General features: G+C 42.3%; 1 protein-coding gene across 1 annotated transcript; it reads left to right on the forward strand.

The window, feature by feature from the left end:
* The first annotated feature begins 16770 nt into the window (after positions 1-16770).
* hm13 (histocompatibility (minor) 13) lies at positions 16771-116908 on the forward strand. Its single transcript, XM_072243573.1, has 12 exons — positions 16771-17047; positions 46581-46679; positions 47168-47250; positions 52781-52869; positions 57193-57278; positions 60672-60797; positions 64424-64481; positions 73336-73419; positions 76019-76055; positions 77920-78022; positions 81282-81367; positions 113101-116908. The coding sequence occupies exons 1-12, from the start codon at positions 16847-16849 to the stop codon at positions 113183-113185; spliced, it is 1137 nt and encodes a 378-aa protein (XP_072099674.1). The 5' UTR covers positions 16771-16846; the 3' UTR covers positions 113186-116908.
* The last annotated feature ends 27271 nt before the right edge of the window (positions 116909-144179 follow it).

A 144179-nucleotide genomic window follows, 5' to 3' on the forward strand; every position in this document is an offset into this window, starting at 1 on the left:
TGGGAGAGTTTTTAATTGGATTAAAGATTTTTTGTTTGGTAGAAAAATTCAAGTTCGGATTGGATTAGAATTATCAAAACAGTACATAGTGGAAAATGGCACACCTCAAGGTAGTGTGTTTAGCCCGTTACTTTTCATCATTATGATCAATGATGTCTTCACAAAGGTACCAGTGGATATAGGTAGGTCACTGTTTGCGGATGATGGGGCCTTATGGAAAAGAGGCAGGAACATGGACCATATAATCAGGAAACTACAAGAAGCAATTGAAACTACAAGAAGCAATTGATGAAGTGGTGGAGTGGGGTTATGATTGGGGATGCAGATTTTCAGTAGACAAAACTCAAACTGTATTTTTTACCAGGAAAAGGGTTGAGGTAGGGAAGAAGTTAAGGATGTATGGGGTTGAATTAGAAAGGGTTGCATCATTTAAATTTCTGGGAGTTATATTTGATTCACGATTAACATGGGCAGACCATATCAGGAAAGTTGAGGAGAAATGTAAAAAAGTAATAATTGTGATGAGATGTTTGACTGGTAGGGAATGGGGAGCAAGTTGTTCAGCTTTGAAGAGAATGTATGTGGCTTTAGTAAGATCTGTATTGGATTATGGAAATATAGTATATGGATCAGCAGCTAGGTCTCTTATAAGGAAACTGGATGTGGTTCAGGCTCAGGCCTTGAGAGTGTGCAGTGGGGCTTTTAAAACGTCACCAGTGTCAGCCCTACAGGTAGAAATGGGAATAAGCCTTTGGAACTAAGAAGGATGCAACTGATGGCAAACTACTGGGCTAACTTGCAGGGGCACAATGATTCTCACCCTACTAAAGGAGTGTTGCAGGAGTGCTGGGAAAATAGGAGGTTTCAGAGGGATACCTTTAGTCGGGTAGGGAATGATATCGCGAAAGAATGAGGAGTATTTGATCTGAGGATAAGTCCTTCAGTAGTTTATCCAGTTGTAGCTCCATGGAAGCTTGTATGGCCTGACTGGCATTTGTTAGAGGTAAAAAGGAAAGAAAGATATAAAACAGATTTGGTAAATGCATTTAACTGTCATGTGATGGAAAAGTATAGTGATTATACTCACATTTATACGGATGGTGCGAAGGAACCTGAAACAGGAGTGACAGGGTTTGGGGTGGTAATACCAGCAAAAGAAATTGAAATCAGCAGAAGAACATCTAATAAGTTAGGGGTGTTTACAGTGGAGATGCTGGCAGTGTTGGTTGCGTTGCAATGGGTGCAGAAAGCCAGACAAGCCAAAGCATTGATATGTTCAGATTCATCCTCAGTTCTAGCAAGTTTAAGGTCTTTTCACACAAACAGTCGGCAAGATGTACTTTATGAAGGCCTTCAGTTAGTTACAAGAATTGCAAATCAGGGAGGTCAGGTAAAATTTCTATGGGTTCCAGCACATGTAGGGGTGAAGGGGAATGAGAGGGTGGATGAGTTGGCAAAGAGGGCGTTAAAGAAAGAAAATGTGGAAATGCACATTAGTATCAGTAAAGCAGAGGTTAAGTGTGTAATCTGGGAAAAAGTCAACCGAATGTGGCAAGAAAGATGGGACAGGGAGGGGAAAGGGAGGCATTTATATCAAATACAAAAGAGTGTTGCAGTTACTAGAGAAGGTAATGGAAACAGAAGAGAGGAAATTGTGTGGACTAGGTTAAGGCTGGGGCATTGTGCATTAAACAAAACATTGAAAATGATAGGGAAACATCAGACAGGATTGTGTGAGGAATGTCAGGAAGAGGAGTCAGTAGAACATGTAGTTTTGTGTTGCAGGAAGTATGGGATACAGAGAGAGATGATGAGAAATAAATTAAGGGAGTTGGGGATGCAGGAATTCACATTAAAAGGGTTGCTGGGCATGGGTGAGAGAGCACAAGTCCGGGTATTTTTAGTGTTTTTAAGGGGTACAGGGGTTTTTTATAGAATATGACGAATAAACAGGAATAGGATACTAGGATGGTCAAAGATGGGAGGGTGAAGTGTAGGTTTGTGTGTGTGTGTGCGCACATGCGCGCAATTGGGTGAAGGGATTTAGAATGTATGTCTAGTGCACATTCTGGAGCAGAGGGTGGCGGTAATGCACCATTAAGCTGGATGCCAACCGCTGTAAAACAAGATACAGACAGACAGTAGATTAGCGAGTTGCAGGAAGTATGGGATACAGAGAGAGATGATAAGAATTAATCTAAGGGAATTGGGGGTGCAGGAATTCACATTAAAAGGGTTGCTGGGCATGGGTGAGAGAGCACAGGTCAGGGATCAGGGGGTATGGAGGGAAGGCTGGGGCGGGGTTCTGAGTTGGATGATCAGCCATGATCATAATAAATGGCGGTGCAGGCTCGAAGGGCCGAATGGCCTACTCCTGCACCTATTTTCTATGTTTTTATGTTTAAGGGGTACAGGGTTTTTTTTTATAGGATATGACGGATAAGCAGGAATAGGGTACTAGGATGGCCAAAGATGGGATGATAAAGTGAAGGTTAGGGTATGTGTGTGTGTGTGATTGGGTGAAGGGATTTAGAATGTAAGTCTATTGCACACTCCGGAGCAGAAGGTGGTGGTAATGCACCAAGCTAGGTGCCAACCACCGTAAAAAAAAAGATGGAGAAGAAGAAGTAGATTAGTGGAGTCATTGTGTTGGAGAGATGATTTGGCTCATGGTGTCACTCAGTCGGTCCTCTGAGATTCTGTAGATATTCCTACATCTAACCTCTCGTTTCCATCTCTTCATGGGGATTCTGCCATTCCTGGACTTCTGGGTTGAATGATGAGCCTGCTGTCCACAACTCCTGGATTGAATTGGTGCCAGCAACCCTATGACAGAGAAAGTTTACTGTTCCTGCACACTTGAATTAAGACATCCAAGAACACATCATGATAGAGTGACTCTGCTAAGGCACTAAATGCAAGTCCTCTTTAAATAATCATAGAATGTGGGAAGCATGTGCTGGTCACAATTAACTTGACAAGATTAAACTGAAAGAACAAGGGCTTATCAGCTGTAGTTAAAATAACCATTAGTACATACAAGGGTTCAAGAACCCTAGAGGCCCAATTCTCTATTGCAAGCTGCAGAGCTCATGACAGCGAAACCCTCAAGGTCTGCCTTGTGTTTTTCAAATTTGCCTTGGGAGTATCAGAGCTGTTCTGGATTTTCCAGTGCTGCCTCAAGAGCAAGAGACCTGCTTTGCTTTTCAGACCAGCCTTGAGAGCTCCAGATCTGTTCCAGAGTTTACAGCTCTGCCTTGAGAGCATCAGATTTGCCTTGTGTTTTTCAGATCTGCCTCAGGAGCATTAGAGCTCTTCTGGATTGTCCAGTGCTGCTTTGAGAGCATCAGGTATGTCTTGTGATTTTCATACCTACCTCGAGAGCTCCCCAGGCCGTCAGGTACCGACTTTAGGGGGTGAGTTATTGTCATTAGCTCTTGGCCTCTGCAGCTTATCGCAGAGTGTTGAGCTTCTAGGGATCTTGAGCACTAATCATTATCTTAACTAGAGCAATTAAGCTCTTGTGTTTTTAGTTTAATCTTGTCAAGTTAATTGTGACTGGCATGTGTTTCCTGCATTCTGTGATCATTTAAAGAGGACTCTCAGTTAGTGGCTTACAGGAGTCATTCTGTTGGAGATTTGTCTTGTGGTGTTGCTTAGTCACTCCTCCAAGGGCTCTGTTAGTATTCTTATGTCTAACCTCTTTGTTTCTGTCCCTTCATGGAGATTCTACTATTCCTCTGCTCATGGGTTGTGTCATGAGCCTGCCATCTGCAGCTCCTTGGTTCAGTTAGTGCAAGCAACACCCCGACACTGAAAGTCAATTGTTTCTCCACATTTGGGTTGAGTCCACCGAGAGCAGAATGTGACTTCCCAATGTGGATTATCTCAAACATTATATTCTATCTGCCACCACTCTGTTCACTTTCAATTTTCTAGTAGATCTATTTCTTCCTCTATCTTTAAATAACTTTCTCCATTGACAATCGACACTGGTGCACCACAGGGATGTGTACTTAGCCCACTGGTCTACTCTCTCTACACCCACGATTGTGTGGCTAGGTATAGCTCAAATGTCATCTATAAATTTGCTGATGATACAACTGTTGTTGGCAGAATCTCAGATGGTGACAAGAGAGTGTAAAAGAGCAAGATACACCTGCTATTTAGGTGGTGTCATGGCAACAACCTTGTACTCAATGTTAATAAGATCAAAGAGCTGATTGTGGACTTCAGAAAGGGTAGAAGGAGGGAATTTGAACCAATCCTTGGAGAGGGATCAAAAGTGGAGAAGTGGAGCAATTTCAAGTTCCTGGTTGTCAATATTGCTGAGGATCTAACCTGGTTGCAACAAATTGATGCAACAATAAAGAAGGCATGATAGCGGCTATATTTCATTAGGAGTTTAAGGAGATTTGATTTGTCACCTAAAACACTCAAAAACTTCTCCAGCTGTGCCGTGGGGGGAGGGGAGGCTACTGCATAGGATAAAAGTGTTATAGAAAGTGTTACACTTAGCCAGCTCCATCATGGGTACTAGCCTCCGTAGTATCCAAGTCATCTTCAAGGAGTCGTGCCTCAGGAAGGTGGCATTCATCATTAAGGACTCCACCACCCAGGATATGCCTCCTTCTCATTGTTACCATCAAGAAGGAGGTATGGAAGCTTGAAGGCACACACTCAGTGATTCAGGAACAGCTTCTTTCCCTCTGCCATCCGATTTCTGAATAGACATTGAAACCATGAATACCACACCCCTAGCCCAGGAAATTATAGACCAGCGAGTCTTACTTCAATGGTTGGTAAGTTGATGGAAAAGATCCTGAGAGGCAGGATATATGAACATTTGGAGAGGCATAATATGATTAGGAATAGTCAGCATAGCTTTGTCAAAGGCAGGTCGTGCCTTATGAGCCTGATTGAATTTCTTGAGGATGTGACTAAACACATTGATGAAGGTAGAGCAGTAGATGTAGTGTATATGGATTTCAGTAAGGCATTTGACAAAGTATCCCATCCAAGGCTTATTCAGAAAGTAAGGAGGCAAGGGGACATTGCTTTGTGGATCCAGAACTGGTTTGCCCACAGAAGGCAAAAAGTGGGTGTAGACAGGTCATATTCTGCATGGAGGTCGGTGACCAGTGGTGTGCCTCAGGGATCTGTTCTGGGACACCTACTCTTTGTGATTTTTAAAAAAATATATAAATGACCTGGATGAAGGAGTGGAGGGATGGGTTAATAAATTTGCTGATGACACAAAGGTTGGAGGTAATGTGGATAGTGTGGAGGGCTGTCAGAGGTTACAGCAGGACATTGATAGGATGCAAAACTGGGCTGAGAAGTGGCAGATGGAGTTCAACCCAGATAAGTGTGAGGTAGTTCATTTTGGTAGGTCAAATCTGATGACAGAATATAGTATTAATGGTAAGGCTCTTGGCAGTGTGGAGGATCAGAGGGATCTTGGGGTCCAAGTCCATAGGACACTCAAAGCTGCTGTGCAGGTTGACTCTGTGGCTAAGAAAGCATACTGTGCATTGGCCTTCATTAATCATAGGATTGAGTCTAGGAGCCAAGAGGTAATGTTGCAGGTATGGGACCCTGGTCAGACCTCACTTGGAGTACTGTGCTCAGTTCTGATCGCCTCACTGTAGGAAGGATGTGGAAACCATAGAAAGGGTGCAGAGGAGATTTACAAGGATGTTGCCTGGATTGGGGAGCATGCCCTATGAGAATAGGTTGAGTGAACTCAGCCTTTTTTCCTTGGAGCGATGGAGGATAAGAGGTGACCTGATAGAGGTGTACAAGATGATGAGAGGCATTAATCATGTGGATAGTCAGAGGCTTTTTCCCAGGGCTGAAATGGCTAGCACAAGAGGTCACAGTTTTAAGGTGCTTGGAAGTAGGTACAGAGTAGATGTCAGGGGTAATTTTTTTTACGCAGAGAGTGGTGAGTGTGTGGAATGGGCTGCCGGCGACAACTCCTGGACAGGTATATGGAGCTCAGAAAAATAGAGGGCTATGTGTAACCCTAGGTAATTTCTCAGTTAAGGACATGTTTGGCACAGCTTTGTGGGCCATAGGGCCTGTAGTGTGCTGTAGGTTTTCTGTTTACAACTTTATTTTCAGAATTCTGGCTAGAAAAACACCTATCCGTCAATACACTTTGCCTCCTATCACCAAGCCAATTTTTTAGTTCTCCTTTACACTAGTGTACTAGCAATGGCATGATACAATCTTGAATCTTAAATCTTCTGCCTCAGAATATTCTCTAAGAACTTCCTTACCACTGATTGACGGCTCACTAACCTGTAGATTCCCTACTGCCCATCTTGAACAAGGGGATATCTGCTCTTCTGATATCTCACCTATCATTAAAAAAAACAAAAAAAAATTCCATGAGAATCCAGCAGTCTCCTCTCTTGTCTTCTTTGACATCCTGGGATCGATCCCATCTAACCATGGAAATTTATAAGACCATAAGATATAGGAGCAGAAATAAGCCATTTAGCCCATCAAGTCTGCTCTGCCATTCAATCATGGGCTGATCCAATTCTTCCAGTCAACCCCACTCCCCTGCCTTCTCCCCATACCCATTGATGCCCTGGCTAATCAAGAACCTATCTATCTTTGCCTTAAATGCACCCAATGATTTGGCCTCCACAGCCACCCTTGGCAACATATTCCAGCAATTTTTCACCTTCTGACTAAAGTAATTTATCCACATCTCTGTTCTAAATGGACGTCCTTCAATCCTGAAGTCGTGCCCTCTTGTCCCAGACTCCCCTACCATGGGGAATAACTTTGCCATATCTAATACGTTCAGGCCTTTTAGCATTTGGAATGTTTCTATGACATCCCCCCTCATTCTCCTGAACTCCAGGGAATACAGCCCAAGAGTTGCCAGACGTTCCTCATACAGTAATCCTTTCATTCCTGGAATCATTCTCGTGAATCTTCTCTGAACCCTCTCCAATGTCAGTATATCCTTTCTAAAATAAGGAGCCCAAAACTGCACACAATACTCCAAGTGTGGTCTCACGAGTGCCTTATTGAGCCTCAACATCACATCCCTGCTCTTATGTTCTATACCTCTAGAAATTAATGCTAACATTGTATTTGCCTTCTTCACAACCGACTCAACCTGGAGGTTAACCTTTAGGGTATCTTGCACAAGGACTACCAAGTCTCTTTGCATCTCTGCATTTTGAATTCTCTCCCCATCTAAATAATAATCTGCCTGTTTATTTCTTCCACCAAAGTGCATGACCATACACTTTTCAACATTGTGTTTCACTTGCCACTTTTTTACCCATTCTCCTAAACTATTTAAGTCTCTCTGCAGGCTCTCTGTTTCCTCAACACTACCCGCTCCTCCACCTATCTTTGTATCATCGGCAAATTTAGCCACAAATCTATTAATCCCATAGTCCATCATATTAACATACATCGTAGAAAGCAGCGGTCACAACACCGACCCCTGTGGAACTCCACTGGTAACCAGCAGCCAGCCAGAATAGGATCCCTTTATTCCCACTCTCTTTTTTTGCCAATCAGCCAATGCTCCACCCATGCTAGTAACTCCCCTGTAATTCCATGTGCTCTTAACTTGTTAAGCAGCCTCATGTATGGCACCTTGTCAAAGGCCTTCTGAAAATCCAAGTACACCACATCTACTGCATCTCCTTTTTCTACCCTGCTTGTAACATCTCTATCTGGTACAATGCCAGAATCTATCACTTCCTGAAGAGTTTTTAAGAGTATGGAATATGGAAGATGAGAAGCCATTGGATAGGTCAAGTCTAGAAATAACAAAGGACAAAGATTTCACACATACAGCTGGAGCTGCAGTAGCTGAGGGAAGACATGAGAGAAGTTAATAAGATTAAATCTGAGGTGCATTGGGACTTGGGAGTCCAACTGCACAATTCTCTAAAGGTTAACTTGCAGGTTGAGTCAAGAAAGGCAAATGCAATGATAGCATTCATTTTGAGAGAACTAGAAAATAAAAGCAAGAATGTAATGCTGAGGCTTGAAAAGGCATTGGTCAGATGCTATTGGAATATTTTGAGCAGTCTTGGGCCCCTTATCCAGGAAAGGATGTGTTGGTACTGGAGACTGTCCAGTGGAGGTTTACAAGAATGATCTCGGGAGTAAAAGGCTTAATGTACTGTATGAGGAGTGTTTGATGGCTCTGGACCAGTACTCGCTGGAGTTTAGAAGAACAAAGGGGGACCTCATTAAAACCTATAACGGAAGGACTAGATAGAGTGGACATAGAGAGGATGTTTCCTATAATGGGGGAATCTTGGACCAGAGGGCATGGCCTCAGAATATAAGAACTCCTGTTTAGAATAGAGATAAGGAAGAATTTCTGTAGATAGAGGGTGATGAATCTGAGAAATTCATTGCCGCGGATAGCTGTGGAGGCTAGGTCTTTGATATATTTAAAGAGGAGTTTGATAAGTTCTTGATTAATAAGGCAGGAGAATGGGGTTGAGAGGGATAATAAATCAGCTGTGATGGAATGGTGGAGCAGATTGGATGGGCCAAAATGGTCTAATTCTGCTCGTATGTCTTAAAAGTTTTAAGATTATGAAGGGCATTGATCGACAACTGATATCTTTTTCCTAGGCTTGAAACTTCTGACACTAGAGGGTATTCATTTAAGGAGGGGGGGATGTTCAAAGGAGAAGTACAGGACAAGGCTTTTTTCAAATGATGAGTGCCTGGAGTGGGTGTAAGCAGAAGGAATTTGTTTGATTACATGTAATTACAAGTTGATGTCCTCCACAACATCATGGGCTGAAGGGTTTGTTTCTGTGCTGCATTGTTCTATGTTCTAGTATTCTTATATTTCAACATCTCAAAGGATCTCTACTGGACACAAACACCTTGATACAATCATGAAGAAAGAATGCCAGTGAGTGTGGTTTGTTAGGAGTTTAAGGAAATTTGGTATGTTGCCGGAGACTAGCAAATCTCTGAACAACATTCTGATTGGTTGCATCACAGCCTGATATGGAGGCTCCAGTGCACAGGATCACAAGAAGCTGCCAACTTAGCCAGTTCCGTCACAAGCACAACCCCCCCCCCCCCCACTATCGACAATATCCTGAATACCTCAAGAAGGTGGCATCCACCGGTACAGATCCTCACCATCTGGGATATGCCCTTTTAACGTTGGGGAGGAGGTACAGGAAACTATCTCACAATTCCTTTTTGCACTATTTATTTACTTTATTTTTTATTGTAACTTAGTTTTTTTTAGGTCCTGTACCGAACGGCTGCCACGAAACAACACAATTCAAGACATAAACACAAGCAATTCTGCAGATGTTAGAAATCTGGAGCAATACAAACAAAATTCTGGAGAAACTCAGCAAGTCAGACAGCATCTATGGAGAGGAATACACAAAGTTCCAAGAAAATTTATTATCAAAATACAACAGTATACGTCGCCTGAGATTCATTTTCTTGTGGTATTCACAGTACTTCTGGTAGGTGGTGATCTACGGGGTCAAAAAAAGGTGCTACTGTCATATTTAATGTATTTTTAATTATCACAAGATCCTGCTGAATATTGAGAACTTTAAGTACTTCAGGTCTAACCCATCTGTGAGTTGCTCGCTGGTGGTGAAAACGAGGGAGCTGTGTATTGTGCTGCTACCAGAGTTGAAGGAGGTGTACAGTCTAATGGTGAGTGACCATTTTGGTCACTTTTCTTGTGATTGCAAGACCCTTATGGACATTGTTAATTAGAATACAAGTTCGATTTACTGATTTATCAGCAGAGCAGAAATGGACTGTGAGGAAGCTGCATGGCCTTGGTCATAGCGAGACCAGGCCACAAGCCATGGTGTTGCCTGTCTACAGCCACCAGGCGAGAGGCATCATAGCCAGCGCTCCACCAGGTCAGTGTGGCATGGAGACCAGAGTGGAGTTGGTGCAGCCCTCCCAGCCCCAGAGTTCACTCGGCAGAAGACAAGCTCTTTTGTAGTCATCTGCAGATTTCAGCAGTGTTGGATGGCTTGAGTTTGGTCTCCTTTATTGAGTGGCTGTACCTTTCTATCTTGTACATACTATGTGTGCTTTGTACTGTGTGTGACTATTGGTACTGTGCTTTGCACCTTGACCCTTGAATAACGCTAGCTCATTTGGCTGTATTCATGAGTATCCATGTATGGTTGAATGACAATTAAACTTAAACTTAAGTTAAACTTAAATTGAAGTGAATAATATTCTATTGATTCACAACAGAATCAATGGAAAACTGCAACACAACAAAGATGGACAAACAACAAATGTACATAAGACAACAAATTGTGCAGATGCAAAAAAAAATTGAGAATATGAGTTGGTGAGTCCTTGAAAGTCCATGGGTTGTGAAGGGGACTGCAGTGTTGATAGGAGATTCTTTAGACAGAGGAACAGAGATGAGGTTCTTTGGGTGTGATAGAGACAGTCAGATGGTATATTGCCTCCCTGGTGCCAGGGTCAGGGATGTCTCGGATTGTGTCTGTGGCATTCTCAAGGGCAAAGGTGAGCAGCCATATTGGCACAAATGACATAAGTAGTCAAGGTGAGGAGGTCCTGAAGACAGATTTTAGGAAGCTGGGTAGAAAGCTGAGAAACAGGACCTCCAGGGTAGTAATCTCTAGATTGCTGCTTGTGCCACATGCCAGTGAGGGTAAGAATAGGATGATTTGGCAGGTGAATGTATGGCTGAAGGGGACAGAAGTTCAGATTTATAAATCATTGGAATCTCTTATGGGGAAGGTATCGCCTGTACAAAAGGGATGGGTTGCACCTGAACCCGAGGGGGGTTCAATATCCTTGTGGGCAGGTTGGCTAGAGTTGTTTGGGTGGGTTTAAACTAATTAGGCGGGGATATGGGAACTGGAGTGATAGTGCTGAGGATGAGATGGTTGGGTTACAAACAGAGGCAATGTGTAGTGAGACTCCCAGCAAGGATGGGGCAAAATTACAGTCAACGGGGTGAGTTGCAACGAAAAAGGCAGACAAAATTGAAAAGGGTGAATACAGGACTAAAGGTGTTAAATTTGAATGCATGCAGTGTATGGAATAAGGTCGATGAACTTCGAGCACAGTTATAGATTGGCATGTATGATGTTGTAGGCATCACTGAATCATGGCTAAAAGTAGATTATAGCTGGGAGCTTAATGTTCAAAGATACACATTGTATTAAAGATAAACATAGAAACAGAAAATAGGTGCAGGAGTAGGCCATTCGGCCCTTCGAGCCTGGACCACCATTCAGTACGTTCATGGCTGATCCTCCAACTCAGAACCCTGTACCTGCCTTCTCTCCATACCCCCGATCCCTTTAGTCACAAGTGCCATATCTAACTCCCTCTTAAATATAACCAATGAACTGGCCTCAACTGTTTCCTGTGGCAGAGAATTCCACAGATTCACCACTCTCTGTGTGAAGAAGTTTTTCCTCATCTCGGTCCTAAAAGGCTTCCCCTTTATCCTTAAACTGTGACCCCTCGTTCTGGACTTCCCCAACATCGGGAACAATCTTCCTGCATCTAGCCTGTCCAATCCCTTTAGAATTTTATACGTTTCAATAAGATCCCCCCTCAATCTTTTAAATTCCAGCGAGTATAAGCCTAGTTGATCCAGTCTTTCTTCATATGAAAGTCCTGCCATCCCAGGAATCAATCTGGTGAACCTTCTTTGTACTCTCTCTATGGCAAGAATGTCTTTCCTCAGATTAGGGGACCAAAACTGCACACAATACTCCAGGTGTGGTCTCATCAAGGCCTTGTACAACTGCAGTAGAACCTCCCTGCTCCTGTACTCGAATCCTCTTGTTATGAATGCCAACATACCATTCGCCTTTTTCACCGTCTGCTGTACCTGCATGCCCACTTTCAATGACTGGTGTACAATGACATCCAGGTCTCGTTGCACCTCCCCTTTTCCTAATTGGTCACTATTCAGATAATAATCTATTTCCCTGTTCTTGCCACCAAAGTGGATAACCTCACATTTATCCACATTAAATTGCATCTGCCATGAATTTGCCCACTCACCTAACTATCCAAGTCACCCTGCATCCTCTTAGCATCCCCCTCACAGCCAACACTGCCACCCAGCTTTGTGTCATCCGCAAACCTGGAGATGCTGCATTTAATTCCCTCATCTAAATCATTAATATATATTGTAAACAACTGGGGTCCCAGCACTGAGCCTTGCAGTACCCCACTCGTCACTGCCTGCCATTCTGAAAAGGTCCTGTTTATTCCCACTCTTTACTTCCTGTCTGCCAACCAATTCTCTATCCACATCAATACCATACCCCCAATACTGTGTGCTTTAAGTTTGCACACTAATCTCCTGTGTGGGACCTTGTCAAAAGCCTTTTGAAAATCCAAATATACCACATCCACTGGTTCTCCCCTATCCATTCTACTAGTTACATCCTCAAAAAATTCTATGAGATTCGTCAGACATGATTTTCCTTTCACAAATCCATGCTGACTTTGTCTGATGATTTCACTGCTTTCCAAATGTGCTGTTATCACATCTTTGATAACTGACTCCAGCATTTTCCCCACCACCGATGTCAGGCTAACCGGTCTATAATTCCCTGGTTTCTCTCTCCCTCCTTTTTTAAAAAGCGGGGTTACATTAGCCACCCTCCAATCCTCAGGAACTAATCCAGAATCTAAAGAGTTTTGAAAAATTATCACTAATGCATCCACTATTTCTTGGGCTACTTCCTTAAGCACTCTGGGATGCAGACCATCTGGCCCTGGGGATTTATCTGTCTTTAATCCCTTCAATTTACCTAACACCACTTCCCTACTAACATGTATTTCCCTCAGTTCCTCCATCTTACTGGACCCTCGGTCCCCTACTATTTCCGGAAGATTATTTATGTCCTCCTTAGTGAAGACAGAACCAAAGTAGTTATTCAATTGGTCTGCCATGTCCTTGTTCCCCATGATCAATTCACCTGTTTCTGACTGTAAAGGACCTACATTTGACTTAACCAATCTTTTTCTTTTCACATATCTGTAAAAGCTTTTACAGTTATGTTAAGCAGGAAGGCAGAGGGGGTGGTGTGGCTCTCTTGGCAGAAAATGGAATTAAATCAAAATAAAAACATTTGAAACAAAAATGAAATTAAATCATTAGGAAGAAGTGACATAAGGTCAGTAGGCGTTGAATCATTGTGTATAGAGCTAAGGAACTGCAAGGGTAAAAAGACCATGATGGCAATTATATACACACACCCAAACAGTAGTAAGGATGTTTTCTACAAATTACAATGGAAGAGAGAAAATGCATGCCAAATGGGCAATGTTACAATAGTCAAGGGGAATTTCAATATGCAGATAAATTGGGAAAATCAGGTTGGTGTGCTGAGACTGGAGAGGGTCCAAAGGAGGTTGATGAAGATGATTTCAGGATTAAATGGCTTGTCACATGAAGACTATTCGACGGCTCTGGGCCTGTATTCACTGGAATTCAGAAGAATGAGGAGTGACTGCATTGAAACCTATCGAATGGTGAAAGGCCTCGATAGAGTGGTTGTGGAAAGGATGTTTCCTGTGGTGGGACTGTCAAAAACCAGAGGACACATCGTCAGAATAGAAGGCTGTCCTTTTAGAACGGAGATGAGGAGGAATTACTTCAGCTGGAGAATGGTGAATCTGTGGAATTCATTGTGACAGACAGCTGTGGAGTCCAAGCCCGTATGTATATATAAGGCAGAGGCTGATAGATTCTTGATTAGTCAGCCCATGAAGGGATACAGGGGCGCGGGGGCAGGGGGAGGGAGGAGGTAGGAGATTGATGCAGAGAAGAAAAATGGATCAGCCATGGTGAAATGGCAGAGCAGACTCAATGGCCCCAATGGCATAATTCTGCCTCTATATCTTATGTTCTTAGGGTCAATCATTTCATTGTTGGGTTGAATGAAGTTATCCATCAGTGGCGGCGCCAAAGATTTTTTCTTGCTGGTGCTACAGTGGGGCTGTATTATTCAGTGGTGGTGCTGAGAGATGTACCCTATGGCAGGGGTCCCCAACCTTTTTTGCACTGTGGACTGGTTTAATATTGACAATATTCTTGCAGACCGGCCGACCGGGAGTGGGGGTGGGGTAGGGTTGCCAACGGACAAGAGTAGCAGTCAAATACGTTGTGTTTCCCTGAAAAAGACTACCATGACCATGAAGCCTTGTGCGGGCACCTAACCTATGTGCACATGCGTGACATGCGCATGCGGGTACGTTCCCATTTTTTCCTACAAATCGTTTTTGGCAATTCTGTTCAGTAAAACTACACTGTACATACATTATTTCTACTTTATATAGGCTGTGTATTTATCATATCATTCCTGCTTTTCAACTGAAAAACACAACACTAACCCACAATGTCCACTATTCGCATTACATAGACAGACAATGCCAAAAGATACACCGTTATTAAAGTCAAATAAGGCAAACAACAGATGCAAGGCTTTACCAGGAGTTGGGCAAATCGTGCTCTGACTATGCAATACCTCAATTAATTCGGCTACTGAAATTAAAACAAAAATCAATAGAATCACCGCTTGGAAGTCTGAGCAAAACCAGTAGGCTTAATAGCAGTAAATGTAATAGTTTAGGATTTGTAGGAAACATAAGGACTATGGGGTATCCACCAGAAAATAATAATAATAATCAGCCTCAGTCTTGGCCCAAATTTTTAAAAAAATCAACTGCACTCACCATTGATGTTTTCAGAGAAGCCCAATCCATCTGTTGTTGTGATTGGTGGTGAAAGCCTCAATGATTTTCTGGATGTCAAGTGCTTTGGTCCTCCGGCTGTTTATGGCCAACAGGGCCAAGTTGCGGTTCCGAGCATCGCCGCTGCCATTCCTTAGGTAGTTTTTGAAGTGTCTGAGGCAAGAGAAACTCCGTTTGCATGAGGCAGATGTCACAGGTAGAGTCAGTGATATGCAGATTAGTTTGTATAAATCTATAAATGCATTGCGGTAGGGTCTCATTGGAGCTAGAAATTCCATTGTGTCATTCACTGTCTGTCCTTGCTAGAGACTCAACCACAGCTCTCATATACTGTACTCACAATTTTCTTGGACAATCTTTGTACGTCCTTTGTCAAGCATATTTCCCAATCTTAAACCGTCTTGTTTTCTCAGTCTGAATTCGACACATGTCTCCATAGCAAACTTATGAGCTGCACTTACGTGGTGGGTTTTGAAAGCTGTTGTAGCTTTCTGCCAGTTGCGGTAACCGGTGATGGTGAAGGTAGTCTCGGAATGGAACCCATGTCCTCCACACAGGAAATGCCTGCATGCGAAGCAGAATGTAATATCTTTCGTGATCGCATATTCCAGTCAGTCAAACCAGCCACAAATAAAACTCCTTTGCTGATTCCAAACTGTTGCGAGCAGCGAAGGGTACTTTTTCAATGCTGGCCGATGGGGTCCTTCCTCAGGCTGCTGGCTAATGTCACTAACAGTATTCCCACTAGTACTAAGAGCAGCTTCATCCATGTTCTCTTCCAAATCCCACTCCATTTCTTGTTCCTCTACTTCGCCCTCACACTCCTTCGATGAATTGCTGTCGTCCTCATCCCCACTTACTTCTTTCTGCATGTCACTTTCAATTAAGACAGGCTCAGGCTGAGACACCACTGATTCCTCTGAATGAGGTCTTTTTCTCGCTAAAAAGCGATCTATTTTTCACGCTGGCCAAAATAATGCACGTGCCAGGTCAACACTAGCTTGTAAAAGCACATTGTGTGTGTGTGTGTGTGTGTGTGGCATCCGTTAGTCTTGCGAGACCACGGATCTGCGCCTGGATGTATACTATCAACCTCTCGTGTGAGTGAGAGTGAGTGACATCACTAACTTAAGTGATCTTAGATCAGCTTAACTGATCTGAGGACAGCAACGGCAAGACATTGACAACGAACGAATAAGCAGAAGTGTAGAGTGGACCTGACAGAGTTTATAACTTTATTGCTGCGTGGGTGCTATGGTAATTGGGGGCGCTGTTTCACTAGATCAACTGGAGAAACAAGCTGTATGCAAAACTATACAGAGAAAGCAAAGCAGTGGAAATTTGTATGTGAAATTTCAGTTAATTTCTTGGTGGTGTTACGCTGGTGCTATTGCAATTTCTGCTGGGGCTATAGCACCAGCTAGCACCACCTTAGCGCCGCCTCTGTTATCCATGCTGGTTCAGGAGTCTGATGGTGGAGCGGTTAATAACTGTTCCTGAACCTGGTGAAGTGCAACCTAAAGCTCCGGTACTTCCTTCCCCAACAGCACCAAGAAAAAAGGAGCATGGCAAGGATGTTGGGGGTCCTTGATGATGGATGCTGCTTTCCTGTGACAACGTTCTTTGTAGATGAGCTCAATGTTCATGGTCGATGTTTTGGGCTGAGGCTCTTCATCGGGACAGTAAAGGAAGGGGGCAGAACCAAGAATAAGAAGGGTGGGAGGAGGGGAAGGAGCATAAGATATATGTCAGTGATAATAAGCCTGATTCTAAACCTCATTGTAAGGAGTGTCAAGTGTGCATTAAAAGTTAATAACTATAACCAGACAGCTTATAATAGAGGTACTTTAAAAAAAGACACAGCTATTGTAACACCTTTGATTATTAGAGAGGTGGTTTACCTCAATCTTGTTGGAGATAGTGATTCCCTGGCAAAATGAAGCTTGGGCGGTTGCTAAGCGCTGGGGGCTGGTTGCTATGGTGGTGTTGCAACTTCCGGTCCGCTCTCTTCGGTGTGGTGTCACGTCCGCTGCCGGGGTGTTAAGGAAACGTGGCCTTTCGGGCTGTTGTGAGGGTGGTTAACATGGCTGGAGTTGAGCTTCCCGTGATGAACGACAGCGCTGTCAATGTTACTCTCAACGACACTGAGGCGGCTGCCAACGCCACTGCCAAGTTCGTGGCGACCCCCGAGGGGACGGCCGTCGCCTACGGAAGCCTTGTGGTTATGGCGCTGCTGCCAATCTTCTTCGGGGCCCTGCGGTCGGTGAATTGTGCTAAGGCCAAGGTAAGGTGGGGAGGGTAGGGATGGAGGGCCCGTTTACCGGGGGAGCGGACACACCAGTGGGGAGAGTGTGGCCGGTCGAGACCCCACCACCACCAAGCAAACAAACAAACACACACACCCCACGTTCGTTTATATTTGTAAACTATCACTTTGAAATAATGTCAGGGTGAAGCGTATATGGGGAAAGTTTGCCTCAGCTGGCAGTACTTAATTTTCTCTTTTTTTTATGTCTTCTGATTTTTTTTTGGTCTCCATTTGTCTCTGTTTCCCTTTCTTTCCATTGGCAGGACAGATTAGCAAAGCTTCAGGGATGGTAACACAGGAAGTTCGGACGCATCTTTAGAAAGAACTACTTCATACCTGGGTCTTCAAAAACCTTTTATTTTGCAGGACCTGAATGTTCTAAGGAAGTATGGAAAAGATGTACGGAAGTGATTCTGGAGGTTATGGCTATGTGGTTAAGGTGAAAAAGCTGTGGTTGCTTTCTATGGAATGGATGTAGCGAAGAGGAAATTTGGCAGCGGGGTTTTGGGTGCATTAAATTTTATCCAAAAGTTCAAGTGGCCACGAATTTAATGTGATATGTTATTAACAGAATTGGAATTGATGCAAGCTTGAGCATTTTTGTAAGCAGTGTGCAGCTACAATTTGCATTAGAGATACTGATAAGTATAGATTTGATAGTAGTCTGAAATTGGATGAATACAGCAGAATCGTACGTAGAGAATAATAACCAGACGTTTGGATTATCTGAGAACAAAGCACTGAATACTGAAGGAACTCTGTGTGTGGGGCAGCATCAGTGGAGGTAAAGAGATGGCTGATGGCAGGATTAGCTTTGGTCTTCAGAAACAGGCCTGGACACATTGATAGGCAGAATAGCTTTATTGGGTGGGTATTTTAGATGACATGTTCTCTTTCACTTATATTTTTGTTATATTTACTGTAACTTGTGCATGAACATTTATATTTCAACATTGGATGATTGTAGATGTGATAGAGTGGTACCAGATTAGTTTCATTTTTTGGAAGTTAGGAATTGTCTTTGAAAAGGTTTGCAATATGCTGTCTGTATTCATGAACTCCTTGTAATTGTTTTGACAGTAAGGCATACAATAAATTTTAAGCTATTGACCAAACTGCTCTGGGGCTTGAATGTACAGATCTGTGCAAATGTCTTGGGCATGCTAGATTTTTTAAAGATAAATTTTGTTTTAGATGCTTATGTTTTGCCTTCTGCATTAGTGTGTCAATGGAAAAGAGAAAATTTTATATTTCCAAATATAAAATTTACAGAGAAGTGTTTTGTTTTTTAAAAGAGAGTAGCATATTAAGTAATTAAGATCACTTCAAATTAAAAACTTGACTGCTTTGTAGGTTTACTGCCCAGTGCATGATTAAAAATGGTAACAGAGGGTGCTAATGATCAGTGTCTTAATGAGTTGAATGAACTACACTAATTAACTGTAACAGAAATACGTGTAGAAGGAAGGAAAGGCAAGGATGTAATGTTGAGCCATTATAAGGCACTGGTGAGGCCTCACTTGGAGTATTGTGAGCAGTTTCGAGCCCCTTAATTTAGAAAGGATGTACTGACATTGGAGTGGGTTCAAAGGAGGTTTGATGGCTCTGGGCCAGTAGTCACTGGAATTCAGAAGGATAAGGAAGGATCTCATTGAAACGTATTGAATGTTGAAAGGCAAACAACAGGAATTCTGCAGATGCTGGAAATTCAAGCAACCTCCAACCTGGTGGCATGAACATCGACTTCTCTAACTTCCGCTAATGCCCCACCTCCCCCTTGTACCCCATCTGTTACTTATTTTTATACACACATTCTTTCTCTCACTTTCCTTTTTCTCCCTCTGTCCCTTTGAATATACCCCTTGCCCATCCTCTGGGTCCCCCCCCCCCCCTTGTCTTTCTTCCCGGACCTCCTGTCTCATGATCCTCTCTTATCCCTTTTGCCTATCACCTCTCCAGCTCTTGGCTCCATCCCTCCCCCTCCTGTTTTCTCCTATCATTTTAGATCTCCCCCTCCCCCTCCAACTTTCAAATCCCTTACTCACTCTTCCTTCAGTTAGTCCTGACGAAGGGTCTCGGCCTGAAATGTCGACTGCACCTCTTCCTAGAGATGCTGCCTGGCCTGCTGCATTCACCAGCAACTTTTATGTGTGTTGAATATTGAAAGGCCTTGATAGAGTGGATGTGCGGAGTATGTTTCCTGTGTTGGGGAGTCTTAAGACCAGAGGGCACAGAATTGAGGGATGTCCACTGAGAACGGAGCTGAGGAATTACTTCAGCCAGAGGGTGGTGAATCTGTGGAACTCATTGCCACAGGTGGCTGTGGGGGCCAAGTCATTGGGAAAATTTGAGGCAGAGGTTGATAGATTCTTGATTAGTCAAGGTATGAAGGGAAATGGGGAGAAGGCAGGAGATTGGGGCTGAGAGCGAAATGGATCAGGTATGATAAAATAGCAGAGCAAACTCGATGGGCCAAGTGGCTTAATTCTGCTCCTTATCTTATGAATCAAACTGGATGAATGACAACCAAACTAAAAGGTGAAGGTGTAGCAGTTTTGACAATTTAACCTTCAAATCGTCAATTCTTAACATCATGGCAAGAGTGAGCCTAGCAGTAAGACACAAGGTGGTTATCCTACATCAGCAAGTTCTCTCCCATGCGGAAATTTCACAGTAAACAGCAGTTTCAACATGTGCTGTCCAAGGTTTTCTGAAGAAGCGCAAAGAAATGGGCAAGGTTGTGGACCAGAATCTTAGTGGTTGTTCATGGAAACAGTGCAGCAGACAAGAAATACATCAAACTGACATCACTTCTAAATCAGAAGTCGTCCAGCACTGCTGTCAGCTCTGAACTCGCAGAAACCACTGGAACCCAGGTACACCCCTCTACAGTCCAGAGAAAGCTTGTCAGAAATGGTCTTCGTTGAAGAGTTGCTGCCAAAAAGTCATTCCTCTGAAGTGGAGACGAAGCTGAGAGAGACGCATCTACCCACAAAAAAACAAGAGTGGGTTGCTGAACAATGACAGCAAGTGCTTTGGAATGATAAGTCAAACTTTGAAATTTTTCTTCCAGAACAGGAGCCAGTTTGTCTGTAGAGAAGCTGGAGCATGCTACGTGGATGAGTGTCTGCAGCCGACAGTGAAGCATGGCAGAGATCCCTGCAGGTTTGGGGCCGCATTTCTGCAAATAGAATTGGTGATTTGGTCAGAATTAATAGAATCCTCAATGCTGAGAATTACAACCAGATATAGTATCATGCAATGCTATAAGGGAGGCATCAGATTGGTCCCAACTTTATTTTGCAGCAGGACAATGACAAACACATGGCCAAGGTCATAAAGAACTATCTTCAGTGAAAGGAAGGACAAGGAGTTCTGCAACAGATGGTATAGCCTCCACAGGGCCCTGATCCCAACATCATCCAGGCTGTCTGGGATTACCTGGAGAGGCAGAAGTAAGTGAGACTGCCAAAGTCTAGAAGAACTGTGGCAAATTCTCCAAGCTGCTTGGAACAATCTACCAGCCGATTTTCTTGTAAAACTGCACGACAGTGTACCTAAGTGAATTAATGCAGTTTTAAAGGCAAAGGGTGGTTACACTAAATATTTGATTTAGTTTCTTTAATTTTTACTGCTCTTTATTGTCATTTTTTGATATTTAATAATTTCATTATTTTTGAAAGCATCTTCGCTTTGCAGAATTTTTTCACATGTTCACAGTACTATATTTTGAGCTATGTTACAACGTACAGAAGGGAAATTGATTTATTTTGTAATGTGATGTAGTGTTATGATCTCAATTCTTACTGTTAAATGAGACAGCTTTTACAGCGATGTGAGCCTTAGGTTTTTCTATGTTTCTTTTATACCGAATGGAAAAACACCCTCTGAGTTTGAGACAGCCATCAAGCATGCACTACTATTCTTCTCTCAATCCCATCAACTGCTCTGAGAAGCCACTACTCACTGACACGCTGGACAATCTACAATCACCAGTATATCAGTGGGATGGGCAAGAAATAGGAACAGCAGAAGGAAATGTACATGTCACAGGAGAACATGCAAACTTCACATAGATGGCGCCAGAGGTCAAAGCAGCAGTTTTTCAGGGGCTCCTCAGGTTATGATTAACCTGAATTTGGGGGAAATCTGACACTTTGTAAATTCTTCCATTACATCTTGCTGTTAATGACTACATACATACAGTGTGTTGTATATTTCATTAGTTTAATTGAGGGTACTACATGTACTTGCTATATGATTTGTGTTACTATAGAAAATGTACCTTTCTCACTTTCGGAGACGATTCCCAGGAAGTGAGCCCTTGCATAACAAGGAAATTATCTGTACTAGCTGCATCACTGTATCTTGTCTATGCTTCCAAGGCTGCCAGCTCATATCTGTGGATTGGCACTGTTTTAACTAAGGTTGTGGCAGTCCGGGGGACCAAATTTTGCTTTTTCTCCATTAGAGTTACTTCATTGAAATAACAGTAATTTTTAATGACTAATGGTGAAATTTTTAATTTCAAATTTTAAACCACCACCTGTGTGCGAGATAAGAGGAGAGCATGGTCAATTCCTTGTGGATGGAAGCTATAGTTTTATATTTGGAGTTGCTGCATTTGGAACAAGATGGCACCAGTGACAAGTGCAACTAGCGACATACTGCAGACAGCTCAAGAAACAATTTCTTTTAAATATACTTCTGAACTGTGATTGTTGTCTGTAATTTCCATTTTGATGTACTTTTGGACCGAATGAGCGATCTGGTGCTTTTGCTATCTTGCAGGGAATTTGATGAGGTTGTGAGCCTGGTGGCAGAGCCTGAACCCATGGTAGGCTCCATTACTCCTCGCTGATTAAAACATTGCGAGATTGAACATGAGGAAAAGGATAGAAGGCAATGGTTTATTGTCATTTACCTGCATTTGATAGGTCTCTCTGCTGCTTGAGGAAGGTGCAGGTTCCTTGAGTTCAATTTCCTCATGTGGCTGTGGGATTCCTTATTGGGAGTATCAGCGTTTTGATGTTTAAAATTCTCATTGCTGAACACGCTCTGTGGACTTGCTTTTAGAGGACTCTGGTTCATGTTCCATGTGTTTCCGGTTACCTTTTTTTAGCATCTGCATGATTTGTTTGAGGTGCTTTGGCGCGAAACTGGTTTTCCAGCTTTGGCCTGAGCTGAACTAAACTGACTCAGTGGCTGTCACTCTTTGACTGTTTTTGGAGACGTTTAATATTCTGTATGTTATTTGCTCACTTTTTGCTGTTTGTGTTATTTGTGTTTTTTTTTACATATTGGGTTGTTTGATGTTTTCTTTTAATGGGTTCCATGGTGTTTGTTTCGTGGTCTCCTGCGGTGGGATGGTTCTCGGGGTTGTATACTTCGATGATGAATGTATTTTGAACTTTGAATTTATCCATTGTTATATTTCCCAAAAAGATTATAATTCACGGAAAAGATAAAGCTTCTGGAGAAGATATTATCCATGCTGGGTTTATGAAAGGATGGAGAAGAACTTGGATATATCAACAACCTTTATTTCCAAGATCTGGGAATAGGAAGTTTCTGGGAGTAGTTCACAAGGTGCAGGATAGATGTGTTCCACAGGAAGAAGTTCTCAATTGGCAGAGGGAGGCAACCATGGCTGACAGAGGAAGATAAGGACAGCATAAAAGCTGAGGAAGGGTTATCATATGAGGAACGTTTGATGGTTCTGGGTCTGTACTCACTGGAATTCAGAAGGATGAGGTGGGATCTCATTGAAACCTTTTGAATGTTGAAAGGCCTAGACAGAGTAGATGTGGAAGGGATGTTTCCTGTGGTGGGAGAGTCTCGGACAAGAGGGCACAGATTCAGGATAGAGGGCAACCCTTTCAAAACGGAGGTGCGGAGAAATTTCTTTAGCCAAAGGATGGTGAATTTGTGGAATTTGTTGCTAAGTGCAGCTGTGGAGGCCAGGTCGTTGGGTGTATTTAAGGCAGAGATTGATAGGTTCTTGACTGGACTTGGCATTGAAGGTTACGGGGCAAAGGCCGGGAACTGGGGTTGAGGAGGAGGGGAAAAAAAAGGATCAGCCATGATTGAATGGCGGAGCAGAGTTGATGGGCTAGATCAGCGGTCCCCAACCTCCGGGTCGCAAAGCATGTGCTACCGGGCTGCAAGGAAATGATACGATTTGGCGATATGAGTCAGCTGCACCTTTCCTCATTCCCTGTCACTGTGGAGCTTGAACGCACAAGGTCATTACGCATGCGAGGTCATTACCCGCGCGTCATCCATGTCAGCGCGGGAAGGAGATCAACTCCTCGAGCTTGCAAATGACGACGGGCTGAAAAGTATGTTTGACATAACATCTCTGCCGGCATTCCGGATCAAAGTTAAGGCTAAATATCCTGAGATAGCCACGAAAGCACTGAAAAAGTTGCTTCCATTTCCAACATATCTCTGCGAAGCGGGGTTTTCTGCAATGAATGCAACAAAAACTAAATTGCAGAAAAGGACGTAAGGAACTCCCTTTGAGTATTGCTGTCTCCCATCACCCCTTGATGGCACCGTCTTGTTGCAGGGAAACAAGCCCAGGGCTCTCACTGATTCAGTGATAGTGGTGTGTTGCTGTTGTAGTGTGGATGAAATCACCGGAGAGACAGAGTCACTGGTAGGTACAAAGCAGCTTCTTTATTCGATACAACAAAGTGCAGCAGGCATCTTACGGACGGAGACACTTTCCGCAGAAAGGTCTGCTAGCTCAATGTGGGCTCGATATTTATATGCTAAACACAAAGGCATTCGCTACTTAAAAAGTTATAGACGATGCTTCCTTTTGAAGCTACATACAAAATATCACACCATCCTTTTCTTCCGACGCCAACATGTCTGGGTTGGTTTCCACAGCCTTACTCGGCATTTTACGTGCTAACATAGAAGATAATTAATATTTATAATGTATAGATAACACTGTCTTTGAAACTACAGCATTAGGTCAAACTATGGCGCCAGAAGCATCTGGTATTCACAGCTTTTTAGGAAGCCCATTGTGGTGGACTCAATCCACAGTACTTTGTCAAATAGAAGTCTGGTGGCCAAGGTCATTTAAGTGTAAACAAATCATCTACCCAAAAAAAAACCTCACTCTAACAGTCCCTCCTTTTGGCCTTCCTGGACAAAAATTAAACTTGTATCAGGAAAAGCCAACCTAGGAGGATCTGCTCAAATTGGGCAGCAAAAATGCCCTGTCTCGAAATCCCCCCCCCCCCCAGTGTTATGTACCTCGATATCTATCCTAGCATTACCTAATCGCTACCTACCAAATGTTAAACAGAGAGGCAGGCTGTTCCAAGTCTTTAAGGATGCGGCTCCTTTGGTGTGCCTGCTCTTTCCCTGCAGGCTGACTGCAGCTTAATTACATTCTTCTGTCTTCAGCCCTTTATCCTCTGGTCGCTGAAACTGTCCTTCCAGGAGCACCCACAGGCGCTCTCATCGATGTACAGGAAGGGGTTGGGGTGGCCTCTATGTAAATGTCTGCAAGGACCTCTCACTGGTGGCACCCCCTTCCGAACTGTCTGGTCGATCACTGGCCCAACTGCTGAAAGGGCCCAGCTCCTCAGACTGGGAGTGATCACTTTCAGATACCATGTGCAGTCTGAAATGCCGTCGAAGTGGTGGAACTTGCCATCTCTGCTTTAACTCAAGAATCCCTCCTCGTCTATTTCCCAATGAATTTCTATACTATGCTATAAAATTAATCATCTACCTTCAGCAACCAGCCTTCTTTACAGAGTACCATCATCATCACACTTTAGCAGGCTATTCGTGGTTTTCCTTCACGTTCTCAGTGTCTTCTGCCACGCTCTTGGCGTCTTCTGCCCTTGAGTTTTCTCCGGGTATGTTTTCATCAGTGTGGTCAGGTCTGGCATGGCCGGCTGGTGTTCCTCTCTTAGGTTCTCTGTAATTACATGGTTACTGGGTACACGTGGTTCCACACTCTGTCTGTGGGAGCAACAAGAGGGTGAGTTGTATGCTTTAACCTGGGTCCAGTGTTTCCACTGGCTGCCTCGCCGAGTCTGTACACAGACACATGTATCATTGGTTACGAGTACCGTCTGTGGTCCTATCCACCTGGGGGCAAACCCCGGCCTTTCTGGCAGCACCCTCACCATAACTTGGTCGCCAGGCTGTGGAAGAACTATCCCCTTTCCCTCTGGCTCTTTCTGATCAGCGATTCGCTGTTGTTGTTTCGCTCGGTCCTTTAATACTTTAAGTTGGTTATAAAGGTCTTTCACATATTGGGTCATTCTAGCCCTATAAACCCCAGGCTCCCCGCAACCCATAATTACCCCATAAGGGAGTCGCATTGCTCGCCCCATCAATAATTCGTGGGGGCTTAGACCCAAAGTGCGGTTCGGGGTTGCGCGCAATCTCATCAAGATTCCTGGTAATACTTCCACCCATGTCTTTCCTGTCTCAGCTATAGCTTTGGCTAACACATTCTTGATTGTTTGGTTCATCCTTTCTACCATCCCTGAACTCTGGGGGTGGTAGGGTACGTGGAACCGTTGTCGAATCCCTAGCAGTTGGCACATTTCCTTCATCACTTTCCCCATGAAATATGCTCCCTGCTCTGAATCCACCTGAACTGGGGTTCCCCACCTTGGGAGGATTTCCTGAACTAGGATCCATGCAGCGGTGCGGGCGGTGCAGTCCCTTGTTGGGAATGCCTCTACCCACCGAGTGAAATGATCCATGATTACTAAATAGTAACTTTTGGGGCCCTGTGAAGTCTATTTGGATGTTTTCCCAGGGTCCCCTTGGCCGAGACTGATTTGCCAGCTGTAGCTTTCTGCCCTAACCAGGGTTATGATACAAATGATACAACGGTGGCAGAATTTCTCAACATCCCCGCCCATCCCTAGCCACCACCAGTCCTGCTGGAGGATTGTGATCATGCTCTGCCTTCCCTGATGCATCGCCCCGTGATATAACTTTAGTAGTATCTGTCTAATACAGGATGGGGCCACTGTGACTCTTTCCTCCCCATGTGTCCAGCACCATCTGATCCCTCCTTTGCGCCTTTTCTCCTTCATTTTTTCTTCTCTTCTGCCTCTACCTCTTCATATAATTTTACTAAGCTGGCTTCTGTCGTTTCCTCCTGCACACTTGCAATTTCAATTGCCTCTTGTTCCCCTGCTGCCGCCTTCACAGTAATCTCTGCCCTTGGAGGAACTGGGAAAACCTTATGTTCTGGAGTGGCCGCAGTCTCTCTGAATATCCCCTGGTGTTTTTGTTCCTTCGCTATACCCTGAACAGTGGTCAGTGTGTCTGTTTGTATAGGGTCTTGCTTAGGGAGTTTATACAGAACCTCCTCTATTTTAACTGGGTCTATCTTTACCTGCTCACAATCTTGCTTGTGTATTCTGTTGGTTGTATGCGTTCGCTGCCCCTGACTCGTCCATATTATTTCTCCCTTTCCCGAATCTATAACAGCTCCTGTTTCCCTTAGGATCTCTATTCCAAGGATCGTGCCCTCCCCCGATTTCTAGTATTTGCTTCTCGCTTTTACTGTTTTCCCTCCTACACCCCTGATATAACTGGCCTGTCCAGTTGTTGGTAAGGGTAAGTGTTAGCGATACTGATGCCCCTGTGTCCACTAACATATTGCATTGCTGTCCCCCTAACAACGCCGTTGTGTACATCCATGAGTCAACAGAGCTGGCAGTGATGCCCGCTGCCACATCCTTTTCTGCCTTAAGATGCACCGTTACTAACTCTTTTATTTGATCAACAGTCAGACTGGTTGCTGATGGGGTGAGTGACTGGGTGTCTGCTGTGACCTTCGCCTGGGTTTTCCCCCTCCCTTTTGGACATTGTCTCCAGCCATGTCCCTATAGGCCACAGCTGTAGCATATCAACTCCTTCACTGTTTCATACTTGGTCTGGCATTCCTTTGCTAGGTGCCCTGGCTGCTGGCAAGCAAAACAAACTCTCCGGGACATCACAACAGCTGCATCCACTATACCCACTTTACGATTTCTCTTGCCTTTTCTTTGGTCTGTCTCACTGGCCCATGAAACTATCGCAGAGTAAGTGGACCCTACCATTATGCCTAAATCTAAAACTTCCTGGTGGGCTGAGCTCAGGCCTTCCTTCAGCATTTTTAGGAAGACTGGGTCATCCCTCCCTGGATTATCCAACCCTGAATACTACTCATATGCTCATTATTTATGTTCTGCATAATCTATGGCTGTCTCGTCAGCTTTTTGAATCACTTCCATTATCGTTCCCCAGCTACTGTCGCCTCCCCCCAGCGGCTGCCTCACTTCCCCTTTAAAAGAGCAATATCTTTCTTCATTACTGGCGCATCCGGTAGTTGTCCATGTACCATCCCACACCCCCTGGGCCATCCTGTCCCACATATTCCTTGGGCACTTCGCTTTCACTAACACGTGTATATCTTTAGGGTGCATCTGGTGAATTTCAACCATTTCCTTGAGTTTGCGCCAGAATTCTGAATTCCCACAGGCGACTTTAAGTGAGGGCAACTCGGACAAAATGCTCTGTTTCTCCCCGGGGGTGAAGGGTTTATGAATAGTCGTAATCAAGGTCAAGGGCTGGCTCGGATCATCAGGGTTCTCAACCTGACGTTGCCTGACCTCAATAGGTGCCATTCTGGTAGATTTATCTGGGTAAACCTCTCCCTGAGATATCACCATTCTAATTCCCACACTACGCAAAATATCATAGATGGGTAGCAGTTAAACAGTACATACTTAATACCACAGAGTATGTATTCCACAATCTGCCACCTTTGAGTACCTGAACTCATGATGCCTGCTGTATTCCCTTACATCACACTTGCAAACACATACACTAAAATGCAGCTTCCCGAACAAGTATACACGCTGCTACTCTGGCGTCTTGAACCGTACCGTTGGTTACCACCTTTCGCAACTGGTGGTCCAAGTCTCACCAAATTAACCAAGTTAACATGCAAAGATTCCTCACTTACATAAACACACATGCACATACTGCTTTTATATCTACCAGCTCAGCTCTCCACATACGTGATACCTTGTGTTCCCGTGTGTCCACCGATGGAACAGATCCAAGTGTGAGTGTTATTTTAGAAAAATACTCACCAACTTAGACAGCTAGGAACGCTGGCCACACGATGGGTTACGAAGGCATCCCACTCCTGACACCAAATGTTGTAGCGTGGATGAAATCACTGGAGAGACAGAGTCACTGGTAGGTACAAAGCAGCTTCTTTATTCGATACAACAAAGTACAGCAGGCATCTTACGGACGGAGACACTTTCTGCAGAAAGGTCTGCTAGCTCAATGTGGGCTCGATATTTATATGCTAAACACAAAGGCAATGGCTACTTAAAAAGTTATAGACAATGCTTCCTTTTGAAGCTACATACAAAATATCACTCCATCCTTTCCTTCCGACACCAACATGTCTGGGTTGGTATCCACAGCCTTTAGGATTTACTTAGCATTTTACATGCTAACATAGATAATTAATATTTATAATGTATAGATAACACTGTCTTCGAAACTACAGCATCTGGTCAAACTACGGCGCCAGAAGCATCAGGTATTCACACCTTTTTAGGAAGCCCATTGTGGTGGACTCAATCCAAAGTACTTTGTCAAGTAGAAGTCTGGTGGCCAAAGTCATTTAAGTGTAAACAAATCATCTACCCAAAAAAAATTCACTCTAACAGTTGCAATGATCTTGTATGTTCATACGGGGAAAATATGTGCTGTGTGTTTAATATCCAAACGTTACTTAAAATGTTATGAGATGCTATTGACTTATAAGTGACTTATCACTATATTCATGCGAGGAAAATATACACTGTGTGTTTAATATTAAATTCGTTAGATAAACCCTTTTAGAAACGAAATTATGAGCCACTTATAAGTGACTTATAGTTCTTATCACCTATATTCCAGTCGTGATTAACACCCCCCCCCGAACAGAATCGCCGAAAACGATTTGTAGAAAAAAATCCTCATGTACATGCATGTGCACTGGTGCCTGTGCAAGGCTTCATGGGCATGGTAGTCTTCTCGGGGTAAATGCAACGTATTTGATGGTTACTCTTGTCCGTTGGCAACCCTACCACTCCCCCACCCTGGGTCGGCTGGTCTGCAAGAATATTGTCAATAATAAACTGGTACGCGGGTCAAAAAATGTTGGGGACCCCTGGGCTAGATGGCCTAATTCTGCTTCTATGTTTTATGGTACATAGTGCTGAGAAAGCATCGTGAGTGCAGCAAGACTTGGACAGATTGGGAGAAGGGGCAAAAAAGTGGCAGATGGAATAGAATTTTGGATTATACAAACGTTTGTATATGATTATGCATTTTGATAAAAGGAACAATAGTGCAGACTGTTATGTAATCAGGAGAAGGTTCAAATGTCAAAGTGCAGTGGTTGAGTGCAAGACTCTCAAAGTTAATTTATAGGTTGAGTCTGTGGTAAAGAAGGCAAATGCAATGTTGGCATTTATCACAATTGGGTTTATTATCACAGGCGTGTGACGTGAAATTTAACTTAGCAGCAGCAGTTCAATGCATTATATTGATATAGAGGAGGAAAAAATACTAAATAAAATAAGTTAATAAATTAGTCAACTCACATCAAAGTTGCTGGTGAACGCAGCAGGCCAGGTAGCATCTCTAGGAAGAGGTACAGTCGACGTTTCAGGCCGAGGCCCTTCGTCTGTCCCCAATAAATTACAGTATATGTATATTGAATAGATTTTAAAACGTGCAAAAAAGCAGAAATGCTGTATATTTTTAAAAAAAAAATGAGGTAGTGTCTAAGAGTTCAATGTCCATTGAGGAATTGGATGTCAGAGGGGAAGAAGCTGTTCCTGAATCGCTGAGTGTGTGCCTTCAGGTTTCTGTACCTCCTACCTGATGGTAACAGTGAGAAAAGGGCATGCCCTGGGTAATGGTGGTCCTTAATGGATGCTGTCTTTCTGAGACACTGCTCCTTGAAGATGTCCTGGATACTTTGTAGGCTAGTACCCAAGATGGAGTTGACTAGATTTACAACCCTCTACCGCTTCTTTCAATCCTCTGCAGCAGCCCCTCTCCACCCCCCCACCACCCCCGCAGTACCAGACAGTGATGCAGCCTGTCAGAATTCTCTCCATGGTACATCTATAAAAGTTTTTGAGTGCATTTGTTGACATGCCAAATCTCGTCAAACTCCTAATGAAGTATAGCTGCTGTCTTGCCTTCTTTAGAACCACATCGATATAGAAAATAGGTGCAGGAGTAGGCTTTTCGACCCTTCGAGCCTGCACCGCCATTCAGTATGATCATGGCTGATCATCCAACTCAGAACTCTGTACCTGCCTTCTCTCCATACCCCCTGATCCCTTTAGCCACAAGGGCCATATCTAACTCCCTCTTAAATATAGCCAATGAACTGGCCTCAACTGTTTCCTGTGGCAGAGAATTCCACAGATTCACCACTCTCTGTGTGAAGAAGTTTTTCCTCATCTCGGTCCTAAAAGGCTTTCCCTTTATCCTTAAACTGTGACCCCTCATTCTGGACTTCCCCAACATCAGGAACAATCTTCCTACACCTAGTCTGTCCAATCCCTTTAGAATTTTATACATTTCAATAAGATCCCCCCTCAATCTTCTAAATTCCAGAGAGTATAAGCCTAGTCGATCCAGTCTTTCATCATATGAAAGTCCTGCCAACCCAGGAATCAATCTGTTGGGACAAAGTTAGATCCTCAGAGATCTTAACACTCAGGAACTTGAAATTGCTGACTCTCTCCACTCCTGATCCCTCTATGTGGATTGGTATGTGTTCCTTCGTCTTACCTTTCCTGAAGTCTACGATCAGCTCTTTCATCTTACTGACGTTGAGTGCCAGGTTGTTGCGGTGGCACCATTCCACTAGTTGGCATATCTCACTCCTGTACGCCCTCACGTCACCGCCTGAGATTCTACCAACAATGGCTGTATCGTCAGCAAATTTATGGATAGTATTTGAGCTATGCCTAGCCACACAGTCGTGTGTGTATATAAAGAGTAGAGCAGTGGGCTAAGTACACACCCCTGAGGTGCACCATTGTTGATCAAGGGGAATAGAATATAAAGGAAGGAGATAATGCTGAGCCTTTCTAAGACACTGGTCAGGCTGCACTTGGAGTATTGTCAACAGTTTTGAGCTCCGTATCTCAAAGGATGTGTTATAATTGGAGAGAATCCAGAGGAGGTTCACAAGGATGATTCTGGAAATGATTGAAGGAGTTAAGGTATGAGGAGCATTCGGCAGCTTTTGGCCTGTACTCACTGGAATTTAGAAGAATGCATGGGAATCTCATTGAAACCTACCGAATATTGAAAAGACTATGTCATGTGACCAGCAACAATGAATATAGAACTAAGTCAGGTTTAAAAAAAACAAACATAAACATTTATTAAAGGCAGCTCAACAATAGCGAAAAGTATTCAAACGACTAACTTAACCGGAAGTTAACTGCTATACGGCAACTCTGGAACAGTTCTTAAAGTGGTAAATTTGACACAGTCAATAAGGAGAGAGCAACACTCACAACCAGCTGGAGGAACTCCCCCACCTTCTTTATAGGGTCTCTGCCCCTTCCCTCTTCAGTCCTGATGAAGGGTTCCAGCCTGAAACATTGACTGATGGCTTCCACGGATGCTGCCCGACCTGCTGAGTTCCTCCAGCGTGTTGTGAGTGTTGCTTTGACCCCAGCATCTGCAGAGTATTTTTTTGTTTGCAATAAGGAGAGACTTCTCTGGAAACGGATTTTTTCGAAGACGTGACGTTACTACTGATTCTGTCCAAAGGATTCAGGATGAAGGAAATGAAATGGCTTAAAGGAACTGACCTTTTCCCTGGCGAATGAACACTGCACAAACCTTCCTGATCTTACAGGGGTTATCTCAGATGCAGGCCACTATTTCTGAACAAAGATTCAGTAATGTCGATCCTGTACTAAACTGCTGAACGACACCAACGTTACTCAATCCTTCAGGTTCCTGTTCTTTAGTAAGGTCTTCACTCTCCAATACTAGACTTACAATAGAAAGTAAAACTCCACTTTAAAGCGAAACTGCATCATGAGACGAATACGCAGCATAATGGAGTAACTGACGAATTAAACAACGAATCAACTGCGTAACAACAGGGGTTTCCCGTTATATGCCTTTTGAGAATATGTCATCACATGACCTCACACTGGTGGGAAAATTACATCACCCCACTATCACAAGACCATTACATCATGCACACATGATACTCAATTACATCATGGTCGTAAGACAGTCACAAGATACCCACGAGGTATGACACAACTATATAGAGTGGATCTGGAGAGGATGTTTGCTATGGTGGGGGTATCTAGAACAAGAGGGCACAGCCTCAAAATTGAGGAGTGACCCTTTAGAACAGAGGTAAGGAGGATTTTTTTTTTTTAGCCAGAGAGTAGTAAATTTGTGAAATACCCTGGCACAGACTAGTTGGAGGTCAAGCCTGTGCGTATATTTAAGGCAGAAGTTGAATGTTCTCTGGTTGGTCAGGGCATCAATGGATTTGGTGAAGGCAGGAGAGTGGGATCCAGGATCAACCATGATTGAATGGTGGAGCAGACTCAATGGGCTGAATAGCCTAATTCTGCTCCTGTGTCTTATGGAGATGTGGGTCCTTGGGGATATACTGGTCCCCAAGATGCTCGCCAAGTTAGTTTAAGATTCTTTGCATCAAGAGGCACAGTGGGCATAATTTTTGCTGTATCATTTCAAATACAATGTCCATCATAAACTAGGACACTTAATGACCTCAGAGTTTTTGCTTTCAGTCTCCGTCAACTGAAAGGGACTGGAGAATCAATTTCAGAATTGGGGTTGTTGTCATTTTGCATCTGCCACAAGATTGCATGTGAGCTCTGATTCAAACCATCAGATTTGTCACAAACTCAAGCCCAGTGGAAACTGGAATGGAGCAAAGCTCTCTTAGTTCTAACAGTCTTGTACTGTCAAGGAAATCTTGCACTTCATTTGAAATAAATTTCTTGTTGTATTGCAGCTAATTGACAGGACAAATGTGAAACCATTCAGCCTCTGTATCCTTCTCACCAGAACCAAGAGCATTACGTCTTTTTTTTGTCTATGCAGTCCCTATAAAAAGTACTCACCCCCTTGGAGGGTTTCATGTTTTATTGTTTTACAACATTGAATCACTGTGGATTTACTTTATTTTATTGTTGCCAAACAATTGATACTAGGACGTACAATCATCACAGCGATATTTGATTCTGCGCTTTCCGCTCCCTGGAGTACAAATTGATAGTAAATATTAAGAATTTAAATTATAAATCATAAATAGGAAATAGAAAATGGGAAGTAAGGTAGTGCAAAAAAAACTGAGAGGCAGGTCCGGATATTTGGATGGTACGGCCCAGATCCGGGTCAGGATCCGTTCAGCAGTCTTATCATAGTTGGAAAGAAGCTGTTCCCAAATCTGGCCATACGAGTCTTCAAGCTCCTGAGCCTTCTCCCAGAGGGAAGAGGGACGAAAAGTGTGTTGGCTGGGTGGGTTGTGTCCTTGATTATCCAGGCAGCACTGCTCCGACAGCGTGCGGTGTAAAGTGAGTCCAACAACGGAAGATTGGTTTGTGTGATGTGCTGCGCCGTGTTCGCGATCTTCTGCAGCTTCTTCCGGTCTTGGACAGGACAACTTCCATACCAGGTTGTGATGCACCCTAGAAGAATGCTTTCTACAGTGCATCTATAAAAAGTAGTGAGGGTTTTAGGGGACAGGCCAAATTTCTTTAGTTTTCTCAGGAAGTAAAGGCGCTGGAGGGCCTTCTTGGCAGTGGACTCTGCTTGGTTGGTCCAAGTCAGGTCATTTGTGATATTGTTCCCGAGGAACTTTTGACCTGTTCCACTTGAGCACCACCGATGTAAACTGGGTCGTGCGGTCCGCTATTCCTTCTGAAGTCAACAACCAGTTCTTTTGTCTTGCTGACATTGAGGGATAGGTTATTGTCTTTGCACCATGCCACCAGGTTCTTAATTTCCTCTCCGTACTCAAACTCATCATTATATGAAATACGGCCTACAATTGTGGTGTCATCAGCACTTACATATTGAGTTCGATGGAAACTTGGCTACACAATCATGGGTGTACAGTGAGATTTAATTTGGCTTTTTTGGCCCTCAAAAACAGAAAATTCTTTAATGTCAAATTGAAAACACATTTCTACAAAGCATCTAAATTAATTACAAATATAAAACACAATAACTGATTGCATAAGTATTCATCCCCTTCGAGTAGTATTTAGTAGATGCACCTTTGGCAGCAATTACAGCCTTGGGTCTGTGTGGATAGGTCTTTATCAGCTTTGTACATCTGGACTGCAATTTTTTTTTCCCCCCATTCCTCTTTACAAAACTGCACAAGCTTTGTCAGATTACTGGGGGATCGTGAGTGGACAGCCCTGTTTAAGTCCAGCCACACATTCTCTTTTTTTGCGTGTGCCTGCATGTCCGTGCGTGCGTTTGTAATGTCTTTTTCATGGCTTTTACAAGGCGTGGAGCGAGAGAGAGACTGTGTGGCGCGCCACTCCTCACACAGACATTTTCGCAGTATTTTCCCTTTTTTTTACGAGGTTGAATTGCGATCTCGACACTCAACCCGGCATGGATGGAAAGCGGACTCGACTAGTTTCGAACCCGGGAGCCTCTGCTTCCAGGACCAGTGCCGATGTCGTTGCACCACCAGCCAGCCCCCAACCACACATTCTCAATTGGATTGAGGTCTAGACTCTGACTTGTCCACTCCAGGATATCAACTTTATTGTTTTAAGCCATTTCCGTGTAGCTTTGACTTTATGCTTGGGACTATTGTCTTACTGGAAAACAGATCTTCTCCCTAGTCGCAGTTCTCTTACGGACTGCATCAGGTTTTCCTCCAGGATTTCTCTGTGGTTTGCTGCATTCATTCTCCCTTATCTTCACAAGCCTTCCAGGGCCTGTTGCAGTGAAGCATCCCCACAATGTGATGCAGCCGCAACCATGCTTCATGGTAGGGATGTTGTGTTGTTGATGATGTGCAGTGTTTGGCTGATGGCCAAAAAGCTCAATTTTGGTTTCATCAGTCCATTGAACCTTCTTACAGCTGACTTCAGAGTCTCCCACATGCTTTCTGGCAAACTCTGGCTGAGATTTTCATGTGAGTTTTTTTTCATCAGTGGCTTCCTCCTTGCCACACTCCTGTAAAGCTGCGACTGGTGAAGCACCTGAGTAATAGTTGTACTATGCACAGTCTTTCCCATCTCAGCCGCTGAAGCTTGTAGAGTTGTCACAGATCTCTTAGTCGCCTCCCTCACCAGTCCCCCGCATGGTCACTCAGTTTTTGAGGAAGGCCTGCTCTAGGCAGATTTACAACTGTGCCATGTTGTTTCCATTTCCTGATGATTGACTTAACTGTACTCCAAAGGATATTCAGTGACTTGGAAATTTTCTTGTATCCATCTCCTGACTTGTGCTTTTCAATAACCTTTTCGTGGAGTTGCTTGGCGTGTTCTTTTGTCTTCATGGTGTAATTTTTACCAGGATACTGACTCACCAGCAGTTGGACCTTCCAGATACATTACTACAATAAATTGAAACACCTTGACTGCACACAGATCTCCAAAAACAGTCTCCGTTTAACTAATTATGTGACTTCTAAACCCAATTGGGCTGCAGCAGTGGTGATTTGGTGTGTCATATTAGAGGGGGGCTTGTGAATATTTATGCAATCAATTATTTTGTGTTTTATATTTATAATTAATTTGGATCACTTTGTAGAGATCTGTTTTCACTTTGACACAAAAGATTTTTTTTCTGTTGATCAGTGCCATTGTAATTCAACGTAAAACAATAAAACATGGAAACTTACAAGAGGGTGAATTTTTTTAGGCACTCATTGTGCACATTTAAAGGCCCATGTCTAAGATATTGTTGGCCTATGTACTGAAGCAGATGAGGGAATGGATCTTAGATTAATCATCCATTTAAATAAGTGCAAAACCAAACTGTTCCTGCTGCACAATAGCGCTGTCCAGCAAGAAAAAGAAAACAATACTCTCAGAGGGAGTTACTGTTCAGTTCTAACCTGCCTAAGGAAAAGATACTTGGGAATGCAGCAAAAAATATATAAGAACACCACAGATACAGTGCATTTGGCCTACCATGTTTGTGCTGACCATGATGTTGATTTAAAATGGGTTCTCGATCTAGGGTCCATCGACCCCTTGGTCAATGGTAGGTGTCTATGGCATGAAGGTTTGGGCTAAAGTAATCTTATTTGTTTAAATGCCTGTTAAATGCTACTTGCATATCTTGCATATTTGCTTAAACCTCTGCCCCCCCCCCACCCTGGCAGTGTTTACCAAATATTTATCACTTGGTGGAAAAAATAAACTTGCCTCTGATCTCTTGTAAGCTTTTTCCTTCTCATTTCCAAGCTGTACCATTTAGTATTTGACATTTCCATTCTGCAGTAAAAGTTTCTGACAGCCTACCCTTTCTGTGCCTTTTATTTTTGTGTGCTTTTTCATTAGATTGCCTTTCAGCCTGTGCCCCAGAGAAAACAACTGTCCAACTTCTCCTAGTCAATACATTCCAATCCAGGCAATACCCTGGTGAACCTTTCCAAGCCTTCAGGTAGTATTGTAACCAGAACTGTACACTGTATGCAATACTCCAAATGTGGCCCAAACAATATTTTATACAGCAGCAACATGATCTACCATTTTCATACTGAATGTTCCAACCGATGAAGGAAAGCATGCCATATGCCCGTTTTACAACAGTAGCTCACCAAGTTGGGCAGCATCCGTGGAGGGGAATAAGCAGTCGGTGTTTTAGGCCGAGACCCTTTATCAGGAAGGCTCTCTTTCACTTATCGCCCTCTAGCTTGTACTCCTTCCAATCAGCTTATTCTGGCTTTTCCCCCTCCTTTCCAGTTGTGAAGAAGGGTCTCACTCTGAAACGATGACTATATATTTATTTATTTCCATAGATGCTGCCTGACCTGCTGAGTTCCTCCAGCATTTTTATGTCTGTTTTCAACATGGAATTTCTAATGTCTGGTCCTGATTGTCTGTCTACCTGGCTCTGTTAGTCTTCTCTGAAAATAAACCACCTGGAGGGGAGAGCACGAAGGAGTTATCAGGGAATATTTGGGATTTATGTCATTCTTTGGTAGCAGTTGTAATGTAATCAATCAAATGTAGTCAATCATGAAGGTTAAGTTGACAAGCAAAATGCATGCAGCACAGTTCCACAAATAATAGTGTGGTCTTAACGTTTTAATTAAATTGAATTGACTTCATTACTTACATCTTTCATACACCTGAGTAAAAATCTTTACATTATGTCTCTGTCTAAATGTGCAATGTGCAATTTATAGTATATAGTAAATATTGTGTACAACAAGATAATCAGTATAACATAGAAATACAGTTGTGTCACCATGAATTAAGCAGTCTGATGACCTGGTGAAGGAAGCTGTCCCGGAGCCTGTTGGTCCTGGCTTTTATGCTGCGGTATCATTTCCTGGATGGTAGCAGCTGGAACAGTTTGTGGTTGGGGTGACTCGGGTCCCCAATGATCCTTCGGGCCCTTTTTACACACCTGTCTGTGTAAATTTCCTGAATTGTGGGAAGTTCACATCTGCAGATGCGTTGGGCTGTCCTCCCCACTCTCTTGCAGAGTCCTGCGATTGAGGGAAGTACATTTCCTATACCAGGCAGTGATATAGCCAGTCAGGATGCTCTCAATTGTGCCCCTATAGAAAGTTCTTAGAATTTGGGTCCCATGCCAAACTTCTCCAACCGTCTGAAGTTAAAGAGGCACTGTTGTGCCTTTTTCACCACACAGCTGGTATGTACAGACAACGTGAGATCCTCGGTGATGTTCATGCTGAGTAACTTTAAAGCCGTCCATCCTCTCAATGCCAGGTCTATTGATGTCAATAGGGGCTAGCCTCTTTCCATTCCTCCTGTAGTCCATAACCAGCTCCTTTGTGTTTGTGACATTGAGGGAGAGGTTGTCTTCTTGACACCACCATGCCGGGATGATGACTTCTTCTCTGTAGGCTGCCTCATTATTATTTGAGATTAGGCCAGTCAGTGTAGTGTCGTCAGCAAATGTAATTAGCAGATTGGAGTTGTGGATGATGACATAGTCATGGGTATACAGAAAGGAGAGGTTTAGTATACAGCCCTGAGGGGCAACTGTGTTGAGGGGCAGAGGTGAGGGAGCCCACTCTTACCACCTGCCGGTGATCTGACAGGAAGTCCAGGATCCAGCTACACAGGTGGGGTAAAGGCTGAGGTCTGTGTATAGCACCTACTCTAGAATCTATTGCATTCACCCAATAACCTAATTGATACCTGGGTATATTGTTCTTCCAACAATGAAGTATTCTCTTCCTATGATAGCCCAGGTTCCATGATCATATTTTTAATGGCCTTGTAGCTTTCTTCATAAGAATACTAGATGAGGAGTGTATTAACATATGAGGAATGTTTAATGTTTCTGGACCAGTATTTGCTGGAGTTTAGAAGAATGAGGGGAGGATCTCATTGAAACCTCTTAAATATTGAAAGGCCTGGATAGAGTAGATGTGGAGAGGATGTTTCCTATAGTGGTAGAGTAGGACCAGAGTGCATAGCCTCAGAATAAAAGGACATCCATTTAGAAGAAAAATGAAGAATGTCTTTCGCCAGAGGGTGGTGAATCTGGAATTCACTGCCACAGATGGCAATAGAAGCCAAATCATCATTTATAATAAAAGTGAAGGTGGAAGGATTCTTGATTAGCAAGGGTGTTAAAAGTTATGCGGAGAAGGTAGAAGTGTGATAATCAGCCATGTTGGAATGATGGAGCAGTTTCAATGTGTTGAATTGCCTAATTCTGCTCTGTCTTGTGGATAAACATTGCTTGAGCAGGTATCTGAGTTCATTGTTGTGTTGTGCAAAAAGCAGAAGTATTTGATTACAAAGTAATGATAAGCACAGATTGAGTAGATAGCTAGAAACTTTTTCCCAGGGTGGCAATGGCTAATATAAGGGGACATAATTTTAAGGAGGAAAGTATGTGCAAGTCTTTCTAAGCAAAGTAGTGGGTCCTTGGAATGCCCTGCCTGGGGTGGTGGTAGAGGCAGATATTTTAAGGTCATTTAAGAAACTTCTTTTTTAAGAAAAAACAAATGGTTGATAGAAAAGTGGAGGCTATGTCGGAAGGAAGGGTTAGATTGATCGTGGCTGTACTGTTCTGTGTTCTTTTAGGTTTAGATAGGTGACGTATTATGTTAGGTCATGGGGACAGATGGCATGGCAACAGTCCCTCTTGTCCACTCAATCTTTATTGACTTTCAACTACCCACTTGCGTTAATCCCAATTTTTATTTTTTCCTTCTCAACTCCCTCTTGATTCTACCACTTGCTTATCTCTTGGGGACAAGTCATGGCCAGTTAACCTACCAACCCTCACAGCTGTGGGATGCGTTGGCGAGGGGATGCATTTACAGGGCGAGTGTGCAAACACCACATGGACGATACCAAAGCCAGGACTGAACTCTGGTCCATATTCAATCCTGTGAAGCAGCAGCTCTACTAGCTTTGCTACAATGCCATTTATTCCTCGTGAAATGGTTAAAAAATATATTTTTAGTCTTTTATTTTTTAATGTCAATATTCCTAGGGATCTGGGTATTCCTTGTGCATGAAATGCAGTAAATTTGCAGCAATTTTTTTAGGTAGTCTTGAGCTCCTCATGACAATTTCCTTACCCTTCTGTTTTCTTTTTGCAGCTTAGGAATATTTTTGCTGGCCCCATGTATCTTGTTTGCGCAGTGAAATTCCACAGTAGAACTGATTGATGTGATAGCACCTTGAAATTGCTCACTGCACTTCTTACTAAAAAGTAAGTAATGGCAAGGTCCTAACACGTGGTGTCCATTTTCAAAGTAATTTTACATAAATCTTGTATTGCATTTGAATTGTATGACATGGAGTAATGTGACTTTGCAGTGCAAACAGGAAAGTATCTGGCAGGTTTTATCAGACTCTTTATGCTGGGTAAATATTTTGAGGAGGGAGGAAACAGTTCATTTAGTTGTACAGTACAGAAACAGAACCTTCAGTCATTCTCCTTTATGCTAGCCAAGTACCCATCTTGCTTTTGCTGACCAAATACCTTACAAAATGATGAGCGTAGATTGAGTGGCTAGCCAGAGACTTTTTTTCTCCCCTAAAGCGGAAATGGCAAATACGAGCGGGGCATAATTTTAAAGTGCTTTCCATTTCATCCTTGAATCCCATTTTCCAGCACTTGGCTTGTAGCCTATAATGTTATAATTCAATGTTCATACAGCTATTTTTTTAACTGTAAGAGAACCTACCTCCACAACAACCTCAGGCGGTGTTCCAGATTTTTGGTTCAAAACAGTTCTTCCTTGGATTCGTTCCAACCTCATACTCCTCGCCTTAAGTGTATGCCCTCTGGCCTTGGGCACATCTGTCATGTGAAAAGTGTCCTTAGTTAACTACTTTTGCTTCAAGATAAATGGATCTCTACTATCACACCCTATGATTGAATTTTTGCCCTACCCTGCCCTATAATTTTTCCATTATAGGCAACATAGAGAATCTCCTCTGCACCCTCTCCAGTGCAATCACATCCTTTCTTATTGCCAGCAATGCATGCAATATCCCAGCAGTGGCCTAATTGATATTTTATACCAGGAAATCACTATTATTATTTCATGCTGAGCTAATAAACATAAGCATCCTATTTGCTATTTTCACTTCCTATCTACCAAGATCCCTCTTCAGTTCTCCCTCAGTTCCTATCGTTTATGGTATTTGTTCTACCCTTTGTCTCCCTCTCCCCAAAATGCATCAGGTCACTTGGCAGGATTAAATTTGATCTGCCACCATTTTGCTAAACTTGCCATCTGGTTAATATTCTGTACGCTAAGGCAACCTTGTCATCAAAAGCAGCAACATCAAGTTCTGCTATTTACAAACTTTCTATAATTTTACTTGAGTCATTAGTGTATACAATATGTGTATAATACAGCTCAGGTCTCAGCACCAGTCCCTCTGGTATACTGGTGGTCACAGGCTTTCAATCACAAGAGCAATACTCTACCATCATCCTCTGTTACTGACTACCTTGCCCATTTTCAATCCAATTATTTTCTTAATTTGTACTAAAAACAGAAAATACATTTTGGCATTTATCAGAAGGCAAGAAATTTGAGCTTTATGTACAAGGCTTCAGTTTACTTGAACACTTGCAAAAGCAAGAATGTGTTGGATCATATTAATGAGTGGAATTCGCCTGAAAGTTTCAGCTTTCCTTTTAATCCTTAACATTTGGAGTGTATTTTTCTTGAAAGTAGACCTGGTGTGCCTGATGTACAATTAATACACTTGTGCAGTTTCAGGTGCAGATGAGGAATCAAATTTATTATCTCTTGACTTGGATGATGTGGAATTTCTTGTGCTGTAGCTACAGTACAGTGCAAAGACATAATTACTATAAATCAGAAAAATAAATATGTAGGAATAATGAGGTACTTTTTGTGGGCAGTTCAGAAATCTGATGGCAGAGGGGAAAGAAGCTGTTTCTGAATGGTTGAGAAGCTGCTACATCTCCTTTCAGATGGTTGTAATGAGAAGTGGGCATATCCTGGATTGTGAGGCTGCTAATTAATAGATGCCACCTTTGTTAGGCACTGCCTGTTAGTGGTGGCAAGGGTAGTGCCTGGGCTTTGTCTTGTTGATTTACTTGCAGAATTGTCACGAGCAGTTGTTTCTAATTATACTGTTTTGGTTGTACTTTATTGTAAGAGGCAAGTATAATGAGCAGTGTCACTTAAAGCTAATTTAGATGTCATCACAAAGAGTTAAGAAGTAAGAGTTTTGCAACATTTATTTGGTGTTGGTAAAAGAATCTTGGTCCTGCTTGAGTTTTTGATAGAATTGCTGTAGCCAGAGAAGGTGAATCTTTGGAATTCATTGCCATCAGAGGCTATGGAGGCTAAGTAATTGAGTATATTCAAAGTGGAGGTTGATAGCTTCTTGATTAGTAAGGGTATCAAAGGTCAGGGGGAGGAGGCAGGAAAATGGGGTTGAGAGGAATAATCAATCAGCCATGATGGAATGGTGGAGCAGGCTCAATGAACCAAATGGTTCATTGCTCTGCTCCATTGTCTTGTCTAATGAAAGGTGTGATTCAGTCAATGTGTCTGAAGGCACTTGATTATTGCTCATTGCTAGGGATCAAGTCCGAAAGACCTGATACAGTATCTCAATCAGTTCAGTTTCCTTGAATGAGTGTCAGTTAACACGATAACCAATGTCATACATAATCAACTGTGTAGGAACACCACAGGTAATCAATGTCCTGATTTAAAAAAAACACTAACAATTCATCTTTCAGGGCCCGTATTTAATATTTTGTTTGGTAGACAACACTTTCACACAGTTGGCATTGCTGCAGACCCCACAGAGCCAGCTATTCAATCATGGCTAAAACACTAAGAGTGTTTAATAATGGCACAGTTCATGCAGAACAGTGTGAAACTCACTGTTGCCAAGTTAACCTTGTGATTACTTTGAGTGTCACTAATAATCAGAAACTCAAATGGACCAACTGTATAACTGGCTACAAATGCATGTAGGGACTGAATCTGCTGTAGCAAGGGACACCAGAGTCTCAAGATGCTGCAGATGCTAGAAACCTGAAGCAACACACACAATTGGGCAGTGTCTGTGTAGCGAAATGAACAGTCGACATTTTAGCCTAAAAAATGTCAATTATCTATTTCCATCTGTAGATGCGGCTTGATTTGTTGAGTTGCTCCATTTTGTGTGTGTGGTGTGTGTGTGTGTTGACACAAACTTCAGGCATCTCATTAAGTCAGGATGATGATGGAATAATCTCCATTTGCCTAGATGAGTACAACTCCAATCACATCCTGGAAGCTGAACTTCATCCAGGACAATTGGAATGCCACTCGTCACTTTAGCAGTCACTCCTGCTGCAGTTAGTGCTCGGTCGTTTAAATGCAACGAAGGTTGCTCAATTTCCAAAGGAAGTTGGGAATGGGCAATAAATACATCTTTGCCATGGACATCGTGATCTCAAACAATGAACAGAAATCTGGCAGCAGGATTGGCTGCTAGACTGGCTATTATTGCTATACCTATTTCTGAAGACAAGCCAATCATGGAATTAAAAGAATAGAACTTAGAACATATGAAACAGGAGCAGGTCTAGGCCATCTGGTCTACTGAGCCTGCTCTGCCATTCAGTAAGATCGTGGCTAATCTGGCCATGCACTGAGAAGAACCAATTTGTCTTTTCCCCATAAACCTTAATTCCCCTGCACTGCAAACAATCTATCTAACTGTGTCTTAAATATTTAATGAGGTAGTCTCTAATGCATCCCTGGACAGAGAATTCCAAAGCTTCACTACTCTCTGGGGAAAAGCAATTTCTTCTCATCTCCTTCCTAAACCTGTTTCCCAAAATCTTGAGGCTATGTCTCCTAGCTTTAGTCTCTTTCACCAAACTTTGACAGTATTCTCACATCTAATTCTCTTTGCACTTCATTCCATCATCTCTAATTTATTAACTTCAAATAGTGTCAGCATGCATCTATCTTCTCTCCCCTTTCTAGTCACCAGAGCTTGTGCACATGTGCCTTTCTGTCTTCAAGCCTCTGTTGCTGTAATCTTTCTGGTCATGGTAGAAGAGCATAAGGAATATGAAGATGAAAATCTAGTCATTTGGTATCACGTGGATTTTGGCTCAGATCATTCTGTAGTTTAAACATCTAGCATCTGGTGAATCGCTCGCCATGTGGCCTCTGGCTATGACGGGAGAGATCTCAGCTTGTTAGATTTCGTGGCCAAATATTGTGACTTCAGTTGGCAGAACCTATTGAATGTGTTATCTTTTAGACTACTGCTGCATATTTTGAGGTGAGTTCTCTCCACATCACTTCAGAATTCATTCATTGTCCATGTTGGATGACCTATTAAGTTAGACTGGAACAAAAAGAAATGAACAGGTTGTACATGAGTGGTTGATATTTATGTACCATCCAGTTCATAAATTGCAAAATAAAAATAAAAACTAGGAAGTTTTGTTCTTGTATTATAGCCAAGCCAACACTGGCCATCAGTAGAAAAGGCCAAATATGGGATTGTCAGTGAATGGGGAATTGGGGTTACAGTTAATGGATTTTGTTGCACTATTTATTATCAGCCAACTAGAAGGATCCACTTTTGACTGCCTTCTGTATTCCTCATCCTCTTTGCCTGCTTTCAGTTCTGCTGACAGCAGTGGTTCTGCTCTCATCATGGCAAGCTTGCAAAACTTTGAATCTTGATGCCAATGCTGAAATTGACTTATGGAATGGTTAAGTGCTTACTTAGTGGAAGCAATTTTTCGGCATTTGAGTTGTCAGTTTTATTATTTTCTGTGTGGTAATATGGCATTTACCATGCGGAATTCTTGATAGTATACTAAACTGTTCCAGATTGAAAACCTGGCTGAGGACATTCTTGAGATGGAGACTATTTGTGCAATTTTCTGCTGAGAATAACAGCCTGAATAAATGTCGCCTCTGGGTTGTGGAGCTGCTTTTATGCTGCTATCCTTTGTCTACTCTCCACTTTTCTACTAGCGACACCTTGTGCTCTGTGTACCTTTTGCTCATTTCCCAATAAAATGGTACTCTGAAGACTGCCTACTGTGTGCCCATGTTTGAGAATGTTTACAAGCCAGACAATCAGATTGCAGTCCTCCCCCCTGCCACACCAGTTTTCTGTTCTTTTGGACTGTAGTAATAATAATCTTTATTTGTATACATTAAGATGCAGGCTTGAAGTGCTTTACATGCTTTACATCAATCATAAAAATGAGACAATTATAAATCATAAGTGAAGACAAGCATTATATATAATAAAATGTAACCAAAAACCAAATTATATAAATATAATCAACAGGCATTAAGTAATCCATTTTTTTTTTAAAAGTAGGTTTTTGGAAGTGTTTTGAAACATTCCACAGTATTAGCTTGGTGTACCTCAATCATTAAGAGTATTCAAGATTTTTGTATGCTTGGCTGTAGGAACACTAAGCACACCAATATTTGCAATTCTAAGATTATGATTTGGGACATAAAGGGATAGACACTCCAAAATATATAGAGGAGTTAGATTATTCAGAGCCTTGTATACAATTAAGAGTATTTTAAAATTGGTCCTAAAGGAGACAGGCACCCAGTGCAATGATGCCAAAAGTGGTGAAATATACTTGAATTTTCTTTTTCTTTGTTTAAGATTCTGGCTGCTGCATTTTGAACAAGCTGCAGCTGATTCTATCTTTTCGTAGGCAGTTCTGAAAAGAGTGCATTACAGTAATCTAATCAGCTAAAAACATTAAACTTGTATCAATTTTTCTGCAAATTGATGTTATAAGAAATCAAACTCTTGAGTCAATAATAGCATCTGAATTCTTTAACTTCTGGCTTAATTTGTAAGGCCAGATGATAAAATTCATTTCTGAGATTCACACTACTTTTTATTGTTACCAATAACCAAAATTTCTGGGGTTTTTTCCCCTCATTTAGTTTAAGGATATTCAAACTCGACCATTCTGTAATGCTAGTAAGACACCAGACCAGGGTTTAGAGCTTGTGGTCATCTGGTGTAATGGACAAAAACAGTTGACAAATAGGCAAATACAATATTGAAAAATCGTAGAAACACAACGTTGAATGGTTTTCATAGCCAGTTGAAATCGAGCACTGATGAGTTGTTTTGATGCTGAAGCTGATTTCCGATGTTCGGTTAAGAGGTCTGTACTCCAATGTTGCACTTCTTGGGCTGGCATCAAATCAGTTTTACAAATGATGATGAACCTTTTATAAAACATTGATTCAGCCACAAGTGGAGTTTTGTGTATACTTCAAGGGTTCTGAAGAATCTAGACAGAATAGATAGAGATGGTGGAGGGAGCATTGTTTTTTGCCAGTTATAAGGAGACTTGATATTTGCAAAGCACATGGTTATCGGTTAAGGCTTAGAATGTGACGGTATTGAGGGAGGTAGATTCAATTCTAGCATTCATGAGGAATGTGACTCAATGTATGAAAGGAAAGAATTTTGAGGATTATGATGAAAGGTGAGAGAGTGGGACTGGCTCAGTTGTTCCTGGATTTGATAGATGCAATGGGCATCTGTATGTAACCTCTCTGATTTGGTAAAATTCAGTAGTGATACATTGTGGGAGGGGGAAATCAAGGTTCCTATTGCATTCTCTCAAAAAAATTAGCTGATTATCCTGGACGTCAATTACCCGGGCTGTTTGAAGACTTATTATACTCTGGTATGATTCATAACAGCCACTTGCTTTGCATTTGCAGAATTCCAATGATATGCCGGAGACCATTACAAGTCGAGATGCAGCCAGATTTCCCATCATTGCCAGCTGCACACTGTTTGGCCTTTATCTTTTTTTCAAAGTAAGTTTGCTTTGTATATCTTTTCTTTCTGTGTGCCCACCCCCCGATCTGAGACTTTATTTTTTAAAAATATATATATTTTGGTTGTCAGTATTTGTTATCCACATTGTAGTAGGGGCTGCTGCTGTACTTTAGTTAAATAATTCAACGTTCTAAGTAAATTTATTCTCAAAGTACATATGTAACCATATATAACCCAGAGATTGACTTTCCTGTGGGCATACTCAATAAATTCTGTAACCAAAATAGGATCAATGAAAGACCGCACCAACAGGCGATGATAATCAGTGTGGAAAAGATGACAAACTGTGCCAATACAAAAAGAAAGGGGGAAAAGCAGCAATGCTAAATTAGCAATAAATATGTCCTTGAAAGTGAGTCCATAGGTTGTGGGAACAGTTCAGTGATGGGGTGGGTGAAGTTATCTTATATGGTTCAAAAGGCTGGTGGTTGAGGGGAAATAACTGTTCTGTGTCTTTTGTTTTCAGATATTTTCTCAAGAGTACATCAATTTGCTCCTTTCCATGTACTTTTTCATACTTGGTATATTGGCTTTGTCTCACACTTTAAGGTATGACATTCTTTCATTGGAAAAAAATTCCTATGTTCTTTAATTTGGAAAGAAAACTTGAAGAAACCTTTTTTCTTTTCCAATATTTTTATTAATTTACATGTAAGAGTACAGGAAAAATATCAATACATTATACTAAATTGCATATGACTCCTTACCCTATATTCATACAGGTTAATTAATTTGTAACATTGAAATATAGTAATTTTATTATATTAAAAAAATCTAACCCATTACCAAGACTGAAGCTGTTTAGTAAAGAAAAAAAAATTAGTCATCATCTTTGCTTTAACAACAAATCAAGGTTTTGAAAATAATTCAGAAAGGGATCCCCACAATGTTTGAAAGTCTTGACTGGATTCAGAGATTGAACATCGAATCTTCTCTAAATTTAAACGTGACATTACATCACGTAACCATTGGGCGTGAATAGGAGGGGCCGCATCTTTCCATTTAAGCAAGAGCATCCTTCTGGCCATAAGAGACATAAAAGCCAAAATGTGCAAGTCAGATGACTCCAAAATAATATCCTTCCCTCCAACAATGCCAAATAAAGTGGTCAAAGGATTAGGCTTAAAGTAAACTTTAAAAAGTATCAAGAAAGTTTGTAATACTTCTTTCCAATATTTTCCAAGACTTGGGCATGTTCAAAACATGAATGATTGAAGCTTCTCCATTATTACATTTATCACAATACGGAGATAGATCTAAATAAAAACAAGACAACTTATCCTTGGTCATATGGGCCCTATGGACCACTTTAAATTGTAGGAGAGAGTGGCAGGCACATAACGATGAAATATTAACCAATTTAAAAATTTGATTCCAAGTTTCCTCAGAAATTGAAGTCTGTAAATCTTGTTCCCAAAGATTTTTAATTTTATCTAAAGGAACATTTTATCTAAAGGAGTAGGTATTAAATGCTTTCAGGACTTGTTTGTAGAGGGAAGTCTCTTTTTGTTTGAACAACTGTCAACTAAATATAGTGTACCCAAAACTTTTTTTTCGATACCTACAAATAAGAGATTTTTGGCGGTCTCAAATAAGTACATTTCCTAAAAGTCCTGATAAGAATCTACTAGATGTAATTTTTAATTTGAAACCTTTTGATAATGAATCTATATCTAATATTTATATTATGCTGCTGGGAAGAAACATTAAAAAAAATTTTTTTTTAACAAGTTGTGGGTATTTAGTTTTAAACTATGCTAAATGATTGTGCTATATGTATATTAAAAAATCCCTTTGATTTTACTAGCATATATTAGGGAAATATAGCAGTAATTGGTGAACAGATCTACTGGCCTTATGATCTGAGGACCACAGCCTTGTGGTTTAGAGGCTTGCGTGCCTCAATGACCTGGAAACTATGTTGGCTGGAGTCAGGGCTTTATGCTTTGACTCTTGGTAGGATCACCCATGCCACACAGGTCAAAGGGTAGAAGCCAGACTTGGAGTAGTCCACTGGTCCTCCAGGTTTGAAGGTTCAGCTCAGGGCTAACTCTGACTGCTAAGAGTCAGTGAGTATGATCTGATAGATCGTGTTGAATTGAGTTTTATTTTTAGAAATTGGGTAGGTAAGCAACATCTGAGAACTAATTTCTTAATGTTGGACATGGCACATTAACCTGCCAAATCGTTGGGGTGAACCTCTTTAGATATATTTTGTAAATCTTAGCATATTCATTGTTCATAGAAACACTTTCTAAAAGGGGAATCTAAGACTGGTGTGCTATTTTAAGACCATAAGATGCAAAAGCAAAATTAGGCCATTTGGACCATTGCGTGCGTCTGCTTCACCGTCGGATGATGGCTGATTTGTACTCATTTCGTGATGATCACATTAAAACTGTCTCCTTGCGAATCTGAAAGCCTATAATAATGTGCTGGAATATATCCATTGAAATAAATCTTCAAATTTGGAAACCGTTCCAATGTTCACCAATTAAGCTATTGAAAATAAATGTATGGTAATTATGGCACATTTCCTTGCAGCTAATGACAGATTATTTATAGACTAATCCTGCAGTAATAGCATTTGCACAGGAAATGGCTGAATGGAATGCTGTTACTGTGTGCATTCATCAATTTACTGTGTAGTTCACTGATTAGCTAAAGTTAAGATGTAAATGTTAACTAAGTTAAAGGAGTGAGTCATTTTTAGGTCCAGAAAACATTGTCAAGCTACTTAGTTATTTTCAGCAGTGAATTCCTCGGTGGATTACTGCCTGATTAAGTACTTCTCAAGATCCTTCTATTCAGTAATGAGACTTCAATATATTGTGCCATGTACTTCATTAGAATTTCTGCACGATTTATGGACCCTCCCACTTGTTTACTGGAAGTCTGTTATTCTGAGTAGTTTCTGAGATCTATTCAGATTAACTCTTCATTTTAAAGGGTTGGCATGGTAGTGTAGTGGTTAGGACAATGCTTTACAGTATCAGCAACTCGGGTTCAATTCCAGCTGCTGCCGTTAGAGTTTGTATGTTCTCCCTGTGATCGCTTGGGTTTCTTGTGGTGCTCCGGTTTCCTCCCAGAATCTAAAGATGTACCAGTTAGTGGGTTAATTGGTCATTGTAAGTTGTTCCGTAATTAGAGATAGCATGGCTCGAGGGGGGTGGAAGGGCTTATTCCATTCTGTATCTCAATAAAATTAAAAAATAATAAAATTTAGAAATAAAAGCACAAAAAGCTGAATGTACTCAGCAGGTTAATCATCATCTACCAAGGGAAATGGGCAGTCATTGTTTTGGCTGGAAACTATTGACTTTAATATATTTTAGTAAAAAGTTGTATTGATAGAATACTGTAACTAAAAACACATCCAGCTGGTGTTGTTTGGAGTTTTCTGTCATAATGGGCACTGAGTCAAATCCTTTGTCCCGTTGACTAAATTTACTAACAGCATATCAACTGTTGTCTAATTAACTGGAAGAACAAATTTAAGGGTCTCAGTGATCCATCCTTGTTGCTATATCTCTGCCAACATCTAGCTGTGGCAAAGTAAAAGCAAAAGGTCGATTGTGTAGTGAACTTTGAATACTTTGTTTGATTCACTTATTTCCTGTGTTTCTGTGGGATGGGGGGGGGGGGGGTGGTGGTTGCTTCCTGTTCCCGATCTTGAGCAATGCATTTTACCACAACATTTTGGCACTTGAATTACTATCTCAATCCTTATCTTGCAAAAGGACAGCATAATTGTCTTTTTTTCCTCCACATGGTAGAGATGGTGAAATAAGGAATCCAGAGACTAAACACAGCAGCTGCTGGCAGCCTGAACTTAATGTACTGGGAATCCTCAGCTGGATGGGTAGCCTCTGGAAAGTGAAATGAGTTATTACTGCCGCTTGTTCATCCAAAATATCCAAGACCATCAACCTGAAAGAGTAATTGTTTCTCACTCTGCAGTGGCTGCTTGACTCAAGTATTTCAAAAATTTCACAACATCTGTCATGGGGGAAGCTGAACTGGAAGAAGGTAGCTGGTGTTCAGCTCCTGACTGGATTTTTAATTTTTAGAAGATCGCTGCTAATGAAAGGCTTTCCTTTCCAAGACATGTTCTGTACATAGTACATAACACATTGGCATAGCGGTAAGCATAACGCTTTGCAGCGTGTTAAGTTTGGGGTTCAATTCTTGCTGCTCTCTGTAAGGAGTTTGTACATTCTCCCCATGACTGTGGTTTTCACCAGGTGCTCTGATGTTTAAAGATGTAAGAGTTAGACATAAGACGTAAGAGTGTTGGCGCATGGCCAAGTGGTTAAGGCGTTCGTCTAGTGACTTGAGGGTCGCTAGTTCGAGCCTTGGCTGAGGCAGCGTGTGTGTCCTTGAGCAAGGCACTTAATCACACGTTGCTCTGCGACGACACTGGTGCCAAGCTGTATGGGTCCTAATGCCCTTCCCTTGGACAACGGTGGCGTGGAGAGGGGGGACTTGCGGCATGGGCAGCTGCTGATCTTCCATACAACCTTGCCCAGGCCTGCGCCCTGAAAACCTTCCAAGGCGCAAATCCATGGTCACATGAAGCTAACAGATGCCCATAAAAAGAGTTAGAATTAATAAGTTATGGGCATGCTGTGTTGGTGCTGGAAGCATGGCAACACTTGCAAGTCTTCCTCCAGCACATCCTCAAACTGTGTTGGTTGTTGACGCAAACAATACGTTTCACCTAACAAAGCTAATCTTTAATCTTTATATTTTAACTTTTGTATCTCTGAAGAGAAAACTAAAACAATGAGGTGAGAAATGGTCTCACTTGACGGTTCTTTGTACTTAATTTCTTGACCTATTCTTGCTTATGATGCTGGTTTTGTTTAATTGCAAGTGGTTTTGAATGATAGGTTTTAGGTTGATGCCTTACTTTAGGAAAGGAACAGATGGGTTAACAGTTGGATGCTTAAGCAGTGCTGAGAGACTTTTGGAATGCAAAAAAAAAATCTGTCAAACTGGATGTAAAAGGCCCAATGACAATTCAAAAATGAGTTCTGTTTGAGCTGGTTTATAGTTTCTCAAGTCTAAACCTCCCAAGGTTTGACATTTCTGCTTTAAAAAATCTGACTTCAGGCAACTTATTCTGTTTCTGTAACTCAATATTAACTTAATGTCTGTATGGGACTTAGATAGGAATTGGGGATTATTTTAACAGAGCTGTAAAAATCTTACTCTGACAAAGCTAAATTCAATCAAAATTGTATCCTTGGGCTTGTGATTTGAGAGCTGCTTGAACTGTACAAAAATAATGAACAAGTTTTTCTTGTGGTTGATGTTTGGCTTTTGACTCTTATTTCATCCTAGCTGGGCCAGTTCATGTATACTTGACCATGCAAAATACTGACAAATTGCACCAAAGCCTTCTCATTCTCCTTTAGCCCTACCCTCCATATTTGAAGAAGTCATTATGCTCAATGAAATTTAACAAGTTGAGTATTGTAATCTTCCTTCATTACATGGCTGAATTGTTTTTGTTTTATAATCCTGCTTGACTCTCAGATCTTCTTCTGCCAGTCCCTTAAATTTAAGCAATCGCTTTCAAGAAAATCGGCAGGTCAGGTTTTTTGAACTATGCTCCTAAACTGTGGAATTCAATACCTAAAATGATAAGGGATGCAGACTCAGTTGACACTTCTAAATGCCAGCTCAAAACTTGTTTATTTAACCTTACTTTTAACTAACATAATTTTGTCTTTTATTTTCATATTTGCACTATATCCCATTGTAAAGCACTTTGAACTGTATTGTATAAAAAGTGCTTTATAAATTATTATTATTCATTTTCAGAGCCATGTGGTGACACTGATCAGGGCTGATATTTCTCCAGCTACTTTTAAGCTCCTTTACGTAGCTCACTATGATGAACAGTCATCGGAAAATGGAGTGTAACCAGAAAAGACATTAATGGCTAATAAATTTTTGGGTGATTATTGTACCTACGTAAAACTTTCAATATTATTCTCCATTTTCTAGTAATAATTAATGCAAAGGAGGGATCCTGGGAAACAAAGTGAACTGATTTGTTCTTTTGTTTCAGTCCAGCTATGAATAAGGTGATTCCTGCAAGTCTACCAAACAAACAGTACCAGCTGCTTTTTACTCAGGGAACAGGAGAATCCAAGGAGGGTAAGTACTTGAACATAGAATGTTACAGCACAGTACAGGCTGTTTGGACCACAATATTGTGACAGTCTTTGAACCTACCCCAAGATCAATCTAACCCTGCCCTCCAATTTTCTTTCATCCATGTGCCTACCTATGAGTCTCTTGGGTGTCCCTAATGTATCTGCCTGTACCACCACCACCTAGCAGTGCATTTCATGCAACCACCACTCTGTGTTTTAAAAGAAATACTTCTGACATCCCTCTTCCTCCACCCCCCCCCCACCCACCACTCCATACTTCCCATCAGTCATTTCAGAATTACATCTCCTTGTATTAGCCATGTCTGCCTTGGGAAAATTCCCTTGCTGTCCATTCTATCAATGGCTCCTGTATACCTCCATCAAGTCACTAACTAAGACTGTATATGATTAACTTTTAATTAAGAGGATAACATGAATGATTCTTTAATGAGAGATTAGTGAACCCAGCTGTTCTAGTTCTGGATTATCTTGCCCACCATCAGATTGTAAAGGCAAAAAGATAAAATCACTTTACATATTCTAAGTTGTTTTCTTTTTATTGTTGTTGCCACTGTGAACATTTTTCTTCTTGCCTAAAATAAGTGGCAAATAATACTGCACAGAACTAGAGAACTGGAGTACGTTGTGTTGGAAGTAACGAGCTTTGGGTCTGTGAGATCACGTAGTTCCAGTTGAGGTATGCCAGGCAGAGACTGGTGGTGGCCAATCCAGCGTGATGTTGTTGCAACTGAAATTAAAAGTTTCCTGATGGGGATCTTATGTTAAAATTCCATTAATACTCATCTTGAGAAAGTGATACTAGCTTTCCCTAGTGTTTTCAGAGTTGGAATCAACTTGTATTTTAAAAAAAAATGCAAAGACTGAATAAGCTTAGTATTGAAGGCTGACATGTTTGGAGATAACCTACTAAAAGTTGGAGCTGATGGGATCATTGGAAAAATGTATCATTAAAATGACCTGCTGGTCAATCAATAACTAGATACCCTATTGATCCCAAAGGAAATTGCAGTGTCACAGTAACATTACTAGTACACAGATATAAAAATATTAGAAGAGAAGTAAGAAAGAATAAAAAATAACCCACTCCTGTTAGCTGCTTGTGGTAAGTTATCACTTCGTTGGCTATGGTTGACACATTATAGATCCTAATGGCTATGAGGAAGAACAACCTCATATAGTGGTCCTTAGAGCAGCACGGTTGTCCTAGTCTATTACTGAAAGTGCTCCTCTGTTCAGCAAGGAAGCATGTAGAGGGTGAGATTGGCAGGATTTTCTGTAGGGTCCTTTGTTCTATCTCAGCCTCTAGTGTGTCCAGTTTGACTCCTATAACAGCCAGCCTTTCTATTCAGTTTACTGAGCCTGCCATTGCTCCAGCACACCACCACATAGAAGATTGTATTGGCGACAACAGACTGATAGATCATATGAAGGAGAGGCCTGCTTACTCCAAAGGATCTTAGTCTTCTCAGGAAGTAGAAGTGACTCTGGCCCTTCTTGTATGTTGATGCTCCACTCAGGTCTATCATCCAGGTGCACCTCCAGGTATTTGTAGGTTCTTACCACATTCACGTCTTCATCTTTAGTGGTACCAGGGAACAGTGTAGGCTAGTCTTCCTGAAGTCCATCACCATCTCCTTTGTCTTACTGATATTGAGCTGCAGATTATTCAGCTGGCACCATTTGATAAAGTCCTCCACCAGGGCCCTGTATTCATCACCTTGTCCTCCCTTTATCCATCCAACTATTGCTGAGTCATCAGAGAATTTCTACAGATGGCATGACTCAGTGTTGTATCGAAAGACCAAGGTATACTGGGTAGAGAGGAAGGGAGCCCTGTGGGGCCCCAGTGCTGCATATAACCATGTCTGAAACACAGCTCTGAGGCTGCACATTCTGTGGTCTGCCAGTCAGATAGTCCATTATCCAGGGTACCATGCAAGTGCCAGCCTGCATTGAATGGAGCTTTTCTCCCAGCAATGAGGGCTGTATGGTATTGAAGGCACTTGAGAAATCAAAAAACATGATCCTCACAGTGCTGCCCTGCTTATCCAAATGGGAATTGAATTAAATTGACTTTATTACTTGCATCTTTCATATCCATGAGGAGTAAAAATCTTGACGTTACACCTCCATCTAAATGTGCAGTGTGCAACATAGAGTAATTTATAATAAGAAGTATGTACAACAGATATCAAATACAGAATAGCAATGGTGAAAGAAGCTTTCCAAAAAATGAAGACCATATTAACAGACAGAAAGATGAGCACGTACACTAAAAACAGAATACTGCAGTGCTACATTTATTCTATCCTGACTTATGGAAGTGAATGCTGGACCATTTCCCCAGCAATGGAAAAGAGACTAGAAGCAGCTGAATTATGGTTCTGCAGGAGAATGTTAAAAATATCATGGACCACACACACATCAAATGAAGTTCTCAGAAGAGCCCAAGCAGTTTGTTCACTCAAACCAACAATAAGAGAAAGACAACTCAGATTCCTAGGACACATCATGTGGAAAGATGAACTAGAAAAGCTCATACTGTCTGGAAAGATTGAGGGGAGTAAACCTAGAGGAAGACCTTGGCTTATATGCATCAAAAGCATAGCCAGGTGGCTACACATCGAGGAAATGGAAGTCGTCCAAAAAACGAAGGATAGATCTACATGGAAAACCATGGTCACCAAAGTCCGCATCGGATATGGTACCTAGACAGACAGACAGTATGTACAACAGGATAGTCAGTATATCATAGAAATACAGTTGTGTCTGCATGAGTTAAGCAGTTTGATGGCCTGGTGGAAAAAGCTGGGCTGGAGCCTGTTGTTCCTGTTTCCCGGATGGTAGCTGGAACAGTTTGTGGTTGGGATGACTTGGGTCCCCAATGAGCCTTCAGGCCCTTTTTACACACTTGTCTTTGTAAATGTCCTGAATAGTAGGAAGTTCTGCAGAGTCCTGCGATTGAGGGAAGTACAGTTCCCTTACCAAGCAGTGATACAGCTAGTCAGGATGCTCCCAATTGTGCCCCTATAGAAAGTTCTTAGGATTTGGGGGCCCACACCAAACTTCTTCAACCGTCTGAGAGTAGGCTCTGTTTAGCTGGTAGATATCAGCAGTGTTAACTCCAGGCTGAGACTCAGATTGAAAATGCGCTGGAGAACTCCACACAGCTGCTCAGCACACTCCTTCAGGACCTTGGGGTTCACACCATCCGGTCCCAATGCTTTGCCATGTCTGAGTTTCCCCAGAGCCCTTCTCACTCGCTCAGTGGTGAAGGCGAGTCCATGATGACTGGGAAGTTGGTTGAAGGTGGGTGCTGGGGGAGGTGAAATCGGGATGATAGCAGTTGGTGTGTGGAGCTGTGGATGGTAGGTGGAGGGCAAGGAGAGGATGTAGATAATGGTAGCCTGTTTTCATCTATATGTTGAATTGGGGTAGGAGGGGAGGTTTTAGTGCTGAGGGAGCATTGGGTGCTTCAGCACCTGGACTGGTGTGCTGAGGGAGATGTGAACAGGAGGGCAGTTGTCAAATCTATTGAAGAATTGGTTTAACTCATTAACCCATTTATGGTTCAATTCTCAGGCTCTCTAGCTGGGCTGATTGAAGCCAGTGATGTCCTTCATGCCTCCCCACACCTCTTGTGTGCTACTCTGCCCAAGCTTGTTCTCCAGCTCTCTCCTGTATTCCTCTTTAGCCACCTTGATCTTCTCTCTTAGCTCCCTCTGCGTGATTCAATTCCTCCATGTCTCCTGATCTAAAGGCTCTCTTTTTGTGGTTGAGAAGAATCTTTAGATCACTGGTGACCCATGGTTTGGTGTTAAGGAAGCAACGATTTTAGCCCATGATTTTGGGGTTTCTGACCAAAGCTGTAGTGTTAATATGGGGGAAAAAAGCAATGGGTATTTTCCTGAAAAGCACTAAAAAAAAAGTACAAGCAATGCAGAGCTAATAACACGATTCCATTCCTGAGAACTGTTCATAATTCTGAAATGAAAAGAGGAGCATCTGAACAGTAGGTTCAGGGAAAAGCAGCTGCCAATGACCTCTGATACAATGAGTGAGTGCTCAGCAAAAACCTGCTAAGGTTTAGCTTTGTTGGGGTCACCCTAAACCTCTGATTGTTGGTGCTCAGGTGGAGAGATGCCCCATCCTACCCAGCAGCCAATGCCTGCAGTAGCCAGCAAATTCATCCCGCTGATCTCTGCTTGCTTTTATATATGGGGCTTCCATAAATTGAACACTCAAAACCTCGCTAGGGCCTGTATTAAGTTTTTCTTAAACCAGTATATATTTATTTTTCTAGAAATCATCAACTATGAGTTTGACACCAAAGATCTTGTCTGTTTGGGTTTTAGCAGTGTGATTGGAGTCTGGTACTTACTGAAAAAGGTAAGAACAACATATCAAGTAATGATTTTATTCGTGTTGAATGATCTCTATCTGTAACTATATCCAGTTAGTGGAACGTGCTCAGCTCAGTACAATACAACATGCAATTGCTAATTTTCCAGAGTTTTAAGATGAATGGTTCTGCTCTCATTGTTAGCTGATTCAGGCCATAGTAAGTTTCCATGTCTCTGGGGGAAGTGTGTGTTCTGTTCTCCTGAATGTGGTCAATTATTTATAAATTTAAGATCATTTAAGTCATCTTAATTTCAACTACATTTAAAAAATATATTCTGGGATTGTTTTCACTTAGCCTTCTGAAAGTCTGTTCAGATACATTTTGACCTATGTATCATGAAGAGCTGTGAAAGTCATTTGAATATTGACAGAAACAATATGAAGCAAAGAAAAACTGCTGGGGGATCTCAGCAGGTCAGGCTGCATTTGTGGAAGGAAATGGAAGTCCATGTTTTGAATACGACAGGTGACAGAAAGCTGCAGATGATAGCATCTTATAGGAAAGGAAGATGGAGTACAGAATCAAATAAGGGAAGTGGGGTATTTATTGTCCACATCTGTCCACCCCACCTGCAGTCATCTGTGCTTTGTTGCTTCCATCTACTACCTCCCAGGCTCCGCTATTTCCAATTTCCTCTCGTCCTCTGTCACCTGTTTTGTGCATACACCTATCACTTGGCAGCTCTCCTCTTCGCCTTTTTACATGGCTTTCTTTCCTCATCATTCAGTTCAGATGACTGGAAACGTTGATAGTCCATTTTCCTCCACAAATGCTGCCTTGACCTGCTGAGTATCTTCTGCATCTGATTTGTAGCTCCAGATTCTTGTCTTCAAGAAACAATGTGACGTTTGTAATGGGTGTGGTATGAAACTTGTGGAAATCAAAGTTGTCGGAAACCTGATGGGGAAATGGAGTTCAGGCCTTTCTGAATGGGCAACCATGATTTAAGTGCTTTTGCTTCTATTTGTTCTTTTAATCTGTCATAAAATTAGTTGAATAGCCTTCATTAACTTTCACCACCTGTCTGTGAACCTTGGATCCTTTCTAATATTTGTATTTAGAGCTACTGCTCAGAAACTTGGCTTTGAGCAATGTCCAACAAGCTCAGTGCAGGAGGGTGTGTCTTCAGGGAATGAAGGGCACAGGTAGAAGTTGGGTTAACAGGTCCTCTGTAGTAGGATTGGTAGAGTTATGGTATTAAAAGTTTTTTTTTAAGTAGGCTGTTAATACAAAAGGTTGGGTTTTTGGGTCAGTTAGAAATGTAATGTAAAGCTCCAAGTCATTACTGCTAATTATTCCTCTTTCATTACTGTAACTGCTCATGGGATCAACATAAAGGTAGAAAATAGTATTCTGACAAATCAATTCAAAGCATTGTAACATGAAAGTAATGCTCTAAATGTCTCATTACTTAACTACACGTCTTCATTTATCCAATATTTAAGTATCTATCACTGAAATTTTATTGTGTATTTGTATGTTGTAAATAAATGTAAAGATTTTACAAAAAAAATTGTGCATCTTTGACAAACATTGTTTTGTATCCTCCTTTTGCAGATGATTATCTGCACGATTGAATTTAATATAGTTTTTTAATATGACTTGTAATGAAGGGTGAATAGAAATTGTATTTTAAATTCTCTGTTTTAACTGAAGAGTATCTGAAGGGAAAGTAGTATTTAATTGCGGGTGGTAGGGGGACAACTCGACAAAACAGACAAGAATGGTCATTTGGATTAAATTCTAGAGGTAATGTTCCTGGAACTAACTTTTTTTTTAAAGGAGTCAGAGGATATAAAAATTAATGCTGCCAGTAAAGACGCAGCTAAGTTTTAAAAGAACTCTAAATTTGGCTTCATATTAAATAGACTGGATATCAACTTCAGCTTAAGTTGGAGAAATTCCACTTATGTTCTACAGCCTCCGCCAATTACAGTGATGTATTGCCCCTTGTCTACATAAGGGGGCATAACACTGTCCAGACTTCAGTTGACAACAAATGTAGGTGACCTGTGACTGATTTACATGTAATTTTGCATTGAACTTCATTTAAGACCGTAAGACATAGGAGTGGAATTAGGCCATTTAGCCCATCAAGCACTCTGCCATCCCAACATGGCTAGTTTATTATCCTTCTCAGCTCCATTCTCCTGTCGTCATTTTATAACCTAATACACACAATGACCTTTGGCAATAAATTCAATAGATTCATCAACTTCTGGCTAAAGAAATTCTTCCTCATCTCTATTCCAAACGAATGTTCCTCTGTTTTGAGATTCTGCCCTTCCCCCACCATAGGAGACATTTTCTCTACATCCACTGTATCTCAGCCGTTGAATATTTAATCGGTTTCAATGAGATCCTCCCTCATTCAGGTGAGTACAGAGCCATCAAGCGCTCCTCGTCTTTCATTCCTAGAATCATTTTCATGAACCTTCTTTGAACCCGCTCCAATGTGTGCAGATCCTTTCTGAGATAAGGGGCCCAAAACTGCTCATAATACTCCAAGTGAGGCCTTACCAATGCCTTATAAAGCCTCAAAGTTGCTGGTGAATGCAGCAGACCAGGCAGCTTAGAGATGCTGCCTGGCCTGCTGCATTCACCAGCAACTTTGATGTGTGTTACTTGAATTTCCAGCGTCTGCAGAATTACTCGTGTTTGCGCCCTTATAAAGCCTTAACATTTACATACTTTATATTCTAGTCCTCTTGAAATGAGGTTGGCCCTCATTTAACCAAATAACTAAAAGTACTGCTGTTTCCAGCATCCTTAAACTATCATCTGGACAAAGCGCTTGGACTACCAACTGCACCAAACATGTCACTGTAATATTAATGTTTTGTGTCAGTGTTTCATGTTTGATTACATCTAACCTGATTTGTAAAATATGACTTGATGTTACTGACAGACTGTTAATAAACGTAAAGGAGTATTGCTTGTATTAGATGATTTAAATAAGGTGTGCAGCAAAATATGTTCAAAGACATTCTGGAATATGTTCACGTCATAGAGCACTACAGCACAGAAACAAGCTGTTTGTGCCATCTAGTCTGTGCTGAGCTATTATTCTACCTAGTCCCATCGATTTGCACCTGGATCATACCCCTTCTATCCATGTACTTATCCAAATTTGGCTTAAATGTTGAAATTAAACCTGCATCCACCACTTCAACTGGTAGCTCATTCCACACTCTCACCTCCCTCTGGGTGAAGAAGTTCCCCCTCATGTTCCCCTTACATCCTTAATCTATGTCCTCTGGTTCTAGTCTTACCCAACCTCAAGGCTTATATCCACTCTATCTATACCCCTCACAATTTTGTGTACAATACTTTTAATTGCCTTTTAATTTTAATGATCCTTTCCTGTTCTATTGCAGCATTGGATTGCCAACAATCTGTTTGGATTAGCATTTGCTCTCAATGGTGTTGAACTTCTTCATCTCAACAATGTCAGCACAGGGTGCATTCTCCTCGGTGGGCTGTTTATCTATGATGTATTCTGGGTAAGTGGGTTTGCTGCTTCCTTGATTATGTTCCACTGCATCTCACTTGGTGAAAGATGTAATTAGCCAATGTCCTCATTTCAGCCAGGAGTCCACCAGATGAGTTTGAGCCTCATATGGAGTACTTCATTATATTTTTAGGGTGACACCAAGCCGTAGTGGTTCGTGTGAAACTAACAGTGCCCTTTGTAAAATCAGGGTTCAGTTCCTGCTTCTGTACGTATGGAGTTTGTATGCTCTTTTGTGACCCAGCAGGTTTCCTTTTGGTGCTCCAGTTTCCAAAGATGTATGGATTAGGGTTCACAAAATGTGGGCATACTACGTTGGTGCCAGAAGCTTGGTGACACTTTCTCAGATTGTGTTGGTCCTTGATGCAAAGCAACACATTTCAGTGTATATTTTGATGTTTCAATGTATGTGTGACAAATACAACTATTACAGTGTTGATCACCCCAGTCAGAAATTCCAAAATCTAAAAACCTCTGAAATCCAAAATTTTTTTTGAGTGCTGACACGGAGTCACAAATGGAAAATTCCACAAAGCTGTTGGAGGTTTCCAGGCGATGTGCATGTCACTGCACCACAGACAATTATGAGGAGTATCCTCACGTGTAATGATTAGAAGTTAATAAAAAATAGAGAAGCACTGAATAAAGCAAAAATTGAAGATCTTGATTATGAATTGAAAGATTGGATTTGTCAGCTTTGGTGTGAATATGTACTCTTTAATGGCATGCTGATCATGAAACAAGCAAAGATTTGTCATGATTAAAAATTGAAGGTAATTGTGAATATTTAGCAGGCTGGTTGAGGAAATTTAAGAAACACACGGTATTAATTTTTTTTAAAGATTGGTGCTGATAAAGCATGTGCTGATGACAAAGCAGCAGAGACATGCATTGAGTTTGCCAAGAACATTGCTGATGATTGCTGCTGCATCAGTACATGTGTGATGAACAAATGTCAGACAATCTGTTTACTGGAAACACAAATTTAGAGACGGGATTATGGTGATGCCAAATAACCACTGTCTACCAAGGTGGCTGGGGTAGTGTTAACTTGCCTTTCTGATGGTTCAATATAAACATTGTTTCATGCACAAAACTGTTAAAAAAAAATTATTTAAAACTATCTTTAGGGTAAGCTATACATGTAACGAAAATGGATTTTGTGTTTAGACTTGAGTCCAATCCCAAAGGAATCTCATTATGTAAATGCAAATATTCCAAAATCTGAAAAGCTTCCAGCCCTAAGTATTTTGAATAAGGTGTCCTCAACCTGTATTTAGTAAAGCTAATCTGAGATACACAGGCATGGACCATCTGGGTTACAAAGGCTATGTCAACAGAACTGTTTTAAATATTTTTCTAAGACGTATTTAAGTTGTCCTGCTCACTTTTCCAGTTCAATTACTTCAGATTCTTTGTTGAAATGTAATGTATTTAAAGGAAAACATTAATCAATTGTCCTTCAAAACGTACATTAAACATTTGGGAGGGATCTATGGAAATGATATTTAAAAGGCATTTTTAAGTAGATATAAGATATTCAAAAGAAGGGAAGATGGCGGCACGACGCAGCTCGCTGCGGCTGCTCCGGTGGTGATGTCTGTTATTTGTCAAGTAGGGCGCCATGCACAATCCTGATTTGATGGAGACGGACGTGAGAGCACGGAGGAACATCTGGTGAAACTCCTGAAATGCCTGCTTCGCTGCTGCTGCTACTGTGTGGTCCAGAATCTCTGAAGGAGAAGGCCCCGAGTCCTCGGCTTTGCTTGTTGCTCGGTGGCCGGGGCGGGGTCGAAGTGCTCGGCAGAGGATGGTGCTCGGAGAGGCTCTGTTGGAGGGGCTGGTTGGAGGCTCGAAGTTTTCAGACGGACTCGGAGTCCGCTGTGGTCGGGTGCTTCCAATGATGCTGCATCGGCAAGATGGCGGCGCTTGGAGGTTCATGGCAGGGAGCGTTCCTCCCTTTTGCCGCCTGCGTGTGACGATGAGTCTATCGGACCTTTGAGACTTTTTTTTACCGTGCCCATGGTCTGCTCTTTATCAAATTATGGTATTGCTTTGCACTGTTGTAACTATGTTATAATTATGTGCTTTTGTCAGTTTTAGTCTTGGTTTGTCCTGTGTTTTCTTGTGATATCATTCTGGAGGAACGTTGTATCATTTTTTAATGCATGCATTTCTAAATGACAATAATCGAGGTCTGAGTGTCCTCATAATCTAATCTAATCTAATCATTCCTTCACGCTTGCCCATCCATTCAGTAGCGTTAGGAATGATTTTTTATGTGAAACTTCTCTGCATAAACACCAATATCCCTTCCTGCCCTTAAGTATCTTTTTTTAAAAAATCATTATTTATTTTGAATATCTTTTATTGACCACTTGGGTAGTGAATTTTAAAACCTTAGTTTTTTTTTCATTCTGTCTCTGTCCTTGTCTGCAGAACATTGTTTTCCATGGCCAGGATGAGCTGACAGAAAATCAACGTGCACTGCGTCAATGCCTTTAGGAATTCTGTATGTTTTGACTGGGTGGGCCTATTTTCTCCATGTACAACAAACTCGATGTCAGCCTGGAATCTGTAATTAACTGTATAGTAGGAAATGAATGATCCTGAACCAAGTTCCATCGAGCTCGCTTGCAATCCTCATAGGTTGCATTTGGGTAGCAATCAAGTTGCTGGCCAGTGTTATTAAATTCCGATCAGTTTGTCAGAAACCTACCCAGTAACAGATTGAGGGAAAGTTGAAATGTAGGAATTCTTTAACAGCTTGGGCATCGTCTGCAGTGGTAATGGAAAATGAGGGATAACAATTGCTTGGAACACTGAGGAGTAACTAACCCACCTCTCTTTGAAATAATGCTTTGGCTCTTTTATTGCTAAGTAAAGTCAAGGTCTTAGGTAATATCTGATTGTACCATAAGCAGTTTAGCACTCAGTAAACACTCTGTATAGATATCAACTTGTATCTTTCTGGAATCTATAACCTTTTAATTCTGGGGTGACCATGTTAAACAATGAGCCAAAGCTGTGTTCAAGTCTAAGCCTTGTTGTATATGTGGGAGACTAGGTGAATTTTCCATATTGTAAATGAGTATTGTTGTTGACCTAAATTACATTTTTATTTCAGAACAATTACTTTCAAGTTACTTTTTTGTTCAGTAACAATAATAATTAACTAAATAGCTTGTGTTTCTGTGTAGTCATTAGAATACTGGAGAATGCAAAATACATACACCTCATTTGAGTTGTAAAGGTTTCATTGTGATTCATCCTTGAGTTACAACAATGGCAGCTAAACATATGGCAGACCTCCAAAATGAAGGTGCTGCAACTGTTTTTTTCCTTATGACAAATCTTGCTGAACCAGTTGTAAATCTGATTAAGGCAAGGTGTTTAACAAGTGCTGTTAATATTTTTACATTCCACTCATTCATTTTGGTTAAGTCTGCAAAAGTTTTACCATATTTTTGTTTTTAAAACAAAATAGCAACTAAATTATTCCTAATTCAAAGTCATTATATGCTCTGTTATTTTGGATTGGGTTTGGTGAAAGGGACTCTTACTTGCATCTTGGAGTTATTTAAATTGAATACTTAAATCCTTTAAATCTGCTTACAGGTATTTGGCACAAATGTCATGGTAACTGTTGCCAAGTCATTTGAAGCACCAATTAAATGTGAGTACCACAGTAGCATATTCTTAACATGTGTTGAATGTAATATTATGTACCTTGACAAATGCAGCACCAGGTGTTTTTTTTTTTAAGTCTGATAAGGATTTTCTAAGATATGTGATTAAAACCACTTTCAACGTGGCTTGGTTTAGCAAACTGCTTGCAAACGAGTAGCAAAGATATCTTGGTTATTCCTTTCTTATTTAGCAATTAAATGCTTGGCACAACCAGTGATCAATCAAGTGTTGTTTGACTGCTGGTTAGATAGCTTACTTTGCCTTTTCCTTGAGAGCTAAGATACTCTGCATTGATCCTGTTCCCCAGGATGATTCAGAAAGAAGTAAATGAAGATTGAAAATGTGAGATAGCATTGCTCTGTATTTGAAGCCAGACAATACAAAATTGATTCTCTCCTTTGCAGTAAATTGGTAGCTTAGGGGATTCTTGTTTCCTGCTGATAATACCAGATTCAAACTAATATCAGGTAGTGCTTCAAACTACTGTTCTCCATCCTCCTTTGGGAGCGACTGGAAACTGCTTGTATTTGATGTATGGGGAGGCAAAGATGAGATTCTGTGAAGCTTCTGTTGTGTATTAATTTGCCAGGATTTTGTCTATGCTGATAAACCACAAATGATCACTGATCCTTATGAGAATTTCTTTGGAAAGTAGAACTTTTTTCAGTTGTGGCAGAATTTTAGCATTACCTTAAAGAAGGGAAGTTTATTGAGGTTTGGTTGAGGTTGTCATACACCCCAAAAATGAAACGCTTTAGCTCATCAGGTTCATTGTGGCCACTGGGTACCGATGTATACTAATCCCATTTCATGGTACTGGGCCTGCAATCTCCCATGATCTTCTGTTTCAACTTCTTAGCTAGATATCTAAATGTAATGAAGTACCTGTCTCTATCACTCTTAAGGAAATACTGTAAGAACAGGGAGCTTATCATACAAAAATAGAAATCATTACTTAAGGCACAGCTGCCTGCAGTTCTGGTTGCCACACCATAGGCTGTGCAGAGAAAACACACCATGAACTTGTGTGGATGCAGTAATTCTGCTATTAGACCATGCTGAGAAGGCTGGATTTGCTTTCCTTGAAATCTGATGGTTTCTGAATAAGGGTAATAGATGGGGAAGATGGTGAGAAGGTTTTCACCGTGGCAGAGATGACTATAATGGATTCTGCTTAATTGAGCCATTGGTTAATCAGCAAAATCAACTTATTTGGGACAGCTGTTAAAGAGCAAAAACTAATTAAGAAAATTGCCAGGATTCCCTGTATTTATTTGGGGACGGACACTTGTGTGGCCATCAGACGGTACACCATTATAGAGCAAACAGTTTTTAAATAGCTTCAGTTGTGTGTGCTTTTTTAAAACAGCAGTTATTTTTTGTCACTGATAGTTGGTGAGAAGTAAGCGGTAAAGTAATTCAGCACTGTTTTACTCATGGTGGTTTCAAGCATTCAGACTTGGAGATGCCAGAAATAGGCAGGAGTGAAAATGAAACAATTTCACTACTTCAAAAAGTTAGGAGCTATGAAGAATTTGAAGGTGTTGACAGTTATATTGAATGTTACAATGAAAGTGATGATTTGGAGGATGCAATCATCATTGTATGAAGGCATTACCAATACCTACACTGGGTGTCAGCACTGATTTTGTTCAGTGCATTCATTGGATTAATTCCTCGGATAACTATTAAGAACTAATATAGTTAGAGTACCGTAGCAGCATTATTAGTGTTTTAATTTGTTCTGTATTTCATTTAAATATCTAATTTGTTATATTCAGTTTGTCTTTTTTTAAATACCTTTTTAACTATTTCCATGAAACTTTGGCTAATTGGGGTAGCCGCTTAATTGAGCCAAAATGTACTGGTCCCCGGTGTGTCTCAATTAACTGGAATCCGCTCTATCACCAAAAGCCTAGGTTCAAAGGAAGGGGTAGGAGAGTTGGAGGAGATTTCATAAGAATTACTTTCAACCTCCCAACCCCATGAGATTTGGAATTTGCAATATCCTGTCCCTTCCATCCCACTCTTTCCCCCCCCTCCCCCCACTGAATTCTTCAATCACAGTGTTCTTGATTGTGGGTACAGATGAGAAATATTCAGTTAATACTTTATCAGCAATCTCTGGTCCAACAGTTGGGCGATACAGTTATTATACCTGCATTAACTTGACAACAAGTGATGCCCTACAGCAGAGGTGCAGATGCACTCAGTGTCCACTTTATTAGGTACAGGAGTGCACCCTGGTGTGATCTGCTGTTGAAGCCCATCCACTTAAAGGTTTGACATGTTGCACATTCAGAGGTGCTCTTCTGCTCACCACTGTTGTATGTGTGGCTATTTTGAGTCACTTTCCTATCAGCTTGACCCACTCTGGCCATATTCCTCTGACCTCTCTCATTAACAAGGCATTTTCACCCACAGAACTGCCGCTAATGGGATGTTTTTGTTGTTTTTCATATCTCTGTAAACTTTGGAAAATCCTGAGATCAGCTGTTTGAGAAGTTCAAACCATCCTGCCTGGCACCAACAATCATTCCATGGTCCAAGTCACGCGGGTCACATTTCTTCCCCATTCTGGTTGGTCGGAATAACTGAACCTCTTGACCATGTCTGCATGCTTTTATGCATAGAGTTGCTGCCACATGATTGGCTGATAAGTTATTTGCATTAATGAGCAGGTGTGCGTAATAGTGGTCACTGAGTGTAAATATTGACCGTAGCAATAATCGTTATTGTGGAGCAGACTCGATGGGCCAAATGGCCTAATTCTGCTCCTATATCCTAAGGTCTGTGTGCCAGCTGATTGTTTTACATCGATGAAACTTCATCAGATGAAGGATTTTTGGCTCTCTTCTTTCTACCAGATGCTTGCTGGCACGTTGAATTCTTCCAGTATTTTTTGTTTTGTATTTCCAGCATCTGCCATCTAATTTTGCTCGAATGGCTCAGTTAATATTTGGGCAAATGGAATTGCCAGAATTGTAATCACTACTTGTAGAGGAAAAGTGAGAATTAATTGGGAGGTGAAAAAAAAATTGATCAAACCCATTAGCTTAAAAATTTCATCAGAAAGGCTAGTGCCAAGTCTCTGGTTTTCTTTTATTGATACAAAAATTAATTTAAATCATGCAACTTCTCCAAGAATGTTTTTTAAATCATAGATCAAACAATTATGCAATTCTTACAAGGTCTGTCTATTCTGAATGTCCAAGTTACGTTAACTCAATTTACTGGGTAAACAGTAGAAACTCCTCTTACCCTGTGGCAAGGGTGTGATTCAGCCAATCATTAGCTTATAACAACTACTGATAAGGTGAAATCTGTTTCACTAAAATTGATATTTACCCACTAGTCAAATTTACTTGCAGATAATGAACTATTGCACCTTTGACATTTGCAGTTCTGTTAATCACGTCTGAGGTGATGACTGCATGGACTTTTCAGAACGCAGTTATTTTAAGTGCAGTATACACCCCCTAGAGGGAGCCCTGTCCCACTAGACTTGGATTCAATTCCAATCTTAGACTTAAAATCTTCCCATTTTAAACTAATTTCATATTTTCCCAAATTTGGCAAAACCTTGCAAGAACAAAAATCACCTTGTCGTAGGATAAAATACTTTTACTGTGCTTGTTGTAAATTAAACTCCTTTTCCCTCTTGGGCTACTGCAGATAATTTGGCAAGTGCTCTTCTTTTAGTAAGCAAGTTATGCTCTTGCCATTAGTCTGTGAGGCTTGTGAAAATAGTAGTTATGCCAAGAAGTAAAAGAGGACATTGCAGCAGAATTAAAAGCATCTTCCATGACTATAGTTCCAAAAATGAAGAAAAATACAGGTGTTTATGAATGAATTGGCCTTCTGTTTCTTACCTTGCATAAATATTTAACTCCCTGTTTATATATTTGCTATTTGTACCACACATCTGGTGAGGTTAACCTTTATAAGTTTGCATCTCCGGCAATTTAAGCTTGCCTTTGAGAGACTGGATTGGCTTACTTCGTGCACACTGTTGCACTTTTGGAAGTGCCTTCTTTCGAAGGAGCTGTTAAACCAAAAACACAAATGTTCTCCAACATCAGCGATCTTGTGGCACAAATTTGAAGAGTAGATAAGGAATTCTTATGTGTTGTGGCCAGCATTTGCCCAGAAACATATGATCTTTACATAAACAAGAGAAAATCTGCAGATGCTGGAAATCCGAGCAACACACACAAAATGCTGGAGGAACTCAGCAGGCCAGGCAGCATCTATGGGGGGAAAAGTACAGTCAACGTTTCGGGCCGAAACCCTTCGGCAGTTTTGACTGGAGAAAAAAAACTGAGGAGTAGAGGGTTTTTGGCTCGAAACGTCGACTGTATTTTTTTCCACAGATGCTGCTTGGCCTGCTGAGTTCCTCCAGCATTTTGTGTGTGTTGATCTTTACACATGTAGCAAGGTCCCACAACTCGTATGTTGTCCGCTATATTTCATGATGTTAAAAGCAGGGACGTTTTGGGAAGCCTTGATAAGGATGGGATATTTGCTAAATTAAAGCATCGCTAAATGTTTTAGAATAAGCTAGGTTGTCACAGGATTGAAGACAGACACGGAATCATGGATGGAATGTTTTTATTAATTAGGATATTTTTGTATTTAATAATCAGCAGGGAGAAAGGGTAACAAAGCATGTAAGTCATAAACACAGGGAAGTCTGCAGACGCTGGAAATCCAAAGCAATGCACACAAAATGCTGGAGGAACTCAGCAGGTTAGGCACCATCTGTGGAAATGAATAGATGGCTGATGTTTTGGACTGAGATGCTTCTTCAGGAGTGGAAAGGAAGGGGAAGGACACTAGAATAAAAAGGGTGGGGGGAGTTGGGAGGCTAGCTGGAAGGTGATGGGGGAAGCCAGGTGGGTGGGAAAGGTAAAGGGCTGGAGAAGGAGGAATCTGATAGGGAGGATAAGTGAAGTAAGGGAAGCTAGTTGCACAGTGCTGTTTCTGTATGTAAATAATTCCTTTCATACAATTCAGGTGTTTTGCCTTAGATCAGTGGTAGAGAAAACGTTGGAGAAATTCTTGCTTGCATTTCGAACTTCCACAGGCCACAGGTTTGCTTGCATGGGGGCAGTCAGCATGTCTGTATGGGGGAAGCTCTGTTGCAGAGGTGGGTAACATTTAGATGGATATGGCAAACAATACCATCTTGATGCGCACTTTTTTTTTAAACCTTTAACATCCTGCATGGTAGACTAATCCAGAAGATCAAGTCATAGAGGATCCATGGTAAGTTGGGTTCAGAATTGCCTTGGTCGTGGAAGGCAGGGTAGTGGTGGAGAGGTGTTACTCATACATGGAGATCTGTGATCAGTGGTGCTTTGCAGGATCAGTGCTGGGACCCCTTTAAAGTATATATAATAATTTGGTAGGCAGTCTGATTATCAAGTTCATGGGTAACTCGAACACTGGTGGAATTTTAGGTATTTCATTCATTATGTCTGATATGGGGGATTATGGTCTTTCCATGACCGTGATTGTTCTTAGCTGATTTTTGTATAGAAGTGGTTTGCCATTGCCTCCTTCTGGGCAGTGTCTTTACAAGACGGGTAACCCCAGCCATTATCAGTACTCTTCAGATTGTCTGCCTGGTATCAGTGGTTGCATAACCAGGACTTGTGATATGCACCAGGTGCTAATACCTGCTCCCATGGCTTCATGTGATACTGATTGAGGGGAGCGGGGTGGGTGGAACAGCTAAGCAGATGCTACCCCTTGCCCAAGGATGATCTGCAGGCTAGTGGAGGGAAGGAGTGCCTTCAGTCGAGATTCATCTTCACCTTGTTACCCTGTTATAGGTAGTAAGGCTCTCAAAATGTCATGAGACATAGATTAATTGGAATTTTAGGCAAAAGAATAGTAGGTGGTGCTTAATCCAGACAAGTGTGAGGTGACGCACTGTGGAAGGTTAACTACTGTACAAGAATATACAGCAAATTGTATGACCCAGGGGAACATTGAGATACAGTTCATCCACAGCTAAAGATCCTACCAGGATCTCTGTACTCTGCTTTCAAGTTCAATCCTTCATAGTGAATCAGTTCACACTTTTCCAGATTTGAACTCCACCTGCCACTGCCCAGCCCAGCTCTGCATCCTATTAATGACCCGTTGTAACCTACAATAACCTTCTACATTATCCATAACACCACCAATCTTCATGTCACCTGCACACTTATTAACCCATCCTTCCACTTCGTCATCTAAGTCATTCACTACTACTCTCTACTTCCTGTGGGCGAGCAAATTCCTAATCCATGCAGCAAAGCTTCCCTGGATCCCATGCCTCCTGACTTTCTGAATGAGCCTACTATGGGGAACCTTGTCAAATGCCTTACTAAAATCCATATAACATCACATTCACTGCTCTGCCTTCAATTTGTTCTGTCCTGCCCCAGGAGAGGTTCCGTTGGTTGAAGAAACTGAAATCTGGCCCCTCTTCCTCAACCTCTCTTCTGTTCTGTCTTTCTGTTCCTGCCCTGATTAGCTCGTGTATGAGAGATAGCTAGAGATGATTACCTTTTGAGGTCCTGCTTTTCGGCTTGCTTCCAAATTTCTGATATTCACTGTGCAGGACCTCGTCGTCCTTTTATACATATTTCGCTTGTGTCAGTGTGCACCATGACCTCTGGCTGCTCACCCTCCTTGAGAAGGTTCTGCAGCTGTCATTGAACCTGGCAGCAGGGAGGCAGCACATCATGCTGACGTCTTTAGTAGTCACAGAATCTCTTGTGTGTCCCACTGACCAACAAGTCTCCTATCACTAGTCCTCTGCTATTTTACTCTTCTCCACTGAGCACCAGATCAATGGCACTGTGGCCAGCTCTGAGAATTTGTCCTGATAGGTCATGCCCTTCTCCTCCCCGCCCCCACCCCACCCCGCCCCCACCCCACCCCACCCCCACCAAGTAATACTTGAAGGGAATGACCACAGAGAAACTCTGTACTGACTGCCTGCTCCCCTTTCTTCTGGTTCTGATCCATTTATCTGAAGTCTGTAATTTGCGTGTGACCACCTCAGTAAGTCTCATCTGTGAAGCCCTCAGCTTCCCAGATGATCCAGAGTACCTTCAGAGTCAACTCCAGTTCCTTGACCTGGTCTGTCTGAAGCTGCACAGTGGTGCACTTGCCACAGATGTCAAAGGGGAGACCATCAGGTCCCTTGAAATGCTTCATCTTGTAGGGGGATCATTCTGCTGCCCAAGCTACCATCCTGTCTACCCTCAATCCAAGATCAAGGATCAACAACAAAATTAAACCTTGCCTGTACTTACCCATGTCTTCTCACTGAAGTCTTTTTTTTTTAGAACTCCTCTCATTCCCACACCTGCTCGTTACTCAGCCTCATCACACTGACTGCTCACCCCTCTTATGCTGGCCCACTCCGACAATGGTTGCTCCATTAGACCATAGCTTTTTACTGGCTGCTGTTAATTAGTTTATTGGCCAATCAATTTATTTGTTTTATTGAAATACAATGTGGAATCGACCCTTCAAACCATGTTGTTCAGCACTACCCCGATTTAATCCGAGCCTAGTCATGGAACAATTTACGATGACCAATTAACCTACCAACTGGTATATCTTGGACTGTGGGAGGAAACTGGAGCATCCAGAATAAAACTGGAAATCTACGCAGTAACAGGGAGAACGTACAAACTCCTTATAGGCAGTTGCGAGAATTGAACCCGGGGCACCTATGCTATAAAACGTGCTAACCACTACACTACACTACGCTCCTTATTATTAACTAATAATCTTGGGGTCAGTTGTTTAGAATCTTGTGCCTCTCACTTTAAGTCCTGGTGCCTGTTAAATGAAGTTTACCAGCAGAGGTTGCTAGATTATTGATTAATCAGGGCATGAAGGGTTACAGGGAGAAGGCAAGAGATCAGGGTTGAGAGGGAATTGTATCAGCCATGATGAACTGGCAGAGCAGACTTAATGGGCCAAATAGCTGAATTCTGCTCCTCAATCTTAATATTTTAAGATAAGAGCTAATTCTTAAACTTAATTTCTCTGTGGGGATGTATTGAGGGATCTTTAATTGTTTAAAATACTTCAAATTGCCTTTTCTCCAATTGTAGATATTCCAAGTCTTTGAAATGTCTTTTGCGTCATTGTAATATATGGTATTAAGTTTCACAGCAACACTTTGGACTTTCTGTCTGAAAGTAGAATCTGGGTGAGTGTTTATAAACAGACCTTGTTTTTGATCAGTTTGGCCAAGATGCTAGCCTGCTGCTTACCGGAGCAGCTGCATGAGAACAGAATTAGAAACTGTTAGCATCACCCTAGCTGGTGGTTAGATTCCAGATGGCCTGCGGTTGGGCGATATCACTGTGCACAGCATGGACTGGAATGAGATGTACAAAAGCAAACATTCCCGTCAAGCTGCAGGACATCCCAGCTGCTCTGTGTTTATACAGTCTGGCACTGGAATGCACCTAAAACATTGTTCAAGATTGCTTCATTTTTAAAAGGGGCCATCCCTGCTGCCATATTTCTCACTGGACCAACTAAAGATAATGGATTATGGTTTGAACAGACTGAGCAGACTGTTGTAGTTCTGACAGTTCTTCCATTATGAGCATTGACAGTAGGTATGTGGGAAAAGAGCATCACCTGTACACAATATTCTAACTTATAAAAGTTAAGACTACGAAGGAAAACTACCTTGATAATTTCTTTCCCTGCTTCCTGAACTTTGTATTTCAAGATTTTATGGGCCAATAGTACCGTTGCAGCTTCCCTTTTTCTCTCAAGGTTGGATAGTAATGTTTATTTTTTTGTTTATTTAGTGCTGTTTCCTCAAGATCTACTCGAGAAAGGGCTTGCAGCCAATAATTTTGCAATGCTTGGCTTGGGAGACATCGTCATTCCAGGTAATTGAGCTTTCTTTAAGGAATCCATAATTTTTAGTAACTGCTGTCAATTCGCTCATGCTCTGGACAATTGGGCTAGATGTGTTGGTGTTGAATAGCATGCTGTCTTCAGTTTTAACACGAGCTCAAATTAGCTAATGTTCCTTAAGCAATTCTTGTCATGTGCCATTTTAGTTTGGATATTAGTAAGGGTGCCAAAGGTTATAAGCAGAAAGCAGGAGAAAGGGGTTGAGAGGGATAATAATTCAGCCATGATGGATAGACTCAAGTGGGCTGAATGGCCGGATTCTGCTCTTGCGTCTTATTTTAAAATTGCAAGTATAATGCCCCTCTCACATCATTATTGATGTGGCATTGGACCAGTTGCCAATCTAATGTGGGAGAGTTTGGAGCCCACTATATGCTCATTATTGGTTATTTGTAAACTTTTCAAGATAATCAGCTTCAGCCTTGTGGCCAGCATTTATTGCTTATCTTTCATAGTACCAGAACAGAATAGCCAAGGTCACTTCAAAGGATGATTCTGTGGGTCTGGAACTGTGCAAAGGCTCTAGCAGGGGTTTCTAACCTGGGGTCCACAAGCCCTTTTCTTAATGGTATTGGTCCATGGCATAAAAACGGCTGTGGGAACCCCTGCTCTGAGGGCAGCAGATTTCCTCTGCTGTTGATTGTCTGAATCAAAAGGGTTTTTACAAGCTATTTGAAGTTTGTTGGTAGCTCTGGTCAGCATAGTCTGGAGTGTCTGATGTAGTCTTATGGACTTAGTGAAAACTTGACAAATATGATATTGAGCCAGAGCATATCGCTATCAAGGCAGAATAAATGGGTGAGAAGAGGGATAGTGATCATTATATGAATTGAATTGATAAAAATAATAATCTTAGATTATTTGGCACATGGCCATCAAAACAGTGAAAATGCATCATTTTACGTCAAAATCCAACACAGTCTGAGATGTTTTGGGGGCAGCCTGCAATTGTTGCCAAATTTCTGGCACCAACATAGTATGCCCACAACTCACTACCCCTGACTTGTATGTCGTTGAAATGCGGGAGGAAGCTGGAGCACTCGGCAAACTCATGCAGTCGCGGGGTAGAAAAAGACTGTGGCAGCAATTAAACCCTCATTTTACAGCTGGCACTGTAAAACATTAAACTAGCCACTATGATACTGTGCCGCACCTATAGACATAGGGAAAGGTATATCTGGTGCTTGTGGTGTTCTTTACCTAGTATAACATAAGGTACAGAGCAAACCGTATGAAGTAGGTTTCAGGCAACTTTAACACCAGCATGATAAGCAAAACTAACCTTACTTAATTTTGGAAACACACTTCCTTCAAATGTCTGCACCTCCTTTTCATTCCCCATGTCATGGTTCCATCTCAGAGTTCCCTACCAAAAGAGAAAGATACATGCACATAGAACAGGTTTTTCCAAGCTTTCCTGTATCCCCAGCTGTCATTTGTGAAACTGATCCCCAGAGTAAGGTTGTTTGTCCTTTTCTGGAACTTATTGTTCTTCTCAATACAACCAACATCAGAGAAATTTTCACTAATTAGAGACAGTCACTAGGAATATATCTGACCCTGGAATAATTGGGTTGCAGCTGAGCATACCCTAACACACTGAAGCCATAAGTTTCTCTTATCTATACACAGCAGAAAATGGCTAGATGGCTGCATCCAGTCTCCTAATCCTCGTGGTGGGTTCATCTTTCTGTGGAGGTGGAGTAGGTCTCGCATCCACTGCTCCTCCTGGTTTTCTCATTTGCCTTTTTTTTTAAGCCTATTAACACACACAGTCATTTAATCCATTAACTTGATGCAAGCTATTAAATTTAATAAAGGTAGAGAACACAAAATAATGTGTAGCAGACGACGTCTGTTGCAGGACAATAAAACGGTTGGATGAAATGATAATGGTTGTTGTATATCCATTAAAATAGGAGCAGAATTAGGCCATCCCATCTATCAGGTCTCCTCTACCATTCAATCATGGCTGATTTATTATTCCACTCAACCCATTCTCTTGCTTTCTCTCTGTAACCTTTGATGCCCATACTAATCAAGAACCTATCAACTTCCACTTTTAAGTATACCCAATAACTAAGCCTTTACAGCCAACTGTGGCAATAAATTCAGGATATACTACTCTCTGGCTAAAGAAATATCTTTTCATCTCTGTTCTGAGCAGACATCCTTTGGTTCTGAGGCTGTGTCCCCTGGTCCTAGACTCTCCCACTATAGGAAACATCCTCTCCATGTTCACTCTATGTAGGCCTTTCAATATTTGATAGGTTTCAGTGAGATTCCCCCTCTCATTCTTCAAAACTCCAGTAAACTATCGAATGCTCTTTGTACATTAACCCTTTCATTCCTGGGATCATTCTCTGGAGCCTCTCCAAAGCCAGCACCCCCTTTCTCTGACCCAAAACTGCTCACAATACTCATTACATTGGTATTATATAGTCATGATTTTCTTCACTCATGCAGTGTTGGAATGTGGAACTTATTACCATAAAGGAACAGTTGATGGCAATTTAGTACAATTCTGACTGGGCAGTTATCTAATTTTTTTAATTTCTCATCTAAACTTAGGCATCTTCATCGCCCTTCTCCTTCGTTTTGATGTGAGGTAAGCTGCCTGAAGATGTGAGCTAAGTTATAAATGGCCAAATTTTAGATAACGTTGATTCTGAATGGTTTTGACAATGTAAGTCAAACTTCACTAATCTGTCAGTAGTAATTAGGTTATACAGAGTCAGTAAGGAAATTAGATTAGCATTTTCAAAACCGATTAAATTACTAATGGTCATAAATCAATGAAATTCTGTGTGTCTAGTTATTTGGAATGATTATTCTTAGAATGCCAGATGTACAGTATAATTATAGTTGCATACTTTTTTAAATTTATCCTCAATTCCTTTGCAGTATTAATTTTCCCTTTTCTGCCCTTTTTCTGTCTTTCTTTTTCATGGCATCGTTTTGTAATTTGCCAATGTTGTGAACGTTGAGTAAGGTATTTCAGTTTTATTCACATGTAATTGCATATTTGTAAGACATGTTTTCCAGCAGCTAGTTTGACTTCAGACATTATTGTACTTGCAACCCAACATCATCTTGATCTTCATATGAGACTAGTTATAGCATCATACAGTCAAAATCCTTGAATAGGACCCTTCACCTGCAAAGCTCCCAGTAAATGTCACAAATAAGTGGGAGGCCGATTATCTCAGCTGATTTTACTATCCTCTCCAGGGTCTTACAGTCCAATGTCTTGCAGCTTTTGTACCCCACAATGGTGCTTCTGTAAAAAGTTATTAGAATGGGCACGGAACTTGTACGCCTCAATCTCCTCGGTATCGAGGCTGCTGCCTCTTCTTGACCAGTGAGGTGGTGTTATGAGTCCAGGTTGTATCATCTGTTATGTGCACACCAGGAACCTGATGCCCCTCACTCTATCTATGGGAGAGCCATTGATATGCAATGGGAAGTGGTTGGCTTGTGCCTTCCTGAAGTCCACAATCATCTCTTTTGTCTTGTCCGTGCTGAGATGCAGGTTGCTCTCACACCATTTGACAAGCCTCTCTACCTCATTTCTTTATGCTAACTCATCACTGTTGCTGATGAGGCCAAGGACTAATATTATCAGTGAGCTTAACATTACGGTTTGAACTGAATCTGGCAGTGCATTTTTGAGACAGTAGCGGACTGAGCACGCAATCGCTGGGGCACCAGTGCTCAGTGTGATGGAGCTTGAGATATTGCTGCCAACTCTTCTGACTGGGGTCTTTCCATCAAGAAGTCAAAGTTCCAGTTGCAGAAAGAGATGTTGAGTCCCATTGACAGTTTACCCACCAGCCTCTGAGAGATGATCATATTAAACACTGAGCTGAAATTGGTGAACAACGTCCTGGTGTATGAGGCATCAACGTTAAGGTGTGACTGGATGGTGTGGAGGGCAGAATCTATGACATTAGTGAATTGGTTTGAGCAGTAGGCGAACAGGGGAGGGTCCAATGTAACTGGAAGATGGGATTTTATACGATCCATTACTTGCCGCTCAAAGCACTAAATGATTGTTGAAGTCATTGCCACTTGGCAGTAATCATTGGCCAGCTGCCATTGTTCTTTTGGGCACTGGAATGATGGTGGCTGCCTGGAAGCCTACAGAGACAGTGGACTGTTTCAGGGAGATATTAAAGACAGAGCCTTTCCCGTACTTGGTGGCTTTCTGCTTATTAGCTATTCTGATCTAGTTGTAGGTTAAACAAGTATTCCAATTGCCCTATCTGCCTTTGCTTGTAGGTGCAGGGGGGAGATGCATAAAACGACAGAGAGTAATGTTTGCCCTTCTTTTGAATTTGGCTTGTTCTTTATTAGACATTTGTGGAACATCTGCTTTTTGTGGTAATGAGATCCTTGGATTGAAGTTTAGACTGTTAAACTATTGATGTACAGAAATTGCCAACCTGCATACTTTTCCTGTTCTTTACCAGTTTGAAGAGGAATAGTCGAACGTACTTCTACACCAGCTTCTTGGCTTATGTCTTTGGTCTTGGACTTACCATATATATAATGCACACTTTCAAGCATGCACAGGTAAATTATCCTTTGTGGTTTTAAATATTGCTTGTGCTTTGATTTTTAAAGTTGGGAACCAGTTATAGAATGATTCAGAGTGTCATGCACCAATATGAGTTGCCAAGGCGTAGTAGGTTTCATTGTTATCTGACTTGAGAGCCAGATTCATAATTGCTATTAGCCAAAAGAGTCGCAAGACTTCTACAAAGCCCATGCTCACACCACCAAGCTTACTATTGTGTTAAATGTATACCATAAATATAGTCTGTTTCTTTTTAAAATCATCAACCGTATTTGATGCAGTAAAAGATAAACTTGCTAACTCATCTATTGCATATGTACCCTAATGTCCACAAGGGGAATTCATCCGGTTAGACTATAAGACATGGTTGCAGAATTAGGCCGTTAGCCTATTGGATCTGCTTTGCCATTCCATCATGGCTGATTTATTATACGTCTCAACCCTATTATTCCTTCCCTCTGTAACTTTTGATGTCCTTTCTAATCAAAACCTATTATCCTCTGCTTTAAATATACCTAATAATGACATACACAGCTATCTGTGGCAATGAATTCCACAGATTCACCACACTCTGGCTAAAAGCAAATTCCTCCTCATCTGTTCTAAAGGGATGTGCTTGTAATTCTTAGGCTGTGCCCTCAGTCCTTGACTTCCTCAGTATTAGAAACATTCTATTGAGGCCATTCAATATTCAGTAGTTTTTAATGAGATTCCTCTCCTCTCCTCTCCCCCTGCCCCCCCCCCATTTCTTCTAAACTCCAAGTATAGGCCCAGAGCCATCAAGTGCTCCTCATACATTAACCCTTTCATTCCTGGGAATCACCTCTGGATCCTCTCCAATACCAAAACATCCTTTCTTAGATAGGGGCCCAAAACTGCTCTCAGTACTCCAAACACAGTACAACCAATACCTGAGCATTACATCCTTTTGTTTTAAGAATTTTAATTGGTGTCCTTATGTTAGTAGTTCATGGGAAATGTAATTATTATATAGTCTGGTATATGTGCAAGCTGCACATCAAAGACACATGGCTCAAGGGCAGCTATGTAGCTCTTTTGGGGAAGGAAACCTGACATTTTTAATTTGGCATGTGTCTTGAGACACAGAATGATATGATTGTTAGTTGTCCTCTGATCAAGTGACAGTATCTCATATCAAAAGTAGTTGGTAGTGGGCAATAAATGCAATGTTTTTTTTAGCTAATCCCCCATCTTGAAGGCAGTGGTGTACTTGCATTGTCCCATGACACCATGGCCCTATGAGATGATTAACTTTATCAGTCATGTGTACATCAAAACATACAGTGAAGTGCATTGATTGAGTCAATGACCAACGCATTCCAAGGATGTGCTGGAGACAGCTCCTATGTGTCACCGTGCTTCCAGTGCTAACATAACGTGCCCATAACTTACTTACTTCCTACTTATGTGTACATTTTTGGAATGTGGGTGGAAACCAGAGGACCTGAGGAAAACCATGCGATCACGGGGAGAGTGTACAATCTCCTTACCCACAGTGACAGGAATGAACCCCGATCTTGCAGCTTGCGCTGTAGAGTGTTACATCCTCCATGTGCTATTTTTACCCCAAGTGGACACTGTCAATAATGCATAAAATGGCTTGCTATAGCTCATGCAATTAACATTCCCATTCTATCCAACTGTTAATTTAGTTGTAAAGTCATGAAAGTTAACTACTGTTCCTGTTATGATGCTGATGTCAAACTGTGAAATCTGACATAAAGTAGTTTCATCCTGTAGTATATTTGTTTACTGTGCTGTGTGATCGTTTAGTTGGCCACAATCAAAGCTTCTGCAATCTGCTTTTGAATACTTGATGGAAATTATTTCCTGTTTCTTTCTGCCACTCTCCACCCACACCTTATGTATGGAAACAGAAATGAGAAGACTTTTGTAATAATTTGCCACTTGCACTCCCAGAATTTATTGGTGAAAGCCAATATTTATTGATGGATTGCAAAAATTGGTGAGAGCCCCGGACCTGTTACGAGCAATGAATCACTGACCTAAAAATTGCAAACTATTAAAAAAGTAATCAACAGCAGTAAATCAATCACAAATGAGAAAATCTGCAGATGCTGGAAATCTAAGCAACACAAAATGCTGGAGAAACTCAGCAGGCCAGGCAGCATCTATGGAAAAGAGTACAGTTGATGTTTTGGGCCAAGACCCTTCAGCAGGACTGGAGAAAAAAAATGTAGAGTTAAAAGGTGGGGTGATGGGGAGGGAGAAACACAGGGTGCTTGGTAAACAAACAAGAGAAAATCTGCAGATGCTGGAAATCAGAGCAACACACACAAAATGCTGGAGGAACTCAGCAGGCCAGGCAGCATCTGTGGGGGGAAAAAGTACGATCGATGTTCGGGACGAAACGTTCACTCTGCTCTTTTCTATAGATGCTACCTGGCCTTCTGAGTTCCTCCAGCATTTTATGTGAGGTGCTAGGTACAACCAGAAGGGGGAGGGGTGAAGTAAAAAGCTGGGAAGTTGATTGGTAAAAGAGATACAGGGCTGGAGAAGGGAACATCATAACAGATAGAGCGCCAATCATTTATGGTTCTTCAGTTTATATTTTTTAAAAGTTATAAAGGTGTGTGGCATACACACTCAGTGGCCACTTTATTAGGTACAGGAGTGGGATCCAGCGTGTTCTACTGTAACTCATCCATTTCAAGGCTTGATATGTTGTGCATTCAGAGATGTTCTCCTGCACACCACTGTTGTAACACGTGGTTATTTGAGTTAACAAGGCATTTTTGTCCACAGAACTGCTGCTTAATGGATGTTCGAGCCACACTACTCAGCAGGCTAGGTAGCATCTATGGAAAAGAGTAGAGTCAACGTTTCAGCCCGAAACGTTGACTGTACTCTTTTCCATTGATGTTGCCTGGCCTGCTGAGTTCCTCCAGCATTTAGTGTCTGTTGCTCGGATTTCCAGCATCTGCAGATTTCCTGTTTGGCCTGAACAACAGCTGAAGCTCTTCACCATGTCTGCATGCTTTTATACATTGAATTGCTGCCACATGATTGGCTGATTAGATATTTGCATTAACAAGCAGATGTACCTAATAAAATAGCCATTGAGTGTATTTCCGATGTTACAGAGAAATGTGATTGAATCCATTCTAGAAATCTGTTCTTGGGTGCACTGAGTTCATGCCAAAATAACAATAGTTTGAAATTGTGTCATGAAATAATTTCCTTTGAAATGTAAATACATCTTTTACTTGTCAGCCTGCTCTGCTTTACTTGGTGCCTGCTTGCATTGGATTCCCAGTGATTGTTGCTGTGGTTAAAGGAGAACTTACTGACATGTTGAGGTAAGAATTTTGATTGCTCTATAATAACTGATTTTCAGTTCAATATTAATTATGTCTCGGTGCACATAGGTGTACAGTACAGGCTCTATAGCTTTTTAACCTATAAGATCAATCTAACCTTTTCTTCCTACATATCTCAATTTTCCTATCATTCATGTGCCCATATAAGAATTTTTTAAATGTATCTGCCTCTACCATCGCCAATCACCACTGGCAGGGCATTTTACGCACACACCACTCTCTGTGTAAAGAACTTGCCTCTGACATTCCCCACCCCTCGTTCTTTCCTCAATCACCTTTAAAGTTGTACATTAATACAAGGGGACATAATGTTAAGGTTATTGGAGGAAAGTATAGGGGGGATGTCAGAGGTAAGTTGTCGACAGAATTCTTCACACATGTTTGAATCGATATTGCATGCAACTATAAACCGCACTTCCGCAAAACTAGTTGGCAAAACCTGACTGTCAGTATTTCACCTGTGGAAGTTCATGAATAGCAGGGAGCAGCAGCAGTTATTATACTGCCTGTAGCAACAAAAACAAACTTTGCCGTTTTCTTGAAACTAAGTGTAATCCACTTCTGCCACTTGATATGGCACTCCTAGTTTATATGGATTATTTTTGCAGTTCATGGTATGTTTTTCTTTATGATTAGACTATTATTTAGCAATTAAGTTCTATGACTGGATGCTGCCAGACTTGGACCTAGTGACATTAAGACCATAAGACATGGACACAAAATTCAGCATGTAAAGTCTGTTCCACCATTTGATAATAGCATTTTCCCTCTGAACCCCATTCTGCTGCCTTCTCCCTGTAACTTTTGACGCCTTTACTAATTAAGTACATATCAACCTCTGCTTTAAATATACCTAATGAGTTGTCAGCCCTGGCAGTCATGTTTCTGTGATTGCAATAATTTCATAATTCCAATTTCGTACTCTAACCATATCTGAACCTGTGAGGTTTTTCCATTATGGTTAACGCAGTTGAGTTTGCCAGCCCTCCTGTATTCCCTAACCACCTCTGTCTGCCCACTGGATTTGGTTTCTACATTTTTGTCCCACAGGTTGTACTGCGAGTAAGTTTCCCACTGTGCATCTTGCTTCTCTGACCATTTTGATCTATGGTGTTGATTCCGCCACGTCCCACTACGTTTCATAGTGTCATGACTCGTTCATTAGCAATGCAGATTCAGATTCATTAGTTTATCACATGTGCATCAAAACGTACAGAGAAGTTCGTCATCTGCATTAACAACAAACACATCCAAGGGTATGCTGGGGGGTAGTGCTGCCGCACAGTCCAGCACCAACATAGCAAGCAACTGTAGCATAGACTTAAGGTAGTAATAATAATAAGTACTTTATTGATCCCGAGTGGGAAATTATTTTGTTACAGCAGCAACATTTAAAAACACACTTAGCAATAATATTTAATAATAAATATAATAACTAATAAAGTACAGAATAATATGCACAATAATTACTATGCAATAATATGTGAAATAATGAAACAGACTGTTGTATTATGTGTGCTCTCCTAATGCATAGAGATGAACTGTTGTATATGATTATTGCATTTGGTAGGAAAGATGTTCTGTAAGGTACCTTGTGACCCCAGAGCTGAATGAGCCTGTTTGAAAGGATGCTGTGTTGCTTATTCAGTAAGTCATGGAGAGGATGTACTTGATTGTCCATGTTGGATAACAGTTTGTTTAGTGACCTCCTCTCCACCAATAACTCAAGAGTCCGGGTTGTAGTCAAGGACGGATCCGGCCTTTTTGATGAACTTGTTTAGTCTTTTTCCATCACCAGCACAGATGCTGCTCCCCCATCATAAAGCAATAAAGAGGACTCCACTCACTACAACAGAATGGTAAAAGATCTCCAACAGCCTGCTGCACACATTGAAGGATCTCATCTTCCTTAGAAAATAGCCTGCTCATCCTTTTCTTGTAAGCAGCCTTGGTGTTGGTTTTCTAGTCAGGTGTATTGTCGAGGTGAACACCCAAGTATTTGTACCTCTCCACCACTGCCACTTCTCCCAGAATGTATACAGGAATCGTGACAGTCCTCTTCCTCTTCAAATCAATCACCATCTCCCTGTTTTTGGTCACATGCAGGAGCAGGTGATTCTTCCCGCGCCACTCCACAAACTTGTCCATCAGTCCTCTGTACTTCAACTCCTGCCCAACTCTGATGCACCCAACCACTGCAGAATCATCAGAGAACTTCTGCAAGTGATGAGATTCAGATTTGTACTGGAAGTCTGAGGTGTGCAGTGTGAACAGAAGCAGAGACAGGACAGTCTCTTGAGGTACTGCAATGTCACTCACCATCATCTCACTCAGGGTTACCCAGCTGTACAAACTGGGATCTATCTGTCAGGTAGTCAGTAATCCAGGAGATAGTGGATTTGTCTATGTCCAGCCTTTGCAGCTTTATGCTCAGAAGAAGTGGCTGGATTATATTGAAGGCACTAGAGAAATCAAAAAATGTGATTCTCACAATGTCACCAGCATCATCCAGGTGGGAGAGAGCTCTCTGCAACAGGTAGATGATGGCCTCATCCACTCCCATGAGTGGTAGGCAAACTGTAGAGGGTCCAATGAAAATCTCACCTGTGGTCCAAGGTAAGTCAGGACCAGCCTCTTCAGCATCTTGATCACATGAGGTATGAGGACAATTGGTCTGTAGTCATTAAGTTCAGATGGAGTCGCCTTCTTGGATACAGGAACCAAGCAGGAATTCTTCCATAGCACCTGTATCTTTTCCTCGTATTACCCCTAAACTTTTGCCCCTTAACTCTCAACTCATGTCCTCTTGTTTGAATCTCCCCTACTCTCAATGGAAAAAGCCTATCCACGTCAACTCTGTCTATCCCCCACATAATTTTAAATACTTCTATCAAGTCCACCCTCAACCTTTTACGCTCCAAAGAATAAAGACCGAACTTGTTCAACCTTTCTCTGTAACTTAGGTGCTGAAACCCAGGTAACATTCTAGTAAATCTCTGTACTCTCTCTATTTTGTTGACATCTTTCCTACAATTCGGTGACCAGAACTGTACTCAATACTCCAAATTTGACCTCACCAATGCCTTGTACAATTTTAACATTACATCCCAACTCCTATACTCAATGCTCTGATTTATAAAGGCCAGCATACCAAAAGCTTTCTTCACCACCCTATCCACATGAGATTTCACCTTCAGGGAACTATGCACCATTATTCCTAGATCCCTCTGTTCTACTGCATTCCTCAATGCCCTACAATTTACCATGTATGTCCTATTTTGATTAGTCCTACCAAAATGTAGCACCTCACACTTATCAGCATTAATCTCTATCTGCTATCTTTCAGCCCACTCCTCTAACTGGCCCAAATCTCTCTGCAAGCTTTGAAAACCTACTTCATTATCCACAACGCCACCTATCTTAGTATCATCTGCATACTTACTTATCCAATTTACTCCTCAACCATCAGAGTCTTGATAAGGGGATAACTTTACTTGCCTCATCAATGAGTTGTTCCCACACCATATGGACTTACTTTCAAGGACTCTTCATCTCATGTTCTCTTATTTATTGTTTTATTATTACTATTTTTTTTGTATTTGCAGTTTTTTTGCATATTGGTTGTCCTGTTGGGTGCAGTCTTTCACTGATTCTATTGCGTTTCTTGATTGCTCGCAATAAAAATGAATCTCAGAGTTGTATATGGTGATGTATTTACTTTGATAATAAATTTACTTTGAACTTTGAAGGCTGATGCCCAGTTTTTGTCCCCCCAGGCTATGGGAGTCCAAAACAAAAGGGCATAGGTTCAGGGTGAGAGGGTGAAGATTTAAAGGGAACATGAAGGGCAACTTTTCTGCACAGTGGGTGGTGAATATATGGAATGAGCTTCCAGAGGAAGTGGTTCAGGCAGGTACAGTAGTATCATTCAAGAAGCACTTAGCTAGGTACATGGAAGAGGTGGTGGGTGCTTGGAGAGATATAGGCCAGATGCAGAATATTTGGACAAGCAGGTGGGCGAAAGGGCCTTTTTTCTGTGCTGTTGTTGCTCTGTGACTCAACGACATTAACATTTAAAAAACATTTAGTCAAGTACACCAGGAAAAACTTGTGGTTTCTACTTTGTATAAAATAATCAAAAACTACCTAAGTTAGGAAATATCAAAGGGTATACTTCAAAGTATTCATAGGATTGTCATTGTAAGGCAGATTAATAGGCACATTTAAGTAAGTTTGAACTATTCTATTAATGGTCACAATTAAACAAGTAAAATTTATAATAAGGCATATTAATATGAATAATACAACATTTAATATTGACATAAATAAATCCAATGAAAGAAATCCCATCCATCAGAATGATGTATTTTAGCTGCTGCTTTATGGACATGATTGGCCAATTAGTATGAATATTAGTACTCATTGTAAGTAGGGAAATTGGCAAAAATATAACAAATGTGAAATGTGTTCCTTGGTCAAAGTTGTTGTGACATGGTAATCCCCATCTCGGTATATAGCTTTTGATCAGTTTTTGCTGTTGTGTGTTGCAGTGGCTTTCCTTGCTGGAATAGCTTCCATCCATCTTGAAAACCTATCCACTATTATCAGTACGTATGAGTATCCTTGGCACTTTGGCAAAGAAATGTACTCCACCTGTAAATGTAAAAATGGGCTAGCAGGTGCAGGAGCACTTAGCTATGCTCGCCCTTCTACTTCTCTGGGATTCATTCTCTGACATCTGCTCATCGAGCTTGTGGCCTGAACTTTGGATTCCACTCCAGTGTGTCCTAGGGAGTGTATTTGCTGTACCAGATAGGGAAGCAAAATAGTTGGGATACCAGTCTATGACTAGTGCCATATTTCCATACTCCATAACTGTTTAACTTCCCACCAGTGTATGACATCCATAAGTTCTTGTACTAGTTAGCCATTCTTCATTGGGGTTCCTGCACCTGTAAGAGATCCTCTTTGTCTTCATAAGTTTCCAAAATCATGAACAACTCCAAAAGCATATTCATGATCACTGTAGATGGGCTGATTTTCCTTCTGTCAACTTACAGGTTTCATTCAAAGCTTTCAGTTCCACCTGTTGCTCAGAGGTGCAAACAGGAGCCATGCTTCCTGATGCTGGCATCAGTTCCAGTGACTAAGGCTCATTCAGCCATTTGAATTCCAACCTCAATCATTGAGGGGGCATCAGTATTTAGAATCAGCTCCTTTAGACCATAAGGTATAGGAGCAAAAGTCTTTTAGGCCATCAAGCCTGCTCTGCCATTTCATCATGGCTGATCCAATTTTCTTCTCAACCCCAATCTCCTGCTTTCTCCCCATCTCCCTTTATATCCTGACCAATCAGGAAACTATTACCCCCTGCCTTTAAATTTACGTAAAGACTTGGCCTCCATGGCTGCCTGTGGTAACGAATTCCACAGACAAATAACAGACATCACCATCGAAGTGGCCGCGCGCGCTGCATCACGCCGCCATCTTCTCCTCCTCTTCCTCGCATTTTAATTGCACATCCCATTCACATTCTGATATGTCAATCCATGGCCGCCTCTACTGTCAAGATGAAGCCACACTCAGTTTGGAGGAACAACGCCTTGTATTCCGTCTGGGTAGCTTCCAACCTGATGGCATGAATATTGATTTCTCTAACTTCCATTAATGCCCCTCCTCCCCTTCTTACCCCATTCCTAATTTGTTTATTTATTTGTTGTTTTTTTTTCTCTCTTTCCCTCTCACAATAACTCATTGCCTGTTCTCCATCTTCCTCTGGTGCTCCCCTCCCCCTTTCTTTCTTCCAAGGCCTTCCGTCTTATGATACTTCCCCTTCTCCAGCCTTGTATCCCTTTTGCCTATCAACTTCCCAGCTCTTGGCTTCATCCCTTCCCCTCCTGTCTTCTCCTATCATTTAGGGTCTCCCCCTCCCCCTCCCACTTCAAATCTCTTACTATCTCTTTTCCCCATTAGTCCTGACGAAGGGTCTCGACCCAAAACGTCGACTGTACTTCTTCCTATAGATGCTGCCTGGCCTGCTGCGTTCCACCAGCATTTTGTGTGTGTTGCTTGAATTTCCAGCACCTGCAGATTTTCTCGTGTTTGCAAAGACAAACTGATTGTTTTCAGGCTGTAGAGCAACAACCATACCAAATCTCTATCTTAATCTTTGATGTCTAATTAATCCAGAGACAGTCACAGTTGATGCGACCTCACTACCGATCTATTGAAAATACCTGAAATTCAAAATTCATCTGTACAACAGGGAAAAACAGGCATAGACTTAAGGCCAATTTATACTTGTGCGTCAAATGTATGCCATAGGTACGGCGTAGCCGCGTACCCTACGCTGTACTCTACGCTGTAGCCTAACACACTCCTCTCCCAAAACGTAACTGTGTCGCGGTGATGCAGACCGCAACAACTGTGATTGGTCCGCTTGGTAGCATCGCATTTCCTCCTACGCTGCAATAGCTTCCCATTGAGTGACTGAAGAGTAAGGAAGGAACTCTGGTTGCAATGCTTTCCATAAAGCTTTACAGCCCTCCAAAATTATGGAGGACCTTGTGCTTGATGCCAGTTTGTAGCTAGCTGCTACAGCCTGTTGACTTCCACCTGGAGCTAAAACTCGAATGGTGATTGCCAGTCTCTGAGTATACTGTGCGTACACTGATGCGAAATAAATTGTTGGAGATGATAAACCAAATTGTCAAATCTACCTGCTGACATCTGAAAATATTTGAAATGCATTTCCTCGTCCATGTCTCTCAGTGGCCGAACAAGCGCAGAAAATTCACCCTCCTTCAATTTCAGTCGCCATTGTTTGAAGTTTGAGTTTCTTCGTGTTGAGTTTCAACATGAAGGAACTCAACACATAGAACCCCCCCCCCACCAACTAGTGTTTTGGTGGTGAATTGCAGAGAGACGCAGACACACCAACACACAAGTATAAATGCTCACAACGGCGTAGCCCACTTACGTAGGCTAAGATGTAAGCTAATATGCACAAGTATAAATCAGCCTTTATTCTTTTCTTGTTTCCTCAAGCAATACTAAGGCAGTTGCCCAAAGCTATTCTCTTTTTGATTTGTTGTTTTTTTTTTTGGCTAGAGCAGAATAACTGAGATCCCAATAAAAATATTACAGGATAGTAGGAACCTATGTAAAGATTCCTACTGTTTAATTTATAAATGGGAACTGGGCAGTTTGACTGCAAATATGGAACATTCAGTTCTGTTTAAAAAATTTGGTATGTTATAAAGAAAAATCCTGGGCTGGCTTTCTGTTCTTTTATTACTTTGGATTATCATATTCCAAATTGGGGAGAATTCAGCTATCATGGGATGTGATCTCATCTATCGTATGCTTTTGATACCTCCATAACAATCTTTGTATTTTAAATTCATTTTGGCTGGTCTGTCAGAATAGCTGGGAGTTGATCAATGCACACAAAATGCTGGAGGAAGTCAGCAGGTCTGGCAGTACCAATGAAGTCAATTTTCAGGCTGAGGCCCTTCATTGAGACTGAAAAGGAAAGGGGGAGAAACCAGAATAAGAAGTCTGGGGGGGGTGGGGAAGGACAATGGGTGAGACCAGGTGGGGATGGGGGAAGGTGGGTGGGAGGATGGGTTGGGGAGGATGGACGAAGCAAGAAGCTAGGAAGTGATAGCTGGAAGAGGTAAGGAGCAGAAGAAGATGCAATCTGATAGAAGATGACAGACCACAGGAGAGCAGGCAGCAGGGGAACCAGAAGAAAGTGAAGAGAAGAGACTGGATAAAAGGGAAACCAGAATGGGTAACGGAAAAAGAGAGTGGGGGGGGGGGGGGAGGCAAAATTACCAGAAGTTCAAAGTTTATTATCAAAGTACATATATGTCGCAATATACAACTCTGAGATTCATTTAATTATGGGCATCCACCATAAATTCAAGAAACACACTAGAATCAATGAAACTATCCCCAACTGATGTGCAAAAGATAAACTGTGTAAGTACAAAAACAAATAATAATAAATAAATTATCTATAAATAGAGAACATGAGATGACGAGTCCTTAACAGTGAGTCCACAGGTTGCAGGAACAATTAAGTGACTGTGTGAGTGAAGTTCAGGAGCCTGATGATTGAGGGGTAATAACTGTTCCTGAACCTGGTGGTGTGGTACTTACTTCCTGATCGCAACAGCAAGGAGAGAACGTGGCTTGAATGTTGGGGGTCCTTAATGGATGCTGCTTTCTTGTGGCAGGGCTTCTTGTAGATGTGTTCAGTAGTGTGGAGGGCTTTATCTGTGCTCAATGGATTGTATCCAGTATTTCCTGTAGGTTCTTCCATTTGAGGACATTGGTGTTTCTATTCCAGGCCTTAGTGCAACCAGTCAATATTCTTTCCACCACAGATCTGTAGAAGTTTGTCAAAGCACAAGGTATCTTGCCTAGTCTTCATAAACTTCTAAGAAAATAGAGGCACTGCTGTACTTTTTCATAATGACAGTTGTGCTGTGGACCCAGGACATATCCTCTGAAATGATAACACTGATCCCACGATGAGAACCAGCTCATGGATCTTTGGTTTCCTCCTCTTGAGGTCAATAATCAGCTCCTTGTTGTTGCTGGCAATGAGTGAGAGATTGTGGTTATTGGCACCATTTGGCCAGATTTTCAATCTCTTATATGCTGAATCATCAACATTTGTGATTCGGCTAATGACGGTGTCATCAGCAAAGTTAAATATAGCTTTGGAGCAGTGCTTAGCCACATAGTCCTAAGTATAAAGCAAGTAGATCAGGGGGCTAAGCACACAGCCTTATGGTGCACCTGTGCTGATGGAGATTATGGAGGAGATGTTGGCAATCTGAACTAACTGGTGTCTGCAAGTGAAGAAATCATGGAACCAGTTGCACAAGGAAATATTGAGGCCACAGTCTTGAAAATTATTGGTTAGTTTTGAGCAGATGATCATACTGAATGCAGAGCTTTAGTCAATGAAGAACATCCTCACTTCACCATCCATATGTTCCAGGGTTGAGTGAAGAGCCAGTGAAGTGGCATCTGCTGCTGACCTGTTGTAATGGTAAGCAAATTGGAGCAAATTCAAGTCTCTTCTCAGGTAGGGGTTGATGTGTATCATTGCTATCCTTTTAAAGCGTGGGTGATAGTCAGTGGCAGGTTACCACATTCTTCTTGGGCACCGGTATAATTGAAGCCTGCTTGAGGCAGCTGGGTACCTGAAACCACCAAAGCAACAAGTTAAAGATATTGGTAAGCATTTCAGCCAACTGAACAACACAGGTCTTTATACTCAACCAATTTCCCTGTCTGGGCCAGACGCTTTCTATGGGTTCACTCTCCTGAAGGATGCTCTAACGTTGGCCTCAGACTGAAATCACAGGTTTACTGGGGCTGTGGCAGCTTGTGAAGGTTGCTTCATGTTTTGACAGTATAGTAAGCATAAAAAGCATTGAGCTCATCTGGAAGCAAAACCTTGTTACCTTTGTTGCTTGGTTTCAGTTTGTAGGAGGTGATAGCATTCAAGTCCTGCCACATCTACTGAATATCCTTCAGTGATTCAAGTTTGGTGTGGAATTCCCACCTCACATGTGAAATGGCTTTCTGGAGATTGTTCCTGGACCTTTTGAAATTTATTTGGTTGCCAGACCTGATTGTCACAGTCTGGCCCTCAGCAGTTAGCAGAACACATAGTTCATCCAGGCTTCTGGTTGGGCAAGACTGAATGATTTTGAGTGGACACATTTGCCTACGATTGTTTTTATAAAGTCTGTGACAACCATCGTGTATTTGTTCAGCTTCTCTGAGTTCTTCAACATGGTCCAATCCACTAACCCGAAGCAATCCCGTAAGCGCTTTTCTGCCTCCCGTGGCCACCTCTTTGTTGTCCTTATCTCTGAAGCCTTGCTCTTTAACCTTTCTATGCAGGTAAGAGGAGGGCAGCCTCTTCCTACCTGCAATGATCAGAAAATGATCGGGTTTCCTGAAATGTGGTCCAGGCATGGAATAGTAGGCATTCCTAATTGTAGTATTGCAGTGGTTGAATGTGTTGGGATCCCTGGTGCTACAGGTGATATGTTGATGATAATTGAGCAGGTCAAGTTGCGACTGATGGAGAGCGTGCTCGGGAGTGGTCTGTCACTGGATGGAACTCAGGAACCTCCATTCTCGAGCCTGGCGCTGATCTCACTGCGCCACCAGCCAACCTAGTTGTTTTGCTTGAACTAAATTTTATAGTTTTTTATTAAACCTTCAGACTTGTTCTTTGAAAGAATAGATACAATTGTTTGGGTCTCATGTCTATATGGTTATTCTTCATGCCTTTGTTTTGATTGCTATGTTGCTAAATTTTTATTATGAAGACATCAGCAGCCGCATGTTGTTTAGTTTATTCCACTGACATCTGCCCTCACGTACAAGAGAGTTGCTAAGTGGTCAGTAGAGAGAATCTGGAAGTTTGTTTTTAACCCTTGTCTCATCTGAGACAAACTGTTGTGTCAGAAGCTGGCTCATACCATACTCCTCCTCCTCTTCCTCATCATCATCATCATCATCATCATGTGCTGTGATGTGGGCAATCATGGTCTTGACCATGATTGTTCCAGCCAAATTTTTCTGTAGAAGTGGTTTGCCATTGCCTTCTTCTGGGCAATGTCTTTACAAGATGGGTGACCCCAGCATTCAGAGATTGTCTGGAGTAGTGGTCGCATAACCAGTACTTGTGATCTGCACCAGCTGCTAATGTGACCATCTGGTACCTGCTCCCATGGCTTAATGTGATCCTGATTGGAGGGGCTAAGCAGGTGCTACACCTTGCCCAAGGGTGACCTGCAGACTAGTGGAGAGAAGGAGCTCCTTACACAGTTATAGAGATGTGCGATTAATACTGACCTTTCCTGAGCTGCCCATAATCCTTAAAAGAGAAAAAGAAAATGCTTGCAATACCCAACAAATATGACAACATCTATAAAGGGAGAAACAAAGTCAAGGTATTGGGTTACAGAAAAGAGAAAATCTGCAGGCACTGGAAATCCGAGCAGCACACACAAAATGCTGGAGGAACTCAGTAAAACAGGCAGCATCTATGGAAAAAAGTACAGTCGATGTTTCGGCCTGAAACATCGACTATACTTTTTTCCCTTGATGCTGCCTGGCCTGCTGAGTTCCTCCAGCATTTGTTGCTAAGATATTGGGTCAATATATTTTCATCAGAATCGGAGAAAATTTTGAAAGATTACGTTGTAGAGAAGGAGAAAAATAAAAGAGAACGAAAGTCATTAGAAAGAGGTGACATTGGGTTAGAAGGTGTAGAATCATTGTGGATAGAGCTAAGCAACTGCAAGGGTAAAAAGACCCTGGTGTGAGTTTTATGCAGACTCCAAAACAGTAGTAAGGATGTGATCTACAAATTACAATGCAAAATAGAAAATGCACGCCAGAAGGGCAATGTTACAATAGTCAGGGGATTTCAATATGCAGGTAGATTGGGGAAAATCAGGTTGGTGCCAAGAGGGGGAAAATTCTAGAATGCCTACGAGATGGCTTTTCAGAGCAGCTCATGGTTGAGCCCACTTGGGGATCAGCTGTTCTGGATTGGATGTTGTGCAATGAACCAGAATTAATTAGAGAGCTTAAGGTAAAAGAACCCTTGGGGGAAAGTGATCATAATATGATTGAATTTGCCCTGAAATTTAAGAAGGAGAAGCTAAAGTCAGATGTATCAATATTGTAGTGGAGTAAAGGGAATAAAAAAGGGAGATGAAAGAGGAGTTGGCCAGATTTGATAGTTAAAGAACACTGGCAGGGAGCATGGTAGAGCAGCAATGGCAGGAATGTCTGGAAGCAATTTGGAGGCATAGTTTATATACATCCCTAAGAGGAAGAAGTATTCTTAAGGCAAGATGACACAACTGTGGCTAACAGGAGAAGTCAAAACCAACATAAAAGGGAAAGAGAAAGCATATAATAGAGCAAAAGTCAATATCCACTGGAGTGACTTCATCACCAACATCGAAGTCCTCGAACAGGCGGAGGTCACCAGCATCAGGGCCATGCTGTTGTAGACGCAGCTGCGCTGGGCAGGACATGTCTCCAGGATGGAGAATCATCGCCTGCCCAAGATTGTGCTGTATGGCGAACTCTCCACTGGCCACTGTGACAGAGGGGCACTGAAGAAGAGGTACAAGGACTCTCTGAAGAAATCTCTTGGTGCTTGTCATATTGACCATCACCAGTGATCTAATCTAGTCTCCGATCGCGAGGCCTGGCGACACACCATTCACCAGCCTGTCTCCTCCGAGAGCGCACGCAGGGCTGGCATTGAGGACAAAAGGAGGAGGAGGAAGAACCGTGACACAGCAGCACCAAACCCAGAACAGAATTTCCCTTGCAGCTGCTGTGGCCTGGCCTGCCTGTCCTATATTGGCCTCGTCAGCCACCAGTGAGCCTGCAGCAGACATGGGCAGCCCCCTTCCTAAATCTTTGTTCGTGAAACCAAGCCATGAGTGGGTAATTAGAAGACTGGGAAGCTTTTAAAATCCAACAGAAGGCATCTAAAAATAGTCATTAAGAAGATAAAGATGGAATATAAAATTAAGCTCACAAATAATATTAAAGAGGATACTAAAAGTTTCTTCAGATACATAAAGTGTAAAAGAGGCAAGAGTGGATATGGGACTGCTGGCAAACAATGCTGGAGAGGTAGTAGTGGGGGACAAGGAAATAGCAGATGAATTGATTAAGTATTTTGCATCAATCTTCACTATGGAAGACACTAGCAGTATGGGGAAGTTCCAGGTGTCAGAGTCATGAAGTAGGTGCAGTTACCATAATTAGAGAGAAAGTTCTTGAGAAATTGAAAGGAAGGTAGGTAAGTCACATGGACCAGATGGTAAACTCCCTTTGTTTCTGAAAGAGGTGGCTAAAGAGGTTGTGGAGGCATTAATGATCTTTCAAGAAGCCCTAGATGCTGGAATGGTTCTGGAAGACTGGAAAAATTGAAAATGTCACTCCACTCTTCAAGAAGGGAGAGAGGCAGAAGAAAGGAGACTCTAGGCCAGTTAGTCTGACCTTAGTGATTGGGGTCGATTATTAAGGATGTGGTCTCAGGGTACTTGGAAGCATGTGGACAAAATAGGCTCTAGTCAGCATGGTTTCCTCAAGGGAAAAGCTTACCTGGCAAATCTGTTGGAATTCTTTGAAGAAATGACAAGCAGCATTGACAAAGGACAATCAGTTGATGTTGTGTATTTGGATTTTCAGAACGCCTTTGACAAGGTGCCACAGATGAGGCTGCTTAACAAGCTATGAGCCCACAGTATTACAGGAAAGATTCTAGCGTTGATAAAAGTGGCTGATTGGCAAAGAGTGGGAATAAAGGGAGCCTTTTCTGGTTAGCTGCAGGTAATGTGGTGTTCCACAGGGACCTGTGTTGGGACCGAATCTTTTTATGTTATATGTCAATGATTTCGTGATGGAATTGATGACTTTTTTGCAAAGTTTGCAGACGAGTTGAAGAAAGGTGCAGGGACAAGCAGGTATGATGAAGTAGAGAGGCTACAGAAGGAAAATGGACAAAGAAGTGGCAGATGGAATACAGTGTCGGGAAGTGTATGGTCATGCGCTTTGGTAGAAGTGACTATTTTCTAATAGGATTGACTGTTTTCTAAATCGAGAGACAATACAAAAAAACTGAGATGCAAAGTGACATGGGAGTCCTTGTGCAGGATTCCCTAAAGGTTCATTTGGAGGTTGAGTCTGTGATAAAGAAGGCAAATGCAATGTTAGCATTCATTTCAAGAGGACTAGAAGGACTAGAATATAAAAGCAAGGAAGTAATGTTGAGACTTTATAAAGCACTGATGAGGCCTCACTTGGAGTATTGAGAGCCGTTTTGGTCCCCTTCGAAAGGATGTTCTAAAACTGGAGAGGGTTCAAAGGAAGTTCACGAAAATGACTCCAGTATATGAATAGCTTGTGATATGAAGCTATTTGATAGCTCTGGGCCTGTATTCACTAGAATTCAGTAGAACATGGGTGCCTTAATTGAAACCTATTGAAGGGTGAAAGGCCTTGATAGAGTGGATGTGGAGAGCATGTTTCTTATGGTGGGTGTGTCTAAGACCAGAGGACACAGCCTCAATAAAGGAGCATTCTTTTAAAACGGAGTTGAGTAATTTCTTTAGCGGAGAGTGGTGAGTCTGTGGAATTCTTTGCCACAGGCAGCTGTGAAGGCCAAGTGTTTATGTATATTTAAGGCAGAGGTTGATAGATTCTTGATTGGTCAGGGCATGAAGGGATACTGAGAGAAGACAGGAGTTTGGGGCTGAGAGGCAAATTGGATCAGGCATGATGAAATGATGGAGAATGGCCTAATTCTGCTCGAATATCTTATTGTCTTATGGTCTAAAAGACAAAGCCTCTAATAGAGCAGAGACTAAATTAAGTGGGTGCTGATGGTGGCACCTTAAATTGAGAATTAAATGTATTTCTGGAGGATGTATAAATATGAGCTGAGGTTGAATTTGCTTTACTCACTAGTTGTAGCCTTGTCAGATTGTGAATGTCAGCGCCTTAATAAGTTGCCTTAGCTTCAGCCAGCATTAAAGGGTTACTGAACGAAGAACTGTATAGAAGTATTCTGGATACATTTTAAAAAGGATCTTCAGTGGTCAGTAGTTCGTTTGCATCTTCAAGGGGGAGAACTTATCGGTGAATCATATCAGTGAATCATGAACATAATCAGTGTTGTCACTGCTGAAACATCAAAGTCTTAAACTGAGTAAATATAAACGCAAGAAGTTGTGCAGATGCTGGAAATCCTTTCTTTTCAGTCCTGATGAAGGGTTTCTGTTTAAAGTATCAACTGTTTGTTCCCTTCCATAGATGCTGCCTGACTGCTGAATTCCTCCAGCATTTTCTGTGTTGCTGCTGAATAATTGAGTCTGCATTGTTGCTTGATCGAAAAGGGAAATTAAAAATAGAAGAGCAGTTTTCTCTGCAGCTCCCACCACCAGTCTCCAATGTTAGCCAGGGATTGACAGTATGTAGCTATAAAATTTCTTGCCGCTGCACCACCCCCACCCCAAAATCTCCAAGTTCATTCCAGAGAAATAATGCAGAAATCTTATATGCTGGGGAATTGCTGGAATCCTCCATTAAGGAAGTGAAACCATGCTGTTAAAATTAATAATCAGGAACATCAGTGGAATCTTTTTTTGGCAAGGGCTATGAAATATAAAATAGAGGGAGTTTGAACTACTATAAAACAGAAAATGAAGGAAATCTCTTCCATTTCACGCACATCTGCTCTTAAGCCATCCTTCTACCACCCTACTAGAGACAGGATTCCTCTTGTCCTCACCTACCACCCCACCAGCCTCTGCGTCCCGCACATAATTTTCCTAAACTTCTGCCAACTCCCAACAGGATCTCACCACCAAGCGCAACTTTGCCTCCCCCCACCTTCTGCTTTCCGCAGGGATCACTCCCTACGTGACTCCCTTCTCTATTCGTCCCTCTCCACTGATCTCCCTCCTGGCACTTAACCTTGCAAGTGGAGCAAGAGCTACACTTTCCCCTATACTTCCTCCCTCACTACCAACCAGAGCCCTAAACAGTCCTTCCAGGTGAGGCAACACTTCACCTGTGAGTCTGTTGGGCTCACTTACTGTGTTTGGTGCTCCCGGTGTGGCCTCCTGTACACCAGTGAGACCCGACGTAGATTGGGAGACGGCTTCGCTGAGCATCTACAGTCTATCCGCCAGAACAAGCAGGATCTCCCAGTGGCCACCCATTTTAATTCCACTTCCCACCCCCATTCGGATATGTCCATCCATGGCCTCCTCCAGTGTCATGATGAGGCCACATTTAGGTTGGAAGAACAACATCTTTATATTTCATTTGAGTAGCCTCCAACCTGATGGCATGAACATCGATTTTTGAAACTTCTGGTAATGCCCCCAACACACCCCTCCCGCTTCTCCATTTCCCCCCCCTCCCCCTCCCCCATCTTATCTCACCAATTAACTTCCCAGCTTTTTACTTCATCCCTATCAGCTATCAGCTGGTGTTCTCTCCCCCCCCCCCCCACCTTTTAAATCTACTCCTCAGCCTTTTTTCTCCAGTCCTGCCAAAGAGTTTTGGCCAGAAATGTCAACTATACTTTTTTCCCATTGTTGCTGCTACCTGGCCTGCTGAGTTCCTCCAGCATTTTGTGTGTGTTGTAAGTGAAGGAATATCTACTCCAGTCTTTTGGAACCTCGGAACAAAATTGAGCAAAGTCAATTTTGGAATGGATTGCAGTGTCAAATACAAAGTTTGCGCATCTCTGTGATTTCCAGTACAATGGATAATGTAATGTTTCAGAGTGGGGAATACAGGATGATCCTGTGCTTGCTCTCCATTCCTAGCTGCATATTCTGAGGTGGCAAATTATTGGTTAATGTGACCTTCATATTTAATATCTTTCTCAAAATTTCTGCATTTCAATTTTGGCCTCAGTGGATATCCTGAGCCTGGGGCATTGAAAGATTGAGATTTCTTTCCGGTGCTGATTCTAGGATCCAAATTTGGAATGGGTCAGGTTTGTATTTCTTTGCTGAGGATTCTGTATTTGCACTTAATAAATTGTTTATTCTCTTTTTCTTAATGAAGCTTCCTCTTTTGTTCTTTCTCTTATCCTATCCCTTTCCTCCATTTTCTGTTCTGTTAATCAGCTACGAGTCTTCAGCTGAGGTCTTGCCACACACGCCAAGGCTCACCCATTTCCCCACTGTTTCGGGCTCCCCTGCTAGTCTGGCCAACTCTATGCAGCAAAAGCCTAACTCCCCCCGCCGCAGGCGGACGAACCCAAGCCCCATGTAGTCCTGTGAGAGGGCTTGTGGAGCAGCAACGGGTCAGGTATTCATGACTTCTTGCAACGCTTTGCCTGTATAGTGATATATCCAGCATGCTGATGCAGTACAAGCTACTTAGACTTGTGTGTGTGTGTGTGTTTTTTTCCCTTTGTGTATGGTTTGATTTTTAATTTGCTCTTCATTTGAAGGAGGGGCTTTTAATCCATTTAAGTCATAGCTTCAGATGCATGACCTTAATGTGCTCTCAGCAAAGCTTGCCTGCGATTTTTCAGGTAGCAAGATTGGTACTTTAATTGCTAATCCTTTAGCATGAACATCCTGCATCAACTGCACTGATTTGTGTTGTGAATGGGTGTGTTTCAACATCTGCTTCCAGATGTTGAAGACAGTTGTGAGAAATCAATAACATTGTCCACTAAACCACTACCATAACTTCCATTGTATGTACAGTTGCTGTATTAGTCAATGTGGAGCAGAGAGTGAGTTTGTCAAGCTGGTGGGAGCAAAGGATGTTGGGAATGGTGAGGGTGGAGCACCACAGCAGGGGTGTGGGACAGGTAGCAGAGGAGGAGTGTCAGGGGTGGGCTGGCACTGGTGCAGACACCCAACCCTGACACACCAGGCAAGGTCATTTGATTCTAAATTAATTACAGCTTCTCTCCAGTGCTTCCCACTCACTTCCCTCTCCTTTCTCTTTTCCCCAACCATGATGCCCCTCTCCCTGTCCCCTTCCCCCTCTTAGTTCACGATAGAGACCCATATCAGAATCAGGTTTATCATCACTCACGTATGTCATGAAATTTGTTTTTGTTTTGCGACAGCAGTACAGTGCAATGAATAACATTACTACAGTACTGTGCAAGAGTCTTGTACCCTAGCTATATATGTACCTGATTATACAGTACTGTACATACAGTATTTATGGAATCACAAGACTGTGATTTACAGCTTAACAACTGCTCCTCATTCAAGAGGTTCAGGTTTAGCAATGCCTCCTAATTCCTGATGGTTAATTCCCTCTGTGTGCTGAATAATTCAACAAAGTTGGTCCTAATAATGAAATTGAGTTTACCTAAAATAAGAAAAATTCTTTATCCATCTGGTTAAGTTCTAGAAATCTTAATTTCAGTCACTAAACTTCAATGTTTGCTCAGTAGAGCATTGATAACTATTCAAAGTTTCAAAGTAAATTTATTAAAGTATGTGTCAAGGGCATGTATACAGAAAGGTGTCGGTAAAGGGCCAGTAACATCATAAAGGATCCCACACACCTGTTCATGGATTGTTTGACCCCCTCTCATCAGAGAGGAGGCCACATAGCATCCAGCACCAACAGACTCAAAAACAGTTTCCCCGAGCAGTGAGGCTGATCAACACCTCCATGCACTAACTCTACCACTACTTTATTATTTCCCATCAGTCACCTATGAACCGCCTGGTGTCACATTGTGGACATACAATCAATCTATGTACATAAACTATCTTGTGTATCTATACCTATTGTACTTTTTAAATTATTATTATCGTGTTCTTTATCTTTTGTTTTTTTGTGCTGCATTGGGTCTGGAGTAACAATTATTTCATTCTCCTTACACTTGTGTACAGGAAATGACATTAAACAATCTTGAATCCTTGAATTATATACAACCTTGAGATTCATCTTCTTGCGGGCAGCCACAAAACAAAGAAACAACAAAATTCACAAAAAACTCCAGACAGCCAAAATGGACAAATGCCCACTGTATAAAACAGGAACAAATCGTGCAAACAGTAAATAGAAAAGTACACAAATAATACACTGAACATGAACCACAGAGTCCTCTCCCATGAAGAAAGCAGGAGTTTGGTCTGGAGCCAGTAACCCAAGCAAGGTTGGAGCAGTATAAATCGATCAGTCTAAGGATGTTGGAAATGTAAATTAAAAACAGGAGATGGAAATCTCAGCAGGCCAGGCTGCATCTGTGGGAAGAGAAACACTTCTAAAGCTTCATGTCAGACACCTTTGTCAGATGTGGTCTGATCTGATGAGTACATACAAAATTTTTTGTTTTTATTTTGTACCAGGGAAATATAGTTTAGAAGAAACGAGACAAGACACAGGCCAAGCTGTTGTCTTTGGAATAAAGGAGATTAGGAAGAATTGGTGGATCTTTGCCACTTAGTGATTGAGGTAAAGGTGATGGTTTTTATTTTTAAGATTATTGCAGTGACTAAAAGATCTTTGAGGTCATTGAGGCTGAGAGTCCTGATGAAGGGTTGTACCTGAAACATCAACTGTTTATTCCCCTATATAGGTGCTGCTTGACTTGCTGAGTTCCTCAGTATTTTGTGTGTTTTCCTCAGTGTTTCCAGCATCTGCTGTCTTGTGTTTACATACAGCAAGTAAATGGGAAAGTTAAGTGGCAGATGGAATACAATGTAAGGAAGTGTATGGTCATGCACTCTGGTAGAAAGAAATTATTTTCTAAATGGGGAGCAAATTCATAAGTTGAGATACAAAAGGATTTAGGAGTCCTAGTGCAGGATCCTCTAAAGATTGAGTTGATAGCAAGAAAGGCAAATGCAATGGTTAGCATTAATTTCAAGAGGACTAGAATATATGTGGTAGGATGTTTCCAATAGTGGAAACTAGTCTAGGAGCTGAGGCACAATCTCAGAATGAAGGATATCCATTTAGTAATTAGATTAGAAGGAATTTCTTTAACCAGAAGGTGGTGAATCTGGAATTCATGCCACAGATGGTTGTGGTCCAAGTCATTGGGTGTATTTAAAGTGGAGATTGATAGCTCCTTGATTAGTAAGGGCATCAAAGGTTATGAGGAGAAGGGAGGAGAATGGGGTTGAGAGAGAAAATAAATCAGCTGTGATGGAATGGTAGAGCAGGTTTGATGGGCCAAATGGCCTGTGCATTTCCTGTGGTCTAATTGAGTATATAATGAGGGAGGTTTATTCTCCAGCTTTATAGTACATTGTTGGTTTGATGCTGCAAAAGCATAACTTCCTCTGTCACAGGCAAGTCTCTTATAGTCCTGTGAGAGTTCATGGAGCAGCAGTGGGTTAGGTATTCCTGACTTCTTGCAATGCTGAACAACATTATGATATTAATGTCTTGTGTTTCTATGATATCATACTGGAGGAACATTGTATTATTTTTTAATGCTTGCATTTCTAAATGATGATAAACGAGGACTGAGTGTCCTCATAATCTAATCTAATCTAATGTGCTGGAGCAATTCAGGGTGGTTTTACCAGGTTGCTAGCTGGAAAGGTCAGGCCGGCTCAGCTTGTATTTGCTGGAATGACTTAAATGAAACATGTCAAGTACTGATAGTAGATACAGAGAGAATGTTTCCATTTGAGAGAATCTATAACTAGGAGTGGCTACTTAAAGGCAAAGACTTGGACTTTTAAGTGGATTGCGGTGAATTATTTTCTTGGAGGGTTGAGAGTCTTTGGAACACTCTTCAAAGGACGGTGGAAGCAAACTTTGAATATCTTAAAGCCAGAAATCAATGGATTTTGGATAAGGGGCTGAATAGTTTGAGAGTAAATGGAAATGCAGAGTTGAGGTGACAGTCAGGGCCATGGCATGGTCTCATTAAATGGTATATATATGGTGCCTAAGACTTTTGCACAGTACTGTAGTAATTTTATGTATTGCTTTGTACTGCTGCCGCAAAAAAAAATTCATGACATACGTGAGTGATGATAAACCTATTTTGCTATGGGTCTCTGTTGTGGACTGAGAACGAGAAGGGGGCAGGGAGAGGGGGATCATGGTTGGGAGAAGGGGAAGGAAGAGGAGAAAGAGTGGGAAACACCAGAGAGACATTCTGTAATGATCTATAAACCAATTGTTATGAATAAAATTACCTGGCCTGGAGTCTCAGGGCTGGCTGTGTGTGCACCCATGCCAAACATGTCCCTGACACACTTTCTCTGCCACCTGTCCAACACTCCATGTTGACAAATACAGTACTGTATATTAATAACGTTATAAGTGGTTAATATCTCTAGTAGAATGTTGAGTTATGGAGCGGGTGGTTTGGTAAAATTTGCCTTCAGTTGTCCTACTAGTGAGCGCACATGATGTACCAAAGTGCTTTCTGTGTTCCCATTTGAAGATGGACCCATTCCTTTCCTTTCAACAAATCTTAAACTTTTCAATTCTGGTAGGGGGATTGGGGTGGGTGGGTGGATTTCTTTTATGCTTTCTTGTATTCCATTTGCCTCCGATGCCCAGACATCTGCAAGTGGAGGAAAGCACAGTCAAACAAGAGTTATCTCCAGTTAAAAGTAAACGCTCTGAAAGAGATGAAGCCAGGCCCCAAATTATTTAAACTTTCAAGTGATTTCACGATTCCAGAAGAAAATGAGCACCATGTTATATGGTTATAAAAGCTGCATTTTTGAAATAAAGCCAGTAATGCATAGCGAGGTGAGAAAGCAAGTTAAGTGGTTGAGAAAGGTAAATAATAAAGATAGTCTTACAAAAAAATTGAGATATTAACTAACCTTTTCCAAATGATAAATTATTTAGTTAAACATTTCTCTTGCATTTATACTTATTAAAGAGGAATCTGGTTGTAATATCAAATGGATCACAACATTAATTTTAATGAGCTACTTAATTGCTGTAAGCTTGAAAGTAGGAGTCAAATATATTAATGTGGTAGCTGTCTGATACACTGATAATTAATTACTTTGTGTTTGCAACTTGGCACTTGATACTGACTCAACTGGAAATGCAGTGAAGGAAGTAGCTTTTTGTATGGACAGTTCACCCACAGTAGTTAACAAGAGGCAAAGTATCTGAAGCATTATTTATTTAAGATTTTGTTTATATTTCCTACTGTTGTTGAATTTGTCTATTCAGTGAATCTCTTGTTAGGGAGGGGTGTAAAAAGTAGGTAGATTATGGACTTCAGAAAGGGTAAAATGACAGAACACTCACCAGTCCTCATAGAGGGATCAAAAGTGGAAAGAGTGAGCAATTTCCAATTCCTGGGTGTCAGCATCTCTGAGCATCTCTCCTGGGTCCAACATATCAATACAGTTAACAAAGAAGGCATGGCAGCGGCTATATTTCATTAGGCGTTTGAGGATATTTGCTATGTCACCAAAAACATTCTCAGATTTCTACAGATGTATCATGGAAAGCATTCTTGTGGGCTACATCACCGTCTGGTATGAGGGTGGCAGCACGACACAGGATTGAAATAAGTACAGCAATTGGTAAATTCAGTCAACTTCGTCATGGGCAATCGCCTCCCAGCATCTAGGACACCTTCAAGGAGCAATGCCTCAAAAAGGTGGCATCCATCATTAAGAATCTCCATCACCCACAACATGCCCTCTTCTCATTGTTACCATCAGGGAGGAGTTACAGGGGCCTGAAGGCACATGCTCAACGATTCAGAACAACTTCTTCCCCTCTGCCATCAGATTTCTGAATGGGGACTGAATCCATGAATACTATCTCACTTCTTTCTTCCACTACTTATTTAATATGTTTTTAATATATATTTAATGTAATTCAGTCTTTTATTATTTTGTATTACATTGTACTGCTACTGCAAAACAACGAATTTCCCAACATACGTTGGTGTTATTAAATCTGATTCTGATACCTCGTCCAATGCATGAGGTTGCCCAATGATTTATATATAAAATTAACAGAATCAGCTATAGGATGTTTGTTAAACAAGGTGACGGCTGGTGAATAGAGGGAAACTATTTACATAGGGCCAAAAGAATGGTTAAATTGCTCTCTCTCAGCTCCAGTAGCTCACATTCAAAGCTGATCTCCAGTGCTGTCAGTGTGGAGTTTACATGCTTTCCCTGTGATACATGCACTCCCCTGGCAGATCTGGTTTCCTTTCGAATCCCAAAATGGTGTTGCTAGAGTATTTGATTGCAGATCGACCCTTGTGCAGGTAGGTCGTGGAAGTGATGAGAATATGGGCATGGTTAGTTACAGGAGGATTTAGTGTGGGAATGAGTTTGTTTTAAGGATAAGAGTTTACAGATTTATAATTTTGACCAGTGGTTTTGAGGAGAATATGAGGAAAAACTTTGAGCAGAGAGTAGATATGAGCTGGAACATTGCTTGCAGGGGTAATGAATGTTATAAAAAGTTTCTAAATATCAAGAAAAAACTAATGAGCAGTAAGCAGTGAAAAAAAGCTAAACCAAATCAATATTTGGTGTGACTACCCTTTGCTGTTAAAAATGCATCAGGTCTATTAAATTGTGCAGTATTATAAGAAAATCGACTGGTAGGTAGGAGAACTTGCTATAGTTGTTCTGCAGACTTTGGTTGCCTTACTTGCTTCTGTCTCAGTAGGTAATCCCAGACAGCCTCAGTGATGTTGATTGAGATCAGGGCTCTGTGGAGGCACCATCTGAAACCATATTTTAAAAAATTAGCATGCCTAAGACTTTTGCCAGTGCTGTATATGTGGCTTCCACTCTGTTCCCATTGTCATGGTAGATGTCAGTCAGATGTTGGAAGTACCTCTACAGTGAAAGATCATACTGTGTGGGCTAATGAAATAGACAATAGGTGCAGGAGTAGGCCATTCGGCCCTTTGAGCCAGCACCACCATTCACTGTGATCATGGCTGATCATCCACAATCAGTACCCCGTTCCTGCCTTCTCCCCATATCCCTTGACTCCGCTATCATTAAGAGCTCTATCTAACTCTTTCTTGAAAGCATCCAGAGAATTGGCCTCCACTGTCACTCCACTAACTTACAGAATTTTTTAAGGTGTGCTTAAGACTTTTGCACAGTACTTTAAGTGTTATGCATTTTCTGAGAGCTATAGTTTTAATTCCCTCAAGTTTAGATGTGAAAATGTCATGGTACCTATTCAAAGACCCCAAGTACATCTTTGAACAGTTGTCTTTTTTTACAACACGATTTTAAAAAAATCAGAATCATAGTGAAGTGGTAGTATGAAATCTGAGCTCGGCTTTAAATTTTTCTTTACTTGTAATGATGGGTATTTATCACATTTTCTGACTCTTAGAAACATAGGAAATCTACAGCACAATACAGGCCCTTTGGCCCACAATGCTGTGCCGAACATGTATTACTTTAGAAATTACCTAGGGTTGTCCATAGCCCTCTATTTTTCTGACCTCCATGTACCTATCCAGGAGTCTCTTAAGAGATCCTATCGTATCCACCTCCACCACTGTGGCTGGCAGCCCATTCCACGCTCTCACCACTCTCTGCATTTTTAAAAAAAACTTACCCCTGATATCTCCTCTGTATCTGCTTCCAAGCACCCTAAAACTGTGCCCTCTTGTGTTAGGCGTCTCAGCCCTGGGGAAAAAGCCTCTTGACTATCCACACGATCAGTGGCTCTCATCTTGTACACCCCTATCAGGTCATCTCTCATCCTCTGTCACTCCAAGGAGAAAAGGCCGAGTTCACTCAACCTGTTCTCATAAGGCATGCTCTGCAATTCAGGCAACATCCTTGTAAATCTCCTCTGCACCCTTTCCATAGTTTCCACATCCTTCCTGTAGTGAGGTGACCAGAACTAAGCACAGTACTCCAAGTGGGGTCTGACCAGGGTCCTGTATAGCAGTAACGTTACCTCTCGGCTCTTGAACTCAATCCCATGGTTGATGAAGGCCAATGCACCATATGCCTTCTTAACCACAGAGTCAACCTGCGCAGCAGCTTTGAGTGTCCTGTGGACTCTGACCCCAAGATCCCTCTGATCCTCTACACTGCCAAGAGTCTTACCATTAATGCTATATTTGCCATCATATTTCACCTACCAAAATGAACCACCTTACGCTTAGCCTGGTTGAACTCCACCTGCCACTTTTCAGCCCAGTTTTGTATCCTATTGATGTCCCGCTATAATCTCTGACAGCCCTCCTCACTATCCACAACACCCCCAACCTTTGTGTCATCAGCAACTTTACTAACCCATCCCTCCACTTCCTCATCCAGGTCATTTATAAAAATCACGAAGAGAAGGGGTCCCAGAACAGATCTCTGAGGCACACCACTGTTCACCAACCTCCATGCAGAATAAGACCCGTCTACAACCACTCTTTGCCTTCTGTGGACAAGCCAATTCTGGATCCACAAAGCAATGTCCCCTTGGATCCCATGCCTCCTTACTTTCTCAATAAGCCTTGCATGGGGTACCTTATCAAATACCTTGCTGAAATCCATATACAATACAGCTACTGCTCTACCTTCATCAACGTGTTTAGTCACATCCTCAAAAAATTCAATCAGGCTTGTAAGGCACGACCTGCCTTTGAAAAAGCCATGCTGACTATTCCTAATCATATTATGGCTCTCCAAATGTTCATAAATCCTGTCCCTCAGGATCTTTTCCATCAACTTACCAACCGCTGAAGTAAGACTCACTGGTCTATAATTTCCTGGGCTATCTCTACTCCCTTTCTTGAATAAGGGAACAACATCTGCAACCCTCCAATACTCTGGAACCTCTCCCATCCCCATTGATGTTGCAAAGATCATTGCCAGAGGCTCAACAACCTCCTCCCTCACCTCCCACAGTAGCCTGGGGTACATCTCATCCGGTCCCGAGACTTATCCAACTTGATGCTTTCCAAAAGCTTCAGCATATCCTCTTCCTTAATGTCTATATGCTCAATCTTTTCAGTCCGCTATAAGTCATCCCTACAATTGCCAAGATCCTTTTCTGTAATGAATACTTTGCTTCAGTGTTCATTAAGTACCTCTGCTGTCTCCTCTGGTTCCATACACACTTTTCTACTGTCACACTTGATTGGTCCTATTCTCTCACATCTTATGCTCTTGCTCTTCACATACTTGTAGAATGCCTTGAGGTTTTCCTTAATTTTGTTCACCAAGGCCTTCTCATGGTCCCTTCTGGTTCTCCTAATTTCATTCTTAAGCTCCTTCCTGCTAGCCTTATAATTTTCTAGATCTCTATCATCACCTAGTTTTTTTGAACCTTTCGTAAAATTTGCTTTTCTTCTTGATTAGATTTTCAGCAGCATTTGTACACCACCATCCTTTCCCTGTCTCATTGAAACGTACCTATGCAGAATGCCACACAAATATCCCCTGAACGTTTGCCACATTTCTGCCATACATTTCCCTGAAAACATCTGTTTCCAATTTATGCTTCCAAGCTCCTGCCTGATAGCTTCATATTTCCCCTTACTCCAATTAAATGCTTTCCAAACTTGTCTGTTACTGTCCCCCTCCAGTGCTATGGTAAAGGAGATAGAATTGTGATCACTATCTCCAAAATGCTCTCCCACTGAGGGACCTGACACCTGACCAGGGTCATTTCCCAATACCAGATCAAGTTCAGCCTCTCCTCTTGTAGGCTTATCTATGTATTGTGTTAGGAAACCTTCCTGAACATACCTAACAAACTCTACCCCGTCTAAACCCCTTGCTCTAGGGAGATGCCAATCAATATTTGGGAAATTAAAATCTCCCACCACAAGAACCCTGTTGTTATTACACCTTTCCAGAATCTGTCTCCCTATCTGCTCCTCAATGTCCCTGTTACTATTGGGTGGTCTATAAAACAACACCCAGTATAGCCAAGTGCCACTAAGCCATCAAAGTCTTTGTAATGGCCACACATCATAGCTCCAAGTACTGATACATGCTCTAAGCTCATCCGCTTTGTTATTGATACTCCTTGCATTAAAATAGACACATCTCAAGCCATCGGTCTAAGCGTATCCCTTCTCTATCACCTGCCTATCCTCCCTCCCACACTGTCTCCAAGCTTTCTCTATTTGTGAGCCTTCCTCCGTCTCATCAGTTTGGTTCCCGCCCCCCCCCCCCCCCCCACAGCAAGTCTAGTTTAAACTCTCCCCAATAGCCTTAGCAAACCTCCCTGCCAGGATATTGGTCCCCCTTGGATTCAAGTGTAACCTGTCTTTTTTGTACAGGTCATGTCTGCCCCAGAAGCGGCCCCAGTAATCCAGAAATCTGAATCCCTGCTCCCTGCTCCAATCCCTCAGCCACACATTTAACCTCCACCTCATTCTATTCCTATACTCACTGTCGCGTGGCACAGGCAGTAATCCCGAGATGACTACCTTTTGAGGTCCTGCTTCTCAACTTCCTTCCTAACTCCCTGTAGCCTGCTTTTAGGACCTCCTCCCTTTTCCTAACTATGTTGTTAGTACCAATATGTATCACGACCTCTTGTTTGGCATTGACTTTTTCCTGATGTGTACTATTTTGGAGCAAGAGTTTTTGCTCTGTTAATGTTAGTTATCTCCAAACAGAGAAGCCATTGGAAGTTTTTTTTTTTGTTGGTTCTGTTGTGCCTGTGTAGCTTTAAATAGCAATAATATCTAACTCTACTTTAAATATACTTAATGAGGTAGCTTTCACTGCTTCCCTGGGCAGAGAATTTCACAGATTCACTACTCTCTCAGAAAATCAGAATCAGGTTTATTATCACTGACATATGTTGTGAAATTTGTTGTTTTGCAGCAGCAATACAGTGCATTACGTAAAAAATTATGACAAGTTACAATAAGAAATATATTAAAAAAGTAATGCATAAAAGAGAGCAAAAGGTGGGGTACTGCTCGTGGGTTCATGGATCAGTCAGAAGTGCAATGGCAGAGGGGTAGAAGCTGTTCCTAAAATGTTGAGTGTGTGTCTTCAGGCTCCTTTCTGATAGTAGTAATGAGAAGAGGGCATGGCCTGGATGGTGCGGTCCTTCGTGATGAATGCCGCTACTTTGAGACATCGCATTTGAAGAGGTCCTTGAAGAAGAAGGTTACTTTGAAGAAGTAGGGAGACTAGTGACCATGATGGAGCTGGCTGAGTCTACAAACTTCTGCAGCTTTTTTTGATTCTGTACATTACATTTACCATACCAGGTGACAAATCTATAGAAATTTGTTACCAAATCTTCTTAATCTCCTAATTAAATGTAGATGCTGGTGTGCCTAATTCATAATTGCATCAATATGTTGGTCCCAGGATAGATCTTCAAAGATGTTGGCACCCAGAAACTTGAAGCTGATATGTGTTCTTCGGATTTCCCCTTCCGTGAAGTCCACAATCAGTTCTTTGGTCTTACTGACATTGAGTGCAAGGTTGTTGTTGTCACAGATCTCATTGAATGGTACAAAAGGCTGAAAAGGGGAGGTGAATATCTGATGAACAAGAGGCTAGATATGGGCAACAGAAATTTGAGTGTTGGTGAGCTTGCGTGGTTGGTAAAGCTGAACCATAAAGGTTTTGAGTAAGGGTCAAGAATTTCAACTTGAATTGTTGCAGGCATTGGATGCCGAGAAATAATTCCACATCCTAAACACAAGATTCTTTAGATGTTGGAAATCTTTGAGCAACACACACAAAATGCTGGAGGAACTCAGCAAACCAGACAGCAGCTATTGAGGGGAGTAAACAGCTGACAGTTTGGGCAACATCCTATATTTCTTTTTGTATTGTGTTCTAAATCTGACAAAGAGCTGTGATTTGGATAAAATCTGACATTGTACTAGTCCAGGAGTCCAACTTTGACTGCTATTTCCTCACTGGAGCTCTGTACCACAAGAACAAATCTGTCTTTTGGACTTTCCTTCCCTATCTTTACCATTGAATCTCAAAAGCTTAGGTTGAGACTTGATAGGATTGTGGGCAGGTAGCTGGATTGAAGCTTCTTGTATTCAAACTTGGCATGGGCAGCTTGTCCTTGGCATTTCTCCACACATATAATCTCTCAGTAGATATCACTAGATCAATGTTAGGCATGACATCTTTGGGTTCCTTTCCCCTGACTAGCTCAGAACTGCAGCTGCTAACATAAAATTTACCTAAATTGAGAGAATCAACACAGATGAGCAAAAGCCAAGCCCATCCCCAATTTAAAAAAAAGACTTGCCCTAAACTAGTTAAATGCACACTGCAGCATTAGGAGTTAAATGTTACCGCTTGGTGCATCACTTAAAATAGATCAAAGGTTAGCAAAACATTCAGAATTAAGCTTCACAGACAAAATGCTGGTGGAATGGAACAGGTCAGGCAGCATCTATAGGAAGAGGTACAGTCGACGTTTCGGGCCGAGACCCTTTATCAGGACTAACTGAAAGAAGAGATAGTAAGAGATTTGAAAGGGGGAGGGGGAGATCCAAAATGATAGGAGAAGACGGGAGGGGGAGGGATGGAGCTAAGAGCTGGAAAATTGTTTGGCAAAAGGGATACAAGGCTGAAGAAGGGACCCGAAACACCCCATGATCCGAGGATGCATTACTGATGATGTGTCCCAGTGCACACCCGGTCCATTGAACCAAGTGGTGTCGGACCACGATAATGAAAGGCATGGGCCAGATTCACCTAGCTTCACCACACAAGCCTAAGCCCAATAGCACCTCATACATCACCACTCCAAACTCTGCAGCCTTACCTATCCCAGTCACACATATACATCCACCAGCCCAACACTCAAACCTAATCCTAAAGTCCAAGGGGGCACACACCCCCACAAACCCTCGGCACATCCCAGAGATCATGCCACACCCCCACAAACCCTAGGCACACCCCGACTAACCCTGGCCACTCCCCCAGAGAATCATGGGATGGGAGGAGAGGAGCACCAGAGGAAGATGGAGAACAGGCAAGGAGTTATAGTGAGAGGGACAGAGGGAGAAAAAAGAGAGAAAGAAGGGGGGAAGATAAATTAATAATAAATTATTAATGGGCATTAATGGAAGTTAGGGAAGTCAATGTTCATGCCATCAGGTTGGAGGCTACCCAGACGGAATATAAGGTGTTGTTCCTCCAACCTGAGTGTGGCTTCATCTTGACAGTAGAGGAGGCCATGGATCAGAATGGGAATGGGTCGTGGAATTAATATGTGTGGCTACGGGGAGATCCTGCTTTCTCTGGTGGACAGAGCGTACGTGTTCAGCGAAACGGTCTCCCAGTCTGCGTCAGGTCTTTCTTTGTTCAAAGTAAAATTTGATTATCAAAGTACACGTGTCCCAATATACAACCTAGAAATTCATTTTCTTGTGGGCATCTTCAATAAATTTATAGAATAATAACCATAACAGAATCAGTGAAAGACTGTCCAACTAGGGCATTCAGCCTGAGTGCGGAAGACAACAAATTGCGAATACGAAACAAAGATATAATAATAAGTATTGAGAACATAAGATGAAGAGTCCCTAAAAGTGAGTCCTTAGGTTATGGGAGCAGTGCAGTAATGTGGCAAGTAAAGTTAATCCCTTTGGTTCGAGAGCATGATGATTGACAGCTAGTAACTGTTCCTGGACCTGGTAGTGTGAGCACTGAGGCTCCCGTACCACCTTCCTGATGGCAGCAGTAAGAAGAGAGCATGTCACAGGTGGTGGGGGTCTCTGATGATGGATGCTGCTTTCCTGTGACAGCGTTTCATCTAGATGTGCTCAGTGGTTGGGAGGACTTAATGCATGATGGACTGGGCTGTATCCACTACTTTTTGTAGGACTTAGTGTTTAAGGGAGCATGTACATTGAAACCTGCAGTGAAATGCATTGTTTGCATCAACAACCAATGCAGTCTGAGATGTGGTGGGGGCAGCCCACGAGTGTTGCCATGCTTCCAGTGCCAAGATAGCATGCTCATAACCTGCTAATGCTAATTTTGTATATATTTAGACTGTGGGAAGAAACCAGGTCTCCTGGAGGAAACCTATGTGGTCATCCAAACTCCTTACAAACAGCAACATGAATTGAGCCTCGGTGTTATAGCTGGTGCTGTAAAGCATTACGTTAACTCTCCACTACCGTGGTGTCCTTTGTGTCATTTCATGTCATTAATGGCAGTGACATGAAATATTTAGTTCATGTACTATGAAGCAGTTAGGTTATTTCATGTGTTAACAGGAGTTGCATTTGCAGTCTCCTGGTCTAAATTCACTGAGGGTACTATAGAAGCATAGAAAACCTACAGCCCAATACAGGCCCTTCAGCCCACAAAGCTGTGTCGAACAAGTCCTTACCTTAGAAATTACCTAGGATTACCCATAGCCCTCTATTTTTCTGAGCTCCATGTACCTGTCCAGGAGTCTCTTAAAAGACCCTATCGTATCTGCCTCCACCACTGTCGCTGGCAGCCCATTCCATGCACTTACTACTCTTTGCATTAAAAAAAAACAAAACAAAACCTACCACGACATCTCCTGTGTACCTACTTACAAGCACCTTAAAACTGTGCCCTCCCGTGCTAGCCACTTCATCCCTGGAAAAAAGCCTCTGACTATCCACACAATCAATGGTACTTTCGTTCATTCTGACTTCTGGATAAACTCCCTTTTCTAATTACAGTGCCAGCTGTAAGAATGGGTTTAGTCCATGCCACTGTCTGTAAAAAGTGTGTACGATCCCCCCGTGACTGTGTGAGTTTTCTCCTGGTGCCCTGGTTTCCTCCCACTTCTCAAAGATGTATGGTTAGGGTTAGTGAGTATGTTATTGATGGAACATTTGCCAGTGACACTTGGGGGCAGCATAATCATCACTGATTTGCTTTGATGCAAAATGGTACATTTCGCTATGTTTTGATGTATCAGTGACAAATAAAGCTATTTTTTAATCTAATCATTTGAACTTGGGAAGTGTGGACGGTGGGCACCATTGGTTTTCTGTCTCAGTTTCAGCAGTTGTTTCTGTTCCTGGCTGTTGTCTAGTTGAGATGTCTGGGGAGGCAGGAATCCTGTGAATTGAGCATCATGCTGAATCACCGTTTCCCACTCTTAAAATGCTATGGTTCTGGGTGAAGAGCCAGCAGTTCTGAAAGTCTCAGTACTGAATGAGTAAACTTTTACAGAATGCCTTAACTTTCCTATCATCTCTACTGCAGGTATGAAGAAAAGGCTGACATCCCTGACAAAGCAACTTTGGATGAAACCAAGGGCGACCAGAAGGAAAACAAAAAGGAGCAGTAATGGGACGTGCCACAGCGCAATCGATTGTTTTTTAAAAACGTTCCCAGCTCCCTGTTCTGTGTTCATTTTGTGCAGATGCCTAATTGTAATGACGTGGTCATGTGTGTCTTATGTCCCTGGCTATTAATGAGGGACAAAAGTATTTCATTACATCATGCTATGATGCTAGTTACTCAGTTCTGCTTGGTGTTTTCAATGAATGTGCCAACTGATTGTTTCGAAGAAGAAACCTGAGGGGTTGCACCAGTGCCTATCTGTAATCTTTTAATTTATTTCAAATGGCTTAAAGTGATCATGACACTTTGAATTCAAAGGCGCCAGTACCTTCTGTTTTCACAAACAAATGCAGAAAACTGAATTTTTAGACAGGTGTTCACCTAGTTCATGTAATAAAATTTGTATTTATTTAAAAAAAATAAATACCTCGGCTGTTTTTTACATGACTGCTTTCAGTTCAATTCCTGTGTGTTTTTTAAAAAGGGGAGGGTTAGTGTTTAATGAAAGATTTTTTTAAAACACTTGACTATTGATAATAGCTACAGCTTGCAAACTTGCACGTATGCCACACCTGAAACACTGAAATTTAATTAGAGAATATTAAAATTAATCTGTTGTAACCTACTGAAATTTTGTATATATTCTGTATGCTGGAGACACTTTTTATGAGCCGTTTATTTTCCTGCATTTGTTTGTTTAAACCAAGCTACTATATAATAGCGTCACAAAGATGCCCAGATAAACTGCCACATAAGTACTTTTGTAGCTTTGATTTTCACAGAGAACTTAAACATCAGCTGCTATTAATGTCATACAGGCTGTTTCCATGTTACAAATACTGGACTTATGGACAACTGTACCTGTGAACAGGCTCCCATAATATTATTAATGACGTATGTGCAGAGTTTTGTGCTAGGGTACAGTAGAACTAGTCCCTCTTGTTCTCTTTCCACTTTTAGTAATCGTTTGTGTGCTTTTGATAGCATTTTAATACAATAGTGTGGAGATAAAGTTATCATGCTGTGTGATTTTATTTGTGTGTTTTCCAAATTATGGATAAAATCAACTTATGGGCATCTGTATTTTTTTTAAAAAGTGGAACTTGTTCATTAACTAGGAAAGCCCTGTATAGCACTGTATTTCAACTCTTGTAGAGAGGAATGTCATGCTTGTGCAGCACTGTAGCATTGTGGAGGGACCCATGTCTGATTTAAGCAGTTGTATTGCCTTGCTTTGTTTTTTCCTTTTCTCCCAGTGATTGATAGTATTCCCATTACTGCCTTACCCTACTTGTTGTTCCAATGTGTCTGACTGATGAGAATTGATGATTTGAGTGGGTGAAATGAGGGACCTGATAATCTGCTGTCTACTCAGGTTCACCCTGGTTCCTAATATCAACTGGCTTTTTTGAGGTGTGGAGATGAAAGGAGTTTAGTTTACTCCATATTGAGGCTATGCTCCCTACTTCTAGATTCTCAAGCTAGAGGAATCAGCTCAATATCTACACTTAACTCAGAACCTTGCACACTTCTGAGATAATCTCTTGTTCTTCTAAGACCCAGAGTGTATTGTCACTGTTCCTTTCACTGACCACCATCACATTGATTTCATATCAGAAATCAATCACATCAAGTATTATTGTGTCTCATGCTGAACATTTTCTGTTATTCTTGAATCTATAATGAGACATTGCAGTGTCATGGGGGATTTTGTTTTTCTTTGCCTTGTATTTTACTTGGCTTTCTTCAGCAAGGGAATTGGGTTACAGTGATGGTGTATTGAGCTGCTACGCTTAATATGTTCCTCTGGCTCAAGTAATGGAGGCAAGATTCCACACCACGGGTTCCCAACCTTTTTTATGTCCAGGACTCCTACTATTAACCAAGGGGTCCGGGAACCCCAGACTTACACTGTTGGAGCAGCTATCAACAGTGGTAATAGAGCAAGGAGCAGTTAAGGAGAACAAAGATTATTTAAACGAATGACCTAGAGGTCAGCTCAGGTATAAAATTAAGACCCAGCACTTCCACTCCCAACCCAACCCAACCCAAGACCAAGGGCTTATGATTTTTAATTTCACACAGTTCTACTTGGTTTAGGTGGCCAGACTATAGTGAAGAAAATCTATTAGAACTTTCCATACTACCTACACACTCCTGTCTATTTACAATCAGTCATCCCTATTATGTCCCGCAGTACTGACTCCTGGTGCATTAATTTTTAAAGAGCTGATCTAACCTGAAGGTTGATCATTTTTAGTCCATGTAGTAGGGCTGTGATTTAGCATCTTGGCTCTCATATAATGTGAGGCAAGTCTTTCTGATTCTGCATTTTGTCTTATAGATTGTTTTCTTACAGATTTGAAACCTGCACACCTCAGTGTTATCTTCAGCATCTTAAACTTTTGTTTTGCATTCATTAGTTAGCAATTTTTGCAGATTAAAGATTTAAGTATTAAAATGTTTGAGCTATGACGTATAGTCACCACAGTGCAAGAGTAGAAAAGGACAAGTTTGCAAAGTGTTAAGAGTTTGAACAATGGGAGCAATTCTTTATGTCAAATTTTCGTCAAAATTGTGGTTTGGATATCTGAGGCCATTGGACACAATTTGAATAAATGTCATAAGGTGGAGACTTTTAAAAGTATTATCTCTGAAACTAGTTAGTGAACATTAAGACTTTGTACTTCTGTTAACCATGTATCTCTCTCCTGAGCACATCATGGGTCTGAATATTTACTGCCTGTTGATAAAAGATTACCTTTTCAGAATGATGAAGGTCTACAAATATATTTTTCTTAGCACATATTCTATTTGGTTTAACTTTGTGGGTTAATGTTATCTTTTAATAGAAAATATTTTCAATCTTAATGGTCTTCAAAATCTTTATGGTGTTTATTAAATAATCTTCAGTGATACAGTCTCCTCCCAAAATGAGTGTCTCTAAATGTCCTACACTACTACACACCGACATCAAAAACATTGTAGTATCACTCACTGTTGGAATTTAGTACCAATTCACCTTTGTTTGACTCAACGCACAGAATAACTAATGGGAAGTGATTCGCTGCTCCAGTAGTAGTTGATTGTGTGAAACCAGGACATAAATTTGCCAAGTTCAATCTGCTTTCTAAATTTGCTGCTTCTGGTCAAAGGTGTGCAGTCTGTCCTTGGGTACCTGGTCTTGATTTCCTCAGTGCTGCCATGGCCCCAAAACTCGATTGAGCATAATGTTTTAAGGCATTAAAAGACACATTTGCAACAAACATCCCAGGCATTTGATGGAATTTTTTGTGGTGTGGCAGGATGTTGTTCGTTTATTGACTTCTCCCAAGCTTTTTTTTTAAAAAGATGATGAATAAGTGACTACATGTTGCATCTGAAGCTCTCGTGTGGTGCTAATAGAATCCCTTTAATTATATTTTTCTCCAAGAAGGGTGGAAATCCCTTATCTGATCTGGTTCTTAATTTGGGGATTCGCCTTTGCAGTGTATACACAGTATGTTTTGGAGATTAGGTGTTGTTAAAATACCTGGTGGGATGGGGTTTAATTTTAAGCTGGTTTTGCTGTTTGTTCACCACCTTATATTTTGTCAAGTCTTGCCCTCTGTTCCCACCCCTCATTCTCTTGCTTTTACTCATTGTAATAAACATTGGTTCCTCTCGGGAGGAGCTGTGGTTGATTTGCAATAAACAGTGGTGTGCACCACTCTGAATACTCACTAAGCATTGCTGCTGTCTCTGAATTTATTTCTTGTCATTAGTAAGGTTCACCAAAATCACTTCAAAAAGAAAAACCCATAGTAGATGTTGTAATTTGAACAAAGTCACCAGAGAGACATAGCTGGTAGATATGAAGCAGTCTTTAATTCGACAAAAATGAGACAGCAGGCATCTTATTGAGACCCTTTTGGAGGAAGAGGCTTGTTCAACCCAACATTACATGACATGTTATATGCTAAAGATCAAAGGACAATTCTATGTTTACAATGTATCTGCAATGCTTCCTTTGAATTGCATATAACTTTCATACCTTCTCCTTCGCACCCACACTACTAAATATTAAATCGGCATTGTCTGGTTTTCCAGGTAACTCCAGTTTACGGCTCTAGGAGCCTACTGTCCAGAGCTGCATTTTAAATTTAATCTACAGTCCAGATTCAGGTCAAAAGATTAGTTGCTGAAGTTAATATTTTGCTATATGCCCTAACAGTAGGGTTCTCCCACATTCAGGCTAAGGTTGCCAATGGTAGTGTCTAATCAAACCACAGAGTGAAATGTCTGAGGCTCGTCCACCGTCCTTGTGAGCTGTGGCTGAAGTGACATTACACTTCATACCAAGTCCTGGGAGTGGGATAAAGGTAACTACTCATAGTGACATTTCAAACACGAGAAAGTCTGCAGATGCTGGAAATCCAAATCAATAACACACAAAATACTGGAGGAGCTCTGCACATCATGCAGTATCCATGGAAATGAATAAACAGTTGATGTTTTGGGCTGAGGCCCTTCTGCAGGACTGAAAAGGAAGGGGGAAAATACCAGAATAAAAAGGGGGAGAGAGGGGAAGCCAGGTGGGTAGAAAAGATAGGGCTGGAGAAGAAGGAATCTGATAAGAGAGGAGAGTGGACCATAGGCGAAAAGGAAGGAGGAGGGGACCCAGGGGCAGGTAAGAAGAAGTAGGAGTCCAAGTGGGGAATAGGGAGGGAAAGAATTTTACCAAAAATGAAATCGATATTCATGCCATCAGGTTGGAAGCCACCTAGGTGGAATATAAATTGTTGCTCCTCCACCCCGAGGGTGGCCTCATTTTGCTACAAGAGGAGGCTATGGACCAACATGTTGGAATGGGAATTAAAATGTTTGGCTGCCCGGCGATTCCACTTTTGGTGGATGGAGTGGAGGTGCTTGATGAAGCAGTCCCCTTATTTATGACGGGCCTCACCAATGTCAAGAAGGCTGCGTCAAGAGCACTGGATGACCCCAACAGATTCAGAGGTGCAGTCTTGCCTCACCTGGAATGGAGGTGTATGGGCAGGTGTGTATCTCTTGGGCTGCTTGCAGGGATAAATGCAAAGAGGGAGATTAGTGCGGAGGGACAAATGCACAAGGGAATCGCGAAGGGAGCAATCGCTGCTGGAAGCAGAGAGGGGTAGGTAGATATGTTTAGTGGTGATGTGGAGATGAAGAAGGAACTGAGAAAAGGGAATAGTATTTTTGCAGGAGGCTGGGCAGGAAGAGGTATAGTCCAGATAGCTGTGGAATTTATAAGTTTATAAAAGATATTGGTTGACAGCTTGCCTCCAGAGATGGAGATGAGAGATCAAGAAAGGGGAGGGAGGTGTCAGAAATGGACCAAGTGAATTTAAGGGCAGGGTGGAAGTTGATGAAATTGACGAGCTTGGCATGGGCTCATGGAGCAGCACTGATGTAATGGAGTGAGAGTTGGGAAGCATTGCAGGGAAAGGCTTGGAATATGGAATGCGGCCAACAAAAAGGCAGATAATGCTGGGACCCACGCGGGTGCCCATGGCTACCTCTCAAGTCTGGAGGGAGTGGGAGGAACCGAAGGAGAAATTGTTGAGGGTGAGGACCGGTTCTGCCAGAAGGAGGAGGGTGTTGGTGGAGGGGAACTGGTTGATTCTTTTATTGAGAAAGAAGAGAGCTTTAAGGCTTTCTTGATGGGGGATAGAAGTGTATAGGGACTGGACATACATGATGAAAATGAGGACGTCAGGGCCAGGGAATTGAAAGTTAGTGAGGAATTCAAGAGCTGAGAAGTGTCATGGATGTAAGTGGGAAGGGACTGAACCAAGAGGGGTAGAATGGAGTTGAGGGAGGAAGACATGAGTTCAGTGGGGTAGGAGCAGGTAGGGACAATGTGCCTACCCAGACAGTCATGTTCTTTTACCCAGTTACATATTAGTATTGTAATTAGTTTTTATTTTCACAGTTTGTCTTCTTTTGCACATTGGTTGTTGTCAGTCTTTTTGTATGTGTAGGTTTTTATTGATTCTGTTGTATTTCTTTGTTCTACTGCAGCTGCAAAAATGAATGTCAGGGTAGTATATCATGAGGTATACACACTTCGATAATAAATTTACTTTGAAATTTGAACTTCAGAAAGGGTAGCAACACTTCATTCACTGTGCCACCAGAGGGCACCCTTTCATATTCTGGAACTCCCCAGGTTACAGATAATTTGGCATATCAGAATCAGGTTGTTTTTCACTGTCTTACATAACATGAAATTTGTTGCTTTACAGCAGCAGTACAGTGCAAAGATGTAACATTAATATTAATTCCAAAAATAATCAAGTCGTGCAAAAAAATAATGTGTTCATGAGTTCATTAATGTTCCGAAATTTCATGACAGAGAGGGAAGAAGCTGTTCCTGAATCAAGTGTAGAACTCAACTACATTTCTCCTTTGAATGTACCCCCCCCCTCACCTTAAATGTTTGCCACATTTCACCCATGGAAAAAAACATACCAGATCTATGTGTCTCATAATCTTATAAACCTCTCTCAGGTCTCTCCTCAATCTCTGCGACTCCAAAGAAAACATCCAAATTTGTCCATTCACTCATTGCAACACATGCCCTCTAATCTGGGCAACATCCTGATAAACCTCTTCTGCATACTCTCCAAAACCTCCACATCCTTGAAAGGAGTGGTCAGAACTGAATGCAATGCTCCAGATGTGGCCTAACTAGAGTTTTGTAAAGCCACCACAAAACTTCCCAACTCTTGAGCTTAATTCACCAACTCAAGGCAAGCATACCATATGCCTTCTTTACCACCCTATCAACCTGTGCAGCCACTTTCAGTGAGCTATGGACTTGGATCCCAAGGTTTCTCTGACCATCAACACTGTTAAGGGTCTTGCTGTTAACAGTGTACTGTCACTTGAAATTTAATCTCCCTAAGTGCAACACTTCTCATTTAGCTGGGTTAAACTGCGTCTGTCGTTTCTCTGCCCATATCTGTAAGGTATCTATGTCCTGCTATATCCTTTGGCAATCTTCTGTGGTATCCACAACACTATCAATTGAACTAGCATCTGCAAACTTACTAACCTACCCAACCATGCTTTCATCCTTCATCTCTCCTAAATCCACCAATTATCTACTGGCCCCATGTGTCACCCCTCCCCCTCTCTTCTTTATACTGACTATCCTCTCTGCCAATAGTTTAAGGCCATGGACTGCTAATCCATCGTGCTTTGCAAGGGTTTGAATCCCAACCTTATTCTGAGCTGCCACTTTGAAGTACAGAAGGCTGAAGTCCCACACCACCAGGTTCAGGAACTGCTACTTCACTACAATTTCAGTCCTGATTCAGGATCTCAGCCCAAAACATTGACTCTTTATTCTGCTCCATAGGTGCTGCCTGACCTGCTGGGTTCCTGCAGCTTCTCATATGCATTACTCTGCATTTCCAGCATCTGTAGAATCTTTTGCGTTCATCAGCACAACTTGACAGTGTATCCTGTGACTAGGGCAAAAAAAGAAGTTTTGAAGACTGTTCTGGATTCTGGTTTCTGCCCCCCTCCCTTCCAGCCCTGATCCATAGGAGCAGAAATAGGCCATTCGGCCCATTGAGTCTATTCCGCCATTTCATCATGGTTGATTTATTATCCCTCCCAACCCCATTCTCCTGCCTTCTCCCCATAACCTTTAATGCCCTGATTAATCAAGGACCTATCAGTTTCTGCCTTGATTATGCCCAGTGACTTAGGCCTACACAGTCGTCTGTGGTGATGAATTCCATAGGTTCACCACCCCTCTGGCTAAAGTATTTTTTTCTCATCTGCATTCTAAATGGATGTCCCTCTGTTCTAAGTCTGTACCCCCCCCCCCACCCTGCCCCAGTCCTAGACTCTTCCACTATAGGAAACATCCTCTCCACATTCACTCTATCTAGACCTTCAATATTTGAAGTTTTAAGTAAATTTTATTATCAAAGTACATAATGTCACCATGTACGACCCTGAGATTCATTTTTCTGTGGGCATACTCAGCAAATCTATAGAATAGTAACTATAACAGGATCAATGAAAGATCAACCAGAGTGCAGAAGACAACACACTGTGCAAATGCAAATAAAAATAAATAGCAATAAATAATGAGAACATGAGATAATGACATAAACAGTCCTTAAAATGAGACCTTTGGTTGTTGGAACATTTCAATGATGGGGCAAGTGAGTGTAGTTATCCCCCTTTTGTTCAAGAGCCTGTTGATTGATGGGCAATAACTTTTCCTGAACCTGGTGGTGCAAATCCTGAGGTTCTTGTACCTTCTACCTGATGGCAGCAGCGAGAAGAGAGTATGAACTGGGTGGTGGGGATCTCTGATGAGAGATATTCGATGGGTTTCAGTGAGATCCCTCCTCATTCTTCTAAACTGCAGCAAGTACAGGGCCAGAGCCACCAAATAATCTTCATATGGTAACCTTTTCAATCCTGGGATAATTCTCGTGAATCTCCTCTGGATTCTCTCCAATGCCAACACGTCTTTTCTGAAATAAGGGGCCCAAAATTGCTCACAATACTCCATGTGCAGTCTGACCAATTCCTTATAAAGCCTCAGAATTACATCTTTGCTTTTATATTCTAGTCTTTTCAAAATGAATGCTAATGTTGCATTTGCCTTCCTTACCACCGACTCAACCTGCAAACCGACTCAGCTTTCTCCCCATTTAGAAAATAGTCCACGCCTTTATTCCGTCTACCAAGGTGCATGACCAAGCATTTCCCTATACTGTATCCCATCTGCCACCTCTTTGCCCATTCTCCCAATCTATTTCCTTCTGTAGACAGCCTGCTTCCTCAACACTACCTGCCCCTCCACCCATCTTCATATTGTCTCCAAACGTGGCCACAAAGCCATCAATTCCTTCATTCAAATTATTGACATGTAATGTGAAAAGAAGCAGTCCCAACACTGACCCCTGCAGAACACCACTAGTCACCGGCAGCCAACCAGAAAAGGCCCCCTTTATTCCTACTCTTTGCCTCCTGCCAATCAGACAGCCTTTTATCCATGCTAGTATCTTTTCTGTAATACCATGGTCTCTTCTTAAGCAGTTTCATGTATAGCACTTTGTCAAAGGCCTTCTGAAATAAACAAGATCCACTGACTCTCTATCCTGTCTGTTATTTCCTCAAAGAATTCCAACAAATTAGTCAGTCAAGATTTCTCCTTAAAGAAACCATGCTGACTTTGGCATATTCTGTCATGTGCTTCCAAGTACCCCAAAACCTCAACCTTAATAATACACTCCAACATCTTTCCAACCACTGAAGTCAGGCTAATTGGCCTCTCTTTAAAGAGGGTGATCCCTCGCAGGGCAGAAGGTCCCGATGGAGTACCTGATAAGGCTCTGAAAACCTGTGCCAACCAGCTAACGGGAGTATTCAAAGACATTTTCAACCTCTCACTGTTACAGGTGGGAGTTGCCACTTGCTTCAAAAAGGCAACAATCATACCAGTGCCTAAGAAGAAAAATGTGGGCTACCTTAATGACTATCGCCTGATAGCACTCGCATTGAGAGTGATGAAATGCTTTGAGAGGTTGGTAATGACTAGACTGAACTCCTGCCTCAGCAAGGACCTGGACCCATTGCAATTTGCCTATCACCACAATAGGTCAACAACAGATGCAATCTCAATGGCTCTCCACATGGCTTTAGACCACCTAGACAACACGAACACCTACGTCAGGATGCTGTTCATCGACTATAGCTCGGTAATTAATACCATCATTCCCACAATCCTGATTAAGAAGTTGCAGAACCTGGGCCTCTGTACCTCCCTCTGCAATTGGATCCTCGACTTCCTAACCTGAAGACCACAGTCTGTGCGGATTGGTGATAACATCTCCTCCTTGCTGACGATCAGTACTGACGCACCTCAGGGATGTGTGCTTAGCCCACTGCTCTACTCTCTATACACACATGACTGTGTGTCTAGGCATAGCTCAAATACCATCGATAAATTTGCTGACGATACAACCATTGTCGGTAGAATCTCAGGCGGTGACGTGAGGGCGTACAGGAGTGAGATATGCCAACTAGTGGAGTGGTGCCACAGCAACAACCTGGCACTCAACGTCAGTAGGTTGAAAGAGCTGATTGTGGACTTCAGGAAGGGTAAGACGAAGGAATACATACCAGTTCTCAGAGAGGGATCAGAAGTGGAGAGAGTGAGCAGGTTCAAGTTCCTTGGTGTCAAGATCTCTGAGGATCTAACCTGGTCCCAACGTATTGATGTAGTTATAAAGAAGGCAAGACAGCGACACCATGGAGAGCATTCTGACAGGCTGCATCACTGTCTGGTATGGAGGGGCGACTGCACAGGACTAAAAGAAGCTGCAGAAGATTGTAGATGCAAACACGAGGAATTCTGCAGATGCTGGAAAATCAAGCAACACACATCAAAGTTGCTGGTGAACGCAGCAGGCCAGGCAGCATCTCTAGGAAGAGGTACAGTCGACGTTTCGGGCCGAGACCCTTGGTCAGGACTAACTGAAAGAAGAACTAGTAAGAGATTTGAAAGTAGGAGGGGGAGGGGAGATCCAAAATGATAGGAGAAGACAGGAGAGGGGGGGATGGAGCCAAGAGCTGGACAGGTGATTGGCAAAAGGGATATGACAGGATCATGGGACAGGTTCCACACCTTGTTCGTCTCAACTTCACCGCACCTTGTTCCCATTCCACCCTTACTCCTTCCAAACGCTCTGCTCTCCACTCCCTCCGCACTAATCCTAACCTTACTATAAAACCAGCCGATAAGGGGGGTTTTTAAGGGTCTTTAAGGAGAAGGTCAGTCTGGCGCACTGACCTCTACCTTGCCGAGGCACAGTGACAACTCGCGGATACCTCTTCTTATTTACCCCTCGATCGTGACGCCACTAAGGAGCACCAGGCCATTGTCTCCCACACCATCTCTGACTTTATCCGCTCGGGGGATCTCCCATCCACTGCTACCAACCTTATAGTTCCCACACCTCGCACTTCCCGTTTCTACTTCCTACCCAAGATCCACAAACCTGCCTGTCCTAGCAGACCTATTGTCTCAGCTTGCTCCTGCCCCACCAAGCTCATTTCTGCATACCTCGACATGGTTTTACCCCCCCACCTTGTTCAATCCCTTCCTACCTATGTTCGTGACACTTCTCACACTCTTAAACTTTTTGATGATTTTAAATTCCCTGGCCCCCACCGCTTTATTTTCACCATGGATGTCCAGTCCCTATATACTTCCATCCCCCTTCAGGAAGGTCTCAAAGCTCTCCGCTTTTTTTTGGATTCCAGACCTAATCAGTTCCCCTCTACCACCACTCTGCTCCGTCTAGCGGAATTAGTCCTTACTCTTAATAATTTCTCCTTTGGCTCCTCCCACTTCCACCAAACTAAAGGTGTAGCTATGGGCACCCGCATGGGTCCGAGCTATGCCTGCCTTTTTGTTGGCTTTGTGGAACAATCTATGTTCCAAACCTACTCTGGTATCTGTCCCCCACTTTTCCTTCACTACATCGACGACTGCATTGGCGCTGCTTCCTGCATGCATGCTGAGCTCTTTGACTTCATTAACTTTGTCTCCAACTTTCACCCTGCCCTCAAGTTTACCTGGTCCATTTCTGACACCTCCCTCCCCTTTCTAGATCTTTCTGTCTCTATCTCTGGAGACACACCTATCTGGACTATTCCTCTTCTCACCCTGTCTCTTGCAAAGATGCCATCCCCTTCTCGCAATTCCTCCGTCTCCGCCACATCTGCTCTCAGGATGAGGCTTTTCATTCCAGGACGAGGGAGATGTCCTCCTTTTTTAAAGAATGGGGCTTCCCTTCCTCCACCATCAACTCTGCTCTTAAACGCATCTCCCCCATTTCACGTACATCTGCTCTCACTCCATCCTCCTGCCACCCCACTAGGAATAGGGTTCCCCTTGTCCTCACCTACCACCCCCCCCAGCCTCCGGGTCCAACATATAATTCCCTGTAACTTCTGCCACCTCCAACGGGATCCCACCACTAAGCACATCTTTCCTCCCCCCCCCACTTTCCGCAGGGATCGCTCCCTACACGACTCCCTTGTCCATTCATCCTCCCCATCGATCTCCTTCCTGGCACTTATCCTTGTAAGCGGAACAAGTGCTACACATGCCCTTACACTCCCTCCCTTACCACCATTCAGGGCCCCAGACAGTCCTTCCAGGTGAGGCGACACTTCACCTGTGAGTCGACTGGGGTGATCTACTGTGTCCGGTGCTCCCAATGTGGCCTTCTATATATTTGCGAGACCCGACGCAGACTGGGAGATCGTTTTGCTGAACACCTACGCTCTGTCTGCCAGAGAAAGTAGGATCTCCCAGTGGCCACACATTTTAATTCACGTCCCATTCCCATTCTGAGATGTCGATCCACGGCCTCCTCTACTGTAAAGATGAAGTCATATTCAGGTTGGAGGAACAACACCTTATATTCCGTCTGGGTAGCCTCCAACCTGATGGCATGAACATCGACTTCTCTAACTTCCGCTAATGCCCCACCTCCCCCTCGTATCCCATCCGTTATTTATTTATATACACACATTCTTTCTCTTTCTCTCCTTTTTCTCCCTCTGTCCCTCCGACTGTACCCCTTGCCCATCCTCTGGATTTCACCCCCCCCCAACTTTTCCTTCTCCCTGGGCCTCCTGTCCCATGATCCTCTCATATCCCTTTTGCCAATCACCTGTCCAGCTCTTGGCTCCATCCCTCCCCCTCCTGTCTTCTCCTATCATTTTGGATCTCCCCCTCCCCCTCCCCCTCCCACTTTCAAATCTCTTACTAGCTCTTCTTCCAGTTAGTCCTGACGAAGGGTCTCGGCCCGAAACGTCGACTATACCTCTTCCTAGAGATGCTGCCTGGCCTGCTGCGTCCACCAGCAACTTTGATGTGTGTTGCTAGAAGATTGTAAATATAGTCAGCTCCATCTTGGGTACTAGCCTACAAAGTACCCAGGACATCTTTAGGGAGCAGTGTCTGAGAAAGGCTGCGTCCATCATTAAGGACCTCCAGCACCCAGAGCATGCCCTTTTCTCACTGTTACCATCAGGCAGGAGGTACAGAAGCCTGAAGGTACACACTCAACGATTCAGGAACAGCTTCTTCCCCTCTGCCATCTGATTCCTAAATGGACATTGAAGCTTTGGACACTACCTCACTTTTTTAATATACAGTATTTCTGTTTTTGCACATTCTTTTAAATCTATTCAATATACATAATTGATTTATTTGTTTGTTTATTATTGTTTTATTTATTTATTTCTCTCTGCTAGATTATGTATTGCATTGAATTGCTGCTGCTAAGTCAACAAATTTCACGTCACATGCCGGTGATAATAAACCTGATTCTGATTGTATAATTTCCTTTCTTCTGCCTTCCTCCCTTCTTAATGAATGGAGTGACATTTGCAATTTTCCAGTCTCCCAAAACCATTCCAGAATGTAGTGATTCTTGAAAGGTTATTACTAATGCTTCCACAATCTTTTCAGCCAATCTTTCAGAACTAGTCCATCTAGTTCAGGTGACTTATATCCTCAGTAATAGCAAAAACATTCACACCTGCCCCTGACACTCACACATTTCTGGCATACTGTTCATGTCTTCCACAGTGAAGATTGACACAACGTACTTAGTAAGTTCTTTTTACCCCATTACTTCCTTTCCAGTGTAATTTCCTAGTGGTCCTTTACCCACTCTCATCTCTCTTTTAATCTTTATATATTTGAAAACACTTTTCGTATTTTCTTTTAGTGGCTAGCTTACCTTCATATTTTACCTTTTCTCTTTATGTTTTTTGTGTTACCTTCTGTTGGTTTTTAAAAGCTTCCCAGTCCTTTCCCTTACCTCTAATTTTTGGTATATAACATGCCCTCGCTTTTGGTTTTGTGCTGTCTTTGACTTGCCATGTCAGTCATGGTTGCTAAATCTTTCCTTTCCAATACCTCTTCATCTTTGGGATGTATCTTTCCTGCATCTTTCAGATTGCTCCTAGAAACTCCAGCCATTGATGTTTTGGCGTCATGGTCCTCTTCTAGTCAATTTTGGCCAGCTCCTCTCTTTTACCCCAGTGTAGTACTGATACATATGGTTTTAACTTCTCCTTCTCTATTGCAATATAATCACTGTCTCCTAAGGGTTCCTTTACCTTAAACTCTCTAATCAAATCTGGGTCATTACTTAACACCCAATCCAGAAATGCCATTCCCCTAGTGGGCTCAGCCACAAGCTGCTCTAAAAAGCCATCTCACAGGCATTCTATAAATTCCGTCTTGGTATCCAGCATCAACCTGATTTTCCCAATCATCCTGCCTATTGTTCGGGGGCCTGTATACAACTCGCATTAGGGTCTTGCAGTTTCTTAACTCTACCCACAAGGATTCTACAGCTTCAGACCCTATGTCACCTCTTTCTAAGGAATTGATTTCATTTTTTACCAACAGAGCCACCCCACCCTCCCTGCCTACCTGCCTGTGCTTTTGATACAATGTGTATCCTTGTCTGTTAAACTCCCAACTCTGATCTTCTTTCAGCCACGACTCAGTGATGCCCACAGTGTCATATCTGACAGCCTCTACCTGCATTATCTTATTCCGTGTACTGTGTGCATTCAAATATAATACCTTCAGTCCTGTAATTGCCACCTTTTTTGATTTTGGCCCTCTGTTACACTTTAACTCATCCCACTGACTGCAATTTTGCCCAGTCATCTGCCTGTCCTTCCTCACAGTCTAATGACACACAGCATCTGGTTGTATACCAACTGCCCCGTCCTCAGCCCTATTATTCTTGTTCCCATCTACTGCCAAATTAGTTTAAACAATTCCTAACAGCTTTGGCAAACCTGCTTACAACGATGTTGATGCCCACGCAGGTGTAACCCACCCATTTTGTGCGGGTCAAACAGTCCCCAAGCAAGATCTCAATGATCCAAAAATCTGAAGCCTTGCTCCCTGCACCAATTCTTCAGCCACACATTCATTTGTCAAATCATCCTATTCCTACCCTCACTAGCAGCAATCCAGAGATTACCACCCTGGAAGTCCTGCTCTGCTTTCTACCTAACTTCCTATAATCTCTTTTTCATGGCCTCCTCCCTTTTCCTATCTGTATCATTGATACCAATATGTACCACAAGTTTTGGCTGTTCACCTTTCCACCCCCCCCCCACCCCAACGTTAGCATGCTGTGGCCCCAATCCAAAACATCGCTGACCCTGGTAACTGGTGATGCCTCTTTCACGTCCACAGAATCTCCTGTCCGCTACTCTAATTATGGAATCCTCTATCACCACTGCAGTCCCCTTGTCTCCCTTAGACTCAATGGCAGAGATCAAGTCATTGCAGCTCCCCACAGTGGGTCGTATCATCCCGCCCGCCAGCGATATACTTATATATACCACAGGGCAGGGGTACACTGCACTATCTATTCCCTTTCTCTCTCATGACAGTCACCCTGCTACCTGCCTCCTGCAAATTAGGGGTGATTACCTCCCTGTAGCTCCTATCTATCACCACCTCATTTTTTTTATGAGTCGAAGGTCATCCAGCTGCAGTTCCAGTTCCCTAACACGAGGGGTATTGGCCCGAAACATCGACTGTTTACTCCACGCCATAAATGCCGCTTAATTAGCGGATGTTGTTTTGAAAAATGTTCTTGCGTTTCGAACTAGCCACGAGGGGGAGCTATTGAGCTACAAACCATCAAAAACATTAATCTGTAATTCCCATCGAAGTTGCGATCGCTCCCAGGCAAAGAGCAAAAAAAATCTATTCACAAGCAGACAATACATTAAAGCGAATCTTTGGATTCACAGCAACAGTCTTTCATGCAAATTAGGAACATTTCCTTCAAAAGTAACTTTCAAGATTGATTGTAAAACTGAACAAATACTCATTTCTGTCCTCGTTAAGGTCAAAGCAAGGGTCACTGAGAGAATGCTTCACATGGGAAGTTCCAATATAGTAGGCAGGAGCAGGTAGTGAAGGAGAGATTTCTCTTTCTTAGCGTGCTAATGAATGGAGCTGTATTTAATCAATAGTATTTTAACTGAAGTAAACTTATGAATATTTAACCTTAGCATTAACCCATTGTTGACAGCTGTTTTCATAATTTTATTGTGAAAATGAGGTGCTCAGGGCCAGGGAAGTGAAAGTTATTGAAGAGGTCGAGAGCATGTTGAGTGCGCAGATGTAGGTAGGAAGGGACTGAACCAAGGGGGACAAAACGGAATCAACTTCATTCCAACGTGTCGATCCATGGCCTCCCCTTAGACCATATATTCCGTCTGGGTAGCCTCCAACCTGATGGCATGAATATCAATTTCTCCTTCCGGCACCATCCACCACCAAAACGTCTGAGTTCCTCCAGCATTTTGCACTTGTTGGTAAGGATCAATTTTATTTGCGTTATGTATTAGGACAGAGGTTCCCAACCTTATTTTTTTATGCCATGGATCCCTATCATTAACTGTGGGGTCCGTGGACCCCAGTTTGGAAACTCCTGTATTAGGAATTTGTTGTCCCAAAGAAACATCCAACCTGAGTCGACTGTTATTAATTTCCATAGATGCTGCTTGACCTGCCAAGTTCCTCCAGCGTTTTGTGTGTGTTACTCTATTTTTCACAATTGTTTTGCTTGTATAGGAGGTGGGGCACACAAGGGTGCCGGCATTTGGAGAGGATGTCCACAAGCATAGAGAAAGGAAGGTTATTTGAGGTGTTAAAAGATTTTGATCTGAAAGGGAGAGTCGTGCTCTGAGGAGAGATTGTATGATTGAAGGATTGTGTGCCGGTTGTTAACGCAAACCACACATTTCTCTGTATCTTTTGATGTACATATGATAAATAAATCTTCACTCAACCCTGGAACATCTGGACAGCAAAGGTGCTTACATCAGGATGCTCTTTTATCGACCGCAGCTCAACATTCAATACCATCATCCCTTCAAAACTAATCAGTAAGCTTCAAGACCTTGGCCTCAATACCTCCTTGTGCAATTGGGTCCTCGATTTCCTCACTTGTAGAACCCTGTCAGTTCAGTTTGGCAAAAACATCTCCACCACGATCTCCATCAGCACAGGTGCACCACGAGGCTGTGTGCTTTGCCTCCTGCTCTCCTTGCTTTATATTCATGACTGTGCGGCCAAGCACAGCTCCAAGACCATATTCAAGTTTGCTGATGACACCTTTGTCATAGGCTGACATAAAGGTTGTGATGAATCTGCATACAGGTGGGAGATAGAAAATCGGGCTGAGTGGTACCATAGCAACGACCTCTTACTCAACGTCAGCAAGACCAAAGAGCTGATTTTGTCTTCAGAAGGAAGAAACCAGAGGTCCATGAGCCAGTCCTCTTCGAAGGATCAGAGGTGGAGAGGGTCAATAACTTTAAATTCCTTGGTGTTATCATTTCGGAAGACCTGTGCTGGGCCCAGCGCTTAATCTCAATTGCGAAGAAGCACGGCAACACCTCCAATTCCTTAGGACTTTGTGGAGATTCGGCATGACAGCCAAAGCTTTGTCAAACTTCTATAGGTGTGTAGTGGAGACATAGCAACTGGCTGCATCACAGCCTGGTATGGAAACACCAATGCCCGTGAATGGAAAATCCTACAAAAAGTAGTGGACAAGGCCCAGTCCATCACAGGTAAAGCCCTCCCCACCACTGAGCACATCGACATGAAGCGTTGTCACAGGAAAGCAGCGTCCGTCATCAAGGACCCCCACCACACAGGTCATGCTCGCTTCTCACTGCTGCCATCAGGAAGAAGGTACAGGAGCCTCAGGACTCACACCACCAGGTTTAGGATCAGTTATTACCCCTCAACCATCAGGCTCTTGAACCAGAGGGGATAACATCACTCAACTCCACTTGCCCCATCGTTGAAATGTTCCCAAGGCCAATGGACTCACTTTCAAGGTCTCTTCATCTGGTGTTCTTGATATTTATTGCTGATTTATATATTATTATCATTTATTTCTTTTTGTATTTGCACTGTTTGTTGTCTACTGCACTCTGGTTGAACGCCTAAGTTCGGCAGTCTTTCATTGATTCTGTTATGGTTATCATTCTATAGATTTATTGAGTATGCCCACAAGAAAATGAATCTCAGGGTTGTACATGGTGACGTGTATGTAGTTTGATAATAAATTTACTTTGAACTTTGAATCTGAATCTGGCCTCTCCTTCCTGGAGTTCAGAAGAATGAAACATGGTTTCATTCAGCAAATTCCTAATACAGTGGATTCCAATTAATTGGGCCATTGGTTAATTGGCACAGCCACTTATTTGGGACAACTCTTAAAGAACAAAATTAATGGAGAAAATAGTGAGGATTTGCTTTGTTTATTTGGGACACTATGCCACCTAATTGGAACAGTACACTGGTACTGAACAGTTTCAAACTAGCATCAGTCATGTGTCACACATAAAAGTTGCTGGTGAACACAGCAGGCCAGGCAGCATCTCTAGGAAGAGGTACAGTCAACGTTTCAGGCCGAGACATCGACTGTACCTCTTCTTAGAGATGCTGCCTGGCCTGCTGCGTTCACCAGCAACTTTTATGTGTGTTGCTTGAAATTCCAGCATCTGCAGATTTCCTCGTGTTTGCACGTATCAGTCATGTGTATTTGTTTGGCCGTTAGACACTACGCAGTGCTTAGAGCGAACCATTTTTAAATAGAGACAGTTACGTATGTTTGTGTTCAAAAAGGGGCGATTTTTGTCAATGACAGTCGGCAATAAAGCTAATTCAGAACTGATTCTCTCATTCAGAATTGGAGATGCCAGAAATGGCCGGGATTGAAAATGAAACAATTTCACTACTTCAACAAACTAGGAACTATGAAGAATTTGAAGGTATCAACAATTACCCTGAACATTACAATGAAGATGAAGTTTTGGCAGATGCAGTTGTTAGAAGCATTTTGTTGAAGGCAGTCCACCATCTGCACCAGGTGTCTGCACTGATTTGGTTCACTCAGAAGAACACAGCGACATACACTGGATGAATTCCTCCATTGATAACTATTAGGAACTAATGCACAGTTTTAGAGTAGTGTAGTAATGTCCTGATTTGTTAAGTTTTTTGTTTCAACACATAATTTGTTACTCAGTTAAATGGTCATCATTTTGTGCTGTGTCAGTTAAACTGTAGTTCGTCTTTTTTAATCTTTTTAAATGATTTCCATGAAGCCAGCTAATTGGGACAGCTGCTTAGCTGGGTCAAAATGTATTGGTCCCGATGTGTCCCAGTTAACCAAAATCCACTGGACATGTAAACGTATATGGCAAATAAAGGACCCTTGATCCTTGCAATGAGGAAGATCCTGAGCTGTACGGTTGCCTTCTCCTCCGGCTGGAGAACCGAGAGGAACTGCGGAGGCAGATCTCAGGATAAGGTCTGGGTTTTGTGACAATAAACTGGTTGTCATACTGAGTTTGGTAGATAGAGTGCGTAGTAGGCCCTTCCAGTCCTGTGAGCAATCCCCCATCTTAATCCTGGCCATGGGAATAACAGGTACGTCATTGGACTGTGGGAGGAAACCGGAGCACCCGGAGGAAACCCACACCGTCACGGGGAGAACGTACAAACTCCTTACAGGAAGCGGCGGAAATTGAACCCATGTCGCCTGTACTGTAAAGCATTGTGCTAACTACTACACTACCGTGCCACCCCATTTCTGTCATGTGGACAAGTATGATGAGATACAAGTAGAATGAAAAGCTTGCTTGGGAGTGTTTGCAAACGCAGAGTATAAAATATACATAACTGATGCAAAACAGTGAAGAGAGAGGAAAAACAAGACTGTGCAGAACCAGGACCAGAGTGCGAGAAAGACGAGACTCAATCAGGGAAAACACACACAAACTACACCTCTGCGTGTCACAGTAGCCGAGTGGGCAGCACGATACTATTACACCTCAGGGTGTCAGAAGTTCAAAATTCAACCCTCTGCAAGGAGTCTATGTCTGCATTCCCTCCCCGTGGAATGTGTGAGTTTTCCCGGGAGCTCTGGTTTCCTCCCACAGTCCAAAGACATGTCGGGTAGGTTAATTGGTCATTGTAAATTCAAATTCAAAGCTTCATATTCCTTGGTGTCCGCATTTCAGAGGATCTCACCTGGTCCCTGAACTCCTCCATCCTGATCAAAAAGGCGCAACAGCATCTTTATTTCCTGCAGAGCATCAAGAAAGCTCACCTCTGTCCCAGGATACTGACGGACTTTTACCACTGTACCATTGAGAGCATACTCACCAACTGCATCTCAGTGTGGTACGGCAATTGTCCCGTATCGGACTGCAAAGCACTCCAGCGTGTGGTGAAAACTGCCCAGCGGATCATCGGCACACAATTGCCCACCATTGAGAACATCTAACATAAACGCTGCCTGGGCAAGACGAAAAGCATTATCAGGGATGCATCTCACCCTAACCATGGACTTTTTACTCTCCTCCCATCCAGTAGGCGCTACAGGAGCCTCCGCTCCCACACCAGCAGGCTCAGGAAGAGCTTCTTCCCTGAGGCTGTGACCCTGCTGAACCTCACATCACAGCGCTAAGCAGTATTGCACCCATATTGTTCTGTCTCAGTACTTTTATATTTGTGTGCTGTAGCACTTATTTTTTATTCGCAGTTATTTCATAAATAACACTATTCTTTGCATTTCTGGTTAGATGCTAACTGCATTTCATTGGCTTTGTATCTGCACTCAGCACAATGACAATAAAGTTGAATCTAATCTAAATTGTCCCTGGTGTGAATAGGTTAGGGTCAAACTGACCACACATGGTATCCCTAAGTAAAAGCTGGAGGGACTCCACAAGTCAGAGCATATCCATGAACAGGAATAAGCAGTCAACTTTTTGGGCTGAGGCCCTTTCCGGCATCTGCAGAAACTGCTGCGTTTGCAATCAGAGTCAAAGTTGGTAGCACAACAGATCAACTCCTGCCTCAGAGATAACCTGGATCCTCTCCAACCTGCCTGCCACACAGCGTATCAGCAGCCGGTGCAATTCCTCTGCCTCTTCACTCTGCTCTGGACCACCTGAACAACAGGAGCTGGTACGTCAGGCTACAGCTCGGCATTCCATTCCGCACAATCGTTCACTCCACGGTCATCATCTAGCTTGAAGACCTGGGCCTCTGTACTCCCTCTGCAACCGGATACTCAACTCCGTCATCAGTGTGCTTTGGTAACGACATCTCCTCCTCACAGACAGCACAGGTGCGTGCCTCGACCGCCGCTCTACTCTCTCCACACTCATGTCTGTGTGGCCAAACACAGCTCCAGTACCATCCTTAAATTCACCGACGACACCACTGTTGCTGGAGGAATCACAAGTGGTGAAGAGCTAGCTTACTGGAGCGAGATAGGTCACCTGGTTGAGGGGTGCTGCAGCAATAACCTCTCGCTCAACATTTGCAAGACTAAAGAGCTGATTGTTGAGTTCAGGAAGGGGAAGGAGGGTGAACATTCACATGCCTACATTGGGGGATTGATGGTGGAGCGAGTTAGCAGCTTTAAATTCCTGGGCATTAACAGATCTGATGACCTGTCCTGGGCCCAGCATGTGGAAGTAACCTCAAGGAGGTGTGTCATCGTCTTTATTTTCTTACAAAGTTACGGAGGTTTGGCTTGTCACTGAACACTCTGACAAACGCCTGAGATGTATTGTTCAAAGTATGCTGATGAGTTGCTTCATGAGCTGATACTTCAATCTGAATGTGCCGGAGAGCAAGGACCTGTAGAACGCAGTAGACTCAGTTCAGTACATCACCGTCACATTCCTTGAAGGTAGCTGCAGGAGGTGCTGCCTTAAGAAGGCATCATCTATCATCAAAGATCCCCACCACCTGGGACATGCCATCTTCCAGCAGCCACCACCAGGCAGGAGGTACAGAATCCTGAAGTCCCACCCCACCAGGTTCAAGAACTTCCCTTCAAACATTTGATTCTTGAAAAAAAACAGTCAAACTCTAAACATTATAGACCACTTTTGGCAGCAAAATGAACTTCTTTTTTTGTTCTAGTTGTGCTCTTTCTTGAAAAATTGAGTACAATGTGTTTAATTCATGTATTTCCCGTGAATGCTGCTTATATGTGTATTTTAGTGATGGTGTTTAATGCTGGAAAGAAAGAACAATGAAACAAGTCATTATTAATCATGACGAGACTACAAAACTTCGTGCCACAAAGGAATCTGAAAATCATGGTGGTCAGAACATAAACCGTAAGACCATAAGATATAGGAGCAGAAGTAGGCCATTCGGTCCATTGAGTCTGCTCTGCCATTCAATCATGGGCTGATCCAATTCTTCCAGTCATCCCCACTCCCCTGCCTTCTCCCCATACCCTTTGGTGCCCTGGCTAATCAAGAACCTAGCTATCTCTGCCTTAAATACACCCAATGACTCGGCCTCCACAGCCACTAATGGCAACAAATTCCACAGATTTACCATCCTCTGACTAAAGTAATTTCTCTGCATCTCTGTTCTAAAAGGACGTCCTTCAATCCTGAAGTCATGTCCTCTTGTCCTAGAATACCCTACCATGGGAAATAACTTTTCTAGATCTAATCTGTTCAGGCCTTTTAACATTTGGAATGTTTCTATGAGATCCCCACTCATTCCCCTGAACTCCAGGAATACAGTCCAAGAGCTTTCAGATGTTCCTCATACAGTAATCCTTTCATTCCTGGAATCATTCTTGTGAATCTTCTCTGAACCCTCTCCAATGTCAGTATATCCTTTCTAAAATAAGGAAAACAAAACTGCACACAACACTCCAAGTGCCTTATAGAGCCTCAACATCACATCCCTGCTCTTATATTCTATACCCCTAGAAATGAATGCCAACATTGCATTCACTTTCTTCACCGACTGAACCTGGGGGTTAACTTTGAGGGTATCCTGCACAAGGACTCCCAAGTCTCTTTGCATCTCTGCATTTTGAATTCTCTCCCCATCTAAATAATAGTCTGCCTGTTTATTTCTTCCACCAATGTACATGACCATACACTTTCCGACATTGTATTTCATCTGCCACTTCTTTGCCCATTCCCCTAAACTATCTCTCTGCAGTCTCTCTCTTTCCTCAACACTACCCGCTCCTCCACCTATCTTTGTATCATTGGCAAATTTGGCAAAGAGGTACACAGAGCAGATATTTTTTATTTTATTGAGATACAATGTGCTACAAGCCCTTTCGGCCCTTTGAGCCGCGCCACCCAGCAATCCCCCAATTTAACCCTTGCCTAATCACGGGACAACTTACAATGACCAAACAACCTACCAACCGGTCTGTCTTTGGACTGTGGGAGGAACCCGGAGCACCTGGAGGAAACACACACAGTCACGGGGAGAATGTACAAACGCAGTGGTAAATGAACCCAGGTTCGCCTGTACTAACCACTATGCTACCATGCCACCCCAGTCAGGAAAATAATGGAATGTGGGTCTTTATTGTTAGGGGTATGAAGTGTAAAAGTAGGAGAGTTTTTTTTACGGGTGAACCGAGCTGACTATTTTTTACATCCTTTACACACGAGGAGTAAAAATCTTTACGTTATGTCTCCGACTGAATGTGCAATGTGCAATTTGTAGTAATTTATAATAAATAATATGTAAACAGAAACAATTGGTTAATAGCTTAGGAACACAATTGTGTCAGTGTGAATTAACCAGTCAGATGGCCTGGTGGAAGAAGATATCCCGGAGCCTGTGGTCCAGGCTGCGGTACCGTTTCCCAGATTATAGCAGCTGGAACAGTTTGTGGTTGAGATGACTCGGGTCCCCAATGATTCTTTAGGCCCTTTTTATGCACTTGTCACTGTAAATATCCTGAACTGTGGGAAGTTCACATCCACAGATGCGCTGGGCTGTCCTCACCACTCTCTGCAGCGCCCTGTGCTTCAGGGAAGTACGGTTCCCATACCAGGCAGTGATGCAGCCAGTCAGGACGCTGTCAATGGTGCCCCTGTAGGAAGTTCTTACAGTCTGGGGACTCATGCCACACTTCTTCAACTGTCTGAGGTAAAAGAGGTGCTGTTCTGCCTTTCTCACCACACAGCCAGTCGGTACAGACCATGGGAGATCCTTGGTGATGTTTATACCAAGGAATTTAAAGCTGTTCACCCTCCCTACCCCAGATCCATTGATGTCAATAGGGGTTAGCCTGTCTCCATTCCTCCTGTAATCTACAACCAGCTCCTTTGTTTTTGCGACATTGAGTGAGAGGTTGTTTTCTTGACACCACTGTGTCAGGGTGATGACTTCTTCTCTGTAGGCTGCCTCATTATAATTAGAGATTAGGCCAATCAGTGTAGTGTCGTCAGCAAAGTTGATTAGCAGATTGGAACTGTGGTGGCGACACAGCCATGGGAATACAGAGGGTAAAGGAGGTGGCTAAGTACACAGCCCTGAGAGTCACAGGGGCAGAGGTGAGGGAGTCCACTCTTACCTGCCGGTGATCTGACAAGAAGTCCAGGATCCAGCTACACAAGGCGGGGTCAAGGCCAAGGTCTCTGAGCTTCTTGTCGAGCCTGGATGGAACTATGGTGTTGAATGCTGAACTGTAGTCCAAGAACGGCATTCTCACATAAGCATCCCTCTTCTCCAAATGTGTAAGGACAGTGTGTAGAGCTGTGGCTATTGTGTCATCTGTCGATCAGTTGTGTCAATAGAAGAATTGTATGGTGTCCAGGTTGGATGGTAGCATGCTACAGATGTAGTCCTTGACCAGCCTCTCAGAGCATTTGCTTATTATTGAGGTGAGCGCTACAGGGCACCAGTTGTTCAGACATGTTACATGGCCCCCTCTACTGCCATGATGAGGCTAAACTCAGGTTGGAGGAGCAACACCTCATATACTGTCTAGGTAGTCTCCAGCCCCTTGGTATGAACATAGAATTCTCCAACTTCCGGTAATTCCCTCCCCCTCCCTTCCTCTATCCCTATGTCACTCTGCCCCCTCCCCCAGCTACCTATCACCTCCCTCATGGTTCCGCCTCCTTCTACTACCCATTGTGCTTTCCCCTATTCCTTCTTCACCTTTCCTGCCTACCCCCTCCCTGCTTCCCTTCCTCCACCCCTTTATCTTTCCTCTTACTGGTTTTTCCCCTGGAACCTACCAGCCTTCTCCTTCCCACCCTCCCCTCCCCCCAACTTCTTTATAGGGCCTCTGCCCCTTCCCTCTACAGTCCTGACGAAGGGTTCCGGCCCGAAACGTCGACCGATCTTTTCCACGGATGCTGCCCAACCTGCTGAGTTCCTCCAGCGTGTTGTGTGTGTTGCTTTCGTCTTTTTAGGTACAGGGACAATGGTGGATGTTTTGAAGCAGGAGGGCACTCTACTTTGGGAGGGGGAGAGATTAAAAATGTCTGTAAACACACCTGCCAGTTGTGCCGCGCACACTCTGAGTATCCGCCCTGGGACGCTGTCCGGTCCCGCAGCTTTGCGACTGTCCACTCGTTGGAAACACCCGCGTACTTCAGCCTCAGGGATGACCAAGGTGCAGGTCACTTCGGGGGCTCACCTCAGGGGTCAGTGATTTAGCTCGTCTAGGAGAGAGGCAGATCTGGGCGCAGATGAAAGATGTGTTGGATCAGAGGCAGATCTGGGCGCAGATGAAAGATGTGTTGGATCAGTACAGAGAGGTGATCTTAAGACCATAAGAAATAGTAGCAGAATTAGGCCATTTGACCCATCGGGTCTCCTCTGCCATTCCATCAAGGCTGATATATTATCCCTCTCAATCCCATTTTCCTGCCTTCTCCCCATACTTTGGACGCCCTGACTAATCAAGAACCTATCAACCTCCTCCCTAAATACACCCAATGACTCGGCCAATACAACTGTATGTGGCAATGAATTCCACATATTTAGCCCTCTCTGGCTAAAGCATTTCCTCCTCATCGCTGTTCTAGATGGTTGTCCCTCTGTTCTGACTCTGGCCCTAGTTCCCCACTATAGGAAACATCCACTCTGCCTTGGCCTTTCAATATTTGATAGGCTTCAATCAGATCCTCGCCCCCCTCCCCCCCACCCCCACCCCCTGCTCATTCTTCTAAATTTCAGTGAGTACAGGCCCAGAGCTGTTTCCTGTTGGGGCAGTTAAGACTTTGCCCCACACAGATGCTGCCTGCCAACGAGTTCCTCCGGTGCTTTGTTTTCTGCTGAAGGTGATTGTCAGAGTGATGGTGCTTCCTGAGGTGGGGGATATCGAGAACAAGCAGGAATTGTTTCAGATCTAAACTTTGTGGACTTCAGAAAGGGGTAATTGGGAGAGCACACACTAGACTGCATCATGGGGGTGGGGGGGGGCGGGTTCCAGGAGTGGAAAGGGTGAGCAGTTTCATGTTCCTGGGTGTCAACATCTCTGAAGATCTATCCTGGGCCCAACATATTGAGGCCATTACATGAAGACATGCCAACAGCTATATTTCATTCGGAGTTTGAGGAGATTTGATACCAAAGACTCTAGCAAATTTCTAGAGGTGTACCGTGGAGAACATCTGACTGGTTGCCTCTCAGCCTGGTGTGGAGGCTTCAATGTAAAGGATGGGTAAAAGCTGCGAGCTCAACAGGCTCCACCATGAGCACTAGCCTCCACGGCACTGAGGACATCCTCAAAAGGTAGGACCTCCACCACCTAGGACACTTAGGAGGAGGTACAGAAGCCTGAAGACTCACACTCACGCTCCCTCCGCCATCAGATTTCTGAATGGACAATGAACCCATGAACATTGCCTCACTATTTTAGCTCCCTTTTCGCACTACTTATTTAATTTTTATACATATTTCTTACCCTAATTTACAGTATATTTTATGTATTGCACTGAAGTGTGGTCACAAGACAGCAAGTTTCATGACATAGCACATGTCAGTGATACTGAATCTGATTCTGATTGTGAGTTCTGGTAGGGTGACTGCACATCTGTCCCCTACCAGACTGTCTACTGAACAGCTGGGACAAGGGTTTAAGCTCGGAGGAGTTCCAGGACCTCAAAGTTAGCTCTCCCTCTGGAGCAGAGTCAACTTCCCTTGGGATCTTGGCAGGACAAGCAAACTTTGTACAGGCCAAAATAAAATTATTTTTGGATCAGGGACCTTCTGGCAACATGTCCAGAACTGAGTCGGGCTGCACAGGCAAAGGAGAAGAAGAAATACCTTTGAGTAGGCAACAAGCTCAGTTTTCACCTGAAATCTTCCCTCCAGTTAAAAGGCTGAGGGAGAACTGTTCATCACTAGAGCAAGGACAAGAGCTGAAAAATTCTCTGCAGTCTCCACCCACCCCTAGCAGTCACCTATTCACCAAATTGCCATCAAGGAGACGATACGAAGTCCATCTCCATCAGGACTACACGTCATCTCCGAAGCTTCTTTCCTGTAACTGTCCAGCTTCTCAACAAAACTCACTCTGGTGCAATACCCTGACTGTCCCTGCACAACATCCATTCAATTGTCTTTCAGAATCAGAATCAGATTTTAATGTGGTGAAGTTTATTGTCTTTGCGGCAGCAGTGCCATCCAATGCATAATAGGGGCCCTTTTCTGGTTGGCCGCCAGTGACTAGTGACGTTCCTCAGGGGTCAATATTGGGATCATTCCTTTTCACATTGTTTCTCAATGATTTAGATAATGGAAATAATGGCTTTGCAACAAAACTTGCGGATGATACGAAGATAGGCGGAGGGGTAGGTAGTGCTGAGGAAGCAATGCGATTGCAACAGGACTTTGACAAATAGGAAGAATGGGCAAAAAAGTAACAGATGGAATACGTTGTTGGGAAATGTATGATAATGCATTTTGGTAAACGGAACAATAGTACGGACTATTATGTAAATGGAGAAAAGGTTCAAAGTGCAGAGGGATTTAAAAGTCCTTGTGCAAGACTCCAAGAAGGTTAATTCACTGGTTGAGTCTGTGGTAAAGAAGGCAAATGCAATGTTGGCATTTATTTTGAAGGAAATATATTATAAAAGCAAGGAGATAATGCTGAGGCTTTATAAGACACAAGTTAAGCCACACTTGGAGTATTGTCAACAGTTTTGGGCCCCGTATCTCAGAAAGGATATGTTTTCATTGGAGAGAGTCCAGAGGAGGTTCATGAGGATGATTTGGGAATCAAGGAGTTAAGATATGAGGAGTGCTTGGCAGCTTTGGGCCTGTACTCACTGGAATTTAGAAGGATGCATGGGGGTCTCATTGAAACTAACCAAATGTTGAAAGGGGTAGAGAGGATGTTTCCTATGATGGGGGTATCCAGAACCAAAGGGTACAGCCTCAAGCTTGAGGGGCAACCTTTTAGAACAGAGGTAAGGAGGAATTCTTTTTGCCAGAGAGTAGTGAATCTGTCAAATGCTCTGCAACAGACTGCAGTGGAGGCCAAGCCTTTGAGTATATTTAAAGCAGAAGTTGATTGTTTCCTGATCAATCAGGACATCGAAGGATATGGCGAGAAGGCAGATGTAAGGGGTTGAGTGGGATCTGGGATCAGACATGATGGTATGGTGGAGCAGACTTGGTGGGCTGAATGGCCTAATTCTGCTCCTGTGTCTTATGGTCCTATGATCTGATAATAATAGATAAGAAAAGAGAACTACAATCAGTACATATATACAATAGTTAAATAAGTAGTGTAAAACTAAAAATTAAAAAGTAGTGAGGTAGTGTCCATAGGTTCAATGTTCATTCAGAAATTGGAAGGCGGAGGGGAAGAAGTTGTTCCTGAATTGCTGAGTGTGTGCCTTCAGGCTCCTGTACCTCCTCCCTGGTGGTAGCAGTGAGAAGAAGGCACATCTCCTTGTTCTGTTGGTAATTATTGAGTTTGTTCATATGTTCACTTTTATTTATGTTTGATAATTGATGTTTGCGTATGTGACCATTTTGTTAATTGTTTATTGCTCAGGCTGTTTGCATTATTATCTTGAACCTGTTGGTTGCTATTGCGTTGTCTGTTGTGGTATTGTCCAGTGCTTTATTCTTGGCACTGAACCACAATCAATTCTGGTACGTTTCACAAACTGGCAATCAAGTCATTCTGATCCTGATTCTGAGATCTGACTGAGGTGTTAAGACCATTGAGAGGATTCACTACAGTAGACACAGGGTTCCTACCTCGAAGCCATTGATGAATGGAATTGGGAAAGATTGTGGATTTTGTGGGTTTGATCCAACAGCTTATAAGTGAATGAGAATCAGAATCAGGTTTATTATCACTGGCATCTGTTGTGAAGTTTGTGGATTTAGCAGCAGCAGTTCAATGCAATACATGATAATATAGAAATAAATAAATAAATAAGCAAATCAATTACAGTAAGTATGTATATGTATATTAAATATATTTAAAATAGTACAGAACAGAAAAAATATATAAAAAAGTAAAGTGAGGTAGTGTTCATGGAACACACATCAAAGTTGCTGGTGAACGCAGCAGGCCAGGCAGCATCTCTAAGAAGAGGTACAGTCGACGTTTCAGGCCGAGACCCTTTGTCAGGACTGGGTTCATAGGTTCAATGTCCCTCAGGAAGAAGCTGCTCCTGAACCGCTGAGTGTGTGCCTTTAGGCTTCTGTATGTCCTTCCTGATGGTAACAGTGAGAAGAGAACATGTCCTGAGTGATGGGGGTCCTTAATGATGGACGCCGCCCTTCTGAGACATCGCTCCTTGAAGATGTCTTGGATACTATGGAGGCTAGTACCATGATGGAGATGACTAATTTTACACCTTTCTGTAGCTTCTTTCTGTCCTGTGCAGTAACTTCTATCCCCACCCCCCGTACCAGACAGTGATGCAGCCTGTCAGAGTGCTCCCCACTGTACATCTATAGAAGTTTTCCAGTGTTTTTGATGACATGCCAAATCTCCTCAAACACTTAATGAAATATAGCATCTGTCGTGCCTTCTTTGTAGCTGCATTGATATGTTGCAACCAGGATAGATCATCAGAGATCCTGACACCCAGAAATTTGAAATTGCTCACTCTCTCCACTTCTGATCCCTCTACGAAAGCAACAAGTGTGGAAGACCATGGAACAACGGCGGCAAATGACGTCTCTTCTCTGACCCTCACTAACTCTTTACCAATGCACAATAAAGAGCTTCCTACCTGGATGTATCAAGGCCTGATGCAGCAACTGCTCTGCCAGTGAGAAAAACTATAGAGAGTTGTGAACACAGCTCAGCACATTATGAAAACTGCCTCCCCTCCATGGAATCCTTACTGCACTGGTAAAACCCCCAGCATAATCAAAGGCCCCATCGCCCCCACCAGATATTCTCCTTTCTCCCCTCTTCCTTTGGACAGAAGACACAAATAAAACCTAAAAGCACAGACAGGCCAACCAGGCTCAAGGACAGCTTCTATCCTACTGTTGTATGGCTCCCTAGTACAATGGAATGGACCCTTGACCTCACAATTTACCTTGTTATGGTCTTGCACATTATTGCCCACCTGCACTGCACTCTCTCTGTAACTGTCTCACTTTATTCTGCATTGTTATCGTTTAGCCTTGTTCTACCTCATTGCACCTTTGTCATGCAATTATCTGAGTGGATGGCATGTAAAACAATTTCTCACTGTACCAATAGTAATCTCAAAAGGAGAGACTGAAGGGGAGCTCATGAAGGCTAGAACAAGTTTGAGGGGCTGAGTGCCCTAATTTTAATTTGACTGAGGCTCAACGTATTAAAGCAATCATGAGGGAGGCACACCAACAGCTACACTTTATTAGGAGTTTGAGGAGGTTGGAATGTTACCAAAGACTCTGGCAAATGTATACGTGGTGGTGAACATTCTGACTGGCCGCATCACTGTCTGGAGACACCTACACACAGGCTATTTGCTGATTATTGTCACAGGTACCAAGATACAGTGAAAAGCTTGACTTGCATATCCTTTATACAGATCAAATCATTACACGGTGCAGTGAGGTTGAGCAAACT

This window comes from Mobula birostris, chromosome 2 (assembly GCF_030028105.1).
Source record: "Mobula birostris isolate sMobBir1 chromosome 2, sMobBir1.hap1, whole genome shotgun sequence".
NCBI classification, from domain to species: Eukaryota; Metazoa; Chordata; class Chondrichthyes; order Myliobatiformes; family Myliobatidae; genus Mobula; species Mobula birostris.

Coding starts and splice junctions, on each gene's coding strand:
- hm13 (XM_072243573.1), top strand. CDS start 16,847: ATGGCTGGAGTTGAGCTTCCCGTGATGAACGACAGCGCTGTCAATGTT. Junction 47,251..52,780: donor GCTTTGTCTCACACTTTAAG/GTATGACATTCT, acceptor CTTTTGTTTCAG/TCCAGCTATGAATAAGGTGA. Junction 78,023..81,281: donor ACACTTTCAAGCATGCACAG/GTAAATTATCCT, acceptor TTTACTTGTCAG/CCTGCTCTGCTTTACTTGGT.